At 47.1% G+C, this 120,942-nt stretch overlaps 2 protein-coding genes across 3 annotated transcripts; both read right to left on the bottom strand.

The window, feature by feature from the left end:
- Nucleotides 1–15,092: 15,092 nt before the first annotated feature.
- Nucleotides 15,093–17,118, bottom strand: LOC144106528 (uncharacterized). The gene has a single exon (XM_077639375.1). It carries the CDS (start codon nucleotides 16,727–16,729, stop codon nucleotides 15,476–15,478), a length of 1,254 nt encoding a protein of 417 aa, XP_077495501.1. The 5' UTR covers nucleotides 16,730–17,118; the 3' UTR covers nucleotides 15,093–15,475.
- Nucleotides 17,119–29,708: 12,590 nt separating this feature from the next.
- LOC144106696 (peroxidase-like) lies at nucleotides 29,709–78,742 on the bottom strand. Of its 2 annotated transcripts, none has more exons than XM_077639539.1 (15): nucleotides 78,614–78,742; nucleotides 52,085–52,248; nucleotides 50,073–50,217; nucleotides 48,709–48,926; nucleotides 47,375–47,572; nucleotides 45,540–45,695; nucleotides 42,306–42,407; nucleotides 40,901–41,014; nucleotides 40,488–40,620; nucleotides 39,261–39,470; nucleotides 37,289–37,417; nucleotides 35,045–35,263; nucleotides 33,787–33,956; nucleotides 32,516–32,621; nucleotides 29,709–29,843 (listed from the first exon to the last, which is right to left on the bottom strand). In XM_077639539.1, the coding sequence occupies exons 2-15, from the start codon at nucleotides 52,224–52,226 to the stop codon at nucleotides 29,783–29,785; spliced, it is 2,103 nt and encodes a 700-aa protein (XP_077495665.1). In that variant the 5' UTR covers nucleotides 52,227–52,248; nucleotides 78,614–78,742; the 3' UTR covers nucleotides 29,709–29,782. The 2 variants fall into 2 exon arrangements, with proteins under 2 accessions (XP_077495665.1, XP_077495664.1); XM_077639538.1 differs by lacking the exon at nucleotides 78,614–78,742 and adding an exon at nucleotides 53,979–54,093.
- Nucleotides 78,743–120,942: the final 42,200 nt, after the last annotated feature.

Genomic DNA, 120,942 nt, shown 5'->3' on the forward strand with positions numbered 1-120,942 from the left:
TCAATGGAAAGCACTCGAACATTCTAGTACTAAGATTTTCAAATTTCGCGGTGCTCATGACGTCACGATTGTCTGTTCCAATCAGGGAATTTCGTTACGGAGAAACCTAGTGCTTTTTTGCAAGACGGCAACCTAAATGAAATGGCATTAAAACACTGCAATTATTTCACTTTCTTACAGCTTGCATGCGTCAAATGTCTTCTCTATCACCTCGGACTGTGTGAAGTTCATGGGATAGGTCACGTTGTTCTGCTTTGCAGTGCCTTCTGGTGGAGTCTGTGCTGACGCCTCTAAGTGACCAGTTTCCCTTGCTTCGCGGCCGGAGGCCCCTGCTGGCATTCATCCTCTGCCTGGCTGCGTTCTTTACCTCCATGCCACTGGCCATGCAGGCAAGGGCCAGTGAACTTTACCCTTTGCTTTCGTAAGCGGGTTCGTGTCCACGAAGGGAAATGCAAACATGCCCCTAGGCCTATTAACGCCAGCACGTCTTACATAAGTCTCAGCTGAAGTGTCCTCCGCTATTATTCGTTTATATCGCAGGAGAAATTCGAACTCAAACTGTCTTGTATAGCTCATCTTGAATAGCACTATTTTGCATATCATGGTTACTAGTATAGCCCGTCTTGTACAGCGCACAAGAAAAGTCCTCTTGCCTAAACTCACCCCCCTCCCCCCCTTCTCCTTGTTCACTTTGTGTTGTCGAGAAACCCATCTTGCTGCCCTCTCGCTGCCATTGTATAGCTTGTGTAATTGCTGCTTTATATCCCTGCGGGAATCATTAAACAATGCAATTAAACATTTAAAAAGCTAGTTCTTGCCATTGCTGCTTCGCGTCTTGTTTGCGCTCATCGCCTTTCAATTTCCATGCAGAGCGGAATGTACGTGGCGTTCCTGCTGGACTCTTACGTGCTGGAAACGCTGGTGCCCATCGTTGCCTTCGTCGAAGTCGCCGTCATTGCGGGGTTCTACGGTGTGTGCAAGTTTTCGGTACCTTCTTTACGCATGTTCTGCCACGCCAGAGATGGAGCAGGGGATTCAGGCAGCGGTACTTTGATGCAGGCACGGAGGCAGGTTTTTATTTTTTGTAGGGGAGGAGAGGGGAAGGCTAATTATTTTATAGTGTGTGCATACCCAGATATTCAGGGCAAGCGCATATTTCGACGGGAAGTTGTTTACGAACGCAGCTTTTTTCATATAGTGTAAGATTCCAATATAACAATCAATATAGTCGTAGATCTCCACTCAGCAGAGTTTCAAGTTCTTTTTTTTTGGCATTAACATTTTTGCAGTCGTCAAAAACGTTCCGCATTGGATTTCTATAGCAATATTAATTATTCGTGCGAGAGATGGAACTTGAAAAGAAAGATTTTGCTTCACACCGGAAGAATGAACCATTATGTTCAATATTTACATAACAGTATCATACAATATTCCACTGTTGCCTAACAATTAAAATTGATCTCCAAGAATCCTGTACTTGTTCTGTGTACGGCGGGTGAGAGGGGGGTAGGTTGGCTGTAGTTATAGAGACTACAGAGAGTTACGTTGGCCGATGAGAAGAATTTTGATGGCACCAAGCAGCCGAAGCTAGTACTGGGCTGCTGAATGGAGATCAATGAACGACACCTTTCCCTGCAGTGGAAAGTTACAGGGCTAACAAGGACTGACTCTCACAGATTAAAACAAACACATATGGTTAAGTCTGGTGGCGAATCATGTCAGAAGCGTTGCGAGCATGAACTAATAAATCAGCTTGCAGGTGAACGGTGAATTATCCAGGGAATCACACGTGAGTCCTGTTGTTTCTTCTTTGCAGGTGTGGCCAGGCTGGAGTTCGACTTTCAGTTCGCGACCCGCCGACGCATGAGCCCGTGCCTCGGCCTGTGCCTCCGAGTCCTGGCGCCCGGCGCACTCGGCGTCCGTTTGTCCCTTCATTTACTTTTCCTTTCAGACGAGATACCAGATTAGACCTCCCAGACCAACAAACTCGTCCATTCGGACCAAGCCGATCAAGATGCTTTACCAATCTTTCAAAGTCCTGTATTGGTCAGAGCTTCGCCGTTAGCATTGCTTCTGGGGGACGAGCTGAATTAAGTCCCGATTTCCTGGATACTGTTGTGTTGCAAACGTGCAGGCAAACATTGCCTGCGGAAATCTCAACCCTAATGTAACTTCCTGATAGCTAACTCTCCTGTGCACACATGTGCATTAAACGGACCCCGAGGATAATTTATACACTTTTTGATCTTAGTAAATATCGATTCCAAGGCTCTTTCTGAGTATGTTGATGTTTGTGCGGCTGCCAAAGACGCATTCATTGTTGAGAAGTTTGCATCTAAAATTACTCCTCCTCTCCATTGGATTGAAGAAGTATAGCCGCATTCGACGGTGCCGCAATTCTAGCGGTGCGAAAGCAGTGAAGTGAATTCTGGCGGCAAAATTTAAATTTAACGCGTGACCTGGACGCGTTCCGTGCAGAAAACAGCAGGCGCACTGGTCGTCGGTATGTGTATACGCAGGCTACAATACTAAGCTTCATTTCTAGTCGCCGGATGGCTTTTCGTGTCTGGCGTCATGCATGGGGTGTCTCCATACCAAAAAATTTTATACAATGCATTTTTGAACCAGAAAGAGTATCTGAACGCAATTTTTTCTTATATTGTAAGATTTCATTATAACAAACAATATATCCACACATCTCCAGTCAGCAAGCTTGCATTTGTTTTTTGCTATTAACGTTTTTGCTAACGTCAAAAGCGTTCCTTGTTGGTTTTCTATGGCATTCTTAACTGATACCTGCGAGCGATGAAAAAAAGCCACAGCAGATGGCGCGTGCCATATTTTCCTCTCTCTGGATTGTCGCAATGCAAACCACCCTCCGGTCACGCATCCCTTCTCTTTATCATCAGCCTGACTACGCTCACTGCCGGGCAAAGACCTCTCCCATGTCTCTGCAAATAACGATGTCCTGTGACAGCAGAGGCCACCCCTCCTCGCACACTTATTAATCTCATCCACCCACATAACCTTCTGCCGCTCCTTGCTACGCTTGCCTTCTCTTGGAATACAGCCTGTTACCCTTAAAGACCATCACTTGTCTTACCCTTAGACAACATGCCCTGCCCAAGCCCATTTCTTCCTCTTGATTTCGACTAGGATGTCATTAATCCATGTTTGATCCCTGGCTCACTCTACCCTCTTCCGGTCTCTTAATGTTATTCCTACCATTTTTCTTTGCATAGCTCGCTGCGCTGTTCTTAATGGGCAAATGCATATAGTTTAGAAATCGACGAGCTTAAAGTGTCCGAATGTTAGAAACTTGAAGGTACTTGCATGTGAAGACCTTTCGGGCTAGCATTTAAAATGGTGACGTAATCGCAGACTAAAATCGCGACGACCTTTAATCTTCTCAGCAGTGCACAGCGCCAAGTTGGGGGGGGGGGGGGGGGGAGCGCAAGATGACCTCATCGAAGGTACCTGTACATTTCCAACGGATAAATGCTTGCTTTCAAAGAAAAAAAAAACGACGCCATCGAAGGCTATGGCCACCGAGCGTTGTTCGGCAGCATCCAACAAAGCAAGGTGTGGTCGACGGCAGTGGAAATTTTAAATCTTCCCTGACGTCACACCAAGCTCTTCCGCAGTCCTCTAATTTTGTGACGAGAAGCCTAAATTTAATCGTTGATTAGGCCACTATTGTAAATGCCAGCGCAAAAACAACACTTGGCATGCTTTACCTACAGCCTATTTATATTTGAATCCTTGAATAGCGCGGAATTCCCAAAAAGGGTGCAGCAACCATTTTACCTAACTTGAACCCTTTTCGTTAGCCTCCACGTTTCTGCCCCGTAGGTGAGTACCAGTAATATACAGCTGTTGTATACTTTCCTCTTGAGGGTTATTAGTAAACTACCATCCATGTCCTGAGAGAACCTGCCATATGTAGTGCACCCCCTTCTTATATTTCTAATTATTTCCCTCTCATGACCCGGATCAGCGGTCACTACCAGCCCTAAGTGGACGTATTCCCTTACTATTTCCAGCACCTCGCTGCCAATTGTAAACTGCTGTTCTCTTCCGAGACTTTTGAGCAATACCTTGGTTTTCTGTATATTAATTTTTAGATGCACAGTACCACTCTGCTGGTCTAACTCACTGATCATGTTTTGCAGTTCATCTCGTGAGTGACTTAGCAAGGCAGTGCCATCAACGAATCGGAGATTACTGAAGTACTCCCCATTAACTTTTATGCCTAACTGTTCCCATAGACCTCTGAGTACTGGATTGGGAATAGTTGAGGATACCCTCCTTCTTTCAGGGTAACCTTTCTTCTAGTGGTACCCATGGCAACCACCCTCCTGTTACGCACGACTACTACGACGGAAAGCTTAGGCAACGGGTGTTAAACGGCTGTAGAACTTATTATTTCATTGCTAACCTGACAACACTGCCTCTGGTGGGTGTGCGCAGCTGACGCTGTTGATGGCGACAGTGGGCGAGGAGCAGGAGCTGTTCTTCGAGAGCTACCATTACCCGCCGGCGGGAAAGATGATCGGCTGGTGCTTCGCTGCATTCGGCCTGCTCCAGATACCACTGTTCGCCTACGCCGAGCTATACGGCGCTAAATTCGTGAGCCACCTTTTTCCTTACTCATAACTAGACGTTATGAGAGGCGCCTAGTGCCGAGTCTTTATTGTCCTCTTATGTTTAGTCTTGTTGGGGCTGCAATGTTTGTTAGTTCGTTTAATAGCAAGTGTCCTCAATTCGAGACGCATCACTGGCGCCCCGTGTACTAATTTCAAAGGGAGGTTGCATAAAAGTTTCAATGTGAAGATATTATCAGTAGCCAGCGCTTTCATGTCAGAATGTTTGGCGCCTCTGTGTTAAAGGCGTGAGAAGAAAAAGGGGTGAAAATATGCGACAGTAGCCACCAGTACTCGTTTTGTCTATCCTCCCCTGTCCCTTGCTCTAGTTCGAGCGCGCATCAAACAATTCCTCATAACTCATTGCCTGTCGAGAGAAAAATGTGATCAGCTTTACTGTATAAAAGTTTTCTAGCGTCTTCGGGCTTTCGAATTGATTTAAGCACATTTATTCCAGCTTTCACACAACTCAAACTAGCGACTCATAATGGACGAAATGCTGATTGTTGCTAGCGCAGCCTGCCAGTTTTTCATATTTTTAGCGGCGTTCACAAAATTTTTATACTGGCTTTTAAGATGACAGCGTAAAGGCTCTCGCGTCGGCACTGTGCCGAGAAACCTGCGTCACGCATGATATCACGCGTGAATGTGTAGAACGAAAACAACTGAAAAAAATACTTGGTCGGCGTATGTCTCAGATAAGCTAACTTTATAAAGTATTTGATTCTACGTAAAAAAAGTGCCAAAAATTTTAGTCGGAATCGGAGCTCACAAACCTTAGACAGCCAGTTTGGCACGCTACCGACTAGTCCATGTAGACTTTCTTTTATAAAACAAGTACATGTTTATTTACAATAATGTATGCAATATATACAGTGGTAAATGTCACAATATGATGTAAAATGATAACATTCGTGATTGTGCATAGGGAGACAAGGAAGCCCGGGAGAAGTAGACAGTATGCATAAAATTATCGTGGGGCGCGATAGTTACGAGAAGTTGGAGAGAAAGGTCAAATATTGTAATCAAGGACATCTCGAGACGCTAGAGGATTAAGGGAGGAAAAAAAATGATAAAAGCTCTCTAAGACGCCAAAGAAAGAATACTGAGAGGTGACTGTTTACCGCGAAAAACGATCTGTTCTGTCAGTACTACTTAAAACGATCAGTCTGCCTCGTGTTTACACGCTTACTTGTCTGAAGCACAAGGGGGGTGATGCGCTTGTGTTGTTGGCTTGATTTTAAGCTTTGTAAGGCGCTAATTAGTGGAGTGAATTAAAGACGTATTGACTAGTGGAGTACAAACTAGAGTAACATTGTGTGCGTAAACGTCCAGAGTTCGGAGACAAGAATAAAGGAACTTTGTGCTAATTGTGACATGTGCGCGAATGTGAACTAAGAACAGCAGCTGTTTCAGAGAAGCAGCTGAAGGGATCCAGTAACGCTATCGCTGGGTACCCTTAAAGGCGGAGCTTAAGTGTCTCCCTAATTTTGAATGCTGGTATGTTATCCAGGATAATAATTCGTTTTTCAATGCTTCTGAATAAGGGTATAAAATGTCTAACTAAATTGAGCTCATTTGTTTATTAAAGTCGTCGCTGACGGGAGAGGAAATCTCTCCCATTCGTCGGAACTGTAGTCCGATCATTGTAAGAGATTTGCTCTTTTTGATTTTGGCTACTTTTCATAATTCTGCGCAGAAACGTAAAATATACAAGAAATACGGTAGCGGCAGCAAATTTTACACGTTGGGGGTAATGAACTGTTAACAGTTGCACTATGTGAAGTTGCAATACCTTAATCAATATCTGATGTTTTATCGTCGCCACTCTAAAAGGCTTTTGGCCGATTCGAGACTGAGTAAATATATGTTTTTACTATCTGCATTCTCATGGCTTATAGCTAAGTCCTTTATTCTGAAAAATAGCTTGAGATTTGGATGAGAACGCATTAAAAAGGCTGAGAAGCGATCTGAGTGCATGGGATATGTACGGCAAATTGCAGCTTTGAAGTAGGTTAAAAAGAAGGAAAACCTCAGTTAGGATAGTCGCATACACAGCGTGGCAAATACCCAGCAGTTATGTACCAGCTATGCAGATACGCTCGGTTTAATACCATGGTCCTAATTATTTTCAAAAATTTCTCCTGATTTTTATTTTTTTATTTCGTGTGCTGTTTTTCACATTTTTCCATTCCTTTAAAGTAATGCCCCAAAGTGCAGTAGATTTGTAATAGAAGAGTAATCACTCCCTGTTATTCATCCAAGCAAAGCCATTAGGCTACAAAGGAAACCTATACAACTTCTAGATAAGCTTCGTAGTTCACAAAAAATTCGTCATTGTGGTCCGAAGTGGGAACAGCAGTGATCCAATATTTTAGGGGAATTCCCCCCCCCCCCCCCCCCGGTGGAGTCGGTTTGTAATAAGGAAGTACTTACTCATTACCACCCACCCAAGCGCCGCCATGTGGCTACAAAGGAAAGCTATGCAGTTTCCACAGAAACTTAAAACCGTTCCCACTTTCCACAGAAAGTAACAAGGGTACTGCACCAATACTTTCCCACTTCGAGTTATTGATCAATTAACTCTTGCCCTACCATATGCTGGCCGTCCCGTTTAGCTCCGTTGGTAGTGCGACTGCTGCGGTGAAGCGGTGGTCCCGGGTTCGAACCCAGGACAAAAACTGTACAGCTTTCCTTTGCAGCCGCATGGCAAGGCATGAGTGAATGCTGAGTAATTACTCCCTTCTAGTATGTTTCTATTATTGAAAGAAGGACGGCAAATGCCTAGCGGCAGGCTATGCTGCGGGCAACTACGGCGGGTCATTCTAGTACCGTTGCATCTCCTGCACCGTATGCACTCCGCCTCCCCAACATAGCGCTTTGTGCCGGCAGCGTTCAATTCTTGATCGTTGCCTTGTAAGTAGCTCTGCAAATTTACGGCGGCATTGAGGTCAGCATTGGTGGCCCGGCTGTAAGCAGGGCAAGGAACGAGGTGCGACATCCTGGACCAAGGGTCGACCACAGCGCCTAGCGGCCCGTAAAGGCCACAAACACCTCTAAAACAGTCGCAGTAAAAGTTGTCCGTGCCCACGAGAAAAAAGCAGCGCGCGAAAAAGTAGGCTTATGCGACCCTTTTCGTGTTTCCTTTTATGCGCAGAAATTCGCTGATGTCTGTCATCCGAAGCCTATATGGGGTCCGGATGATCCCAAGGTATTCAATGGGTACTTGGACTTCCTCCAGCAGCACGACATGAAGTCACCGGCGCAGATATCTCCCGTGTTTACGGCGCACAAGGTACGTAACAAAACAGATTTAGTCTACGTCATAGCATATGTTTCGCAAGTCCTCACGAAATTTAAAACAAATGCGGCCTTCGAGCGAGAGTGGAAGAAAATTCGGGCAGAAAAATCATCGGACCACTACGTGTTTTCCAAACGTTCTGGTTCAACAAACCGTTAGCAACCATTTATAAGCAGCCGTGAGTGAGCACCTAATTAGACAACGTTGCTTTATTCGATCTCACGTGGCAAAGCGCTTTTATCTGTAATATATATAAGTATGCGTCCCACGACTACTGTCTGGATGGCTCATGGTAGAGAGCCCCCTAGTCACTTTCGGTCGCCAAGCATTAGACGCTGACGAAGTAAGATAACAATGCTCAATGCACCGAAGGAAGTTCACTGGTTGATTGCATTCGAGGCCTTGCTGTTTCATTGCACGATTACTGCAATATATAATGCTTGTAAAGAGAGAAAACTTGAGTACTTAAAAGTCTCTCAGTTTCTTTTACCATTATTTCTCGGATAAAAAAGAGTGCAGAACAGCCACGAGGAAAAAGAGGTGTCAAACGGATTAGGCTCGTACCATTGGCACTCATCACTAAACCTTGTGTGATCCCGTTATGTACACATGTGCCATTTAAGAAGAGGCCAACAGAACAATATAACTCTACACTGCATATTACCAGCCGTCTATATCGACATTAACAGGCCCTGTGAGACACTAATTTAAGCAAATACAGATGCTACATAATCTTAACGTTTAAAACCGCTTGCAAAGACATCGTTTTTCGCGAGCAAATCGTTCTTTGCATTACGGTAGGCCCCATCCATGACCACTTTGCATGAGATGGTGTTTCAAGTGTATTGCTAATCTACTCATACAGACTATTGCAGAGCAATAAAACGTAAAGTTAGTCGTGATAGTACCTGAGTTCCTTTAAAACTACCTACTTATAAATTGCCGCGAAAAGCCGCTCTGCCAAACGACGCTTGCTTAGGCCGCGGCTGGATTCAGCATAGGACGCGAACGGAAACTGTCGAATATTTAAATAGCCGTCGCCTTTCTAGAATCAAAACCGAGCTTAGCGCTGGCTTTTCTTTTACACACAGCAGATGAGTCTAGCTGGAGGCATGGAACCCAGCCCGGGCGCAGGAAACGGTGCCATCAACGTCTCAACAAAGCAGGCTGCCGCCAGCGAGGATGCGACCGGTGCCATCAGAAGTGAATCGCCGCCCCTTCGCGAGGACGTGATACGGCGCATGTCTGTCTCACTCGGCCGCACGCCCAACCAGCTGAGGCGCATGGAAGTAGTGCTGAATCGACGTCGTTCGACGCTGAGCCCTTTGGCGCAAGGAAAACCGTCTTCAGAAGAACCGGAGCTTAAGATTCCTTCCAAAGAGAAAGCTGCAAAGCTTCAGAAGGAAACACCACGTCATAAAGATTCGCCGCAGTCTCTACCCGTCGAGTTGGAAATACAGCCTTTCCCACAAGATGGTGATGAACTGCCAATCATGGGAAATTTCGGAGCCAGCTGCATGACCATCAAGGCCATGACGTCGAAGACCAGTTACGCCCAAGGGGAGCAAGGCGCGCCGGATGTCCCGCTTGAATTCGCAGGCCTGGAAGCGCAGTTTACATTGAAAACACGTCCACAGATTCATCCTGCTCCATATACTGCTGTGACTCCAACAGGAAAGCCTTCAGTAATGCCCTCCGCTGGCCTTCAACAACGCACATTACCGTCCCAGTCACTTGGATGTAGTCTTGCCTACCAGCCTCCAGCGGCTGTTCTTCCAGCTGGTCTTGCTGCCTCGCCAGCTGCGGAACCGCAAGCCGAGTACGGCGGCATAGCGTCACCGCTGATAAGCACAGTGAGCCAGGGGGACCGTGTAGTCAGCAAGGGGCACATGGCAATCAATGCACCCACACCGCTGACAGTGCCAGAGACCAATACCTCGATCACTGCTTTTCCACCCCTTCAGTGTACTGTACAAGGTGCGCCCATGATTTCCTACAATGAGCTTTTTTGCCAACCCAGCGTAAAGCTTACACTGCTTGAACCCACCGGCAGCGAAGGGCCCGAGCAGGCGAAGCAATTACAGGAGCAGGTCCAACGTGCCGTCAGGGACTTTCGGCGCAAATCAGTGGCAGCCGTGAGGACAACGAGCACGGCGCCACCGCAGTTTGCTGGCACCTTCCAACCACCCGGAGCTGGTTATGGGGCCGTGGCCGCCACCCCAGTCTTGTCAAGACAATCTATGAGTGGTTCCAGTTTCCAACCGGGCCTTCTGTCGCAAAGAAAGTCAGTCAGAGAGAGAAGCTTTGCTCCCAATACTGGTGCTCCAGGATTTTCCGACACCCCTCACAGTTTCTCAACTAACCAGGGAGCTCCACGACGTTCCATCATTGCTGCAAGCTGGTACCCCAACTTTTCGGCAGCACGACGCTCCGTAATCAAGGGCGCTTGTCCTGTGAACTCCTCAGCTCCACTTGATTCCAACAGCGCTGTAAACTTGGCAGAACCGCAGCGTTCGAACAGCGCGAGCTCCTTGCTTTCAAATCATTCACCTACGCAACGTTCCATCGGCGTAGGAAGCAACCCTCCGGGTATACTGAACCCGCGACCTTCCATGAGCGTGGGGAACTTCTCTCCGGCACGTCCAGCCTCAAGAAGGTCCATGAACGGTCCCGGATTTGCTCCTGGTATACGACGGTCCATCATTAGTGGCCCCGACTTGCGACGGCGTCATTCCATCCGCGGCGGGTATCCTCAATACACGGCAGTGCCCCGGCGCTCAATCAATGGTGGGTCCTGGGATGGTCCAGACGCCACAAGGAACTCCAGGAGTGGAACAAGCCACTCTTCCAATTCCTTAGGCGGGGATCGAGGCGTGACGCCTGATTCTACCGGTCTCGGAGAGCGCGCCATAGCTTCGACGTCTGAGAGAGAATACAGTGATGAAGGAGAGAATGAGGATGGCGAAGAGAACACCGACAACGGTTACGGTTCCCCTGGAGACGCATCGCCGGCGCATGCTCTTTGTGCTCGGTCGAACTCCAAATTTCCGTAACCGGACTAATAGGTGTGAACAATTTATCAAAGATGTTCTGTACCGGTGGATATTTTTGAGAAGGATAGTAAAGAAACTGGTAGGTATCGTACGCGACTTTGAACTGTCGCTGATATTGGGATGGAGAAAGGGAATGCTGATTCTCAGACGTTCACAAGATACGCAGAAAGAAATCTTTTGCTCAGATATATCTTTTTTGCGCCGGTTTGTTTTTGCGTTATTTTTCCTCTGATCGCTCTTGCGCGTGCGTCCGGTCGTGTGGTTCTCAATGGAACTTTTTCACGTGTCTGGAGGGCTAAGCCGTGGTTACCATCCTGTTTGTGACAATTCCCCCATGAAGAATGCACTGCATATCTAGAATGTTCCTTCGGGATTTACAACCAATCTAGTAGAAACAGCACAGGTGCATACTATTCACTCAAGCTTTGAAGAATGCGGCCGCCTTGCTGTGCCCTGCAAGGGGCTTTTGTGCGATGTTTCATTTCCTGGATGGATGCACCGAAAGCAACATTCCATATTGTCTTTATTAAAGAGCCTCGAAAGCAACATTCCATATTGTCTTTATTAAAGAGCCTCTCTCTGTCTCTATCGCTGGCATTGCATGATTTCTGTTACACTGTTATCTAAGGCTTTCTGGTAGACATTTTGGATTTCATCGGGGCACTACAAAAGACAATTTATTTTTAATGAACAGCATTATTAACCGCTCACGCCTACAGTGTACAGCTGCATCAGTTCTCTCAGCCTATTTAACTCTCTCTCTCTCTATCGCTGGCATTGCATGATTTCTGTTACACTGTTATCTAAGGCTTTCTGGTAGACATTTTGGATTTCATCGGGGCACTACAAAAGACAATTTATTTTTAATGAACAGCATTATTAACCGCTCACGCCTACAGTGTACAGCTGCATCAGTTCTCTCAGCCTATTTAACTCTCTCTCTCTCTATCGCTGGCATTGCATGATTTCTGTTACACTGTTATCTAAGGCTTTCTGGTAGACATTTTGGATTTCATCGGGGCACTACAAAAGACAATTTATTTTTAATGAACAGCATTATTAACCGCTCACGCCTACAGTGTACAGCTGCATCAGTTCTCTCAGCCTATTTAACTCTCTCTCTCTCTATCGCTGGCATTGCATGATTTCTGTTACACTGTTATCTAAGGCTTTCTGGTAGACATTTTGGATTTCATCGGGGCACTACAAAAGACAATTTATTTTTAATGAACAGCATTATTAACCGCTCACGCCTACAGTGTACAGCTGCATCAGTTCTCTCAGCCTATTTAACTTAGAACACCACGTGGTTCAGTACTCCTACTGGTGAGAGCCTAGTTCCCTTAGGGTTTTTTTTTCTTCCATGCACTTTTAATGCGCTGAAGGCCATAAGAATTGCAGAAGGAATTGATTAAATTAAATAGCAATTAGAAAATTGTATAGCGGCTCAAATTTGTTTTACCGCTGATTGCACGATGCGAGCTGAACGAGGATATCAGCGTTTATCCGGATTGCCAGTGGTCACAATGAGAAAGTAGTTTGAAATTTCGCATTACACTCTTGTACTATCTGCCTTTGTTTTTAAATACAGAACTAGTACCGAATGAAGGCAGATCTAAAGAGTGTTTGACGTGGTGAAATTGTACACCCCCTGTTGGCCCACCTAGGTGAAGCGAGAAGCAGTTTTGAAGGCGAACTAGTGTTCGGTAACATCGCTATTGGTCGGCTACACTGCTTAGCATTTCGCTTGTGGTAATGTCCTGGCCATGAACCAGCGACGAAGTGCGAGGAGGCACTTCTTGCCACGCATACGTCCTACTTAAAACACTAGATTTCTTGATTAACAAAAATGGGGATATAATGTCTGCTTTGTAATAAAACTACCGGATGTATTGGTCGTATAGGAAGTTTGTTTTCGATGCGGTTTGCTAAAAATGCTACAGTCACCAGATTCTATCTGTTGTGTATTTCAGAACAGGGTTTGATTGTACTTTTTATAATGCAAAGAGCGACTGATAGGAGGTAAATGAATTGATTGTAAGGACTTAATCTCAAACTCTAGAGCCTCCCTTTTGTTCGAGCACTTGCTAACCTTACGAGAGGCGGCCTTGCAGCAGAACATCGGTGGACGAAGCCAGCGTAATCTGACAGCTCCCCACGTAAGGAACATAAGCAACGGATGGCGCGCGTCTGGGTTCGAGGGAGCCTGCATTAGAGGGTTTAGGCGAACGCCTTTAATCAAGAAAAAAAACAAGTCCGTCGCATACTTTTTAAACAGAAATGATATTATACTGAAGCGCTGACGCTTTCTTCCAATTTTGTTTGCTCAACGCAAAATATCCCGACAGATGAGAGCAAAACTTGACGTGGTCTAGAATCGCTGTCACGACGGTAGCCACCCGTTCTGCCAGCCCGCCGTGCCGGTATCTTCTGACCGCGTTCACGCCAGACTCGCGCCTGACTGCCTGCCAGCAGCAAGCTACAGCGCGCATGCTCAATCGAGCATCACTTGAGGCGCAGTAAGGTGAGATTTCATTCCAGAGATAGAAAGTGTGAAAGGATGCATTAAGGTAGCTTCGAGCTACCTTACGCAAAGGAAGCACCAAGGAACCTTTCACTGATGGCACCTCGGTAAGGACAATTTCCGAATGACATTAAGGCGGCCCCGCCGAGAAGGCTTCCTTGTTGAGTAAGTGTGGATGTGGAAAATTTCAGAGTTTGGGCCGAAGTAAGTTTAAAATCTGTTTCGGCTTCGTGGTGCTCAACAACACTGAAAAACAACCAAGCTAATTCGGGTATTTCATATTTTGTTACCGCGTAACCAAACGGTAGCACACGAGCCCTTTTATTATGAAATACTTTCAGCGCCAATTATCTACAACCTCAGCTGAACGTCGTCCCGAAATAACGGTGAACTAGAGACCGAAACTAAAGCCTAAGTCAACGCCGGGTGAAATCTGTGCAAGGTAGTGGAAGAAAGCAAGGTAAATGAAGTAGTATTTTGAGTCTCTGTTTTACGGTTTTGGGGTGCTTTACGAGGTCGTCCTAGGTGGTGACCTTACGCGGGGACGTATCGCGAGTGCGTAGGTAAGAACTTTTCTTCCTTTTATGCCGTAATGACCGGGCACACACCTGAGGAACTCTTTCAGGCGGGGCGGTGGTGCAGGTAGCTGTTAAGCTATACATAAATATATCACGAGAGCATAATGATGCCAAAGTGAAAGAAGGTGCCCTTCGCAGAACTGTCGTGTCCAAGAGACAACTTTTTAACAGTCCTGAAGGGATACAGTAAATACTAGCTTAGCAGGGCTTACGCTTGAGAATGTGAAGTGCGCGTGATTGTTAGTCTTCTCATGCCGGCATCTTCCTAACAAGCCCACCTAAGAAGCCCACGCAATGGAAGTACCTGGAAGTAATAGTGGACGTTACACTGTGAAGAAGTGAGAAACGCATCAGTGCTTCACATACGAAAAAAACAAAACAAAGTGTTGACTATTTTGTGCTTTGTCGTCAAAGGTCACTAGAGGTGCCCTCTTTTCACAATCTCTGATCATTCGTCACCAATTTTGGAGCCTACTAGTAGTCTAGCACCGAGAGGCATTGACTTGAATATTTTACCCCTGTAGTGGACGCTCTTGACGGTATGCACACATGGTTTGTGTTGTTTGCTCCTGTAGAAATGGTACGTACAACAGGCTGCAAACATGGCGCCAATTCCCAAGAGCGCGGCTGAATCAGCAAAACATTTTATCACAGGATGAATCGCATTTGTATTTTTCACTAAATATACGCCTCCTGCACCTTCATGAAGCGCTCCTGCTCCTGCAAAATGGTATAAGCGCCCTATTTTCACAAACTTCACCTTGCAACTACTTGTTCATTTAATCAATTTTTATTGCTCACTTGTACTACCAAATGATTAGTATTAGGTAAGTTGCGATAGTTAACGAGTTTAATGATGCTAACTTAGGCAACTGCCTAAGAGTTACTTTGGCTCTGGCATCTACAGACCACTGATGAGTGCAGAGTCTTTAGTCTCTTCCTGCGAATCTGACTTCTAGAAAATGTGCTGAGGTGCCCGTTGATCATGTGTTTGGGCGGAAAACGTAGCGTTGGGAGAACACAATTGATTTATTTCATAGATCATGTGCCTCTTCAGGACGTTAAAGCCCATATACCAGCACCAGCATATAATATATAAAGCTAATATTTCAATTCCTTAAATATTATTTTCTGCCCTTACATATTACACAGGCACGAGCCGCTCAGGAAATAACGACGATTATTTATAAATTGCAGTTTTTCTGAATTTGAGCGCTTGATCGGGAGTGCTTCAGTCACACTTGCCCCAAACACTAGCACCTGCTTACCGAGGTTTAATAACAATCGATTGATGTCTGTCCATAAAATTTTGTTTTGGGAAACTGATATCCGCCGTAGCCAAAAGAGCACATTCGGGTGAAGTCCATCGATAACGATTACATCATCGAGCATCTGAAAGTCCACTCCTCCTGAGGTGGTTTCGAAGCGTCCTGATTCAATTGTTCGTCAGCAGAATGCGCAGCACTCTCGTGAGATGAGGTAGGTGCAGCAGGATTTTCGTCCGCCGCTGTTTCCTCTTGGATTGTAGCCGTCGTCGATTGTGGCGGCTCCTCGTCGTCTCTGCTTAACGTACGCACATCTGGCAGCGACTGCCACGGCCTTTTATTCGTGCAGGCAGTATTATTTTTTCTCGTCTCCAACTTCGCTTCACTTGGTAACCTTTGTTCTAAAGTCTGCGTTGCCAGCTTCATCGTCGTGGTCATTGGAGAATGGCTCCGACCAATGGCAGGCTTCGCAGTCCTTCTTTGCCCTTTCACTTGGTTCTTGGTTGCCAACCGTGTTCGGGGTCGCTGGGCCTTGGCCTTGCGCATATACTGGATGCTACTGCCAGAGGACGTGCTTGGAGAATAATGGCGCTTTTTCGCTCGCCGTTTGCGCCCAGAGCTGCTACTAGACGAAGAGCTTCTGAAGCGATGACGACGTCCGGACTTTCGTTTGTCGCTTTCGCTGCTGCTAGCCGACGTGGGGCTCCAGTGTCGATGGCGTTTAGAGCTCCGCCTCTTCGACTCGCTGCTGCTGGACCGGTGGCGGCGACCTCCGGATTTGCGCTTGCGTCCGCCTCGGCTACTCTCAGATATGCTACTAGGTGACTCGTACTGGCTGCGTCGACCGTGGCTCGAAGACACGCTGCTCGAGGAGTGACGTCTACTCACGTGGCTGCTTGCGCTGTCACCACCAAAGGTCGAGGAGGTACTCCATCGGTTACTCATTTGGTACGAGTGGGCATCGCTGCTGCTGTCGCGCGAGCTAGGAACCCTAGGAAGCCTCTTGTTGCGAACGGGCTTAGTTGGCTTGACTTCAGTTGTGCGTGGACCACTCTCGTAAGTGGGAATAAAGTCATCTTCGGCGTTCATGGCGCGGGAGATGGTATTGATGGCCTTTTTTCGCACCCCTGTCTTCGCAGCTGACTTGGGTACAGCCTTTTGGTCCTCCTTTTCTGTATTCGTCGAAGCCTTCGTTGCAGTTGCTTTAGTATTCCTCGTCTTTCGGGGCGAAGCATCGTCCGAGTCTGAAGCGGGACTCCGTGCCTTTCGTGTCCGCTTAGGTGCCGCCTTCTTCGCTGCGCTCTTTCCTGTAGTCGACTTGCGCTTGGACGAGCCATTGGACGAAGAGGACAAGTCGCTTGGCATGGTTGGTCCCGCGATATGCTTTCGCTGAGGGCTAAAAGCTGCTAGCTCACCTCTGGGCCACCCAGACGACCACCGCTGAAGCACCGGACGAGTGAACGGATAAAATCGGCTCCAGGTCGGAATGTCCGTGACTGCACTGACCGGGACTTGCTCGAGATTCGTTCAGGAAAACACCTGTAGGGCGCGCCGTCCGTTGGAGGGTGCACCCACAGAGTTCGCCGTCGTCATGGTGCCCACTGGGTAAGACTTACAGAATGCACAATTTTGGGACGAATCAGCGGACGAAAAAAGGGCAAGCGGCCTCGCAAGGTGAAGGCCTGGACGCCCTTCCCGCCATTGCGCCAGGGCAAGATTCTTCTACCTGCAGGCAGCACGCGATCCCTGCTAAATTCGTTGTCATCTTTGTTTAGTTGTGAGCGTCACGGAGAAAGAAGAAGGCAACTTAACTTCTGTTAGAAGCCTAAAAATGCCGTATTTGAAATCTGCAGTTGGGTGATCCCAATTATATCATCCAGAGGGTGGCTGGTCGGCCTCTTAAATTTACTTGAGAGAGAGAGAGAGAGTGGGTTTAGTGACGGGACAGGTAGAGCGGTTGGCCGGAAAAATGAATATCTGTCCTGCTACTTAGCACTGGGCAACGGGAAGAGGAGAAAAAGAGGGTCATGATGGGGGATGATGATGATGGGAGGAGGGAGATGAAAAAGACAAGGCACACTTTCTAACATCACAAACGCGAATCAAGGCACGTGTCCCTTAAAAAGCGTGAGAGCGCTCTCGTTGGCTGTAGAGTTTTCGAACTATCTGGCCAAGCGCCGAGGATCAAATCCTTCGAGAGGGGCCTGGTGTCAAGAGACTTGAAAGCAGATGCTAGCATGGGTCTTTCTCGTGGATATGAAATATACTCGATAATTGCCCAAAGCCCAACGAATTAACACGAGGCTCGAAGCACGGGTTTTGTGCACGTGGTAGTCATGTTATTTTACTCCCACGTGACTACGTGGTCTCGGGTTCACGAATGGTAGATAATCACGGCACCTTGTTATAACAGCAGCAGCAATAAGGTCGTTAAAGCCTAGAACATTATCCTTTGCAACTATAGCTGAATATATCTAAATAAAGAAGTGGCAAATGCCCCTCAAAGGAGAGTTCCAGCCAATGGGGTCGACCGACGCTAACGAGATGATTAATTCCTGTGACCTGCTATCACGACATCTCAGGAGGTGGCAGATGAAGGGAAATCGACCATGAAATAAGCATATTAGCAGAGTAATCAAAATCATCGATCGACGCCATTAGCTGGAGGGTTTCCTTATAGGGGCATTTATGGCTTCGTTCTTGAGTTGTATCCGACTATGGCGCTGTAAAGCGTGCACCTGGATTTTTAGCCTTCGGTTCTTTGACTCCAGGACATCAACAATAATGAGCAATCATATAAATAGGCGCGACGCAGCAGCATTTAATGAATAACTCTCCCTTCGCGAAGGTTTGGGACATAGTACTCTGATTCACTACTTATCGCTTCTTGGGTTGAATTTTAATCCCTAACACCAACTCGTAGCGGTCAAGCTCACGAACCGCCGTTTGCATTGTCTTGTTGCTGGTCTGGTTCAGCATCTTGAAGCTCGATATAGAGTACTATGAGCGTCGATACCAATAGCAATGTGTCTAATGCGATCTCAAGCATCTCATTAATGTTCACTTCATCAGTGGGTGCTCGCGAAGCAGGTCCATTCGCTGGTGGTACGTCTTCGGGAGGCTGGGTCTTTGGAGGTTCATGCTCACCGTTCTCTTGCCCGGGACCAGGGTTGGCAGAGGTATCTTGCCGAGGGACCTGACTAGCAGCACCATTCAAAGGCGATGGCGTGGAGCCGTGGCTTAAAAAGCCCTTTCTTCCCACTTGAACCAGTGTGGTTATCGCTTGGTTACGGACGGCCGCTAGCCTAATTTTTCGTGCTCTGTTTCCACGCGCCTGCAATCCAGCGGTCACCTCTGCCGATCCTGGGTCTTGCTCCGCAACAAGACTCGTAGGTCCCGCCTCGTCGTTTGCACTGCCGTCGTCGATGCAAGGTTCTTTTTGAACCAGGAGGCACGTTTTATTTTCCGCTCCGGTAGCGTTAGCACTTAGAATATTTCTACTTGCCGGGCTGCTGGTAGTTTTCAGATTGTCTTTCCTACGCTTTTTCCCGACCACCTCCACTTCTGCTGTCGACCTTACAGGGTTCTGTTGCCGCTTCGTTGTTGCGCTCGGTATGCCTTTTCGCATTGCACTACGGCTACTGGACACTTTCTTTTCTGCTCCCCGCCCACTGTCCATGCTGCTTCGGCTGCTATCGCTGGGCGAAGCTGTCCTATGATTTCGGCGCCTGCTGGAGTTACAATCACTCCGTACACTGCTGCTGGAAGAGGTATCAGGGATTCGACGGCGCCTTTTGCTGTTGAGATTGTTCTCGTTGGCTTTTACTGGAAATGCGCCGTGTGTCTGACCTGTTCGTTTCGATGTTTCCTCCTCCGTACCAGTACCGCTGCATGATAGGCTGCGCTTTTTCTTGGACTTGAACCTGCTCTTTGTCGCAGCGCTGCGGCTTGATGAGCTACTGGACCGAGAGTCATATTCCTTACTGGATTTCCTGCGCTGACTAGGTGAAGAGTATTTCATCTGGCGCTTCCTGTGGGACGACCGATGGATCGAGCGGCTGCTTTCGCTCGAGGAAGTCGAGTGGTCATTCGAGTGACGTCGTCTTTTGGATCGGAGCTTGCTTGAATGGTCAAGGGTCGACGAACTGCTGGTGTCTCTTGAGCGCCCTCCTCTTTTTTCGATTTTACGGAAGTTCTTGCCGCCGTTGGTACTACTGTCCGACGGAGTCGACGACATAGCGTAATGTACTCCGAACAGCAGCCTCCTGCGCAGGGCGTTACAATTCACTGCGGTGTAGTTAACTTAGAGGGGTGATTATACGGAGCTCGCGACACAACTGCGCTGCTGTTTAGAAACGGCATCAGCATGTCCCGTTTACTACACTACCTTTCCGGAACATTATCGACGGGGCAAGGCCGCCAGACCCCTGTCACCAAAATGGACAGCGCGCTTTCTTCCTCTTTGTCTTCTCGCTCATAGCGTAGAACCCAGTGACATCCACCAGAGGGCTGAATTGCGCATCGGATGCCCTGGTGGAAAGCCACCGTTAATAAGTAGTCTTGTACCTGAAGTCAGCTTTTGTAGTGCACTAAATGAATTATCGGCGTAACTTTCAGTTTCAGTTGTGCTTCGTTCACCTCGCGTTTCGTCTTTTCATCGTTCTCGTCCTTTTCTAGTCTTGTTCTCCTCCCAACTGGCGTGGTTTTCTTGGTTAATTGTCTGGGACCAAATTTTTCCTTCGTATCATCACTAGACTACATGTATAATCTCCCCACTGGGTGTTATGTGCTGTGAGCTTCCCTGCACCTCTATACCGTGCGCTGCATTCCTCTTGTCGAGAAAGGCTTCTTTCTTTTCAGCCTACATTTCACACACCAAAAAGGTAATTAACTCATGCGACAGTTGTGTAGTTTTTGTTGTCTCCTATTTTGCTCAGTTTATTCATGGTGCTTGTGCTTAAAGTATACAAAAGTTTAACGGCAGTAATGTGAATTCTTTTATTGCTTTCTTATTGTCGTTCTCCTCTCGTTGCAGGAAGGGGATAGAGCTGAAGAAAAACATGAAGAAGTGGAGGACGTCCAGAAATGTGAATATGGTACGCCCACTGGGGCTCCATCACCTTTTGCCGCCTCATCTGCGGTAGTCCCAAGCACCAGTCCCAAGCACCAGACCCTGAGCGCCTGCGCTCATGGTCGTTGTGGTGACGTGCGGCGTTACACTGGCCACTCATCTTTGTGTCCCCAAGATCAACTGCAGCCTGAGCCTCGCAGCAGAGCTGGTCTTGGGGCGGCTTCGTGACTCTCCGATTTGTCAAGAGGAGAGAAGAAGTTTGGACTAAATTAGGCACCTTCTTTCGAAAGCTCCCTTTTAGGAGCAGTCCTATAAAATGCCGCCAAAGCGAGGGAAGTCAGCAGCGACCTCCAAACCCACGACCTCTAGGAACCGAACGAAGGCGACATCAAAAACTTCTTCGCAACCGAAATTGGGGTCATCGAATACAGCCAGTAAGCGGGCTGTCAGTAAACAGATAGCCAAAGGCACGGGTGGTCCATCCATTAGTCGTATCAGCCCTCGAGCACCTAGACGCAAGATATGGCCAAGAAACTGTTCATCGAGCAAAGGCAGTGACCGAAGGCAGATGGCCAAGACGATTCTACGGACTAGCAGCAGCACATCGACAACCGACAGCTTCGCGATAAAAAGCATATCCAGAAGGGATCCTCACGCTTCCAGCAGCAGTTCATCCGGTCACAGCGGCCGTACCAGGCAAAGCTTGAGGGAGAATTTCTCGTCAAGCGGTATCTCGCTGCCTGCTAGTGCTGCAAGCAGTACGGACGCTATTGCGGGCAGTGTCTTCTCAATGAGGACGTCTACGAGTAGCATCGATGGGAGCAATTGCAGGGAAGAACGCAAAATGAGTTCCAGCACCTCATCCCTGACAAGCAGTAGTCGCGTCAACTTTGGAACGCCAAGACGCAGGCCGCGGCCTAGAAGCTTTTCATCACAAGGAAGCAGTGGCCGAAGGCAAAAGTCCAAGACAACCCATTGTACGAGCAACGAGACATCGAATACCGACAGCTCCAGGACAAGCGGCCGAGCTGTGGGGAAGCCTGTTGCTTCCAGCACGAGTGCATCGAGTCACGGAAGCCGCAGCAGGCGCAGTACCAGCGCGCTTCTCTCGTCGAGCGGTACCTCAATGACTTCCAGTGCTGCCAGAGGTACGGACACTACAGCGACTAGCCTCCTTTCAACAGGAACATCTACGATTAGCATCTGCAGGAGCAAGAGCAGGAAAGGAAGGAAAAGAAGGCCTGGAAGCTCGTCGCTGACAAGCAGCAGTTTGGTAAATCAGCGACGTCCGAAACGTCACCACACCTCCAGAAGCACGTCAGCCTGCGGGAGTACCGTAAGCAGGCGGAGAAGACCAAAGCGTCGCCGTTCAATGTCCAGCAAAAGAGGAAAACCCAGGAAGATTCAGCGCCGCAACAGAAGCTCGTCAAGGAGCCAAGGCAAGGAATCTGGAAAGAAAACAATAAAGACCACAAGTGCCACTTCGGCAAGCACTGTGGAGGGGAATAGAAAAACAAGGAAGACTCTAAGGACGGAAAGAAGAGGAATAGGCGTAAGGACGAAGGGTGTGGGAAGGATCTTGAACCCAGAAATTGGAAGTATTAGTTCTACGAGAATATCGAAACGAAGACGAAAAGCACTGAAAACAGGAACTACTACGAAAAAGAAAACGGCGAAAAGTTCCACAACGCAGATACGAGCACAACCAAATAAACAGCCAGAAGACCAAGGAAAAGCCGAGGTGGAACCAGATAATGGCAGTAGCACACAAGGAAGTGCAAACGTTATAGACCTCAGACCTAGCTCCTCAATATTTTCATTTGTTTCATTTAATTCCTAGACGGATCTTCTGGACCGGGAGGAGCTGCCTCTATGAAAGTGCTTTGGGCTGAAGAACTTTGGTCTGGTAAAAGCTTTGCCAGCCATGCTCCAAGAGCTGGTCTTCTCAAATGAAATGTATCTGCAATCAGAGATTTCAGTATTGACAGAAATAAAATTACTTCGAAATATAACTCACTTTGGTATTGATTTTGCTGTCTCGCATTTACTCCTGCGGCTTCATTTGTTTTGAGTCAGTTTGCGCCGTTTCTATCGCATGCTCTTTGCCGTAATTCTTGCTTTATCGATGGTTAATTGAATTGTGCAAATGGTTATAGAGGGGCACGCATTTTTTTTCATGATGCTGTTTCAAAGTGTGCACAGTGATAAGGACGGAAAGTTGGGAAGAACTGCTACATTCACCTGTTTCAAAGAGAGACTGCAGCCTTTAATGTCTGTGGCACATGTTCGTTCAGCGCACTGGAGAACGACAAGTTTGCTTGTGATTCCATTCTCTCAAGGGTAAAATTAAAGTGTACGAGATAAGGGGTAATAGGTTCTAAAGAAAGCTTACCGTTGAGATTGATCTAGTCAGCGCCGACAGATGGTGCTGCCACTTCCTTGGCGAGTGAAGGGAAAGTAGATTTTAAGCGGGTAGAAGTAACCAAGCGAAGGTTATCTGATTGGTGGCTAAAATCAAGAGAAGAGTAAAATTTCATGTCATGGCTAAGTGCCTTGAGACATCGCCCGATTTAAAGGGTTCAGCCGTATCCATTCATCCGTCCGTCCGTCCGTCCGTCCGTCCGTCCGTCCGTCCGTCCGTCCGTCCGTCCGTCCGTCCGTCCGTCCGTCCGTCCGTCCGTCCGTCCGTCCGTCCGTCCGTCCATCCGTCCATCCATCCATCCATCCATCCATCCATCCATCCATCCATCCATCCATCCATCCATCCATCCATCCATCCATCCATCCATCCATCCATCCATCCATCCATCCATCCATCCATCCATCCATCCATCCATCCATCCATCCATCCATTCTCATTACTGCTTTACTGCATTCGTCTTACTGCATTCGTCTTGATTGACGAGGGGAGTCGGATATAAAGTTTCTTACAATTAACTAGAGGGAAAGCTGGCGTCCCGCCTATGGGAGTTTGCACGGAGCTTCCTTGAGACCACCTCAACCACCAATGGTGCTCTAAGTATCATGGGGCGGAGAGCTACCGACTGCAGAACCACAACATTTGACCAAAAAATAATAAAAAACAAAGTTTTCAATAATAAAGAATGTCCTAACATTCAATATCCTTTCTATAAATTGCAACAAACGAGCAGAAAAAGCATGTAAATCTAGTTTTCAAAAAATAAGCGATGGCTCGCTCTCCTATTGGCCAAGTATTGCAGACAACAAAAGCCAATATTTTATGCTTAACAGGCGCACTTTTAAAAAGAATATATTATAAAAAAACGTAGTCGTTTCAACATTTTAAGAGGTTTTTTTCATGGCTTTTCCGAAAACAAAAACCTTTTATTGGCGTCGTGTGCTGTTGCGTTTTCGCTACTATGGCTTTCGCGCACTACGTTTAGGTTGAAGTCGTCTGCGCGCGGGGCGCACCGCGGATACGGAATGGGATATATCAGTAACACCACTGTGTGTTCCTGAAAAAAATCGACTGTCCCGCACCAAGTGGCTCATCGCCCCATGATGCTTTGAGCGCCCATGGTGGCTCAGGTGCAGCGCCGCCAGCTTTCCCTCTAGTTAATATTAAGAAACTCTATGGAGTCGGAACGGCTCCTTTTGGAACGCCACCTGCCACCACTGACAGGTGGCGTGTTACCCTGCTAGCCACCCTCCGGGAACTTCCCATGACAGCCACCATCCGGTTGTGCATTCCTCCACTCTCGCCGTAGGAGGTGGCGCTTCGGTCTGGTATTGGCTGCCAAAACGCCACCTGTCTGACACCGTAACACGCGCGTTGTCAGATGGCGTGTCAGGTGGCGTGTTACGTCGACGACGCCGACTACAACGCGCAACGAGGCATACTAAGACGCCGACTACGACGCTCTAAAATTCAATGCACCCATTGGGCCTGTGTACACGCACGGCAAACTTCAACGGGTCATCGGTTGTGTGACGTCCCATGAACGGAGGAAGCATTTTTCGCCACTTTCCGCTGCTTCTTCGCCCAGGTGTTCAGATTTGCTCAATGCGCGACGAAGGCGCTATTCGCGTCAGCGCGCTAGAAACGTGGCAAATATAAAGGAGGAGAGTGGGGTCCGAGAAGCATTTGGGGGCGATCGCCTTATTGCCCACACCCCTTTTTGGATCCGCGACTGCAGTAAGGTGCAATATATTTTAGACATAAGAATCGGACCTCCGACGAACTTGTACAGGTGAATCTTATCAGTAAATTAAAGTGAACGGGTATACAGGGACCCTTAGAACTGTTACAGGGCTTCTAACTTGATATTTAAAAAATGGTTGTCGTCGTGAATTATCTGCTCCACAGTTTGTGCCTCCTGCTGTCCATCGTCTGCTTGCACATCCTGCCTGCTGACTTTCCTGTGTTTTCTGTTCTTCTGTGAATTCTATCCCATAAATTTTGTTGTTCTCTTAGAATGTCCTGTGTTTTCAGTGCTCCTCTATGATGTACCCTGCATTTTTGGTGTTTTTTCGGTTTCTTTGTCTTATTCTCTTAGTCCTCAAACAAAAGAGGAAAAAGAGGTGAGGTCATACTGAAGTAACGGTGCTCTCTTGTGATCTGGTAGATAGTTCCACGTTGCTAGCACATTGTAATTTCACGAGAACTCGCCGATAATTATATCGTTTCGCCATCGTCGTTCACTCGCCATTACAGGAGGGCGCCACCGGCAGAGAAATATAGGACGAAGAGAAGAAAGCACACGAATGCAAACGTGGCACGCGCAGCAATGCTGCTCCCGAGCTGCGGTGGATCCACGCACTAGCCCCTAGACGCCGGCGGCTCCCGTCCCGGAGAAGGGATGAGACGTGCAGACACCAAGCGCTGAGTCTTGTAGGACGTCCGCAACCCCAGCTTCGAAGTAGGTCCAAGCTCTGGGCAGCCTCGTGCCTCACCGATTCGTCCAAAGCAGAGGGGAGGTTAGGCCTTACTCAGACGCTCCTTTCCAAGCTTGCAGAATGCCGCCAAAGCGAGGGAAACCGGCAACGACTTCCAAGACGACGACCTCCAGGGGCCCACCGAAGGTGATGGCGTCGAACGCACCATCGCAGCAGAAGCCGACGTATTCGACTTCATCCGGCAAGCGGGTGTCAGCCAGAAAGGTCACTACTCGAGCGACACCGAGAGCTGGAGTCAACCCTCGCAGAGCTAGGCGCAAGCCGCCGGCCAGAAGCTCTTCATCAAGCGAGAGCAGTGGAAAACACTATAGGTCAAGCAGCGAGACATCGGTGACCGAGACCTCCAGGACAAGGGGCCGAGCTCGAGCTGAACCGAGAGCTCGAGTCAACCCTCGCACAACCAGTCGCAAGCCGCCGGCCAGAAGCTCTTCATCAAGCGAGAGCAGTGGAAAACAGTATAGGTCAAGCAGCGAGACATCGGTGACCGAGACCTCCAGGACAAGGGGCCGAGCTCGAGCTGAACCGAGAGCTCGAGTCAACCCTCGCACAACCAGGCGCAAGCCGCCGGCCAGAAGCTCTTCATCAAGCGAGAGCAGTGGAAAACACCATAGGTCAAGCAGCGAGACATCGGCGACCGAGAGCTCCAGGACAAGGGGCCGAGCTGTAGGGAAGCCTGATGCTTCCAGCACGAGTACATCGAGTCACGGAAGTCTCAGCAGTCGCAGTACCAGCGTGAATCCTTCGTCGAGTGGTACCTCAATGACTTCCATTGCTGCCAGCGGTACGGACACTACAGCAACTAGCCTCCTTTTATCGGGAACGTCTACGATTAGCACCGGCAGGAGCAAGAGCAGGACAGGAAGAAAAAGAAAGCCTAGTAGCTCGTCGCTGACAAGCAACAGTTTGGTAAATCAGCGCCGTCCGAGACACCACCACGGTTCCAGAACAACCTCTACCAGTGGAAGCACCGTAAGCAGGCGGCGAAAACGAAAGCGCCGCCGTTCGACATCCAGCCAAAGCGGAAAACCCCGGAAGATTCAACGCCGCAACAAAAGCCCGTCGACGAGTCGGGGCAAGGGTCGTGGAAAAAAAGGAAAAAAGACCTCAAGTACTACGTCGGCAAGCACTTTGGTGGGGAATCGAAAAACAAGGAACACCGTACGGACAGGAAAAGGTTTAAGGACAAAGGGGGTAGCAAGGACCTCGACCCCAGAGACTGGAGGTATTTCATCCGAGACGGTATCGAAACCGCGAAAGAAGACACCGAAAACTGGAACTGTAGTGAAAGGAAAAACTGCGAAAAGGCCCGCAACTCAGGGAAGAATCGAACAACTGACGAATCAGGCTGCAGGTCAGGCAAACGTCCAGGTTGAACGAGACGAGAGCAGTGACACGCAGGGATACGTCACAGCTGTGGACGTGACACCCAGCTCATCGACGTTTTCATTCTGTGCCCCGACGGATCTTCGAGAAACGGGGAAATAGCGTCCGTGGGACGGTTTGTGAACAAGAAAATTGGACTTTGATAGCTGTGCAAGGCATGCACGAAGAGCTCCTGTTGTCAAACTAAAATTTTCAGCAATCGTAGATCTCGGGATTGGAAGAAAATAAAATTCATTTCGAAGAAAAAATGGTCTCCGTATGTTTTGTCTCCCTTCCAAATGGGGCTTTCTTTGTACTCACTGTTCGCGATGTCGCCAATGCAGTGTTGATTCCTGAATGATTTATATTCTAGAGTGAGATATGCACTTTATTACGCAATATTTCTAATTATTTTTTTTGACATTCTTTTGCGGAAAATAGACTTCTGCCTTGGTACCCCTTGAAAGTCTGTATTCAGGAGTGTGTACAGAAAAATGTGTTCCATGTCCTACGTGTTCCACTTTGGCGATGTGCCTGTTATGGCTTAAGCTAAGCTAACTTTTTTGGCTGTAACGGGCAGTGATACAAACGAAAGGCACATTATGTTTCAAAGCCATGGTTCAACTAGAAATGTAAAAAGGAAAAAGATGCAACTGAGCCTCTTCTCATTTTTAGTATTTGGTTTTTTACTCGCCAGTATACACTTCTAAACCGGATTGTCCAAACCGAAATAAATGAAATTTGCATCAAGTCTTCGATTGAATTAAAACAGCCTCTTAGAATGTCGTGTTCTAGGGAGAAAAGGCTGTTGCGGTTAAATTTGTGCTATGTTCCTGTGAGTCATTCCACAAAGATGGTTGAATAAACTGGCATGGTTTGCTTCCGTAAAAAATATTTTCACGGGCGGCAAGCCGAAGAACCCGAAAACATGGCTGAAGGTGAAGGAATAATTTAATGACCGGCAGGCCTTGCACGAGTTGTTGTTGTTGTTGTTGTTAGCCTATAAAAATATGGCACATGGCCACACTGGGGGATCGGCCAAGAATCAGGTGGCTATTTACCTGAACGCAGTTATTTAAAAGGAAAAGCACGTGGGAGCGCAACACCGGTGAATTCTTCCTCATGAACAGTAAAGGGATGAGAGTTTTGATTTCAAAATTCTAAGAATAATAATAAAGAGAGGGATTAAATAATAATGATTAAGTCAAAATGTAATAATTGATAGAAAAGAAAAGTTTGGAACACTTAGCAAGGCAGTCGGTGAGATTCTATCAGTAAATTTAGAACAGCGGTACAAACAGATCTGTGGCTGAACCCAAATGTGGTGGCGCCAAATGATAGCAAGAGCGGGCTGCTCAAACTAAGGCCGAGATGTTGCACGAGTGATCTGCCGTTTTTCTTCGTCTTCTTCGTCCTCTTAAGACATGGCACATACCCACATGGGGGTTCACCACTGGCAGCTTCATCTTATACTATCAGAGTGCTACACTAGTTTGTTGTTGGAAGGGAAGAAATGGCATTCAGTGAGCGATAGCCCTAGATACCAGCACAAGCTGATCCCTTAATTGTTACCAAACTGACCACTGTAGCAGGTGGCAGTTAATGATTTTTAAGGCGAAAGCCTTTAATGGCTCATACTCGCGGTGACCATCCGTCCGGTCACGTGACCTCATGGTGTCCGTTCGTTACATCCTAGGTCACGTGACCGTGTCCGTCAATTACATAATAAGTCACGTGATTGTGTCCGTCCGTTACATCCTAGGTCACGTGACCTTGTCACGTGATCACAACCCAACAACTGGACTGTGAGCAGACTGCCCACTGTCTCAAAAGAAATTCCAACAGCGGTGTGTGTCGGCGCCGGGTTGTTCGCGTTTCTTTCCATCGCGATAGCACGTGGGTATATGCACACAGTGAGAGATAAACCTGCCAGTTAGGTGTCACGGTTTGTTTAACTGTTTCCTAAGGCAAGTGATAGTATTACATTTTTTACTCTAGCGTTCGAATGTGAACGGAGCGTACACTGGCAGCGGTCATGTCCAGCATTCCAGGAGGAAAAATTTGAATACTGGAATATTGTTAGGTACTGTTATGAAAATACTGAAAGTAATGGCGCATTCTTCTATGAGTAGGAAAATCGTTCTCTTAAAGTTTAGCCATCGCTCTCTTCGAGCAGTTAAGGCTTCCGCAAAAAAACAACAAAAACGAATGGGGGTCGTTTTTGACGACAGCGAATAGCAAGAATTGCAAGCCTGCTGACGGGAGGTCTGTAGCTGTATTGAATGGCACAGTGAAATCTTATAATACGCCAGAAGATTGTTTTTATGAATTCTTTCCTTTTGAAAATGCTTATGTCCAGAATTTCTGGGTGTGAGCACTTTCTTGCAACGAGATCCCGGGTACCGCTATCCAGGTGTTCTCTCACGCTATGGCTGGCGAGTATACGTATGTTGGTTAAGGACAAAGCCAAATTGAGATACCAGTGCTGCTGTATTTTTGACCCAGAATCGTGAGACAACAGAAATAAACGATGTAACATCCACTTGATGCCCACGTGCGTATTGAAAGCAAATGATCGGGAACATGGGGTGAAAAGTTGGGCTAAGTAAGCAGTCAAGTTGCCACGTGCGAATTGTTGACAGGCGAACGTCGGCATGCAATTAACTGTACCCTGCTTATATTTGAATGCGATGCTAGAGAAAGAGAGCCTGAATGTGGGAAGTTGATGCCATGAAGGAATGAAATGTAGCATTGTTTCATCAATTAGCTGTATTATTTAAAAATAGGGATTAGCAATTGAACAGTAAAACAGGATTAGTAAGACTTTTCCCCGGACATTTGCAATCATCACACGTACTCTTGTAGTGCCTTCTTTTGACTGGAACAAAACATGAAAAAAAAACACCCGCTACCTGTCGATCTATGCATGCTAAATAACGGATGTCGTGTCGCAAATTCAAAGAAGGCTGCGATAAAATTAAGACTCCGAGTGAATAGAAAGAGACAGTGCGAAAGAGTTTATTAGTGGGTAGGCTGCAATGCGATGTCTGTTTGCATGCATTTTTTCACTAAAGCCATAGCGAATAGTTAGGCGCCGGGATTCCGTTCGAGCAGCTGGCGGCCGGATTGCTGCGAGAGCAAGGGCGAAAAAAGATTCAGTAAATTAGTAAACACGGAGATTCGAAAAGCAAATGCTTACACTTAGTAGCAGCAGTATTTTGCAGCTTTATACGCAATCCTTCCTAGTGGCATCAGTCAGGACCGAGCCAGACCTAAAGGGGAACATTTGCGCATTTGCAGTTAAGGTTTATGCTTGGCCTTCAGCCAAGCATAATTTCGGTGGTTAGCGATCAGTGGGATTAGATCGTGATTAGTAATGTCACTGTGTCTCCTTCCTTTGCGCTGGTTTTCTTTCTACAATCATGTACCGACTAGCCCAACTCTCCACTCTACTTAGTCATGTCACTTGGTGCCGAACGCACGGACTGCCCCATCCAATATTTGTTAAGAGATTTCTTTTTGTTTATTTTATCGTTGGCTGCACATTCGCCTGACCTGCACATAGGCGTTGTGACCAGGAACCCTTTCTCATGCGTTGCCACTGTGCTAAACCAGGTCCGAAACGAAAATAAGGCAACAGCTCCTCTCCTCTTTTTATTTTCTATACTTATCATCCACCCAGACCAACTGCTTGATCAATCAAGTACAACTGGGAGGCTTCCGCAAGCTGGGAAGCCAAAATAGAACCAGATTGAATTATATCTGCAGTAAAATCGCTGTATTCTCCCCATCCTGACTTCACTAAGGGAGCTATGCTTCGTAAAGCGTTGCATTCCTTTAATGCGATGAAGTAAAACACATTGTGCCCGGGCGAACAAAGCCCGAGGCTGGCTCAGTGCACGCTGCCATAACAAAATGACTAGAATCTGTGCGTTCGAATTCTTTTCATGCTCATGTGGAGTGTCTTGCAGCATCTGAACAATGCCCGGCAAACATTGGTAACAGTCTACAGTTCAGGTGAACACCACTCATATTTACATCGCGGTGTGTACAAATAACATCCGAGTGTAGGCCACATGCACACAAGTTTCGAACATGTCTAACATTCTTGGACGAAAATTTTGATTATTGCAAAACCGTAGGACACGGGTATAGCAGTATTGAAGGTAATGGTCCATACTTTCGATATGTAGCAAAATCTTTCATTTATAATTTTTCCATCACTCGCATCGAGCAGTTAAGACAGCCATAGAAAACCAATTAGGAACACTTTTGACGATAGCAAAAACGTTAATAGCAAAACAAATGCAAGCTTGCCAACGGCAGATCTGTAGATATATTGATTGTTATACTGAAATCTTACAATATTTGAAAAAAATTTCGCTCATAAACTATTTACCCTTCAAAAATCTTTTTCTCCAGAATCATTGGGCATGTATAAGAGTAATGATCAGCCTGTAGATTACGTAGCTCGTTGAAAAAATAGGTCCCACGCACAGAATATACAACAACATAGCGACTGTGAATCATGCGTAGGGCTGCGTATTTCGCCATCAGCTCCTTTATTCATGTATGGTATATGTAAAAACAGGAAAAGGGCACCACACAGACCTGTGAGGCTAGCAGCTTTGACAGCGTACGACACGGATTACTCTAGGAGCACCAAAATATTCTGACGCCACCATCACTGCATGCTTAGGCTTCATGCGCTTTTCTATGTTCACAATAATACATGCGTACACACTTGTGCTGGTATAAATCAGTTTACGGAGGCTGCGACCGAACATGTCTTTTTTTTTTTCAGTAACGACACCTACGATCCATGCTAAACCACTTTCGCATATCTGTGTGCGATATTAATGTGCACAGACAGGAAGGATTGCTGAAAAGTAGGCCAATTAGAACAGGGTCATAAAACAGGGCGTTGTTAAACCCTGACAGCCAGAGGAAGCTTGATGTGTCCACAAACCGACATCATGCACGAGCGCTCATACCCAAGAATAGGAGTAATGCGCGAAAACAGAAATCGCATTCCGCATTGTGTTGGTTTAACATTAGCTGAGAAGAGATGCGTTTTCTTAGAGAAAATGGGCGTAGAACAGATAGGTAAACGCGGGTTATGAAGTCATGGGCCGCAAGCTCGTATAGATCTATACCCACGAGGTGAGGCGGGAAAAAATTCGAAAAAAGCCTGCGCGCACTTAAAAGGGCCATAGGTCGATAAGCAGGGCTATACTGTGCGCGCCGATATAAACTTATAAAACAGCTTCATATGCAAGTGCAGTCAGACTCCTCATGTAAGGAAAGGCTCGCGAAAAAATAAAAAAAGAGCTGGTAAAGCTTTGTAAAAAAAGTACGTCATGTTGGGTATGACATAACCAACCCTAAATTCACATGATGAATGTTTCGTGGCACTGTGTATGTTGTAAGCTTGTTTGGATTACTGCCCATTTTCCGTCCTAGGGAGTACTGAGCTTTCTTAAGAGTCCATATCTTCAACCTCGTAGGTATACCACAGGAAAGTTAAAACGGCTAGGAATGATGTCAACCTTACAAGCTATTCTTGAGCTCTTACTATGAGCCTTATCAACTGCTGAACTCGGCTTAATCGGCCGAATCAGAGGCTGCAACTGTGAGAGGAAAGTGACAGAAATTGAGTTTCCCTCTCTAAGTAGTCTCTGTAAAAATATTCTGTGCACATCACTTTGAGTTCTGCAGGAGTAAGGGCCTGTTCCGAATCATTCATTGTCAATTACAAGCAGGAAAAAAAATGCAAATAAAATAACTAAATTTATACTGACCTGGCTGACACAGGGCGGAAAACGTTCTTTGGCAAGGACTGAATGGTGTCACTGGCGCCGCATATTATCCTGGCAAATGTCGTTTTGCGAATTTCAGCCAGCTGGGCTGCAAATGTAGATGGCATGTCTCAGTGCACATTCGGTTGGGGCGTACAACACGATACTGTATTGAAAGCAATGTGAACAATGCTCACGGCAGCGAGACAAGAACACACAGCTGTGAGGCTGCAGGCAATGTAAACAAAAATACACAAAACTTGAATGGCATTTCATCTCACTTAGACGGAAGTAAGAGCGTAGCGTTTTTTACTGTACGGAACTATTTTTCTTAGTTTTTTTACTCCTGCAGGAAATGTGCGTCGTACCCATGATAATAGGGCTTGACTTAAGCTCAGTGTAGCGTCAGGAGAGCCGTTGTGAGGCTACAGTGGGAATAACCATTTCAAGGAACTTTTGAAGTAAACTGGACTAAAGGCAAACAACCACGGTCGGAGGAAGAAGACATGACACGTAACCACACTACGGTAAACAGGTTTATCATCTTTAACCCATTAATTTCCGTGCACTGAAACACCAGATAAAGGTTATGAATTTCCACGACTTCATCATTAATCGCTCTTTGCTCGCAAAAATCTAAAAAAACTTCAGGCTATGAGGGACGCAGCAGTGGAGGGCTCCGGAAATTTCGACCATCTGGGGTTCTTTAACGTGCACCGGCATCGCACAGTACACAGGCCCCTAGAATTTCGCCTCCATCAAAATTCGACCACCGCGGCCGGGATCGAACTCGCGTCTTTTGGGACAGCAGCCGAGCAGCATAACCACGCGTCCACAACGACAGCACCTTTAAGGAAATAATGATTTGCTCTTTGAAGAAGGCTGCAAGCAGGCACTTAATCTGCAAAGGAATATTTCATTTCTGAACCCATTTTTTAATCTATTCCGTTTTATACAAATGTTGACGTTACGTAATGGGTGCCATAACTGAGTACAAGGCACAGCTTCTACAGTGCAAATCGAACCACTTGGCGATAAGCAGATTAGCGAAACGCGCAAGTTTCCGCCGTGCTTCTGGTCTCGCAACTGGCATCCGCTATGACGTCGATGCGACCCATATATATGCAAGCTAGGTGGGACTCTTAGGGGTGCTCTCATGCTGACTGGGCGGGGTTCGACTTTCCAGACCTGTCGAAAGCAAACGGATAGATGCAAGTAGAAATACTTTATTAGGATTAATTTCATTGTGAGGTGAGCAAGCAAGATGTGAGTACCAGAGGTAAAGGAGCCCGCCTGGCCTCCGTGTTCGTAGTAGAAGCGGTCGCCGAACTTGACCCTGCTGAAGAGGTGTCCAAGGATGCATGCGAACGTGGGACCTACGATGCCCCCGCTAACAGAGAATTCTGAGATGCCAGCCGTGAACAGGTCGATGTCGCGGACGTCCCTGTATGGAGCGGGTAAGGAGGAGGCGGTGTCATATGATGCGTAATACAGCTTTGCTTTAGACCGTGACACAAGGCACTGTGAGACGACAACGAGCATATTGTGTAGCGGTGGGTTTTTAATTTTTTAGCAGGCAGAGCGGCAAAAAGGTAGATTTCATGACATTTCTAATTGCAGACGGAGACATTCAATTCTTTCTACTCTCGTTTATGCATTTTGCATACATTAATAATTGAAAACGTGTAAGGTGAAGAAGAAAATGAACAGGTAGTTGCGAAGAAGGAACTATGGATGGAAATAGAAAAATTAAAGACCTTTTTCACACAGACTGTGGTTATCTTGACAAAAAATTCTGTACCAAGACCATTCAGTGCAAAGAGTACGGGTTAAGGTAAGTTTAAAGACCTCGTGTAGTTTTCATTGCATAAACATATAGAAATAATATCAACATTGAGTTAAATTACACGAATGTGATGAGATTTACTGTGGATGGTAAAATTTTAAGGAATAATTTGGAAGCCATAAATTTCTTTATGCTTAAAATAATCTTTTTCAGTAGGCCAACGTTATTACTCACCAAACTGCACCTATTTAAGCCGGTCATAAAGGAATGGAAGTCATGCAGTCATCGAAAACTTTTCATCGGAGTAATTTTACATCGCTTTCACATTAGACACACACGTTTCACACAAACTTTCATACATTTGAAACAAGACAAACCGACATGTGAGGCATTCGGAGACGAGCTAACACTCGAAAATATCATTCTGTCATGCACAAAACTTGAAAAAAGAAGAAAACAAAATCATATGTGAGATTTTACAACCAACACATGCCGTTACAAACAAGGCTGGTACTGGCTGAAAATGTCCTTTGAATTTCCCATACATTTCTGCTTGTTTAATAAAAGTAAAACAAAAAAATCAATGATTTAAAAAGTGTTTATTTTTCAACCCGACAGCGAATACTTAACGGTTTGTTTGACCCAAGATGGCCATAGTTGCTTACACGCATAAAGCTCAACACATCCCAACGCATACGTTAATTTCGTAAAAGTATTGTCGAAAACTAACGGAAACGGATGCTCACTTATAAAGCTGCTTGTAAAGTTCGACCACGTTGTTGTCGATGTACTGCTTCAGCTGGTCAAAGGAGGTGACGGCGACGTTTGTGCAGAACTTGAAGTAGTCCACGTACGGTCTGATGCCGTGGTCACGGGCTCTCTGGATGTTGATGGCGATCAGGTCGAGCCCGAAGCTTTCGTTTCGTAGCCGATACAGGTGGTGCGTCACGCCAGTTGTCACAAATCTGGACGCGAAGAAGCACGGAATTAATGTTGCACTGAGAGTCTTGAAGAACTCAAGTTTCGTATGGTACCGGACTCGCTGGACAGAAGATTGTGAGGTGTTTGCCGAGCAGTTCGTTTCACTGTCTACCTGGCTCCAGTCCCCAGAAGTTTTAGTCACTACAACCCAACATTGACCTTTGCCTATATGCATTCTATGGCTCCTTCTTCGACTAAAATATTTGCTCAAAAGCTAATCTTGAAAATTTGGAGTAAAAAGGTCATACGAGCTTAAAAATTGGCGGTGGTTTAGCTCAGGTTAAACCTGGAGTGACGCGATAGCTACAGCTGGCTGAGTGGAACTTGGTCACGTGACCAACAATGTGACGAACCGCGTGATCAGCCAAGGCGCCGCGCCGCCGGCAGCTGCTCTGCACCACGTGACTGACAGCGTGGCGGCGCCGCCACGTTGAAAGCTCGAAATGCTTCCGTAATGTAGCTATTGCTACAAAAAATTCAAGGCGTGCACTTAAGTCTCCTTACGTGCGGAAATGCGAAAGCATTAGAGTACCGCACATGTCGGCATCGAAGAACGAATAATAATTGGTTTTGGGGGAAAGGAAATGGCGCAGTATCTGTCTCATATATTGGCGCATACCTGAACCGCGCCGTAAGGGAAGGGATAAAGGAGGGAGCGAAAGAAGAAAGGAGAAAAAGGTGCCGTAGTGGAGGGCTCCGGAATAATTTCGACCACCTGGGGATCTTTAACGTGCACTGACATCGCGCAGCACACGGGCGCCTTAGAGTTTTGCCTCCATAAAAACGCAGCCGCCGCGGTCGGGTTCGAACCCGGGAACTCCGGTTCAGTAGCCGAGCATCCAAGGACGAATCGACAGGGAGCGACGCAACTTGTGGTCTAGACATGTTCTTTTTGTCTTTTTGTCACTTCATCTACTTGTCGACAACTTGTTGTTAAGAACATGTTCCTATCAAGTGACTGGTCGATGATGTCACTATCAATAACTGATATTATAACTAACTCTTACTATCACAAATAATACTGCTACAAACCGTTACTGTCACTATTTTTTATTAATTATTAAATGCCTGTTACTATTTTTTTATTTATTACCTTTTAATTACCTGGTTATCGTTACTTAACATCGTCGTTACCTCGTGCACACATCTCGTAGTCACAGCTTGTGTACACGCCATCCATGAGTCAAGAAATGGTTTCGCATTAAAATTTAGTTGCGTGTCACGCATAGAGCGGGGTGTCGTGAGGGGATCTTTTCGGTGGGATTTGAGACGTCTTTTGATATGGATATGTAGGGAAGCGCTTATCATCATCATCATCATCATCATCATCATCATCATCATCATCATCATCATCATCCTGACTAGGCCCACTGCAGGGCAAAGGCCTCTCTTATGCCTCTCCTATTACCGTTGTCCTCTGCCAGCTGTGGCCACCGTATCCCCACAAACTCCTTAACCTCATCCGCGCACCTTACTTTCTGCCACCTTTGCTACGCTTGCCTTCTCTTGGAATCGACTCCGTTACCCTTAAGGACCGGCGGTTATCTTGCCTTCGCATTAAATGCACTGCCAAGGCCCATTTCTTCCTCTTGATTTGGACTATGATGTCAATAACACGCGTTTCATCACTCACCCACTCTGCCCTCTTCCTGTCTCTCTAACTTTACATCTATCATTTTCCTTTCCATAGGTAGATGCATTGTCTTTAACTTAAGTTGAACCCTTTGTTTTAGCCTCCACGTTTCCGGCTCACAGGGCAGAAACCTTGGAGTAATCACTATGCCCACAATGCCCAAGTTGCACTTCAAAAAAAAAATGAATAAATGAATACAACAAAATACTCGCGTCGTTCAGTGAGCGCCTTCGTTCTTCTAGTTCCAGAAAGGAATTCCTAGAGTATTCTAATTGTTCCTTACTGAACAGTCCGGAATCTTTTGAGTTTTACAAAGCATCACTACTGACGTTAATGCGAGTTATGTAGACGTTTCGGCGTGCGTAACCATTCTTACTTGTCGAATGTCTGCGAGCGCTGCTTGATCAATCCCAAAATGACGTCATCCAGATCACCGTTGTAGAAGTTGAAAGGAAAGAAGTAGTTTTCTTCCAGCTCGAATGTAAACAGCCCGTTCACCGTGTCGCTAGGAAAAAAAGAGGAAGAGAAGGAAATGATATTTTATAACTTTCGAACATTCGTATACGATCTATTTACGATTAATCATATCTCCAGCATGTACAACGACAATGATTGAGGGCCACGAACCTAACACTTAATGGCGCCTTTGCGAGAAATGCATTGTTACGTGAATAGTTAGCACAGATCAGTATAGTGCTACTGCAGTTGCTCGAGCACCAAACACGTCAGGATAAATCGCTTCAGGATGTTTTCCGGAGTTTCAACACCGGCGTTTAAATAACGTATCATAACAATTTTGGCTATTTTCGGTTACGTTCAAAGAAGCAAAAAATATTAAACTATACGTGCCCGTGCGCTCCGTCCTTAGCGGTTTGATTATAAAGAGAACCACACATTTCGTAAATAGCTTCGTTCACCTCTGATGGCCATAACCTCCACTGAGGAATCAACAGAAATTAATGATGATGATGGATTTTTATGGCACAAGGGCATCTGTGGCCAAAGAGCGCCATGGCACAAGGTATTTTTCTTCTATTCAAGGTGGGGTCAAAGACCAATTTCCCAAGCATTTCACTCTAAATAAGCCGGGCATCAGAGCAGGGGAAAGATTGCACACGTTGTATCACCGGTGGGTACCCGGCGGCACTGGGGATCGAACCCCGCACCTCCCGCATGCAAGGCGAATGCTCAGACCACTAGGCCACCGCCGCGGTAATCAACAGAAATTAGTTTTGCTGATTACAGCCTTCTTCAGGAAGGCCAGTCGGAGTGAATAAGTGACTTGGCGCTGTCATGTTAAAATGATGTTGTATGTGGAGCTTAACGTTTTGTATCTGCATGCAAGCCATGAGCGGTGCAGTTGTGAAGATTTCCGGATTAATTTTGATTACCTGAGGTTTTTAACTTGCACACACATCGTACAGCACCCGGGCGTTTTTTTGTATTTTTGTCTTTTCCTTCAGTACGAGCACGCCACACCTAGCATTGGTTCCCGTGTCCTTGAGTTCCGCAGCTGAAAGCGACAGCCACTGCGCTACCGCGGGGTAACAACACCTCATCTTCGTTCGGCTGCCAACTTGAAAGTACGCGCCGGTTGAGCAACCAATAACACAGGCTAAGCAGGTCTGGAATGGTGGTGCGTGACGTCAAGCTGCCCATTAACAAAACGCACCAGCCACTGCGTTCTAGTGCACCATAGGAACTCTGAGAAAGTATAGACGATCCGACGTTGCGACAAGGCTGTGGGGTTGGCCAGAAAGGTTTGGTTAATCGCAAAGGAATCCTAGTTTATCCGGGCACAATACCCGTTGGCTAAGCGCTCCCGGCCTGCTGGCGACCCAGTACGTCTCTGCACACAGTAGCATGAGAGCATGGGGTTTAAGGACACCGGGCATGCACCCCTATCGGTTTCCCCCTAAGTGTGAAATGTATGCCAGTCAGTCTCCAAAAATTCCGAGTTGCGAGAGAAGATACCCATACTACCAGGTTGGGATTGGTCTTATAAAGATTAGTTTACACCCATTTAAAACAAATTTGATGCTAAAAGGTACCCACGTGGTGAACAGCTTTTATGATAACAGACAGCTTAAAATCCGAAGCTGTTGTCATAGTGTTCAAATTTCTGCTTTTCGTTCCAGCTAAGATCGAGAAAACTTCGTAAAGCCTCTCATGAAAAAAAAAATGGTTCCTCATTGCTTCCTCAGACGTATTCATTTCCCTAACCTCCGTAGCTTAGTTCGTAAGGCAAACGAAATTAAAAACAAGAAAAAAAAACAAGTGAAACACTGATGATATTGTGGGGGAGGTTCCTGTACGGGTTAGGAATGTGACGTAGATAGATCGCTTACAGCAAGAAGCTTCCGTTGATCAGCGTGTGGCCGAGGCGAAATGCTGCCGCCGCGAATTCGTTAAGCATGGTGGCGTCCACTGTGGGGTCGTAGGTCGTGAAGCCGGTTGTTTTGGGCGCCAGCTGAAAGCTAGTCATGGCAGCCGAGCCTATCACCGCGGGCAACCACTCGCTGTAGACGATATGCTGGAACTGTGACTCCACGATGCGTCTGAAAGAAAAGATATCAGCTCGGACCTGACAAACTGACCGATAATGGGCTAAAAATGCGACCACACAGAATTTGATGTAAACATGTTCTCAGTAGAGATTGCGTTCCGGTGAAAACGTCTGACGTCACTGCTGGGAAGGTGCGTGTGAAAAGGAGGTGCGCGAATATGTGACTTATATCAAGTGTTCAACGTTTTCTCGTCTGCCACGCTTCTGGAGCATAAACATAAAAAAGAGGTTGTAAGTAAAGTTCAAAAGAGAGTCCCGACATGCTAATCCTGAAGTGTTCCTCCATTTTGACATGCTTACCAATGAAAAATCTGCATCAACTTGTCTCCTGCTATCGAGAGCGAAGAAGAAGCGTATTATAGGACATTCACTGTTCTCATCACTTCTACTTAGGCCGACTTGACGAGATCTCTTTCCTTCACAGGATATGAGTAGACCTGCGGCTTTAGGACTGCTGTTTATTAGGTGCATTTACAAGCAGTTGCTGTATTTTGCACTCATAATCATCTTAACTGTTGCCACTCTGCTTATTACGTCCGCACAAACAAGGTAGGTAGGATGTGTAGGCTTTTCCTAGTCTGCCTTATTCTGGTGCACATAACGAGAAATATACACTTCTTCCAGCCATACAGTCATAGAGCATGACGACACTTCTCTCTAAGCCTATTCAAACATTCTGTCTGCCAACCCCCCCTCCCCCCCCCCCCCCCTCCGCAAGTTTCTCTCATATCTGTTCTAGCACCCTGCCTAATATAGGGACCTATCAAGACAAGCATGAAATGCAGCTTCAAACTGTGTACATAAGGCAGGGAAGCTTTTGAAATGAGGAGACCAGGCTTTTAAGAGTGGAGCTCATGTTCTTTGGTTGTGACGACGACTAGCATAATCCTCAGTGCTTTAGCGAAACTGGCCACGCCTGGGAGGCACTGAAAGACATCGCTCAGGAGGAAAGAAAAGAATGGTAGAAAGCAGGCGCTCCTGCGAGGCGAACGCAGACTGAACGACTTACTTGGTGACTTGAAAGAGGGCTTCGTCGTTCGCGTTCACGTTCTGAGCAAAATAGGATGCGAGCAGGTTGTGGTGTCGCAGCCATATGGTGTGCACAGACGTGAGGCCAGGATGCTCGTTGACCCTCTCGTCACCTCGAGACAGAAAGCGGTTTCACCAGAAAAATTACTCGAATGGAATCAGAAATTAAAAAAAAAAACACAAGTAAAAGCAGCTTTCCACATTCCGCCTACGGAAGTTTTTAAAACGTGTCAAGACTTTTCAGAGTCATAAGGAACATAAGAGTCATAAGGAACATAAGAGTCATAAGGAACATAAGAGTCATAAGGAGTATAAGAAACAAGAATTTATAAGTAGGCCATTAGGGAAAGGAAAGTGGTTATGCGATCGCCTTCGATAGGGTAAAATGATTACCTGCTCGGAAGCAATACCGCCCTTTGCTTGGGTCGCTGCAGCGATCTCTGGTAGGATAAAAACTTCGGGGAAGAAGAGCGCCAGCACCGGGAACTTGTTGGTACTTCAGCAGTCCTGCACGGGAAAGGATGTTATTGTGTGTTTTTAATTTATTCACATGTGTCCATACCGTACTTCAGTCAGCACGAAGTGGTTATTAAGAGTACATTAACAGAGGCATGAGCCGCACTTCGGACATTTTAGTGCAACTACTGTTGCATGATGCAACCGGTGTGATCGCGCATTTTTATTTCACTCGTATAGTAGCAAATATTCAATTGCTTCAACAAATAGTGAGTTTCGTGACAGAGCGCAGGCAGTCCTTTAAAATATCCATCAAGTAGCAATACATTGTAGAGAGGAGGTTTGTCAGAATGTTCTTGATAATCACAAAGTGAACAGGGGAGGGGAAACCTCAGGGTGCTTGCCGACGTTTCGACAAGCGGACTGGTCTTCGTCCAGGCAAAGCGTTCATCATTGGCGGGTTTAAATAGGACCTTCACTTCGAAGAGGAACGCTCGGTGAGGGGGAGGAGGGTGTGAAGTGGGAATGGTGTTAGGATCAGGAGGGTGAATTCTGTCCAGGCTGCAAAACTTTGAAAAGATTAAGGCCAGCTCAGCAGAAGGGAATTCGGGGTTGTGGAGCGCGGGGAGATATCGGTCGGCGCGCAATTTCGGATTACGCCTGAAATTGTAAGAATCTGTTGCATCACAGCACCAAGGATTATCACGTTTTCGAAATTATAAAAAACTGATACGGACATCACTAGTGGCCAGCTACAAACCTCTTCCAAATGCCTTTCTTTAGTAGGTAAAATGGTAAATATTAGAAATTAGTTAACCAGGCTGGCCGTTAACATCGTTCAAGTTTTTTTCTGACGTATGCCAACGCCGTAAAAACCCACCTGGCTAGCTGAAAAACTTTTTAAGGATTAGTGACGGGCTTTCTCGAAACACCTGGTATTAGAAAGGTACAACAACGTGGTGTTTGCAAGTTTGCCAGGGGCTGTGCTTTCCTTGAGCAGGAATTCTGCGCAGTATTGACAGTTGAATTACCCGCCCATTTACTAGTAAATGAACTGAATTTCTTATTGTAAAGATGAAATTTAGATAGCAGGTTATAAGGTGAATGTTAATTCTTGATAAAGAATTGAGTGTACTAACCATGCTTCCTAGAAAACTGACATTTTGATACGTCAAATTGGGAAAAAATGCGTCAAAACTCGGCAAACATGAAGCTGGTCTGAAATGGTCTTAGCTGAGAGATCCTTTAGCGAGCAGATGAGATCGACATTGCAACTGTATCACGTTAAAGTGCGGGAATTGTCACAGGACGAATTAAGCATGTCATTACGTGTGATACAAACCTCCACTAAGGAGTCGCAGCCTTGTGGTGTCGTTCTGACTGCTGCCGTAGATCTGAGAAGCGTCAATATACGACGTCAAGATGTCCTGCTGCTCCCTGTATCCTGAGAAGAGAATGTGCGTTCTCACATTGCGCGTGGTCTTATGGCAGGGGCATCTTCGACACACAAAATAAACACTACCGAAAAGGATATTTTATAATGCCTGAAAGCTATCGGCATGTATGGGACATAAAGGAAATACCGTGTGCTGAGCCACTCAGGAAAATATATAAAAACAATATCCCGACTAAATCGCTTGCTTGTGGCGGTATTTAGCTTAATTTTGCCTTTAATCTACGCTTGCGTTCGGTATCTGCCTCAGTTGATGAAAATTAATCGAAAGTTCGCATCGTGTGAGATGATGCCGATCCAACAGAGATGGTTTCGCAAAAGCTGTACTGGCAGCGAAGGCTGTCGTCGGCGACTCAATGACAAAAGGAGACTACAACCGGTTCAGGCAGGTGCCCTACCACATTGTCGTATAAAATTAAAATTACCACTGAGTGGCCCCTCTGTGTGAAATTTGAGTGCGAGTAAGCCTATCGTTTAGCTGGCTCATTTTTTAAAGATTTTCTGTGAGCGACGCAACACTTAGTCGCTGGTAGACAGCCGCTGGCTGTGGATATTTTTTCATGGTTTGGGCTTTCAGGGAGAGTGATAATAAGCAAAATGACAGGGAGGACGACCAGATTAGGATCCTGTTTGCTACCCCGGATTTGGAGACGGGTCGGAAGTGGGGGAGAGAAGGGGGGGGATTGCTCAGGCTTCACATGCCTACACAGGGTATATGGGATTTCGGAGACTCAAACCCTCTATTACTGTGCTGAAAATTGTCCCCAGCAAGATTTCGCCGGGATTAATATTAAAAATCGTATTTCTATAGGTTAGGCTAGTGACGTTCTTTGGGAAAACTGTTTGGAGCGAATTTATTTCAAGAAGGACAAGTTAGGTGTCATTTTTCCAGCTAATTTATGCTAAACGATCACAAAGTGAAGTGCCAAAAACGAGGTTTATCTGAGTTGGATGCATTGGGCCAGAAACTAAACTGTTTCCATGGCCCACTCTTATAAGTCAGGCAGCTTCAGGAGCAGTTGCATTTAAGCGTCTGCAAATGTGCCACGTGTTTCCATGGCCCCCTCTCATAAGTCAGGCAGCTTCAGGAGCAGTTGCATTTAAGCGTCTGCAAATGTGTCACGTGCTTCCATGGCCCCCTTTCATAAGTCAGGCAGCTTCAGGAGCAGTTGCATTTAAGCGTCTGCAAATGTGCCACGTGTTTCCATGGCCCCCTCTCATAAGTCAGGCAGCTTCAGGAGCTGTTGCATTTAAGCGTCTGCAAATGTGCCACGTGTTTCCATGGCCCACTCTCATAAGTCAGGCAGCTTCAGAAGCAGTTGCATTTAAGCGTGTGCAAATGTGTCACGTGTTTCCATGGCCCACTCTCATAAGTCAGGCAGCTTCAGGAGCATTTGCATTTAAGCGTCTGCAAACGTGCCACGTGTTTCCATGGCCCCTCTCATAAGTCAGGCAGCTTCAGGCGCAGTTGCAATTAAGCGTCTGCAAATGTGTCACGTGCTTCCATGGCCGCCTCTCATAAGTCAGGCAGCTTCAGGAGCAGTTGCATTTAAGCGTCTGCAAATGTGCAACGTGTTTCCGTGGCCCACTCTCATAAGTCAGGCAGCTTCAGGAGCAGTTGCATTTAAGCGTCTGAAAATGTGCCACGTGTTTCCATGGCCCACTCTCATAAGTGAGGCAGCTTCAGGAGCAGTTGCATTTAACCGTCTGCAAATGTGTCACGTGTTTCCATGGCCCCCTCTCATAAGTCAGGCAGCTTCAGGAGCAGTTGCATATAAGCGTCTGCAAATGTGCCACGTGCTTCCATGGCCCCCTCTCATAAGTCAGGCAGCTTCAGGAGCAGTTGCATTTAAGCGTCTGCAAATGTGTCACGTGTTTCCATGGCCCACTCTCATAAGTCAGGCAGCTTCAGGAGCAGTTGCATTTAAGCGTCTGTAAATGTGCCATGTGTTTCCATGGCCCCCTCTCATAAGTCAGGCAGCTTCAGGAGCAGTTGCATTTAAGCGTCTGCAAATGTGCCACGTGTTTCCATGGCCCACTCTCATAAGTCAGGCAGCTTCAGGAGCAGTTGCATTTAAGCGTCTGCAAATGTGTCACGTGCTTCCATGGCCCCCTTTCATAAGTCAGGCAGCTTCAGGAGCAGTTGCATTTAAGCGTCTGCAAATGTGCCACGTGTTTCCATGGCCCACTCTCATAAGTCAGGCAGCTTCGTGAGCAGTTGCATTTAAACGTCTGCAAATGTGTAACGTTGAAAGCCAGACAGAGCCTTTAGTGCTGCTGATACTATCAAGAACAAAATCAAACGCGGACACAGCACCGCTGCATGCTAAGGGTCATGGAAACAGAAAATGAGAGCGATGCCAGCACATAGTCCCTGTTTTACTGAGAAGGAAGGCTGTGAGCGTGTGGTGGTTAGACGTTCGGCCTCAAGTGAGACTACCGTGTGGTGCATGCGTAAGGTGGATATATGTGTGAAATTTTTGATCAAAACCTGCATTCTTTACCCTGACTCTTCTCAGTGGTTTCTAACCACCACCTGGGAACGTTTACGTACTTTTGCTGTCGATAAACAGGTGTACAGATGAAGTTCAAGTATGGGCTCTAGCAGCAAACACGGGGGAAGAAGCCAGCCCTGTGGGATATAAATAGTACGGGGTGTGCAGTGTGGCTTCGTGCACTGCGATTGCTCCACGAGGCACTGTATACTCCGTCGCACGGATTGTTCACACTGTAGGACAAGCTACATGTGCGAAGAGACGACTTTCATAACTGCGCAATTCTCACGCGCTCCGGGAGGCCAACCCCAACGCCTTGTGTTAGGTCTACGATCACTGCCCCTTGTGTGCGGTGTCCATATGCGCCTCAAGTGCTATTGTAGTGCTAATATTAATTCAATCAATGATGAAGATTTTATTCTTAACGCTGAAGCAGTTAGGACGACATAAAGAAATGCATGTTATGTCGCTTGATTACATTCTAGCTTTGCAACAATTTTCCGTGAACTCTTCCTTGTGTAATGCCGGCAGGCATAATTTCATGACAAGTGCGATATCTGCGGGCAAATTTTTGTCGTATTTATGCATTTAAAATGGTATACACGAAATAAAAACGAGCTCTGCATACCTAGTTGGCAGCGGGAGCAAGGAGCCGACCGTGGTACGTTCATGCAGGTCCTCCCGAATTGAGAGAAGAACGGGTCATCGGCAGGGATGTCGATGGAGAAGCACTCAGGCATGTTCCGTGTAGCCGCCGAACAGCAGTCAATGACGTTGTTGGGATCTGGGCAGAAGGACGGTACGCACAAATGGCGCGGGTTGCTAGAACCAGTCATGTGGACATCGGTTTCTGTCGAGGCGGACACAAGTAACCTATTTCACCGTTTTACAAAGTATTCCGCATAATTCAGCATTTTTTCCTTGTTTACTGTAAGCAATTAAGAGATGAATGGTGCAAAAGCAGAGTTAATGATCTAAAGAAAAAAAAGAAGTAGAAACGATAAACGCACTCGTGAAAGGTGCTAAAACATAGCAATAACGTTGTGTTATGTATAGGTACGTGGTGTATCAGGAGCCAGCGCTATGGTGATGCAACTGTTCTCTTTATTTACGCAGTGAAATGTCTTAGTAAACTGCTCTGTATCAGGAAACTGCATCGGATGATAAATGAAGTAATTGCTTGGGCATATATGTGCATTTTTCTAAGAACAGGGCTGCAATTTTGTGAGCGTGGGAGTGCGCTGTGTGCGTAAATTTGGCGGAAAGTTTTTGACACATTCAGGGCATTTCCGTGAAATACGAGGGGCCGAGCATGCACAAGCAAATTTTCAGAATTCATCAATGGTGGTACATAATGCGTGTCTGAAAACGTTACCGTATTATTGATGATGATTATGGATTTTTATGGCACAAGGGCATCTACGGTCAAAGAGCGCCATGACACAAGGTATTTTCCATTTCTCAAGGTGAGGTCAAAGACCCATTTCCCAAGCATTTCACCCTAAAGAAGCCGAGCACCAGGCAGGGGAAAGCTTGTACCCATTGTATGACCGGAGGGTACCCGGCGGCACTGGGGATCGAACCCCGCACCTCCCGCATGCGAGGCGGATGTTCAACCACTTGGCCACCGCTGCGGTGTCATCGTATTATTAATGCCTTACATCACAAAAACAGGAACTACTCGTGCTCTGTGGACATGGATTGTAATTACATACATGATAAAATTGTAAGCGTAATATCATCCTCTACCGTACAAGACAGCATTCTGTTTTCACCCTGAAGACGTAAGCTGCTTGAAACAAAAAAAAGCACAGTACCTAAACCACGTGCAGAACAGACTGCACTACTCTCTCTTAAAAGTCCAAGGTTTTGAAGCTTAGTAGAAAGTGCTTGAATTTTGTAACGGTGATGGAGCGCTCATGCCAAGTAAAAATGTTTGAGGTCGACCCGATAAATTTAAGATATTGAATTCTTAATAACACCACTCGAGGTGACAACCGGTGCCATTTTCTCGTACGAATCATGTCATACGATTCGTGTGACGTCGATTGTGAGGGGCTGTAGTTGGCTGGCCGTGAAACGTCACCCCCTCTAATTTAGATTAAAAACCACAATGACGTTGGTAGACGACACAGGCGAAGAAAGTACGCGGAGGCATGAGTGGTGTGCAAGTAGCGTCTCGCCGGACGAAACGTCACGCTTATGTTGACCCCATCGCAACGTGCAAGGGCTGGGAAATTCCACCAGTACCATGCAATGGGGGTGAGTGTGCAATGAATGTTTACTGTCTTGATACGACAGAAGGAAACAGCGCGGACACGGGAGATTTAAGATACTCGGTACAGGCACTGTGTCCTTCATTTTCATCGTTCTATACCCGTGCTGTTTCATTGTCATGTCAAACCAACTCTCTTGGTATTGTAAACAAAGTGGAGAGGGGAACAAAGATACTGTGCCACCTACTTCCAAGGTTGACGATCTCCTGCGGGTCGGGTTCCAGTGGTGCCAAGGCAAAGTCGTGGTCGATGAACTGTCCCACCTGCATCACCATGTGCGTGATGTCGGTGGCCGGGTTGTTGGCGTCTGGATGAACGGTGTAGGATATCTTGCGCGCGTTGGGCAAAGCAGCCCCATTTGCTGCTACTCGGGGTTTGCTGATACCTGAAAGTTACCGGTGGTTTCAAGCCTTCGATAACAAGTCAAGCCAGCAGCCTTGCCGCTATGCCGTGAAAATAATACACATAGCAAAGTCCGCAGTGACGGCTAAGTGAAATGAAGTTACGATGTTTAACTACAGATTAAGGAAACGCTGAGGTAATCCTCGGTGGATCGGTTGAATGCGTTTTCAAGTATTCTTAATATGTCTTTATTTGCATTTTTACAATAGAGTGTATTGCTTCATTCGATAACTCCCACACTGATTGCTCTTTTTCTAGTGATCGCATAGTTAGGTTCGTTATATCCAAGTTCGGCACAATAAAGTTCGCCATATCCGAGGTGGTACACTTTAGTTGGTTACATTCGAGATGGCATATTAAAGTTCGTTATAATCGAGTTGGCGATGTGTGACGACAGTCGCCATTTCTGCTCGCATAGACCTTTTAATGCTAAACCATTAATAACAACCGTTCGAACCGCGAGTATAGCATCCGGTATTCTTGAGGTACTAAACGGTGTCGCCATCTTACATGAAAAGGTGCGCGGATACCCACCGCATATCTAGGTCTTTGTAGAATAGCGATACAAATTGCGCACATTGCCAGAGTCCATGTAGGACGTCTGTTGTCAGGCCACTAACGCATTTGTTATCTAAGTCCCATCGCAGCTGCAGGCGATCCACTGCCTGCAATTGAAACCAGCACAAGCAAGTCGTAGGCTGGATGCAAAGCTATTCCCAAGCTGGGCGATCGCTGTCAAGACTGCATGTTCACACAGGAAGCCTTACTCAGGGACATCATCTCCTGTACTACACCGAAGGACAGCAACTTCAAAGAACTAGTGTACCTCAAAGCATCTCATAAACGAAGCGCGTGCTCGAAGTTGCGTTGATTACATACCCTCTCGCATTTCATCTGCATCGATAACTCTGGGCGATTACTGGCAAGACTGCATGTTCACACAGGAAGCCTTACTCAGGGACGTCATCTCCTGTACTACACCGAAGGACCGGAACTTCAAAGAACTAGTGTACCTCAAAGCATTTCATAACCGAAGTGCGTGCTCGAAGTTGCGTTGATTACTGGCCCTCTCGCATTTCATCTGGATATGCAGGATTGCCGTGGCGTGAAGGGACTTACCGTCGCTGTACGCGGGGCTGAGCAGGCGATTCATGCAGGAACCCGCTCGTCCCCAACCAGGCTTCTGGATGTTGTTGCAGCTACCGTCGGCTTCACGGTACTTCTTGGTCGAGCTGCATACCAGGTTAGGCTGTGGGCATGTGTTGGCCAGCGCTGAACCAGACACGCTACCATTTCCCAGCTCGTTGGTGTCCTGCCGGCCTTCTGCACCGTCAGCGCTAGGGGTAGAAGGAAAAAGTCAATCTTAAGCGAAGTTCGCACTTACACTTGGGAACCAGTGCGAAAGTGCGACTGCTCTTGCACTGCTCTGTTCTGTGATTTTTTATTTTGTTTTTTCTAGGTATACAATTAGTTTTATAGATATGTTTGATCTGCCGTCTCTTGCGTTGTCCTTTTCTGTGATTTTCTTAGACTTGTTTTCTAATAATAAGAATAGAATGAATGTTTCATAAGGAAGTTGTGTCGTACAAACATTTGCATTCTGATCATTATATTGTTTATGTATGTGTATATAAGTGCTCCTTGCTGTTGTGTTCGAGTGGTGCTTAAGGCCCAGTCAGGTGGATTGATTTTCGCCTTTTGCCCTCTGCACCATGACACTGTGTTGTCTGAATTTCTTGAATTAAAAAAGTCATTCTATTTGTGGAAATGACTGCCGTCACTTGAACCCTATCAGTTGCTTAGTGCCTGTCTTTTTAGAACGCAGTTCTTAGGTGCCCGTTCCTGCGTTGAGTGGCGTACTACGGCGTCGGCCTCGGCTTAACCGAATGAACAAGCGTATCGAAGGATTTAAGTTTATCTCTCTCTTTCTAATCAGGCTTCTGAGATTGATACACCGGCGGTGTTCAGAGATGGATTTGAATGACAGATTCAAGTTCACATAAATTTTGGCCGCATCAAAATGGCCATTCTCCTCCAATATTTACGCCTTTTCTAATGCGAGTAATAGCGCACTATTATATCTAATAACTCGACTGCCAGAAAACCTAGCTACGTGCGATACCATACTACTATTACTACTACCAATGCTGGTACGAGTGCTCTCCAGCTTAAATAACCAGTGGCTATATTAATAACAACGCAAATACCACGAATAGCACTACCTGCAACTCTGCTACTTCACCCATGTTTCATTACTAGAAACTACTGCTCCTATATCCTTTGGGACCAGCGCCTCCAGGACTCTTGAGTGGTAACCGAAGCCAGTAGCTTTGTTATTATTCATCGCATCAAGACCGAATTTGTGGAGCTGAAAAGCACTCACGTACAGCGCGTTACTGAAATGAGACACTCCTCGTACGCGCTTCGACTGATTTCCGCGTATGTTGGAGACAGTACATGCTACTCCAACTATTGCCACCAACCTCTTGAGCAGCTCCCTGGTGGTCTCCTCAAAGAGCCTGGCCACCTCCGCGTTCTGCACCGCTTCCTTGGTTGCTCGGCGTGTGTGGGCATGTCTCTCGGAGGCGAATGGGCAGCCACTGGAAGACCTTCCTGAGACTTCATGGCCTGCGAGTACAGCGCGAAATTTCTGTCTCACTGCTCTGTTCACAAGTGCCGAGGATTATGTGGAGTCTGCAAGAGCTCCCTTCGAAGTGCCAGAGAGTGCTTTCTGCTGTGCCTTGCGCCACACCTCGAACTGCGACTGCACACCATGTATGAGTGGCTAAGCTCAGTATCGACAAATGAGGCCCCAGAATTTTACTAACCGGCACTATAGCCTTCCCAAGAAGGAAGGAAGGAAGGCCTAAGACGTTGCTGGCACGTACCCACTACGGGGGAGTGGCCAAGACACAGGCGGTTAATTGCTGGATACAGGAAAGTTTTGACGGGAAAAGGAGTGGTAATAGGATACTTCGAAATGGCAATACTTCTTCTTCGTCTTCTTCTTCCTCTTAAAACATACACGGCCACTTCTTCTTCATCTTCATTCAGATCATCCAACTTGTATGCGTGCGTTCGCTTCTTCTAATGCGTTTCGTCCACCTCTTCCGGCCCTGAGGCGTTCCCAATGTAGTGTCTCTGAAAGATCAATCTCGCACTAATCTCCCAATTTTCTCTTTGGTCGTCCCGAACACTTTTGCATTCAATGTGTATTTAGAACACCGTTCTGCCGACATGTTACGACCAAAAATGCGCTTACTTCTTCCTTCGCCATTCCTACTTTCCTTTTGCGGTGGTCGCAATTTTTTTTTAACAGCGATTCCACGAACGAGTGTCTTATTATTGTGTCGGTCCAGCGTTGCCTCCACTGAGAATTTCTTCTCTTAAACATTTATCTATACCCCGCTTTCTACACCTCTTATTTGGCCGTCCGTGTGGCTGCTTTGCTTTGATGTCGAACTCTACCATTTTGCTTTCAGGCATATTCCAAAGAAAAAAGCCAATACTCTAAAACAAAAGAAGAGTTGCGCAATGACTACTCATTGGCGTTCATATGCTTTGCAACTACGTTACCTGCAGACTTTGTAGCGTACGTGTACAGTAAGGAATGCAGTAAACTTGTTCAAAAACATGCACATGAAATTGCCATATTTGCTTTCATTTATGAGTAAAAAAGTAAGAAAAGATGCACCAATCTAGCTACAAAGTACAGAGAGCGGCTTAATATGGTTCTCAGCCTACACTACATGCTTGCGTGCGTTATGACGTGGTGTAACCTCTTAGCAAGCCAAGCAAAGCCCTTAAAAACTGAATGAAGGTGGCGATATATCTGTTTATATCATATTTTGTTACCAGTATGTTTTGGGAACTATTTTAATTATTTGCGTTAACATGTAACGCTGACGTAAAATAAATATTTTGTCTGTTTTAACTCAAATAATCCCTCTCGGGGAGGATAAAAATTCAAGAACAACGCCACTGCTGCCCCGTCCTTCCCCCCATCTTTCCTACTCCTCAATCACCGTGAATAGAATTTTAGAGCAGAAAATCAAGAACTAATTCACTTTGTCACTTCGACAACCATCGCATAGTGAACTGTCGGCTGTTCCCGTTGTCAGTTATGTGGCCCCTTTCCTGACAATACACAAACATATTTGTCGTGTCCACGCGCCACCACTAAGCCTGTGCACTACCGCAGACAGTCCTACTCCACAATCACCCCTCAATGCCCTCTATTCTAACGAAATAAGAACCGTTCTGCCTATTTAACAGCTTTTGTTTACCTCCGCCAAACCCCGTGCCTAGTGATGGCTGCATCAAACAAGCAGCTTGACGCATTGAACACCTGATTGAAACCCTCTACTCAGACCAGAGACGCACAGCCGAGAAGTTGTATTGAAAGTTTTTCTCTCCCTTAATCTATAAATTGGACTTGCCGTTCAAAGCATGATTTGAAAAAAAAATCTACGAGAAGGAACGAGGAACACCGTACCGCCAGCTTCTCGCTTAGTCCGTAGGCGGTTCAGGTCGCTCTCGCGTTTCACCCGCAGGGATTCCCTCGCCCTCTCCGCTGCGGCGTCGATTTCGGCCGGACTCGGTTGCCAAGAGAGCACCGAGGACAGACACGCCACCATGATGACAGAGGCAGCCACATACCTGCGAGGTGGAATCACCTGTGATCAACCAAGCAGCCCACACCGAGCTCCCTATAAGGATATAAGAGGCAAGCTTAATATCATCTGTTGCGTGTTCTGATCAATTACTGGACATCTTACGGTTGGTTGTTTGGCCTCCAATATATATGGCACATACTCACTGCGGGCTGTGGCCAGGACACATGTGGTTAGTTGCTGGAAACAGGAACGTTTAGAAGGGGAAAAGAAGTAGTAATAGTATATAGGCTGACAGATTTGAAGACGCAAAGACAGGGGTACTGATAACTTGGAGTTCGAAGACGGGACAATGGCTTAATGTGCGTGACCGCACACAACGCCTGTAATGTTTCATCTTCTCACTGACTGGGAGCGGGAAGAGAAAAAAAAGAAAAAAAATCAGAATGGGAGTCGCTGCATTTCTTGAAAGAAATTTTGCACAACAGAGCGCACACTCCTGTCGCTTCGTCCAAGCAAAGAAGCGCCAATGGAAAGAACAACCGCAGAGGAGAAAGGCAGACCCAGTTGAAGAAACGGAATTTGTAATAGGCGCCTCATCAAAGAAGAGAAGCGGTGGCAGAACCGCAGGAAATGAGCTATTGTCTCAGGTTCGGCATAAAAAGGTCACAGTGGGGAAACCATCAGGCTGCATCCGCAGCGTCAAGACGGCTTTTTCGTCGTTGTTTTCGTCTGGAAAAGTCCAGGTGAAATTTTTGGAATGTAAGCAGTAGGTTAAATGATATATAACGCACAGTCCACAAGGCGGAACTATTGGGTTCTACGAATCCGAGGGTTTCTGGTTGTTTGCTTTCTCCTGGGGATCTTTACGGGCGGCAAAATCCCAGTACGCGGGCATATTTACATTTCGCCTTCATAAAAAGCGCCAGCCATGTCCCGGATCGAAATCGTAACTTAGCTATCAGCAGCCGTACATCAAAACCACCAAACGACCGCAGGTTAGGATAGTAAATGACGGAAGAAAAATAGCCAGAGGGTATTCCTGTGAATTTAGTTAAGTTCACATCGTGCAATATACGGCACTCACTTGTATTGATATCCCATCCTCCTATTTAAAAAAAAAATGCGTCGCCCTAGTAAAACACATAGAGCCGAATGATTTTTCTCGTGAACCATGTAGTAGGACTTCTGTAGAAATCGTGGACGTGTTAAGTTCCGAAGTGGTGGTGACGAGAGTTCTAGAGAGCTTCAAGAGATTTGGAATGCGGTGATGCATAATGAGTTACACAGCATAGTCCGGACCGGAACACCTTCGGCGCTTTACTTTTGAGGGCGGTTGTACGTAGAAATGTGCAACAAATTTCGTCATGGTAATATTTATAACTACAATTTCTATAAATTCTTGACAGAGATAAAAACCTTCCCGGTGTCTTCAAGGACGCATGGACTACATGCAACGCATACACACATTGAGATTTTTCGCCCACGCTCTGGCGTCTGGTTGCTGGATTTCGTGTGGTGACAAGCAAGCTAAGCAAAGTGCGCAACTTCGGTTCACAATCCGATGTAATGCACTGCTGAAATCTTGGTCTTGAAATCGCCGCCGTCATTTTTAAACGTACCTATAAACTTGCTGAAAGTAGAATTTTTATATCCCCGTCAGTGAGATTGCCCTTTGATTGCCCGAATTAACCGTAACACCTTTTAATGCCAGTAATATCTTGAACCCTTATTGCCGTATAAAAACAAGGGGGCTACCCCGACAAAGATTCTTACCGAAAAGGCGTGACCCGTGCCATCGTAGACAAGTGGGCGGTAAATCCACTTACCGCGAACGGCTCGCAGGTCGTTTTTAAACACTGGCCGCCTTAAGCCACGTGCTGATGGCGGGGGGGGGGGGGGGCATGGTACAGAGAGAAGTTCACGGGGCTGATGCAGCTGTTCGGGCCATTAATAAAAGCCCTCCCAAACAGTGTAAAGTTCTCCGAAGCAATGAAAGTCATGACTTTAAAAAACAATTCGAGTAGGTGCTGGAATGAGTCAGCCAGTGAGAGAGGGAGCGGGATAATGTGGACGTGTGTGAAAGAACTGAACATAATTTAACGCAGATTAAGGTGTACTGTGTAGGGTGGAAAAGGGTGTCTAGTCTACTGTGTCCAGCCCTACAATATGTAATATGAGTTATATTATGCGCCTTGCTAAGTCAATGCACGCTGCTGTTTTTAGATTGCGGACTCGCATTCAGCCACAATAAAAAAAACACGAATGTGAGATAAGTGCGTCACAAAAGGTACGTTTGCTGCTTGAGCCCAGATGCGATGGGGGGGGGGGGGGGGGGGTGAATATGGCACTCAGCTAATAACCAAGTGCGAAATAAAGCGGTTTTCACATTACCCGCCAGCACACCTAGTATGGAATATGCGTTCGTAGAAAAAAAAGGTGTGCACAGTCGTCTCCCAGGCAGCTTGCTCTCGGGGATTGCAATTTTTCGTGGGCGGTGTTCTCCGAAAATTCAAAGAGGAATAGCGTTCAAAACACGCTGCACGAAGACACACTGCCGTTAGGAACACAGCATTGAGTCACAATAAACCCGGATCTTTTTACTGCAGTCATCATACATTTTACGTAGAAAGCATGTAGTTCTCCAGGTATTTGTTTCAAATCTGTAACGCAACAACATCGCTATAAATTGACGCCTAACAACGCTGATCCACGGCCTAAGGGTGCTATACGCAGCTCTGCAGAGCACGGCCGAAATAGAAAATTAGGCTTCGCGGAAGAATGAGAACAAGCCGCACTTTTGCTCAGAGGACAAAGACATGGCGCTGTTTTTACGTCCTGCACTTACAAAAACGGTCTATAGACTTCGTAAGCCTATATTGCTCTCCTATCGATATTTCTTTTTGTCTATTCATAGTCAACAGATTATTTATAGACAAAAGTGTACTAAAATTTTGTGTGTGGCCACAAATCTATAGATTGTCTGCCGACTGTCTATAGGCTTTGAATTGTCTATGGACTGTTCTCTGGGGTTTGTCTACAGACAGTCGAAGTCGATAGACTTTATAGACAGAAGCATATGGACAGTCGACAGACTGTCTAAAGAAACTTTTGTAAGGGTATGAACGCCATAAGTCATTGAACATGAGTTCAGAGGATCTAAATGAGCGGATGCAGTAAAGAAATCTACATAGAAGGTTGTATGACAGATCTAAAATTTGCCTCGCACACAAGGAAGCATCGAGGCTGGTGTGACTACACCCATATGCGGAATGGAAGTTGCATAGCCTACACTTTTATATGTCACGTTCCATTCACGAGTACCTGGCAGCGCTGGCACATCATCTGTATCTGTGCTTTATACAGAAACCGAAAATGGATGTCACTAGAAGGACAGACAGCCTTCAGGCTTCACGATCGTCGGAGTGGGAAGGTTCGTGCTAAATTATTCTTACCTGCTAGTGGAGAATTCATCGCCGAGGTCACTCCAATCTCTGGTTGTGCAAGGTCACGAAAGCTTCGGTGGCGGGCGAAAGAAGTATTTGCTATGAGCTAGATAAGCTATGGAGCTAGTGAAAGAAAAGCGCAACGTGGACAGTCTGGTTCTACGGCACGTGTCGGTGCCAGCCACTTCACACTAGAACCTGCAGCATAGTCTATGGCAAATAAATACACGCACTCTACTTAGCTGCATGCAGTGGTATTTATAAGATTCGGAGCATCCAAGGAAAGAAGGTGAAGACCTTCATAATCTTTATTACCGGCCCAGTTTCAGATGCTAGGGGCGTGACCATGAAGCCAACGAAAACGCGAATTATTAAGCAAGAATGAGGAGGACGAGGGACAAGTTTATTAAACAGAAGGAATTGAGCGAGCTTATTGTCGGGGCCCTCATTCCAGGGCTGCACTGGCTTTAGCTAGCTTGTGGACCTGTTGGATGACAGCCGTTGGTCCTCCAGCTTATCGCTGGTCACCAGCGCCTCCCTCCGCTCAAAAGGCGTGTTCGGCGTCCAGAGATTGTTCGGTTTGGCTCCACATCCTTTCGAAATGTGGAAGAGTGTAGCGTGACCCGGGCACTAGGGCCACGTGTCGGAGGAGGAGGAGAAGGACTTTAATGGAACAGGAGGATGTCTGCCTGGTTGTCGGCCTGGAGGTTTGGAAAGGTGTGGGAGGAACGTATATGCAAAAGCTGTGCTCATTAGCGTGATTTGAATACGAATAAATTTATTTATTTGTTCCTCAAAAGTCCAGAAGGAACATTACATGAGGGGTGGGCTGAAAAGGCAATTAGCAAGAATACAGATGATCTTCGATGGCGGTTTTAAATTTGCTGAAGTCGATGATGGTTGCCACTTCGTATGGAAAGTCATTCCAGTCTCGGGCTGTTTTCATGAAAACAGACTGGTGATATGTTTCGGTGCGGGCTTTCACAGGGTAGACGGTGTTAGGGTGACAATGACGGGTGCCTTAGCACCGCGTTCCATAAAATTGCTCTCTTACTTAACATTTGTACGGTCGAAATTGGAGTTTGCATGCGCCGCCTATGATCCCAACTTTGCTAACCTCATTGACACGCTCGAATCCGCCCAGAAACGCACTGCAAGATTCGTTTAATCTAATTTTTCATGCCACACTAGCGTTTCCGCACTAAAGTATCAGCTTAATCTCTCCACATTGGCCTCTCGTCGCAAGATCGGCCGCCTTTCCTTATATCATAAATTTTACCATACCTTTAATCACGAAGTTATTCCCATCACACGCGCTCATCGTATTTCCCGTAATTGTCACCCTACGACTAAAAATACTGTTATCAGGATAAAGGGTTTCTTAAGTGCTGGACGGAACATGTGATTGTGAGAGCAATCACGATCTGACTTCGTCTACGCCCTGTTTCTACACCATGTGCTTATTACTTTATGGAAATATTTTGCCAGTTGCAGTATAAGCGTAGTCAATACTATTCATGAACTGGTAATAAACGAATGTTGGCAGGTGTTTATCATGAATGCAATTCCGGGGACCATAAGCCAGTAGAGCAACCGACGCCTTGCCATTCTACTTCCTATCAAAATGCCGGCGACTACCGAAAATGCTTAAAGTGATAGGACACGTTCTGCTTGCATGCCTTGCATTTAGTGCCGACACACAAACGCTGCGCCATGCACTGGAACGACTTGATTCTCTTCCGATGAGAATATCAAGATTATCAGATGTTTGCCGCTGCAATCGTCGGCTCTCATGGCGTCTGGAAACTGTTCAGCTCATAAGGGGGCGTGCGTACGCTATGCGCTATCACTGTGCAGTACGAGAAGTGCTGTTGGCCTCTGGCGGAATGGCGCATACCCACAGTGGGGAATTGGCCGCGGTGCTGTGGACAATCGAACAGTAGGAACACACGGACGCATTTAAGATTGACGTGGGTGAAGTTTTGTGTTAAATGAAAACTTTTGAAAATTATAACTAACAAAGGCGTCTCTCTCACGCGATGATGTAATTATGAAAATAACCGCACACTGATTTTAGGACGTATCTCCTGGTGCTTGACCCAAAGGAGAGAGGAACCGGAACAGAAAGTGGAAGCCCTGATCGAGCGAGGAGAATTTACAGAAAACAACTTCGCAGAGAAGTCTTGTACTTGACTTCTCCCGCAGCACTGTTCTTTCTCCTGTCTCTTTCTATCATCCCATTTGCTTCCTGTACTGCAGGGTCGCAACGCCGGAATCTTCTTCTGATCTGCTTCCTCGCTTCCCCGTACCCTATCTCTACAAGAGGACGAAAGAGTTCTCTCTCGTATGCGCAAGCGGCGAAGCTTGGCGGTGGTGCCTGCATTGAGCTCATTTAAAAATATATAGTCGCATAAAAAAGCACGTAATTTAACCAAGCACCACACGTTATATGAGGGCAGGCTGCATGTGGTATACCGACAGTCAAGCTGATTTTCTTCAGTCTCGAAGTAGAAGTAAAGAACATTGTTTCTGGGAAATACGAAATTTTCAGACGTGCCGGTTTTCATTTTTGTAATTTAAGAAGCCAAGTTTGTGCGTTAGCATTTTAGTTGATGCCTGACATGGTTCTGTACTTTGGTCTTCTGCGTGCGTCTGTGTAGATGTGGATAAACGTTGGGCCACACGTTACATTTCCGGAAATTATGCCATAATTTGTCGCGTAAGGAACGCGCTCTCATAATGAACGCGCCCCTTACTTTGGCTTTCAAAAGTAAATTATTTTTACCTCGAATCATAAGTGAACTTGTTTCTTCTGCGTTGCAATCTGCTGATGATGATATTGAATACTTGGGGAAGGCGCGTTTTTTTAATGCCGAAAACACTGTGAAGTTATCTTCCTTCTTCTGTAGGCAGTAGCCACATGCAGTGGCTAGGCAGTATGCTTGGCTTCGCTTGGCTTGGCTACGCTGCGCGGCTGCGCGCTCTTGCGAGGCTCGCGGCGGCTGGCACGCGTCTAGGGCTCAGGCCGGTATTCGCCTGGCTGGAATAAAACTGTATCGCTCGGACAGCATACCTCAGGTAGAAGCGTTGAAGTATCTCGGCGTCATTTATGATGCCAATTTGCATTGGCGGCCCCACATCAAAACTAACGTAGAGAGAGGAGAGCGTGCACTAGGTAGGCTACTACGAATAAGTAATAGAAAATTTGGTATGCACCGGGAAACGCTTGTACTTCTCTACAAAGCGTATGTCAGACCCATTTTGGAATTTGGCTGCATACTTTTTTCTGGCTCCCCTTAATATAAGCTTCATCCGTTGCTGCTGCTAGAAAGGCGCGCACTGCGTCTCTGCCTAGGTCTCCCTCAATCAGTCTCCACCGCAGTTCTGTACTTGGAGGCTCGTATTCCCGACCTTAATTCCCGTTTTCACCTTTTAACTGTCAGGACTTTTTTGCGGGAATTTGAGTCCGCTCCTGGTGTGGCTACTCATATTTTCGTCTCCCACCCAGCCCTTTTTTTCTCACTCCTCATTGGCCAAGGTACCGCCTGCCTCAGGTTGTATTTACTCGGAATCTTTTATCCAACATTGGTGTGGATCTCAATTTTGTATGCAGAGTTGGTTTGGCAGCGTCCCCAGTGAATATTACTTTTGATTTTATTTTCCAAACTGATGCGAAGCATCTGCCTGCAAATACATTAACTGGAATCGTCTTTGATCGCCTTGCCCAGTACCCGCAACATACTGCAATTGCTACAGATGCGTCTGGGGCCGACAGGAAGGCAGGGGTTGGTATCTTCTCAGATTCTCTCTCGTGGAACTTTTCGGTTAGAGTACCGGATTACACAACCATATATCTAGCAGAGTATATGGCTCTGGGGCTGGTCGCTTTGAAAATTCCCACAAATGTTTCTCAGGTGATATTCCTCTCAGATTGTCTTTCTGTTTTGCTGGCACTGGAGTCCACACGAGACGCTTTTCTGAGACGCTCACTAAACTTTTTTATTCCTGGATTGGTGAAAGAGGCGCGCTTCGTTTGGATACCAGACCACTGCGGTATTTTACAAAATGAAGCAGCAGACTTTTTGGCAAAATCAGCTCTAAATGCACCTGTTGCCTGCAGAGTCCCTAATCTTGTTCTTTTCGGAATGACTCTATTTCAGCGTTTTCAGTTTATAACCGCCGCGTGCAACGATCCCTTACTCTCTACTGTCGACTACCAACATCTCATGTACCCATGGAAGACTCGTGCGTGTAAAACCCGGCTGTGTGAGGTAGCGATGAGACTCATGCGGTGCAGGATTCCCCGTTTAAATCTTTACTTATGTAGATGCGGGTTCAGTCCCACAAACCTTTGTGCGGCTTGTGGTGAAGTAGAGAGACATTGGAGCATTTCTTACTCTCTTGCCGGAGGTTTGCACATCAGAGGAGAGCACACCAAGAAATTCCCATTACAGTTGGGTCTCACCTTGTCGGTTCCTCTCCTCCTCTCTTTCGGCGCGAGCGCCAGGGGTTTTGCATTGCATCAAGTTTGCGTGTACCTCCACAATTATATAACAGGCACCGGCAGATTCCCTTGCTAATTGTTTCGCAAACTGCCGCATTCAAAAGAGGGTTTGGGTATTTTCATATATTTATTTAATTCTCTGATATTCTCTCCCGATATTTTGTTTCTTCATTTTCTTTTAAATTACTCTGAAATTTTACCCAAGGCACAATCCTTACCTTGATTCCAGTTTATTCTATTCTATGGGATCTTCCCACTGAACCCTGACCAATCGCCCGTCGTGGGTATGTACCATGTGATCAAGGCAACATCAAGAACAAGAAAACTAGTTAGTTCGTTAGTTTATAGGGGTTTAACGTCCCAAAGCAACTCAGGCTATGAGAGACGCCGTAGTGAAGGGCTCCGGCAAATTTCGACCACCTGGGGTTCTTTAACGTGCACTGACATCGCACAGCACACGGGCCTCTAGAATTTCGCCTCCTTCGAAATTCGACCGCCGCGGCCGGGATCGAACCCGCGTCTTTCGGGCCGGCAGCCGAGCGCCATAACCACTCAGCCACCGCGGCGGCCCGGTTGGCGTCTCAACGGTCCTGCTTTCCTCCACTCAACATGATGTCAGAAGCAACGCAATTCCCACAGTAAGCCCAGCCGGGGCTGCTTCCTCTCAATCGGATACCCATCGATGGTGGCACACGTCACAGCAGCGTCTACGGCCTGGACTACGCGGCCAGTCCATGGCGTCCTTCGTCATTCAACCACCCGAGGCCTTCTGTTTCATAACTCCTGCCGACTGGCTGAAATGGCGGAAGCGGTTGGAGCATTTCTACACGGCTTCCGGTCTCTGCGACAAATCAGGGTCACACCAAGTCGACAGGCTACGTCGCCGTAGCTCAGCTGGTAAGAGCACCGGACGCGATATTCGGTGGTCGTGGGTACGGATCCCACCGGCGGTATGGTTGTTTTTTTCTGCCGCTTTATAAGTAATTTTCTTTAAGCGATAGATTTTCTAAGTATTAATATCCCACTGATAAGCACCACACAGAAAAAAATTAAACATTCCCCTATGCACCTTGGTTTCGGTGACTGTTAGCTTCCTTTATAAGTTTGTCAAACCAGCCCCTCGTTTCCTTTACCTTGTCTGCTAATAGGTTAACTAGGGTCTCGGTTCAGGCAGCCTTGATGCCATAGGTAGCATAAGAGGGCACTCGCACAGTTTCCGCACTCGCCGTTAGATGACGTTCTACGTCACACTTGCGGTATTACAGGACGTGCTACGTCCACCGCTATGGACGATGGTGGCGCGAGCACTCTCAAGGTTCGCTTACACGCAAAACATAAATACCCACGAAAGCAGCAGATTGGACAGCCGTCGCCGTAGCTCAGCTGGTAAGAGCACCGGACGCGATATTCGGAGGTCGTGGGTTCGGATCTCACCGGCGGTATGGTTGTTTTTCCTGCTGCTTTATAAGTAATTTTCTTTAAAACCGATTGATTGGCACTAGATATTTAAAAAAAATATATAGAAACATTCCCCTATGCACCTTGGTTTCGGTGACTGTTCGCTTCCTTAATATATATATATATATATATATATATATATATATATATATATATATATATATATATATATATATATATATATATATATATATATATATATATATATATATATATATTAAGGAAGCGAACAGTCACCGAAACCAAGGTGCATAGGGGAATGTTTCTATATATTTTTTTTAAATATCTAGTGCCAATCAATCGGTTTTAAAGAAAATTACTTATAAAGCAGCAGGAAAAACAACCATACCGCCGGTGAGATCCGAACCCACGACCTCCGAATATCGCGTCCGGTGCTCTTACCAGCTGAGCTACGGCGACGTAGCCTGTCGACTTGGTGTGACCCTGATTTGTCGCAGAGACCGGAAGCCGTGTAGAAATGCTCCAACCGCTTCCGCCATTTCAGCCAGTCGGCAGGAGTTATGAAACAGAAGGCCTTGGGTGGTTGAATGACGAAGGACGCCATGGACTGGCCGCGTAGTCCAGGCCGTAGACGCTGCTGTGACGTGTGCCACCATCGATGGGTATCCGATTGAGAGGAAGCAGCCCCGGCTGGGCTTACTGTGGGAATTGCGTTGCTTCTGACATCATGTTGAGTGGAGGAAAGCAGGACCGTTGAGACGCCAACCGGGCCGCCGCGGTGGCTGAGTGGTTATGGCGCTCGGCTGCCGGCCCGAAAGACGCGGGTTCGATCCCGGCCGCGGCGGTCGAATTTCGAAGGAGGCGAAATTCTAGAGGCCCGTGTGCTGTGCGATGTCAGTGCACGGTAAAGAACCCCAGGTGGTCGAAATTTGCCGGAGCCCTTCACTACGGCGTCTCTCATAGCCTGAGTTGCTTTGGGACGTTAAACCCCTATAAACTAACGAACTAACTAGTTTTCTTGTTCTTGATGTTGCCTTGATCACATGGTACATACCCACGACGGGCGATTGGTCAGGGTTCAGTGGGAAGATCCCATAGAATAGAATAAACTGGAATCAAGGTAAGGATTGTGCCTTGGGTAAAATTTCAAAGTAATTTAAAAGAAAATGAAGAAACAAAATATCGGGAGAGAATATCAGAGAATTAAATAAATATATGAAAATACCCAAACCCTCTTTTGAATGCGGCAGTTTGCGAAACAATTAGCAAGGGAATCTGCTGGTGCCTGTTATATAATTGTGGAGGTACACGCAAACTTGATGCAATGCAAAACCCCTGGCGCTCGCGCCGAAAGAGAGGAGGAGAGGAACCGACAAGGTGAGACCCAACTGTAATGGGAATTTCTTGGTGTGCTCTCCTCTGATGTGCAAACCTCCGGCAAGAGAGTAAGAAATGCTCCAATGTCTCTACTTCACCACAAGCCGCACAAAGGTTTGTGGGACTGAACCCGCATCTACATAAGTAAAGATTTAAACGGGGAATCCTGCACCGCATGAGTCTCATCGCTACCTCACACAGCCGGGTTTTACACGCACGAGTCTTCCATGGGTACATGAGATGTTGGTAGTCGACAGTAGAGAGTAAGGGATCGTTGCACGCGGCGGTTATAAACTGAAAACGCTGAAATAGAGTCATTCCGAAAAGAACAAGATTAGGGACTCTGCAGGCAACAGGTGCATTTAGAGCTGATTTTGCCAAAAAGTCTGCTGCTTCATTTTGTAAAATACCGCAGTGGTCTGGTATCCAAACGAAGCGCGCCTCTTTCACCAATCCAGGAATAAAAAAGTTTAGTGAGCGTCTCAGAAAAGCGTCTCGTGTGGACTCCAGTGCCAGCAAAACAGAAAGACAATCTGAGAGGAATATCACCTGAGAAACATTTGTGGGAATTTTCAAAGCGACCAGCCCCAGAGCCATATACTCTGCTAGATATATGGTTGTGTAATCCGGTACTCTAACCGAAAAGTTCCACGAGAGAGAATCTGAGAAGATACCAACCCCTGCCTTCCTGTCGGCCCCAGACGCATCTGTAGCAATTGCAGTATGTTGCGGGTACTGGGCAAGGCGATCAAAGACGATTCCAGTTAATGTATTTGCAGGCAGATGCTTCGCATCAGTTTGGAAAACAAAATCAAAAGTAATATTCACTGGGGACGCTGCCAAACCAACTCTGCATACAAAATTGAGATCCACACCAATGTTGGATAAAAGATTCTGAGTAAATACAACCTGAGGCAGGCGGTACCTTGGCCAATGAGGAGTGAGAAAAAAAGGGCTGGGTGGGAGACGAAAATATGAGTAGCCACACCAGGAGCGGACTCAAATTCCCGCAAAAAAGTCCTGACAGTTAAAAGGTGAAAACGGGAATTAAGGTCGGGAATACGAGCCTCCAAGTACAGAACTGCGGTGGAGACTGATTGAGGGAGACCTAGGCAGAGACGCAGTGCGCGCCTTTCTAGCAGCAGCAACGGATGAAGCTTATATTAAGGGGAGCCAGAAAAAAGTATGCAGCCAAATTCCAAAATGGGTCTGACATACGCTTTGTAGAGAAGTACAAGCGTTTCCCGGTGCATACCAAATTTTCTATTACTTATTCGTAGTAGCCTACCTAGTGCACGCTCTCCTCTCTCTACGTTAGTTTTGATGTGGGGCCGCCAATGCAAATTGGCATCATAAATGACGCCGAGATACTTCAACGCTTCTACCTGAGGTATGCTGTCCGAGCGATACAGTTTTATTCCAGCCAGGCGAATACCGGCCTGAGCCCTAGACGCGTGCCAGCCGCCGCTAGCCTCGCAAGAGCGCGCAGCCGCGCAGCGTAGCCAAGCCAAGCGAAGCCAAGCATACTGCCTAGCCACTGCATGTGGCTACTGCCTACAGAAGAAGGAAGATAACTTCACAGTGTTTTCGGCATTAAAAAAACGCGCCTTCCCCAAGTATTCAATATCATCATCAGCAGATTGCAACGCAGAAGAAACAAGTTCACTTATGATTCGAGGTAAAAATAATTTACTTTTGAAAGCCAAAGTAAGGGGCGCGTTCATTATGAGAGCGCGTTCCTTACGCGACAAATTATGGCATAATTTCCGGAAATGTAACGTGTGGCCCAACGTTTATCCACATCTACACAGACGCACGCAGAAGACCAAAGTACAGAACCATGTCAGGCATCAACTAAAATGCTAACGCACAAACTTGGCTTCTTAAATTACAAAAATGAAAACCGGCACGTCTGAAAATTTCGTATTTCCCAGAAACAATGTTCTTTACTTCTACTTCGAGACTGAAGAAAATCAGCTTGACTGTCGGTATACCACATGCAGCCTGCCCTCATATAACGTGTGGTGCTTGGTTAAATTACGTGCTTTTTTATGCGACTATATATTTTTAAATGAGCTCAATGCAGGCACCACCGCCAAGCTTCGCCGCTTGCGCATACGAGAGAGAACTCTTTCGTCCTCTTGTAGAGATAGGGTACGGGGAAGCGAGGAAGCAGATCAGAAGAAGATTCCGGCGTTGCGACCCTGCAGTACAGGAAGCAAATGGGATGATAGAAAGAGACAGGAGAAAGAACAGTGCTGCGGGAGAAGTCAAGTACAAGACTTCTCTGCGAAGTTGTTTTCTGTAAATTCTCCTCGCTCGATCAGGGCTTCCACTTTCTGTTCCGGTTCCTCTCTCCTTTGGGTCAAGCACCAGGAGATACGTCCTAAAATCAGTGTGCGGTTATTTTCATAATTACATCATCGCGTGAGAGAGACGCCTTTGTTAGTTATAATTTTCAAAAGTTTTCATTTAACACAAAACTTCACCCACGTCAATCTTAAATGCGTCCGTGTGTTCCTACTGTTCGATTGTCCACAGCACCGCGGCCAATTCCCCACTGTGGGTATGCGCCATTCCGCCAGAGGCCAACAGCACTTCTCGTACTGCACAGTGATAGCGCATAGCGTACGCACGCCCCCTTATGAGCTGAACAGTTTCCAGACGCCATGAGAGCCGACGATTGCAGCGGCAAACATCTGATAATCTTGATATTCTCATCGGAAGAGAATCAAGTCGTTCCAGTGCATGGCGCAGCGTTTGTGTGTCGGCACTAAATGCAAGGCATGCAAGCAGAACGTGTCCTATCACTTTAAGCATTTTCGGTAGTCGCCGGCATTTTGATAGGAAGTAGAATGGCAAGGCGTCGGTTGCTCTACTGGCTTATGGTCCCCGGAATTGCATTCATGATAAACACCTGCCAACATTCGTTTATTACCAGTTCATGAATAGTATTGACTACGCTTATACTGCAACTGGCAAAATATTTCCATAAAGTAATAAGCACATGGTGTAGAAACAGGGCGTAGACGAAGTCAGATCGTGATTGCTCTCACAATCACATGTTCCGTCCAGCACTTAAGAAACCATTTATCCTGATAACAGTATTTTTAGTCGTAGGGTGACAATTACGGGAAATACGATGAGCGCGTGTGATGGGAATAACTTCGTGATTAAAGGTATGGTAAAATTTATGATATAAGGAAAGGCGGCCGATCTTGCGACGAGAGGCCAATGTGGAGAGATTAAGCTGATACTTTAGTGCGGAAACGCTAGTGTGGCGCCTTCTGAACTGTGATCCATATACAATACAGTGAGTGCTGAAGTAGATCGCGGTAACGTGAGTACTACATATTGTTTCTGTATTCTACTCTGAAGGATAGTGCTTGTTATATGATGTTGATGTGCGGAAAATTAGGTCGCGTTGTAAGACAGATTGCAGCCTTTGGCGGCTTACACGCACCAAGCCGCTGAGGCAATAATAATTGTTTTTTTTTTGGGGGGGGGGAAGGAAAATGGCGCAGTATCTGTCTCATATATTGTTGGACACCTGAACCGCGACGTAAGGGAAGAGATTAAGGAGGGAGTGAAAGAAGAAAGCAAGAAAGAGGTGCCGTAGTGGAGGGCTCCGGAATAATTTCGACCACCTGGGGATCTTTAACGTGCACTGACATCGCACCTCACACGGGTGCCTTAGCGCTTGGCCTCCATAAAAACGCAGCTGCCGCTGTCGGGTTCTAAGGAAGAGGATTACAAGCTAATGAAGGAGTTGCCGGTTCATGAACGTTGCGATAAAAACAATGCTTGTAGATAGATGAAACCTTTCTTTTGTCACACCAGGGTTGACCTCTGTGTTCGATCGACAAGTTCCTTACCATACAACTTCTGCATAATCAAGAAGAGGGTGGAAGATAGCCTTGTATGACCTAATGAAGAAAATGTAATGATCGAGGTCCTTTCATACGCGACAGATAACAGCCATTCGGCCAAGAGCTCAATATTTTAGACACCTAGTTATGAGATGAGAACATAAGTGTGCAATCGATAATCAGCTCGAGGCTTATGATTTCAGTTGCACGAGGAAAATGTATGTTACAACCTTTATATTAAAGCGAAAGGCAATTTGTTTTGCGTGTGGGATAACAAACACTTCATGCTACTACTATTGATAATAATAGTGATCTCATTTTTTTTTGACTTCCAAGAAAGCAGCAGAGGTGAGAAATCTGGTGATTAGTGTGCGTTCGACTCCAAGTGTAGCTTCCCCTGCACTGCAATTTGCATATTTATTTTCGAGCCATGCCGGTGTATAAGCGTCGGAAATTAGATGCAGAGTGAAAACAAATCGCTTTCTGTCACCCTTCTCCTGGCTCCCCTCTTCCCGTGTTTGATTTACAAGCCGATCCTCCCCTCGAATCACCCGCCGTTATCCGGGCCAGTTGCGGACTCACACAGGTGCTTTAACGAACGCCAAATGGCGGAAGCTGCACGCAGATATCTATGCACTCTTTCGAATTGCAGGTGGGCAGGAAATGGAGGGAGTCGGGCTGGGAAACAAACTGTGGGGCAGGCTTTGTGCGGTGCGGCAGTTCAAAGGAAAAGCAGCCCCCTGCACCTGACACGTGTTGCCAGGGGGTAGCAGGGCTCCACGTGCACTCCGTAACGTGAGTTACGGTCTCCTGTTTGACAGCTTGCGCCGTGACACACCCATTTTTTTTTTCCGGGAACCGGTGAGGGATGCGGGTATAGAATGTACGGGTGGACTGTTTAAACCGAACATGAGGTCATGTAGCACTCAATCTCAAATTCAAGGCGCCACTGAGGCGGCGGATTTCACAACTAATTTAAGACGCCATGTGCAGTCGCTCACAAAATTTGAGGAGACGTGAGTCCACGAGAAAAAAAAATTAATTTCTGCGAGTTCAGGCAAATCAGGTCGGTGAAAAGCCTAGAAAGATATGCACGCAATATATGCATTCTCTGACTTGTGGAAGGACTACCAACTGGCTAATCAGGCAAAGCACAAAGCTGTCGGGCGCATGCAACAAACACAGCGTATATCAAAGGGGACTTTTTAAACTTGTAGTTTCGGAGAAAAATAAAAATTCCTGAGAGATTCTGCGCGAGCATTGCGAATAACATATCCAACTCTTTCTTGTCGCTGCAAAACCTGACCTGTAAAGGCTTGCTGTGCTCACATCAACTATTTCCGACGGCCTTCGCAAATGGTTCGCAAAGTAAAGAATGGTGGGCAAATATAAGCAGGGAAGGGGAAAATAGACTGTCAGAATTCAAACACAAAACGTCCATTAGTGTCCATAGTAGGGCTTTACGCGCACTACGTGGCCAATTTCTCGACGTCAACGGCACCGCTCAGAGGCTAAAAACCCATCGGGGACGACCTCGTGGTGAAGTTGTCCGATCTGACGAAGAATCTTGCACGGGCCGAAGTAGAGGCGCAAAAACTTCTCGGAGAGTACGTGGAGGCAAATCTGCCTTAACACACACACACACACACACACACACACACACACACACACACACACACACACACACACACACACACACACACACACACACACACACACACACACACACACACACACACACACACACACACACACACACACACACACACACACACACACACACACACACACACACACACACACACACACACACACACACACACACACACACACACACACACACACACACACACACACACACACACACACACACCGGATTTGTATTCCGTGAGGCGTCGGCGCAGATTGATGCGTTCGGCATCGACGACTTTTGATTCATCTTCATTGGTGCTTTATTAGAACGGTGCAGCGACCTACGTACCTCAGGACATCATTGAGCAGGAAGACGTTAGCTCCTGGATGGTAAAATGACGCCCGATCGAGTCCTAAATTTACCTTTGTTTGCGTAGCAGGTTCTTGGTTAAAAAGCAAACAGTCTTGATCTTCTGCCTGTCTCTTAGATAAACGCCACATTTAACCAGATCACAACAGCAAAATTGAATTAGTACCGATAAGGATTTAACCCTGACATGTGAACAAACTATTTCTCAATAAATGATGCTGCGTACGAAATGCAAACTGAAATTCTAGCAATCAGAGGAACTGCAAAGAAGTGAACCTAATGCGCTTTTCTAGGTTCATGAAGTCAACAGAAACACAAATCTTCTATGAAACAAAGCTTTCTGGTAGCGGTAAGCAATATAACCACAATGTGGAGAAGGAGCTTACAGAAGGAATGCGGACAACGATTCAAGCTTGTACACCTAGCCTGCGGCTGCAGGTCCCGTGATTTGTATGAAAGCGCGCCTATTTCGCAAAGAAAAAGAAAAGGGTGAAGTAGGAAACGAATGAAGGAAGCAAGCAATGAAGTCAGAAACAAAGAATGAAAGGCAGAAAATACGGAAGAAAGAAAGAAAGAAAGAAGGAAAGAAGGAAGGAAGGAAGGAAGGCAGGAAGGAAGGAAGGAAGGAAGGAAGGAAGGAAGGAAGGAAGGAAGGAAGGAAGGAAGGAAGGAATCAGGGAAGCAACGATAAAAGCAGGTATTGACAGTGAGGAACAGCGCACTGAAACAATACTCAGGACTATGTAATGATCGAAGTACGTGGTGAATGAATATATTCTGAAGTTTGCGAGGAGTACGCTGCACTGCCAGCGATCATGAATTCTAGTATCCGGGAAAATTTAATTGTAGTCCATATTAAAATGCGCCCCATACTATGTTTATTTTTTGTAGTGCTAGAAGACGCATAAATCGGCTACGAGCTACAAACTACGCATTTCCTAATATAAGGGTGCCAGGAACAACTAATGTCAATCGCTTCTCGGGAGTTCTTTTCGTCAGTACTGTATAGCCAAGTGTATGTCCCGAAGCTTCAAGCTTTCGGATCCTCTGCAATGAGTGGTCCAAAATTTGATAGTTTAACGGGCGTCGCAGGAGTTTAGGCATTCGATTGTGTTTCTCAGGTTTGCTAACTTCAATACGAGAAAAACAGTCGCAAGTCTGACTGTGCTGCTGTGAAGTGTATACGTGGCTCCAGCGGCTTCTAAACAATGACGAAAGCTAGGACAGGTCGTATCAAAGACTAAAAGCCTGAACATCACAGAGCCCGATGAATCATAGCATTTTATGACGCGGCCTGGCTACTTGGTAAGACAAGCAGGTCTCTCAAAACAAAAGAATTTTAGGGAAGAACAACAGATAGGCAACAGAAGGCCTACGCGCAGAATATACCGCAAGCGATTCACGGCGTGGAAAAATGCCGTGCCGGAGTTATTCCTTCTAGCAATGCTCGGGATAACTAACATGGGCTTAACGCAGCCGGAATTGGAATAGAATCACAATCAGAGTAGGTTGAAGAGTGATAAGTAAAATGGTATAAGAAGTGGGGTAGAGTGGCGAAAAAAGAGAAAGAAAAATGTCATATTTCCTTTCACATCGATCAACTGATCGCCCCTAAATTTTGTGTTGTTGAACTAGAAAAATTATTATGGCATCGGTGTTATTGTTCACATGATTTATAGTACTTATTTCAGCCGGCATTTAAAAATACACGCGGAGAAGGCGGCCAAGTCAAAAACCGGAGTGTCAAAGGCAGCAACGAAAACGGAAACACACTTATAAATCACGGCCAGTGTCACGTGTGCAGCTGCTTTTGTTATTGCTACTCCACTTTTAGGTTTGGATTTATTCGTTTTAGTTTTTTTTATACCTCAGTCATACCACAAACCATGATGTTCATCTGTTTCTCATTTCTAATAAGAACCTTTACTAGGCAAGCTTGGGACAAACTACGTCACACTTAGCGACAATTTCGCGTCGATTTTATTAATGCGACAACATTAGACTTCACATAATGCGATTTTAATGCATTGAGTCTGTCACAGAAGTCTCTGGTTGGTCGAGAGAGGCCACGTGATCTTACGACTTAATCCCAACCTGCCACTGTTTCAGGTGGCCTGCAGTGCCAGATTCCAATAAAAGTAATTCACTTGTTACCTGTCCATGGTGGCGCTGCAAATAACGCGATTTCGCATCCTGCGTTAGTTAAAAAAGAGGCTGATTGATCGCGAGGGCGATGACATCACGATGTCACATGACACCGGCGCGTGAAGTCACAACTGAAAAACAAGCGGGGAGCGTGAAACTGAAAAATGGCGGGACAAGCAGTTTGGAACCGGTTCTCGACGGACTCATTGAGCGCGTGGTAATATGTGTGGACATAAAGATACGATAACAGTGACAACCCTGTGTATGTTGTGAAGGAATTGCCACAGAAACATAAACATATTGCAGCAAAGTTGTTTCCAGTGCTGTCGCATTCAACGCTTAAGGTGATTTGAGCGTGTCTATATATTTTTCTCCTTATTTTATTGCCTACTGAATGTAAAGATGCGAGCATCGATTGATTTAGGCGTAGCCTACGCTTTCTTTTCATTTATTTTTATTTGTTTATATTGTGTATGTATTCACTCAGTGTATATTCATAAACCGACTACCTTAACTTTACGACTGTCCGCATTTCTCTGTCCGTACTGTAATCAACTGTTTCCTGTCGTATCTTTTTTAAGTCCACTACAATTAACAGCACGTCTTGTCTTTTCAATTTCTGTCTCATTGACTTTCCGCTGTATCGGATAACGTAGGCTCAATAGGCTTATACACATGGATGTGCATAGATATTGAAGCACCCTTTTGTAGTCTGCAAGCTCTTGTCGGTTATAGCACTTTTGAGATTGAACCCCAACAGAGTGAGCTTTATTGCCACTCGCATGAATTGGAATCTTCAGGGGACGGCGCAGACAGCAGGTGATGATGAATGTTCTTATGTAATAAATAAGAAATTAAAGTAGTATGCTTAGAGTGTGTATAGCCTGCGGCACACTTGTGTATTTTGCTCGTGTGGGCAACTACCCTAGAATAAAGGCGACACAAGGACATTACTCTTGAGATGGGGATAGACTTTACAGGTGGAAAGTTCCATACGGATGTGAGTTGAAAAAAAGGACTTAGTTGATGACATAACCCAAAAGGGCAAGGTCGGTGACTGTGGCAGTGCCTCCTTTTACGTTATGACGGTCAGTATCGGTACTGATCAAAATGTAACGCTTGTTCGTATGCGTGGCAAGTATTCCTTTTTGAAATGGAAATGAAATAATGATTTAATCATCTTTACGCTATGCTCGACAAAGTCTATGGGAAAAAGATAGCCGCGAAAATATTTTGGTCGGAAGCAAGTGTGGTAAGACGGACCTGAGATTGTAGCGCCGATGTGTTGTCTTCCTGCGGTAAGAGTAGTTATATAAAAGAATTGTAGCCCCACGGCTCTGAATGACTCTCACCGTTGTAGTGATTACATTGTTTAGGTGATGGTAAAAAATAGGGCTAGCATAACTGCGCTGAGAGTGGACGATGATTTTGTAAATTAGTAGTGCATTAGAAGTAGTTATGCAGTAGGTGAGCGCGATATAACGACGCGAAATTCCTAAAAGGCAGGCCCCGCCGGGAACGAGTAGCTTTTAACAAAACTTATGGAACTACTGATACGATTGGTTTGGTTTGTGGTGGTTTAACGTCCCAAAGCGACTCAGGCTATGGAGGACGCCGTAGTGAAGGGCTCCGGAAATTTCGACCACCTGGGGTTCTTTAACGTGCACTGACATCGCACAGTACACGGGCCTCTAGAATTTCGCTCCGATCGAAATTCGACCGCCACGGTCAGGATCGAAACCGCGTCTTTCGGGTCAGCAACCGAGCGCCATAACCACCGAGCCACCGAGGCTATTGATTGCTTTATCCTATCCATCAAAATATGGTTCAAATGAGACCATGAGTCGAAGAGGGAAACGTTTCTTAGAAAAAAGAAGCAAAGCAAAATATTTTTATTTTTCTTTACTGACTAGATAATCCAAAAAGGATAAATTAAAGTGATCTCCCAAGAGAAATTTAATTATGCTCTTGGGGAGAGGCAGTTTTGTCGAAGTGCGTACTTCCAATCGGAAGACATTCCGCGTTCTGGAAAAAAAAACCCGGCTTTGGGATTGCAAACTCCATCGCATTTCCACGAAGAAACGCATTGTTATTTAAGCAGCAATTCTTGCTCCTGTTTTTTATTTCACACGGGGGAACATGCAACAAAAGCGGCACCGGTTTAGACTTTTGTGCCCCCTACAACGCGCAGTAACCGAACGAGTTAGCGAGAAAACATCCGGTGCAGATAACGACACATGGCTGCATGCCCTGGTTGCTGGTGAGCGAGAAGCTTTTCCTCTCTTTACACCTCTTCCACTCTCTTTCTCTCTCTCTCTCTCTCTCTCTTACTTATTTTCACTTTAACAAAGACACGTGCTTGCCGGAGGTTAGTGTAACCCGCAGGCAATACGCGTACACGTTCCTATGCCTCGCGTTATCGCCTGGTTTTAGGAAGTCTGAAATCGGCGGGTCCGGATACACCAACTGCACAGTTCTTCCTCCTATCGCAAAAGAATTTTCCACATGGCTTCAGTGAAAATGGAACCTATGCATTTATTCATGCGATGACGAAAACTGTTCACCGGCCCCAGAAGCAAGGTGACAGACCCGCAAAATATCTGGGCCCAAATAATTTTTCTCCCCCGTTCATTTCGATTTTTTCAGGCTGAAAGCACGAACACATAGCTACCAACGCACTTTAAATAGTTAAAGGGCCTATGTAGTGGTTCTTACAGTGGCTACCAATTGCTAATATAATTTCGTGTTAATATTGCTGATCTTCCTTGCCGCGTAGTAGCGCTCAAATTCGGCCAATATTGTTACAACCGCAAAAAAAAAAATTGATCCTAGCACCTCGTGGCTACCAGTCGTGCTTATCTTTCACTCTAATTCTGTTTTGCGAAGACACTTGCCCTCTTGACTTCAGTCGTGACGACGCTGTGATTGGCTCGTAAAAAACCACGAGGACTTTCGTGAAGGATGCGAGATCGGGGTGGAACAGTTGATATGAACTCATAGCAAGAGTGCGTCAGAGAGAGATGAACCATTTATTCTTTTGACAGTCAATCTAAAGTTCCTTCGTATTAGTGTTAGTTTCATTCTCCCTGAACAATTTTTCCTTCGCAAAATGATAGAGCTTTTCTTGTGTAGTCGCGTCACGTCCCTGTCTTTTGGGCTGTTTACTTCTCGGGACTTCATGCACCAACTAGCTCGCTAAAAAGCCCTATTGCGAATCAATGTTAGCCGGCTTTGCAGACGACACGTGACAAAAGAGAGTTTTAGTATCGTTTTTGTCCCGAGTGATTTTTAGTACAGCGTGTCGAAAGCGTGGAAAGATCCCCAGGTGGTCGAAAATATTCCGGAGCCCTCCACTACGGCACCTCTTTCTTCTTTCACTCCCTCTTTTATCCCTTCCCTTACGGCGCGATTCAGGTGTCCAACGATATATGAGACAGATACTGCGCCATTGGCTTTCCCCGAAAATCAATTATTCTTAATAATAATAATAATAATAATAATAATAATAATAATAATAATAATAATAATAATAATAATAATAATAATAATAATAATAATAATAATAATAATAATAATAATAATAATAATAATGTTATTACTATCTGCTTCACATCGATGCGGATGGTTCTTTTAAAAAGGTCGCCACTGCCACTATTTAGTCCAGAATTGGAGAGGACACTTAAGTTCCGCATTAAGTGTATGACGTGATAGCCTTCATGGTTTAAGGCCCGTTTATGAGGAATTGGTCATTCCGGACTTTACATTCATATATCTGTGGAAGTCCTCGTAGCACTCCTGGCGCAGTGGTGCAGCGGTTAAGCGATGCGCCACTGCCCTGCGATGGCAGATGCTGCCACCGGCGGGGCTTGTGCGGCCCAGGTTGTTCGTCCAGAGCAACCGCTCGCAACTAGTTATTAATTTAACGTCCACCTGTCAGAGTGGGCAGGTTATGATGACGTGGCAAGGTCACGTGACCTAGGTGGCCGACCTGTAACCTAAGTTGCTTTTCTCAGGATTTTTCATGGACTTTTCGCTTACGGTGAATGGCGCCGACGAAGACGCCGTCTTTTCCACCACAGGCGCTCCTTTAAGCTAACATGCTAAAATGGTGGCGCCGTGCAGCAATGCCGTGAAATCCGCAATACGGAGCAAGAAGTAGCGGTCCGGAACTGTGGCGTTGTTAAAGGAACAGTAATCACCCCAAGGCCGCCATTCCCGAGGAGTTTCTTCAGGACCACGTGCAGGAGGGGTGCCCATGGCTGGACGAGGCTTGAATTAGGCCGAGCCATCACCTCCTTTCTAGAGGAGGCAATGGCCCAGCTCATCACGTGCTCGGACTCGTGGCGGACGATCTTAAGCCATTTGGAGCAAGGTGAAAGGGACGAGCGGGAGCGGGCGAGCCGGTGGCGAACATGTAATGTGTGACATCATGCTTCACTGGCAGCAGAAAGTTTGATGGGCAACACAGGAAAAGGTACTCCTAGCGGAGCCGTTCAAAAAGCTTCTAGGTTGTGCTGGCGATGCTGGGTGCGGTTACAAATGCTTCGTGTACCCACAGTCATTGCACTGCAACCTGCGTCGTGGGGTGCTCGTGGAGTTTCGAGCGCACATCTTCGGCCAGCAGTTTGAACGGTAGGCGAAAATCGACCTCCAGTGTCTGGTGGCTGACGTCAACCAGAAGAGGAATGTAACGAAATACACGGCGCGGTCTCAAATCGAGGGTGCGAGCATGCTCTCTGTACATCGCGATTGGGGTTTTGTTGGCGGATCGCAATATGGGTTCGGTGCGGCTAGATGCCCGAAACGCGATGCTGCAAGAGATGTGCGCGGTTATGCCTTAATGTGAACAAGGAAGGGAAGTCTTGAGACATTGTATTTGATGAAGAACAAGCGAAAGGGCCCCGCGCGGACACCACTCGTCGCTTCTAGGGTTGCTAGGGGTGATGGGGAATCGTTGTGCTCAATATGAGCTCAACAGCAAGTCGATATTGTTTGAGGGTAGGCAGCGGGAGTGCTGTGAGTTAGTCGGATAAAGTGAACAGTGCAGCCCGGAATTAGCAGTCAATAGTCGGCAGAGGTGATCGCGATGGTGAATAGGACAGCTCGGATATCGGCTCGCCCAAAGAACCCGTTGGAAAGATGTCCATGACAGAGTCACCTAGCTTGGCGACCTTCTCCAATGAGAACCACTGGACGTGAAGCAGCACCATGCAAAAGGAAAATCTTGCGGTGTAAGGCTTGGTCGAAAGTCGCATCCTTATCGCCCAGGAGCTCTCGAAGGCACCGCAGTAGTTGCGTTGCGTAAGGTTGCGGCTAATGAGCACTTCGGAAGAAATGTTTGCAGTTGGCAGTTATCTTGACAAGATGAGAGATTACATGTGAAGGAGGGTGGACTCTTAAGGCTCGAAGTTGAGGTTATAGACGACCACGACATCTCCGGGCTGAAGGACGCGGCGATGTGTCGAAACATCTGCGCCTGCGAGGGCATTGCAGCAATGGTAAATCAGCTTGTGGCTTGAGCGGAGCACAGTTGGGGATCCGCGAGCCAGAACGAAGGTCACATGGAAAGGGTAGACACTTCGTGATGTCCTTCACTATAGGCTTGCCAGTAGAGGTGTGGAAGGCGCTGTCCATGCCGTGAGCGGGCTCTCAGGTGAATCTCCAGTTTGTGGCGTTGATAATAGCATGCAAGCGTAAGGAAGGTGGCGGCGTTATTTAATCGATCATTGTGCGGGAGAACCGACTACTGCGTAACAATGGTGCGGGTCACGAGCTTAGCTCAGCTGGACCCCGTTGCCAGCAAAGTAAGTCTGGTGCTGCTGGTACACAGGCTTCAATCTGGTACGATAGCACGAGTTTCTAGGGAGTAGAAACATCTAACAGAGCAAATTTGATGCTTAGGGATCAAAAGACTCCTTTTCCTTTTTGTATATGCGCAGATTAGAACGCGAAGAGAACCAGAGAACCTAACCACTATAAAACTAACCTTCCAACCCTAAAGTCGACTATAGGCAGTCACACGTGAAACGTGGGCTCTTGTTTGCATTTGTCCACGTATTTCAGCGTCAGATGCTGTGCACAGGTTAGCCCTCCATCATATGAGCTGGATGACGAGAAGCGGCGCAGTTAGGTGCAGCTATAAAATGGGCCGCCCCGACCGCATCCTTGTAACAGATCACGGTGCGCGCAGTTTAAACAGCAAGGGAGCTGTTCTTTATGGCGTAATAATTTTTTTCTGCCAGGCATCTGCGTCCACTATGGCGCAAGCAACAACAACCGGATGCCAGTGAACCGAGTGCGGGACTCGACACATTCGCTAAGAAAAGATAGCGGGTCAGGAACGCACAACAGCTGTATTTGTAGCTTTAGTTCCTCTACGCACATGCGGGCGTGTGTGCTCACTCGTGTGCGCTAAATGGAATACATGACTGTGGGTTTTGTTTCGTATGAGAAGGAGACGCAGTTTCGTGTACGTTGTAACTGTCTTGCTCAGTGCTTATTTTTAAGCCTTCCTCAAGTTGAGAATTAATAACTCATTGGACTCAAAGTAGGCTTCGCCACTGTCCCTTAACAATGCGGACAATCTCGATCAAGCCCTGCTTGGTAAGCTCACCGGCGCGAAATAATGAAAGGTACGCTTCAATTGTGAGCGCGATACAACGTGCTACCGCAAACTCAGTTCGAGCTCCATGCGAAACTCTTTACCAAGGATATGTTCTTCCAACTCAATCACGAGATCATAGGCGTTCTTAGCTGGACGCAGACACGTGACGTCTTCGCGCAAGACCTTAAGCGCGCCTGCAATAACATAACGCATGACGCCATTCTCGACGGCCTGGTGGCTACAAGCAGCGGGGAGTGAGTATGAACTTTGCGCTGTCTTTCCTGCGCGACCGAATCGGAACGATTCAGCCTGGCGACGGCCGCACCGACATGATCCAGCTACGTGAGCGCAGCATGGTACAGTGAGTTTTGCTCCCGTCCCATCTGAAACCTCTAATGGTTACGAGCATGGTACGGCGCTTGTACAACTGACGCCGTAGACAGGGAGAGACAGACATCCTCCGACTGCCGCAAGCTTCACTCTATTTGCGTCTCTCCTTCTACCGGCTGTACAGCAACCTCGCCACGGAAGAGAACAGCAAAATGTAGGCACCTGCTCGCGAGACAGCGGCGACAACGCCATAGAAATACCGGTTGGCACCGGCATGATAACCCACTCATCCCTCTCGTCACACGCAATCAGTCTCGAAGGACTGCTATAGTCGGGTACAACTTAACTCCCCCTCAAGGGGCCCCCTTCCAGCCAATGGCGTTGACCAATTCTCATGACACGGCTAGTGTGACAATGAAAAGAGTCGTAGATGAAATGGGATAATCCCTTCTCTCTATGGTCGGGGATATGCCTCTGGCTTCATTGTGGCGCCGCTCCCTGCAATGTCACCCTAGCAGGGTCATGAGAATCGGCCGTCGCCATTGGATGGAAGGGGGCCCTTTGATGGGGTGAAAGCTGCTGCGTTCTTGAGTTGTATCCGACCAAATTTCAGAAAAATGCAACGCCTACGTGAAACCTCGGAGTTAGGCGATCTCCTTGCGCGCCTCAGTTAAGCGGTGCTCGATGATACCCTTAAGGACACAGTCCAACTCACCTGTCACTGACGCCAGCACCAGGATCCGCGTCTCACCTGTACTGCTCAGTACGCACCCAGACAGCCATCAAAACCGAAAGCAATTCCGTAGACACTGGAATCAGAAGCTATACAGCCGATGAGACGGGACCAAGTAGGTGTTATGCACACACGCCCTGCCGCTTCCAGGACTCAGGGGAAGAACCACTAGGGTGGTTAAGACCACCGGCTCTAGGTGCTCGTTGTTGCTGAACTTCAAGCCAGTAGGCGCGCCCCGGACATCGAGAAGTTTGCCATAACTGGAGCTATAGGCCATTCCATACACTGCACAAGGAAAATAAACACTAATAACCCAGTTACCATTCTTACAGGCTCGCACAAAGCGCGTACACGCTTCCTAAATACCGGCTCAATCACACGGCAGCAAGAGTAACGGCTGGCGCACTTGCCGCTTCCTCCTCCCTTTGCAGCATCGTCTCTGTGTCGGTGCATTCGGGTGTCCCTGGGATGAGCGCGCACATGTGCTCGATTGAGAACAGCAAAACTATGTTGCCACGTGTGCAGTTAGGGATTCATCCTGGATTGGGAGCAGGTTTTGAGCGTGCATTCCTCACACATGGAGTACTTAACGCGGTCGCGTGAGGACGTCCTTATTGTTTCCCAGCCTGATCCCCTCTCAAGGGGAAGCTGTTCTATAGGCTGTATCCACGAACTGCGGCGATGCTCTCACGCTATGCACTCTGGGCAATCCGACATTTTGAAGCAATAGCCAGGAGACAAAGTTCACGAAGAAAGCTTAGCCGATCTATCGAAGCTATGTAGTCATTTGCTTGCGCGACTGCTTGTCGGGAACTTACCATTTTTTTTTTGCAGTAAACTGACGCATGATCGAGGGGTAAGGGTCGGGTGCGCTAGGACCAGAAAGTGTAGCGGTTTTAGCCTGCATGTGTTTAGCCTGGTTGACTAATGGTTTTTTGTTGCTGTGTCATTGGCCCTTCTGGTGACGATATTAGTTCGATAGTAGTATAGATAGATGAAGACGAAGATGTGCAATGCACAGCGCGAGAGTGTGTTGCTGTTTCACACGAGGCGTTATAGGCTGCGGCGATATCGTAGCGCTCTCGTACAGTGGCCAGCGATGCTATGTTCGCGTCACAGCGGGCTCGAATCACAGTCGTGGTAGTGTTTATTTAAGTTATTTATAGTTTTGCCATGGTAACCCAAATGATCAATCTTCATACAAGCTCGATGAGCCAGTTAGACCTCGTGAAATAGTCCTTTCGCGCTAAGCCTCGTCCTTGTGGTGTCGACCCGCCTCAGCTGCGTGATAGCCACTGCTTTATAGACGTGAACCTGAGGCTGCGAATCGACGCAGCAGACATCAACGTGTCCGTTGTCTTGAGGACAAGGTTGAAGACCATGTGGTCTCGGCATTATGTCTAGGTTGCTCCGATGAGGCATAGTCTGGATTACAGTCGCCAAATAGACTTGAAGGGTAGACTGAAGCATACAGGTTATAAAGCGTACCTTTCATCGCTTGCTCCGCTCGTTAAATCAAATTGTGGTCCAGCGAAATTGGCTACTCATCGTAGATCAATGGTCTGCGACTGCGTTGAAGCCTTTAACGAAAAGAAGGCCTGCATACGAGATGCCCAAACAACACTTTTAGCCTGTCGGGAACCGGCAACGTTATAAAAAAGGTCACATAGGTGCGTAACTTGCACACCTATTAAAAATTGTTTTTAATACACTTAGTACTTGTCCGGACTTTCGCCGCCGCCGTTCCGACACCTGCTTGGGTCTGCAGCATTCATGAACGCGCACCTTCGGAATATTGAAGAATGAAAAGCCGCTGAGGTTGTTATTCTTCTTCCTTGCCTTTTCCTTCTCGACCTTTATTGCACGTGCGGCTTTTATAGCCCACAGCTGCGCAGTAAACCAGACAGTCCCGGCCAGTCATACGCGCTTCTTAGCTTGTTGGCTTGTTATTGGTTCTAAATTCCGCTTTACCCAGAGTGCATAGCGACGCTTACCTGCCTGTCGTTGCCAACGCCGGTGTTTCGTACAACGGCAGCTACAGAAAAGCACCTGCCTCTCACTCCAAAACTGACATGTCGGTTATACCGCCGAGACACCCTCATCCATACATGCAGCTATGACATGTGCCCGGCCTTCTACCACATTGCCTTCGAGCGCCCAAAATCGTCCATCTTCCACCCCACACATACCAGGAAAATTTGGACAAGCGCATTTCTTTAACTGGAAGTAGTCTATGAACGTAATATTTGCGTACATCGTAAGATTGCATCATAACAACAAATATATCCTCAGATCCGTCCCAGGGAGTCCCAGGGACTTTTGTAGTCTATCGCTATTTGTTGTGATAAAGTCACCGCACTCGTTTAATATGGCAGTCTTTACTACTTGGCTGCAAGGCAGCACAGATATTCAAAGCAAGAAACAAGGAGAAAGAAGACCGACACCAACGACGGCGGCGGCGCAAAATTGAGGGGAGAGCTAGGAAGAGCTAACGCTAAAGAAAAATGTACGAGAGTTATGTAAAGAGCAAAAGTGCTTGAACGGCTGGGCAGAACGCCTTAGAGAAAGATAACTGAGACATTTTGTATTGAAAAAGTGGGAAACAACCGCGGCGTCTTCGTTTTTATGGAGGAAAAACGCTAAGGCGCCCGTGTGCTGTGCGATGTCAGTGCACGTTAAAGATCCCCAGGTGGTCGAAATTATTCCGGAGCCCTCCACTACGGCACCTCTCTCTTCCTTTCTTCTTTCACTCCCTCCTTTATCCCTTCCCTTACAGCGCGGTTCAGGTGTCCAACGATATATGAGACAAATACTGCGCCATTTCCTTTCCCCAAAAACCAATTATTATTATTAAGTGCGCGAGCACCCTGTCAGTAGCCCTCACGAGGAAGGAGTTCGTATATCTAAAAAACGCGTCAATCAACATTTAGCGATTGCCCCCTGCGCTCGATCACGGGTAGCCGAAAACAGAGAAAAACATCACGAAAAGATTAAATCAAGATGAAAGGCATTGCATTTGCTCATGCGCCGGGAGGAATTGGGATATTTTGCCTCGATGTGTGCAATAAAGTTTCCTTGATGTATAGCACTGTGTCCCGTGTGCTGCCTTTTTCCTACCCTCGTGTTGCTTAAAGCTAGTAACCTAATCCCGCCTACCAAGAGGTGACCTCACAGCCGAGATGGTCAAGATGAAATGCCTCCGCTATCCTGCGCCAAGTTTCCTAACGTGGTTGGCAGAATTCTAGGCAATGACAATCCTCAGACTACACTGGGGAAACCGGAAACTTCCAGCGATGCATAAGCGAGCATCGAAACGACGATGAAACAGTCGCATGTAAAAAAAAAATGTGATTGCAGATGAAGCGAACGCCGGTTGTGATGCGGCAGTCATCGTAGCAACCTAAAGAGCCGCTCTGCCAACACGTCTAAAGTCCTTGATTGGCCAGAAAAATATTAAATAGGCACATTAAACATGACTGAAGGCTTTATGCATCATATCTCTGGGAAAAGATCGCGAGAGATGCTGAAGACTACACAGGGGGTTTCACCTGAGACATTACACAAGTTTTAAATGTAGACTTTTTGAGTTAGTGGCGCGCTTTTTTCGCCATAGCAATGTCAGCGGTGTCAGAATACAGACGTGCTAACTAGCAGGTTGGTTAACTAATAATGAGAGTTAAAACATTTGCTGTTAGGACCCTTATTTATTAATAGGCGTGTAGCCCATCGTAAGTAATATCAATATCAATCTTTAAAATTTCCAAAACGCGATTACCCTCGGCTCTGTGGCCCAACAAATTATGGCTATTTCGAAGAATTACGTGCATTGGACGGGATGTTTAGCCTGCAAGCTTCTCGAAAGCACATGCATTTTGGCGCAATGTAACCAAAATTTGTTGATCCACATCGCCGACAGTAACCACGTTTCTAATATTTTAAAAACTAATATAGATGTTATTTACCGTGGGCTACACGCCTCTCAATAACTAAAGACATAAATAATAATATTTGAAAAGTTTACCATTCAATATTAGTTTTTTTTATTCTAGAAGTATGCCATGAGGCATAAGTTGAAAAAGTAAAGGGGAGGGGGGAGGAATGCACGGGATTGAAAGTGAAAAGAAGGAGTGAAGAACCGTTGCGCTGAGGTAGTCGCACAGGTCGCTAATGAAACGGTTGTCCATAGTCCACTTCACGTAGTCACTTTCGAGGTTACACCGCACGCCCACCTCCCTGAGGATATTAGTTAACCAGCCTGGTAGTTAGCACGCCTTAGCTGTATTCAGATGTACTACACCACTGGCAATGCAATGCCGCAGAAATCGCTCGTCTCACTCAAAAAGCCTGTTTTTAAAAAATTGTGCAAAGTCTTAGGTGAAACACCCAGTATAAGCCGTTTTTACAGCAGCAGACTTATTCTGAAGAAGGGTTCTGTACGGAACCAACTCTAAACGTGGATGTTTTTAGTGCAAAAGCGCTACATCACTAGCAATCCTGGAAATGCCGATGTCTGCCTGAAGCCTCTGAGATACCTGCAGAAATATTGCCGCTACTGGGTTTCGAACCCGCGGTGGCGCGAACATATCAGCTTCGCTGTCCACAGCACGACAGCACTAAGCTACCGCAGCATTGTTTCCATCACGGCATCTATTTCACGAGTATTTACGGTATTCAATACTATGTACAGTGTGACATTCCTTGTGTGCTGCGAGGTTCCGCGTTCCACGGCGCGGCGTAGACGGAGACCCAGATGACAGCGGCATCATCAATTACCCAGCCATGCACTTTGAGTGACGACCAGAACGAAGGGACCCGCCGCCGTCACAGCGGCATCATCAATTACCCAGCCATGCTCTTTGAGTGACGACCAGAACAACCGGACCCGCCGCCGCCGCCGCGGGGAAACAGGCTTTATCCTCCCCAATTTGCGTGGCCGTTCCAGGTGCGGCCCTCCCGGGCACATTCCAGGACAAGGGAGCTGTCAGCGGGCCAGAGCGCGCCGTACCACAGCCGACGCTATGCGCTACCGCGAAGACAACATTCTTTCCCTCCTTCCCCTTTCGACGTGGGCTATCGCCGGGAAGGCACCCACAGCTTCCCGCCGTGCCTCGTGAACAAAAGCGCATTCCCAGAAGCGCCGTGACGGACACCTGTCATGGCGGACAGGCAGTACTCGCCAAGAATGTGGAAAGACAGGCGCTAGTGAATTAGCTCCGAAGAGAGAGCCTGTGTATACTCTCACTTGAGAGAGAGTGGTGGCGTTTTTGTTGTTTATTTAGTTTGTATTGTTAACAGACTCTGGGTTCGAGGCTAAGCCCAACCCAAGGGGTTGTCCCCATCTCGCATGTTATTTTGGATTGGAGAATTGATGCTTTGGGCGGGCCACTGGAAATGACCGCCCTTAGTCCTTTGTTAATCAAGTGCTTAAAAGCACATGTAAACGGATGCAGTGCAGTCTGAGCTGGGGCTCCATGCTTAGCATGCAATGCGATGCTACTTAGGCACTAACCTGCCCGGTCGATGAGTAAAGTAGTGCAAAGTCTGTTCTTTTGTAAATTCAGTTCTGCTTTTTCCAGTTTAACTCTCTGTATATGTATGTTGTAAAATTATGCTCTGCTGTCATCATCTACAAGCTCGCCTCCTGTTCATCTTCCAAGCCGAACGACACTAGAGGAAGGGTTTGTGAACCATCCTCGAAGAAACGGACGACTACTGAAATTCTACTGCATACACGCTCAGGACGACATCGTTCGCCAAGAGGGCCTTCAGCGCCGAAGCCCGACGGCGTGCAGCTTCTGCCAGCAACCGCTCGAGCCCAACTCCGGAGCCACTCCATCGCCCCCATGAAGTCGTCGGCACGTAAGCTCGGACGCCCCAGCCTCTGATGTATAACCTTAATCATGTGTAATTATTGAATATACCTGTTTGTTTAAACTGAGCCATACGGTGTCTCTTTGCCTCTCCGTCCCGTGTGGACCTGCGCATTATGGGGGTCATCACACTGGTGTCAGAAGTGGGGTCTCAAAAGCAAATGTCCTCTGAATGCTGTGACATTCATGACTTCAAAATTGTAATCAAAAGGGAATCACGGGACTGATTGTGGGACTTTTACCCCCATTTGAGAGGCTTGAGGCACTGGAGGGCTTGAGAAAAAAAAATGACTGTATCTGAAGGAGCTCCCACTCCACAGCCGTCGCTCGGAGCAAGCATGCTGGCATTAGGAAGCGTCATTCCGACGTTTACGGGAGATAAGACAGGGGTTCCAATCTGCGATTTCTTTTCCATGCTAGAAGAGATTGGGAAAATGGGGGGATGGTCCGATGCTCAAATGCTGGGAATGGCGAGGTGTAAGATGGCAGGAGCTGCTCATGATTTTGCATGGCGAGACGAAAAAGTAAAATCCACAAAATCATTTGGGGAATTTAAGAAGCTCGCGTTTGAGCATTTCGACACTGAACCACGTCACGTGCGGGTACAGAGGTTCCGTGACGCCGGACAGATGGTAGGGGAGGACGTGCGAACATTTGCGTCGCGGCTTCAGCGCCTAGCACGCGATACGTTAAGCAGGGAGGAGGAAGGAGACCAGCTAAGGAAGAAATACGCGGAGGATCTACTTAAAGAGGAAATGACCGCTTTGTTCGTGGCTGGTCTGCAAGATCCCGTGCGCCGGTTCGTGCTCTCGCGCAAGCCGAGCAATTTCGACCAAGCCGTGGAGGCCGCATTGGATGAGGAACAAAATGAGGCGTTAACGACAGCCGCAGCGAGAGTACGCGTCATAGAGAGAGCGGTGCTCAACCCTGAGGTTGCTCTCTTGACAGAGCGGTTAGATCGCTTAGAACAGCTGCTATCTCAGCAGGTAGAACGCCAGGTTGAAGCGCGCGCTCAACAGCGCCCATTCGCTGGAAACCGGAGACCGCCACAAAGCTACAGGCGCGGTATGCGAGATTTTGAAGAAATCGTATGCTTCGCTTGCCAGGGTCGCGGACACATCGCCAGGTTCTGCCAAAACGGGCGCCGTGGGGAGCCACAAAGAGAAGCAGGCGAGACACGCCCTAAGCAAGCCTACAGCGGGGCTCCAGATACCGAGACAAAAAACTTGTTAGTCCTCCCCAGCCTGAGGAGCGTGGGGAGGGAGCAGTGGATGATGAGGTGGTGGTAGTTTGTGTGGCCGACGAGGCATGCCCTGTTGTGCGTTGCAAGTTAAATGGTTGTTGTATCGAATTGTTGATAGATACGGGGTCAAAGGTGACATTGCTTAAGGAGAGCAGTTTTAACACGCTTCGAAGGAAGGGGGACCGCGAGGTGTTGGAAGCGTCTGGTGGTATGGCAACCAAATTTGTAGGCATAACGGGGGATCCTCTTGGCATAAGTGGACTCTACCGGTTACACTTCTCTCTCGGCGGAATTGCATTTGAGCACCCCTGCTACGTATGCCCGGACACGGTGTCTCTGCCAAACGGAGTGTCAGGTATATTAGGGCAGGATTTTTTGAGAAAAGGGAAGGTAGTAGTCTCATTCTCTGAGGAAGAGGTTAATGCGGGCGGCTCAAAAGTTCCGTTTTTGAACAGGAGAGGGGCTGAGATTCGCATTACCGATATTGACACCCGTCAAACAGTGGGATCATTGGAGAAGGTATATTCGCGGGTTGCCGTCGGGCTGGTCGAGGAGGCGGTCGTCCTTCCTTGGTCGGAGCACATTTTGTACGCGTTTGTGCCTTCAGATGTAGAGAGCGGCGCCGTGGGAGTGCTTGAGCCGGTCGACTCTCTCAGCAATGGCCTGAAGGCAGCCGCGTGCCTCGTGACAGTTAATGACGCCCACAGAGTGCCCCTACGGGTGGTTAACTGTAGCCAGCAGCCACTGAGCCTTCCCAAGAACAAAACATTGGCTTTCTTCACCTCTGCGATAGAGCAACGTGAGCCCACCGATACGGTACTCGCAACTGTAGAGCATGCTAGTCCTTCGGCTGCTCCAAAGGTGTCGTTCGATCTTTCTCACGTAAAATCCAGGGAGAGGGAGGCTCTGGCTGGTTTGCTGAACGACTACTCGGAGGTATTCGCCGCGTCCAACCTGGATTTGGGCTGCTGTGGCGTTATAAAGCACAGGATAGAAACCGGCACTTCATCGCCCGTTTACCAGCGTGCGTACAGGATTCCTTACTCCCAACGTGAGGAGATGGAGCGGCAGGTGCAGGACCTGATTGATCGCGGCATTGTCGAACACTCAAAGTCACCCTGGGGAGCACCAGCACTATTGGTGGAAAAGCCAGATGGCTCGTATCGATTGGTAGTGGACTACCGCAAACTAAATGCCGTAACTCGCATCGATCCATACCCCATCCCCAATATACAGGAGACGCTTTCTCAGCTGGGCTCTGCCAGGTACTTCACGGTAGTGGACATGGCGGCGGGATTCTGGCAGATAGCAATGGATCCGGCAGATGCCGAGAAAACGGCATTCAACACGCCCTCAGGGCACTATGAATGGAAAAGAATGCCGATGGGTCTGGCCAACAGCCCTGCTGTCTGGCAGAGAACCGCTGATGTTATCCTGGCAGGTCTTCTGGGGAGGCTGTGCTTCGTGTATATGGATGACATTATCATATACAGTGACAGTTTTGAGAACCATTTGCGCGATATTGAGCAGGTTTTGGTGCGACTAAGAGGAGCGGGTCTCAAGCTGAAGCCCTCTAAGTGCCAATTCCACAAAAACGAGGTGAAATACCTCGGGCACGTTGTTTCAGCTGACGGCGTGCGACCGGACCCTGAGAAACTAAGGTGTGTCTCGGATTTTCCATCCCCGACTAGCGTCCGCCAGGTCCGGCAGTTTCTCGGCCTGATCGGTTACTACCGAAGGCACATAGAGGAGTTCGCCAAGCTCGCTAAGCCGCTCACCGCCTTAACAGCCAAAAATGTCGCCTTTCGCTGGGACGAAAACGCGGAGAATGCTTTTGGGGCCCTGAAAAGGAAGCTAATGAGTGCACCGCTGTTGCGCCACCCGGATTTTAATTTGCCCTTCGTTATGGCCACAGATGCGTCAAAGTTCGCAGTGGGTGCCGTGCTATTTCAGGTTATCGAGGGCAAAGAACATCCCGTTGCTTTTGCTAGCCGACAGCTGAGCCCCACAGAGCAAAAGTACGGAGCTACGGAAAGGGAGTGCCTCGCCGTTGTCTGGGCAGTAAAGCACTTCAGATGCTACCTTTACGGCCGCAAATTCAAGCTAGTCACAGACTGCCATCCTCTGAAATGGGTGATGAGTGTCAGGGACCCTAGCTCGCGACTCGCTAGATGGAATCTACACCTGCAGGAATACTGCTTTGAAGTTGAGCACAAGTCAGGAAAGACGCATCTGAATGCTGATGCACTCAGCCGCACAGCTGCCGTGGCAGCTATAGAAGAGTTTGTCCCCGTAGTCGACCCCGCCGAATTACGCACAGAGCAGTGCAAAGATCCTGACCTGAAGCGAATAATCGAAAGCTTAGAGGGCGCACCGTCTCACCCCGAACAGCTAGGTTATTTCATTGACAAAGACGGCACCCTGTGTCGGCGCACGAGGCCAACCAGGAAAGGGAGACCAGAGAAAACCGCTTGGGAGAGAGTCGTCATACCTCGGTCGTGGACAGAAAGGGTTCTTCGCGCGTTTCACGATGCGCCATGCGCCGGTCATTTTGGCGTAGCGAAGACACGCAGGCGTGTGGAGCGTTTGTACTTTTGGAGTGGCATGCGACAGGATGTTAGAGACTACTGTGCGAAGTGTCATTCCTGTCTCGAAAGAAAAACACCCAAGGGACGAAGACCAGCTCCAATTCAGCCGTTCTCTGAGGTTTCGGCTCCCTTCGAGCGGACAGGTATGGACATAATGGGCCCATTGCCCACGACCACTTCCGGAAACAAGTACATTTTAGTATTTGTCGATCACCTTTCAAAATACGCGGAAGCGGTAGCACTCCCAGATCAGAAGGCAGACACGGTTGCAAGAGCATTTGTCGAACAGATCGTGCTCCGACATGGACCCCCGAGGCAACTCTTGACAGATCGGGGAACGAACTTCGTGTCGCAGCTAATGAGGAGAGTTTGCGAGCTGCTTAAGATCGCTAAGAAGCAGACAACACCGTACCATCCGGCTTGCAACGGCGCGGTGGAGCGACTGAACCAAACCGTGGCCGGGTTCCTGTCGCATTTTGTTTCGCGCGACCAGCGGGACTGGGACTTGTGGCTCCCGTATGCAATGTTTGCCTACAATTCCGCAGCACACGAGAGCACAGGCGAATCGCCATTCTTTCTTCTCTACGGCCGAGACCCGGACCAGCCTAGTGAAGTGCCAGAGGGCCCCCGTCGTGTCCCATACGCTTCACTGGACGACTATAAGGTTGAGCTAGAATCGCGCTTGCAAGTGGCGAGGGACATCGCAAAGGAGTCCTTAAAGAAAGCGGCGAAGCGCAGGAAGGAGATGCACGATCGCAGTGCTAGAGACGCGCCGTTTGATGTGGGGGACAGCGTGTACATTGAAAACTGCCAAAGGCAGATTGGGCTAGCTCGTAAGTTCCAGACGAAGTGGAGAGGACCGTGCGAGGTTGTCGAGAAGCTTTCTCCGGTAAACTTCAGAGTCCGAGACGTGAACCGGCGTTTGATAAGGATACACGCAAATCGCCTCAAGTCGGCACCGGTTCAGTATTCACGAAATGAGGAAAGGGAAAGCGCGGATTTTGATGGGGACAGAAGTAAAGCGGAGCGCGCAGATAGTTCGCAAGAAACGCCCTCTCCTGCATTTGTTCGGCAGGCGCCCGAGGTGACGGCCGGAATGCCACCGGATTTACTTCATGCATTGCTAGAAGAAGAAGCGCGCGAGGTTGCCGCGCAGATAACGCCAGGAGAGGCTCCTGCCACGAGCCCTCGCGAGTCCCAAAGCAGACAAAGGGGCACAGACTTACTTAGTATGACTCATGAAGGCCGATATCCGCTGCGAAATCGGAAAGCTAAGTCGGACTAATGGCGTAAACAGAGCGGAGTTGTGAACTGGTTAGAATTGTGTAATGCCGCAGCTCATAACATTGCTATATGCGTATGTGTTAAGTTATCGGAGATAATAGTTAAACCTTTCTGTCAATTAAGTAACACCTTCACAGGAGAGCATGCGGAGCGCATGCAGAACCTGCCCTACTTCCTTTCGTTATCTATATTTTTGTCTGTGCCGTGATCGTGCTAGAAGTGGGAGCTCCTTTGTAACTGTGGTAAATTTATTTCGTCCAGTTTGGACTAGAAAGGAGAGGCTTGGGTGCTGAGTTTCATGTTTATCTGTAAAAGAAGATCAGTGCTGCCCCTGGAGACGCCAGTTATGACAGCGGAGGCATTGGTGTTGTGCAGTGGTGTTGAGTGCAGCGAAAAGTGTTTTGTCGGACGCACTGTGCGAGGCGATTCAGAAAGACAAGGGGAGCTGCAGGGACTCAAATGTTCGGAGAACATTCTTCTGGAGGGTGAGCGAGTGTGACATTCCTTGTGTGCTGCGAGGTTCCGCGTTCCACGGCGCGGCGTAGACGGAGACCCAGATGACAGCGGCATCATCAATTACCCAGCCATGCACTTTGAGTGACGACCAGAACGAAGGGACCCGCCGCCGTGACAGCGGCATCATCAATTACCCAGCCATGCTCTTTGAGTGACGACCAGAACAACCGGACCCGCCGCCGCCGCCGCGGGGAAACAGGCTTTATCCTCCCCAATTTGCGTGGCCGTTCCAGGTGCGGCCCTCCCGGGCACATTCCAGGACAAGGGAGCTGTCAGCGGGCCAGAGCGCGCCGTACCACAGCCGACGCTATGCGCTACCGCGAAGACAACATTCTTTCCCTCCTTCCCCTTTCGACGTGGGCTATCGCCGGGAAGGCACCCACAGCTTCCCGCCGTGCCTCGTGAACAAAAGCGCATTCCCAGAAGGGCCGTGACGGACACCTGTCATGGCGGACAGGCAGTACTCGCCAAGAATGTGGAAAGACAGGCGCTAGTGAATTAGCTCCGAAGAGAGAGCCTGTGTATACTCTCACTTGAGAGAGAGTGGTGGCGTTTTTGTTGTTTATTTAGTTTGTATTGTTAACAGACTCTGGGTTCGAGGCTAAGCCCAACCCAAGGGGTTGTCCCCATCTCGCATGTTATTTTGGATTGGAGAATTGATGCTTTGGGCGGGCCACTGGAAATGACCGCCCTTAGTCCTTTGTTAATCAAGTGCTTAAAAGCACATGTAAACGGATGCAGTGCAGTCTGAGCTGGGGCTCCATGCTTAGCATGTAATGTGATGCTACTTAGGCACTAACCTGCCCGGTCGATGAGTAAAGTAGTGCAAAGTTTGTTCTTTTGTAAATTCAGTTCTGCTTTTTCCAGTTTAACTCTCTGTATATGTATGTTGTAAAATTATGCTCTGCTGTCATCATCTACAAGCTCGCCTCCTGTTCATCTTCCAAGCCGAACGACACTAGAGGAAGGGTTTGTGAACCATCCTCGAAGAAACGGACGACTACTGAAATTCTACTGCATACACGCTCAGGACGACATCGTTCGCCAAGAGGGCCTTCAGCGCCGAAGCCCGACGGCGTGCAGCTTCTGCCAGCAACCGCTCGAGCCCAACTCCGGAGCCACTCCATCGCCCCCATGAAGTCGTCGGCACGTAAGCTCGGACGCCCCAGCCTCTGATGTATAACCTTAATCATGTGTAATTATTGAATATACCTGTTTGTTTAAACTGAGCGATACGGTGTCTCTTTGCCTCTCCGTCCCGTGTGGACCTGCGCATTATGGGGGTCATCACAACAGAAAGGTGATATATACAGATTATTTACAAAGCACGAAGCTAGTGACGCCACTGCACTAACTAGACAGAAACCACTCAACTAAAATGGCGGCAAACATGGACTACGCATAAACAGCGGAAAGCAATCCGGTAGAAAATCCTTGTCATCATAAACGTCCCTGAGTTGGAGCATCAGTCGACTGAAATGACTTCTGGCTTAAACAAGAGGTTCAGCGTTGCGGTCCCGCATGCGCGTTTTCGACAGGCTATGTAGTCCAATGAGAAAAAAAAAACATGTGATATGGTTCGTAATTAGGTTGAGTAGCCGCAAGGTAATGAACACTGCGGGAATTTAAATCAAAGTCTTTCCTTAGCGTCCTCTGCAACACATCCCCAAACAAAATCGCACCTTTGCAGTTGGTAAAGTAGTGTTTAATGGTTTCAGGCACATTGCACAGACGGCAGTCAACAGAGGGCTCTAAGATGTTTTCCCTTTGGAGCCACGTGTTAATAGGTAGTGCTTCGGTGTGTAATTTGTAGAAGAAAGTTTTGTGCAAGGGGTTGCGCACTATAGCCTTAGCCCATCATGACCGTTGAGGTCAAACTACACAGAAACGACACAATGCGGCGAAAAGAGCGGCGTTATCAAATCCCTGTACATACTCTTACGCGAAGCACAAAATAAGTACTATTTAGAAAATCGAACTGTCAAAATCTCCACAGAAGCACGGACTATCGCCTCAGCAGATCACGCCTCGTGTTAAAATGCAACACACTCTAGCGCTGTTCATTGCACATCGTCGTCTTCATACACTTCCATCCGTGTGCAGAAGTCACGAAAGGAAAGGAAACGCACATAACCGGCTCCTTTGGCCAGTGGCGGTACTGACACAAAGATAAACGCTGTTTGCGTTTGCGTTGACGTTTTAACAGAAGCGCTGCACTGGAGCAATGTGGTTCATTGGCTTCATTGCCGTTGACGCTGACAACGTTGAAGACTACGTTGATTTTGAGGAAAGATTCGCTGCTGAATTTCTAGCGATTCAGACGGCGTTACATAACTTCCCTTGAAAAGTTAGCGAGGTCGTTATACTCGCGGACGGCCTTTCTCTCCTGACTGCTCTTTAAGACTCGAGGGATGTACTTCTGGGCCGTTCCCTAACATTTTTCATTCCACCACACGTTAAAGAAGTGAGCTTTCACTGGATACCTGGACATTGCGGCTTTGATGCTAATATGATCGCTGACCTTTTAGCAAAGTCTGCCCTTTGCGGACCTGTGGTATCATTTACTCCAAGCACTGTGCAATTGACAACAGCCCGCTTCCATCGGTTATTGTAACTGGATTCCTTGAGTCACGAGCCTCTCCTTCATCACTAAAGAAAAGCCCAGTCTAGCATCCAGTGACGATCTGAAGCTCTTATCTGATTCAAGCATCATCAAACGGAGGCAGCTAGGTTGCTGAAGCCAAGCTTGAGCCGAATGCCTCAGACTGTTGATGGTGCCCAAGGTGCATACAGCGCAGAATGTTTTGAAATAATGCTGCCTCCAGTAACTACCTTCGTGGAATGTTGCGAAAGTAAGGACGCTGCTTACGGCAGGCAAAGCTTCGATAGTTCCACAGCCCGTAGTGAGTGTTTCTCTTAGTTTTGCCTTTCTGAAAAGTTATTACGCTTCCTCGCTCAGGCGTCACGGTGTTGCTTCTCTTACCTCGCGTACTTCGAACGACGAAATTGATCACAATTTCAGAACTGAAAATGAGTCGACCTCGCGTTTTTCAGGCCCAAAGTACTGCACTCAGTACTGTACCGGTTAAAGTACTCTACCGGTGGTGGGCCTATGCACTGCGCTAAAGGGTCAGTAAATATGTTTCAATCGCCAACAAACTGAGCATTTACTTGCTCAACGCCCTCTGCATGACGTTGAGCAGTAAGCATGACACTGAATCACGATGTTTAGTACCTCATGTTTGTTTTATGAAAGAAACAAGTGTATAACCCTCAGAAATATAATATTTTTTCTTTGAAATGTTATCAATTTACTGTCTGTGTGGATTGCACAAACGTAATACACAACATTGCAAAATAAGATCGTAGTCTGCAGCCTGCCGAGGTTCACTAAGTATGTTTGTTTACTGCTGTTACGAACACTTCTCTCTTTAGAATCGCGCCCGGCTGACTACGCCGCGGGAAAAAGTAAATACGTATTTTCACAGTGAAGTGTTCTAGAAATATAGAAAATGAGACAAAAATTTAACACCAGAACAAAGATTGTCAAGCGTTGGCTTGAGCAATTGTTCTCGCTAAAATTTTCTCTTTATCTCGAAACTTTATTCACGAACATATCAATGCGTGCTCGGGAACATTTCATATCCGTCATATGGCCCCCTCTTTTTCTTTATTTCACGGGCACCTGCTGATTCTGAACTGCTTACCTCGCCACATGCCCTCAAAACTCGCACTTTTCTCTGGCCAATTTCTGTCCAGCCTAGATACTTTTTTCTGCCTTCATATTTCTTCAAAAAGTACAAAAATACTCACTATGCTCCGACTGGTGTGAGCAGTCGACAGGAATACACTTTCGGAGTACTGACAACAACTTGACGTTCCACTTCCGCATTTATATGTACGCTCTTATTTACTTCATTCTTTCAGAACAAAAAAGAAATGGGTGAAAATATAGCGTGTCGGCTTTGTGTATAACCTTTATGAGCCTCACACGTGATCCACTCCAGAAAGGAAAAACGGCCTGCAATTTTAATTTATGTACATTGCAGCAAACAGCGTTTCCGCCGCATTTTAGACACCAGAAAAAAATGCTACCAAAAAACGTACGGACATATGCATACAAATCGCTTACACACCTACCTGGCTGCGGCTATTTTTCATTGCCGGACGTAAATTCCTAGGTATTTCCGCTACTGCTGTAATGGATACTTCACGTAGCGGAAAAGTAGCGCTCTTGTATACCTTCGTCGGCATAATTCTTCTAAGCAGAAATGCTAGAAACGAGGAAGAGGAAAGGGTACGTTCTGTGATTGAGGAATCATTTGGTTTTTCGGGTGTGGCAAATATTTATGCACCGTACTACTGAAGAACTAAACGAAAAAGTCACACTTGCTGCGATTTCCGTGATTGTTCATCCTCATCACAAACTATACATTCGTCACCTCTTCTGTAACCTGCGATACAGATATGCAGCGAGTCAAGTTTCATTCGAATTAGTGCGAGTTAGAATGTCCTACTCAAAAGCGCAGTTTCGTGATGAAGGCCATAGAAACGTGTAAGCAGCTAAAATTCATTCGGTCAACTACTTCAGGAAACTACCCGCCACTTTTCAGTTAGCTTTCTTCTGTTTGACATCTTCTACCTCTCTTCTATTTTGGAAAGGAGAAATCTTTTTTTCTGTATCTGTTCCTTTTTTTACATGTAATTTCTTTCCCTGGTAAAAATGCTCTATAGACTTCTTATAGAGTCTATTACCTTCATATAGGTATTTTCTTTTGCATACTCATTGTCCATTGACTGTCGTAGAAAAAAGTATACTGAAATTGTATGGCCATAAATCTATAGATTGTGTATAGACTGTCTACAGCGTTTGTATTGCCTATAGACTAGTCTTTAGCATTTGTCTATAGAAACTATGCAGACTTTATAGACAAAGGTATATCGACAGTCTATAGACATTCTAAAAATATTTTTGTTCGGGTCGTATTCTTTCTTGGATTACAGATATTCATGATGATAATGATTTTATTCTTTAACCTCAAATGACTAGCCTGGCTAAAGAGCTCGATTAGTATTGCTATCGGTCCGCGCGGGTTTGGGCCAAAAACCTGCTTTGTCTAATAATTTCACCGCAAGTGAACACACAGCCGGACCGCGGGAAACATAGTCACTGGAATACAGGTCGCCCGTTGGTATTCCAGTGAATATCGCCGGCGGAATACCGTCCATGGAGCGTGTGTTTCAGACAATCTGACCGCCTTGTTATTTATAAAGCTGTTTCAGAGTGTTTGGACAGTTATGTAGCTCGAGGCGTTCACTCAGAGGGCGTTTCCAATTTTGCAGTGTACACAATATACTCGGCGTCAACGAATACGTTCAAACAGTTCAGCACCATTCTATAACCGGCCATTTGTGGTTTATGCAGCTGGGAGGCGGTCGCAACGTCCCAAAAGGAGATATTATCGCAAAATTTTCTCTGAGTTGTATATCAAAATTTCTTGTCCTTCACGGTAACACGACTAGGAATTAGTTTTCTGCTTTGTATTCTTTCTTTACAGAGGCATATGGTGTGTATGTGCGAGGGCATCCCAACGAGAGGCATCGTGATGGGGAGCGGCTCAAGGCCCTCAACAAACATTGGACATCGATTTTGCAGGACATGCCGTTAATAGAGGAGGATGACCACGCAAGCATTGGAATCGTGCAAGCTTTACTTTATAGCAGCAGCCTCTTTACACACCAGTGGTGGAACAATCTTATGGTACGGACACACTGGCGGCAAAACACGCGCGGCACGCCGCCGGCGGCGTGCCGCGAAACATGCCTCGACGGCGGGTTGGCCTGTCGCGGAGAGGATGGGTCGAGGAGCCATTTTCGGCGGCTTGCCGCGTGCCGTGGAGCTGGGAGACCCAATGAGGGGCGCCCGACTTAGTCACGTGGGGAGCGTCTGTGTCGCCACCTCTTGGCTCCTACCGAAGTTACATTCCAGCGCCGGCAGGAGGGACCTCGACCGGTTTGGCGTGAAAAGAGCTTGCGCGGCGGCGCTTTCCGCGCATCCCTTGCCGCCGGTATGGCCGTACCTTTCGCGCCGCGAATTGTGCCGCGAGCGGCTTGCCGCGCGTTTTTCCGCTAGTGTGTTCGTACCTTTCCAATGCCGATTTGCAAAACACTACTGGTTCAAATACCAAAAGGATAAGGTTGATTCACAAGACCGACCATTACCCATGCATGCGACCAGCTAGACGTCGTGTGTCGTTCGACTTCCGCTCCGTTAGATTCGCACCTGACACCGTGATATTGGTGAACCTCGCACAGAAAAAGGCCCTGTGCATGCCTAATGCTCTTATCGTAACCTGCAAAGGGGAAGGTTGGACCAGGCAACGATAAGCAGATTATACCAATAGTGAGCAAACGGCCCTGCGCGGCAGGTGACTGTTGAATTAACGTCGCTCAGGAACAGCGATCTGGGAAGCACAAGGCCCACCGATGGGAGCACCTGCCATCGCAGGGCAGTGGCGCATCGCTTAAACGCTGCACCACTGCGCCAGGAGGTGTATGAGGTCTCCCAGGAATCTATAAATTTACAGTTGAGAATGACATTCTGCATATATGGGTATTAACCCATTACGCTCCACACCTAAGTAAGCATCGCTTTAGAAGACTGCAAGTTTTATTCGAGTCTGTGCTGTGAACAACTTCGATCCGGGCTTTGCGTAGTAATATGTAGTTGCAAGTTTTGTGAGCCGGACTGTTATCAGGCAAGTGTATGTAATCGAGAACGCACGCCAGTTCTGCAGGTTATGTGGTTTAGGCAACGTGGCAAGCGTCAGCGTTGTAGTAAAAGCTTTCATGGGGCTATGTTTGGGCGCATGCAGGTACCACTCTTCCTGCTTCGAGCACGACAAATGAAGGATTTCTTAGGTTCTAGCATGTCTGGAAGCCTTCAGCCACCGGAGCTCGTCCTGCTTTGGTAAGAAGTGGTCGTGCAACTCGATTAGAGGGCTGACGACAGCCAACTAACCGTGCTCTGTTTTCTGGAAGTCTTTACCAATTCCGGCTGCTAAATTTCCTCAGGCGACTCAGCGGTTACTATTCCTCCTCTTCCTCGTCCTCCGCGGCTATTGCGTTTTGTCGGCCCGTTACAAGGTTCTAAATTACGGTTTTCGAATTTTGTGAATGAAAACACGATTTCCGTGCATGCAGGCAAACACTTAAAAGTTATGGCTGCTGTGCACACCAGGATCGCATGTCCAGAGGTACTTGCAGTTGATTAGGAGGCTGTTCGACTGCTTTCACAAATACGTCTTTCACAAATACGTCCATGCCACTGATTCACCGCCAGCACTTATCACATAGATTACATAATAACTATAGCTATGCCCACGTTTATGGCAACACACATGCTTTTAACTTCTCATCACTCCCGCGTGCCATCCGGACTGCATCTTCCGGACTGCATTGCCCTGCAGGGTAATCATGACACCTTTCGCAAACATCTACTCAAGCACTTCATTTATAACCCTTAGCACGTCATTTATATACTCACAATGCATATAACTTCGTTTTCAGCGGCTGGAGACTATTGCCTCGTTGGTTCTGTTGATGCGCAACTTTCCTCATGTATGCCTGATATACTCTTTTGCCTTTGTATAACTTTTTGTGCATTTACCCTATTTTTATTACATGACGCCTAGTTGTTTTTTAATTTGATCACTTTTTTGTGAATTGCGATATCGTATCTGAACTCACTTGTTTTTTTGTCTTTTGCTGTACTTTACCGTTTTTTTATTTCTAACCTATTTTGCACAAACTTCTGTATTTACCCCCCTTACACAATTCCTCCCTGGAGGCCTGTAAGGTATCTGTAAATAAATAAATAAATAAAAATATTCCATTAGTCCTTCAAAGTTACGGGATTTTCATTAGGCGTTTCATAGCTCCTCGTATTAAAGAGGAATAATCTGTGAGGAACTCATTCCGATGCTTCGAAGATAACTTCGTGTCCATTGGGAAAAGGACACGACCATTCATGACTTAACAGCATATGACACTAAAAGCTATAATAAAGGAAGGTTGATAGTGTCGCTTTCACTCGAGTCCTGACATCAAAGTAACTGATGTGAGCTGCAAGCCAAGAGGTGAGTTCTTGATCGGCAGCCCCACTGGCCCTCACACGTGCACCTTTGTAGTGTAGTTCGCTTCTTTCTATAGTATCCTTAGTATTGTAATTGGTGTTCGTGTTGCCCCTTTTCTGACTCTGCCTACTGCCTTCCCGCTCGAATGGCTTCCATTTCATTTGTTAAATAAAACTCCATGAACTTGCAACTCTGAACGTTCTTCTCTATCAAAGATGCTGTGTATATGACTGCTGGAAAAATGCTGGAATGGGTGGAGGCGCGGCAAAAAGTAATTCTTACACCAGGACATAGCGGGCTGTCCGGTATATTTTTTTCTAAAAAAATATCTGAACCACTGGCACTTCCACTACCAAAAAGTAGAGAAATGAATGAGGGCTGCCGAACCTAATAGTTGTACAATAAAAAAAACATATCCCGAGACGGATGTAGAAGCAACTTCAATGTAACTATTATGCTTGTGCACATACAACAGTCTAATAGTTATCTAAAACTCGTCGACCCAAAAATCTGAAGGGACGTCTCGCAAGACTACCTAATTGCATCTGTTTTGGAGCCATGCAAATGTTAGATGATGGGAACATTTTTTTCTTGGAGACGAAAAGCGCATTTTATAGTATAAAACTTCTGAGCGGATAGAAATACGCTATGGTCACATATTTTATCTTGAGACACCACATCAACATGTTCTCGGCATTATTCATGCTGGTCGAAGACATTCAGAAAGCAAATATTTAACTATGCTTCATGTCCAATGGAATGAGAAGCGGTACACCTCAATACCTGCTATATAAATGCATTGGAACAGTGAACGAAGAGTTATAAAACAAGACTTAAAAATAGTGCACATTCAACCAATGACTTTAAGTGGAACACAAACATGTCCCCAAAAGCAGAATATTGGGCATCCTTCGCAGTAGCTAAGTTTGTAGACCACCGGACCCGATATTCGGAGGCCGTGGGTTCGGATCCCACCTGCTGCAAGTGGTTGTTTTTTCTTCTGTTTTCTAATCTTTTATCTTTAAAACTATTCACCTTATTAATCTCGTAGTGATGAACACCACAAATTAAAACAAAAACTTTCCCTATACTTCCTGGTTTCGGTGGCTGTTGGCTTCCGTCGCGTATTTCATAACAAGCCCCTCTTTTCACTTCCATTGTCTCCTAACTTTCTGTTGAGTCCACTTAGCCAGAAATTTTTCAAATGACCATATAAGGCTTGATTTTAAAGCGAAAGCTTTGCCAACCTCGTCTAGCCAAGGTCATCGGCGCAGTACATTTGACCTTCAAGTGGAGGAGCGGAGGTGTGTCAGCCACGTGATGTACCACGTGACCACCCGTTGGTTTGAAAGGGAGACGGCGCCGCTCTCGCGTGCATACACGCTGCCGCCTCGCAGTCTCTCGCCATGAATGAAGCGAGTCGGCCGTGACTGTCTACGCCCTCGGGATGGTCTCGTGGACGACGGGGGCACTCTGATCATCCGGCCGACCTTGCCAATTATGCTAAGTATTTAGCTAGAGGTAGGGAAGATAAACGTGCCAAGCTAGCGGCAGAGAACGACGAATAAAGGAGCGCCGACTAGCGGCCGAAAGGCGGCCGGGAAGAGCTTTGGAGGCAGCCGCTGCTGCTTCTGCCTCCGCCACGACTTCGGCTTCGGCGACGGACGAAGAGGTTGAGTGTAACCTGGCTTAGCAGCACACCATAACCACGCATAACAAAGCTTTCGCTTGCATAACCGGGCTTAGCTGAGCTAAGCCGCAGCCATTTTTTTTATTGATTTAACGCGCTACACTAGGAGTTAGACCTGACAAGCGCACACTGACAACTGGGTTTATTCAAAAAAGGGGGCACATTAATACAGCACATGCGCATGTTCAGCGCGCCCAGCGTACCCAGTTTCCAGTGCGCGCTTCTCTTGTGCAGCCCGTTTCGTCATGTCTGTTTCCTAGTGTAGCGCATTAACTTCATGAAAAATGTACGGCCATCTAGCCACCATGGCTGCCTTCCTTACGGCATGGCATTTATTACAAAAGCCATGTACAAGAATTCTGAAAGCTTTTAACACAGCAAAATGAGATCTCCAGGTTGAAAACAGACAAGCGGGCGTCTATTCATTTGTTAAGCATGACAGAATAAAACATTCAGGTAATAAAATAAAAGCACGAACAAAAAACCCACGACAAGGCGCCAGCAAAAGAAGTCAAGATGATACGAAATCGAGGTAATCACATAGAATATAAAACGTTTACATACTGCCGCGCATCTTTGTGTAGTTTGTTCACTCGCGCTCAAAGCCGACGGCAGGCGGCTTAATCGTTTTCTTTGTGACGCGAAATGCGACCAGAGTTATCTCGGTTGATCGCGCCCACGTCCAACTGCTTCCACATTTTTACAGATTGTTGCAGTTGCTTTGGTTCCTTATTTCGAAGGCTCCTTGCCAGCTTTAAATTGAGCGCGGCCAAGAGCTGCGGGTATTCCGTTCGACGACCGACCGCTGAGCACGCTAGTTGCTTTCACCGCCGCCGAGTCGTTCGGGATATTCAGGCACTGCGGTTTGCATATTTATTTTCGAGCCACGCTGGTGCATAAGCGTCGGAAATTAGATGCAGAGTGAAAACAAATCGCTTTCTGTCGCCTTTATTTTGACTCCGCTTTCCCCATGTTTGATTTACAAGCCGATCCGCCCTTTGCACACCCGCCGTTATCCGGGCAAGTTGCAGACTCACAGGTGCTTATTGGGGGACGTTGGCAGAGATATCACCTTTGTACTCTTTCAATTGCAGATGGGCAGGAAATGAAGGGAGTCGGACTGGAAAATAAATTGTAGGGCAGGCTTTGTGCGGTGCGGCAGTTCAAAGGAAAAGCAGCCCCCTGCACCTGACACGTGTTGCCAGGGGGTCGCAGGGCTCCACGTGCGGTTTCTACCCCGTGAGTTACAGTCTCCTGTATGACAGCTTGCGCCGCGACACGCCCCCCGGTACCGGATATGGGTAGCGCGGGCGGTCTGTTTACGCTGAACATGAGTTTATGAGGTAACCAATTTCCTAATTATTGCGCCACTGAGGCGGCAAAATTTATTCCCAATTTAAGACAGCATGTGTAGTCGCACATAAAATTTTAAGAGATGGAAGTCCTCCAAAAAAAAATTAATTTCTGCGTGGTCAGTCAAATGCAGGATAGTGCAAAAAATTGAAGAATAGGCATGCAAGATATGCATGGTCTGTCTTCGGGAATGAATAGCAGCCCATAGGCTAATCAGCCAATGCATCAATAATTTATTTTCTGCAGATCGGCACGCCATGTATTTTTTGTCTACGACAGTGCACAATTCTTACAAATTGAACTTGCAATTTTTTCCATAGGCTGTGCTCCGCTTACCAGGCATTTCATTGGTTCACTGAAATTTAGCATCCGTCATATCGCTAATAATGTTTTTGACGCCATCTAGCGAACACGGCAATTAATATTTCTCAGAAGAGTGAACATAACAGCATATCCTGTGAAGATTTATGCCCGCAGATTTCGCCAGCGGTAGTGAGGGGTTGAGTGGCAGGTGGTGGCTCCCTGGCTCTACGGCGCCGGGATCAAGGAGCTCTCACCCATATGGAGAGGGCTGCTTGTCACCGCGGGTGTCTGTTGCTAAACCGTCGTCGCGACGCTTGCGATGACGACCTGCCGCGGTGGCTCAGTGGTTAGGCGCTCGGCTACTGATCCGGACTTCCCGGGTTTGAACCCGACCGCGGCGGCTGCGTTTTTATGGAGGCAAAACGTTAAGGCCCCCGTGTGCTGTGCGATGTCAGTGCACGTTAAAGATCCCCAGGAGGTCGAAATTATTCCGGAGCCCTCCACTACGGCACCTCCTAAGGCAAAAGCTTTACTGGCCGCGAACTTGCGATTTCGCCCTGGCGGTGCTCCGAGGAGGCACATGACGTCACAACGCGCGCCTCGCCGCGGAGCGGAACCGGTCTGCCGGGTCGGCGGCGGCTGGAGCGCTCGACGCGAAATAGAGACATGCTCCATGTCTCCACAGGTGCGGCCAGAGTGCGCCGAAGCCGCCGAACACGTCGGCGGTCAAGCGCAGTTGGAGTATAGAAGGTCTCGCTTTGGCCGACGTGACGTCGCCGTACAGCCCGCGCGCGCGTATTACGCCGGAGTATAAACGCGCCTGAAGAGAGCCTGCGCTGAACAGCTAAAACCAACTTATTTTGTGGCGGCATCTATGGGAGCCACTGAACCCCCCCAACCGCCCCCCCCCCCCCCCCCGCACACTCACTGAATAAAAAAAAGTAAAACTTCTGCCGCGGCTCGGAACCGAACCAGGGCCTTTTGCGCTTGATGCGGGGACGCTAGCACTCCGCCACGACGACCCAAGGTTTAACCACCAATAAAGGCGCATCTAGGAAATGCACTCTTCCGATGCAGAGGTCGCCGCGCTTTCGCTACGTATATCCTGGCCTACCAAAGCTAGGCCACCAGCAATTTTTTTTTCTTCCTTTTCTTCTTTCACTCCCTCCTTTATCCCTTCCCTTACAGCACGGTTCAGGTGTCCAACGATATATGAGAGAGATATTGTGCCATTTCCTTTCCCCAAAAACCAATTATTATTATTATTATTATTATTATTATTATTATTATTATTATTACTGCGATGACGCGGTTGTTGCGACGCGCGTATTTTATTTCAATCTTTCCTCTCACATCTCTTTCAACTGTCCTAACGTCGGCACGTGGTGGTACCCGCCGCGGTGGCTCAGTGGTTAGGGCGCTCGACTACTGATCCGGAGTTCCCGGGTTCGAACCCGACCACGGCGGCTGCGTTTTTATGGAGGAAAAACGCAAAGGCGCCCGTGTGCTGTGCGATGTCAGTGCACGTTAAAGATCCCCAGGTGGTCGAAATTATTCCGGAGCCCTCCACTACGGCACCTCTTCTTCCTTTCATCTTTCGCTCCCTCCTTTATCCCTTCCCTTACGGCGCGGTTCAGGTGTTCAACGATATATGCGACAGATACTGCGCCATTTTCCTTCCCCAAAAGCCAATTATTATTATTATTATTATTATTATTGTCGGCACGTGGCAGCGATTGTGGCTCAGCTTGAGCCAGTGGGCAGGCCCGCGAACTTTTTATTTCGTTCTTCCTTCAGTCTCAACAACAACGGTAGTGACATCCATCTCTTTTCTCAAATTACAGCATCATGTTCGGAACAGCGCGTCATTCGGCAGTCTCTCGTGTGTTTATTTGGCAAATCGTAACACTCCGATGTAAAAAATGTTTTTAGGAAAGGAAACCACGCAGTAACTGTCTCACTTTTCTCGATAATAATAATAATTGGTTTTTTGGGGAAAGGAACTGGCGCAGTATCTGTTTTATGTATCGTTGGACACCTCAACCGCGCCGTAAGAAAAGGGATAAAGGAGGGAGTGAAAGAAGAAAGGAAGAGGTACCGTAGTGGAGGGCTCCGGAGTAATTTCGACCACCTGGGAATCTTTAACGTGCACTGACATCGCACAGCACATGGGCGCCTTTTGCCTTTCGGCTCTATCGAAACGCGGCCGCCAAAGTCGGGTTCGAACCCGGGCACTCTTGCTCAGTGAAAGGGATAAAGGATAGAGAGATAGAAGACAGCAAGAAAATGGATTCTTTACATTTTCTTTTTCCTTTCTTCCTTCACTCTTCTTTCTTTCACTGCATCCTTTATGCCTTCCCTTACGGCGCGTTTAGGGTGTCCAACGAGATATGATAGACAGTTACTGCGTCATTTGCTTTCCTGAAATCCAATTTTCATTTTCACCTGCCGCGGTGGCTCAGTGATTAGGGCACACGGCTACTGATCCGTAGTTCTCGGGTTCGAACCCGACCACGGCCGCTGCGTTTTTATGGAGGAAAAACGCTAAGGCGCCCGTGTGCTGTGCGATGTCAGTGCACGTTAAAGATCCCCAGGTGGTCGAAATTATTCCGGAGCCCTCCACTACGGCACCTCTTTCCTGCTTTCTTCTTTCACCCCCTCCTTTATCCCTTCCCTTGCGGCACGGTTCAGGTGTCTAACAATATATGAGACATATACTGCGCCATTTAATTTCCCCCCAAAACAATTAATAAGGTCGATGAGAATTCAAACACAAAGCGTCCATTAGAGTCCATAGTATGGCAACAGGCGCAAGACATGGACGCTTTCTGGGCGCGAACGGCTACGCTGAGCGGTTACAATTCCATCGCGGACGACCTCGTGGTGAAGTTCTCCGATTTGACGAAGAATCTTGTACGGGCCGAAGTAGCAGCACAAAAGTTTTTCACTGAGTACACAGTGGTGAATGTGTGTCCACACACACACATGCTCACCGGGTTTGTATTCCGTGTGGCGTCGGCGTAGATTGAAGCGATCGACATCAGCGACTTTTGCTTCATCCTCCTTGGAATGTCATTAGAACGGAGTGACGACGTATCTTTGGAAATCATTAAGCAGGAAGGCGTTTGCTCGTTAGCTCGCCATTGGTAAAATGGCGCCCCAGTCCTAGCTTCACCTCGGTTTTGGGTAGCATGTTCTTGGAGAAAAAAGTATGCTTCACCTTCAGCTCTCCTCTTGGATAAATGTCAGATTTAACCATATCACATCAGCAACAGGGGATTAGTACTGATACGGTTAAATCTCTCCTATGTGGGCAAACCATTTCTCAGTAAGCGATGCTGCAAGCGAAATACAAAGTGCAGTTCTTGTAATCAGAGGAACCGCTAAGGAAGAGAGAACCTAATACGCTTCTCTAAGCACGTGAAGTAGAATGAAACACAAATGTTCTATGAAGGAAACCTGCCTGCTAGCAGTGAGCAGTATAACTACTGTTAGGATAAGGAGCGTAGAGAAAGAATTGAGACAAGGATTAAAGCATGCAGAGCAAGCCTGCGGCTACAGAGTCTGTGATTTGAATGAAAGCGCGCCTACTGGCAAATACTAAGAAAAGAAGGAAAAAGAAACCAATGAAGGGAGCAGACAACAAACAGAGAAACAAGGAATGAAAGGAAGCAAAGAAGGAATGACGAGCGAGATAAGCAGAAGGTGACATTGAGAAACTACTTCACTGAAACAAAACTCGTATGCAATGATCGAAGTAGATGCTGGGTGAATGTTGTCTGCATTATGCGAGGAGTGCAATACACAGCCAGAGATCATTAATTTTAGCACCAGGAAAAATTTAATTCCAAGCCCCATTAAAATACGGCCATCTTAAAAAGTTTTTTGTAGAGCTATAAGTCGCAAACAATGCTTTTCCCGAGATCGGAGTCCCACAAGAATGACGATGGTCAGTCGCTTCCCGTGAGTTCTTTTTATCAGCAATGTAGCCACGAGGACGTTCTCAGGCTTGACGCTTTCGGATACTCCGCAATGGGCAGTCCAAAATGTGGTAGGCAGACGAGCGTCCCGGATGTTGTGGCATTCGAATGAGGAGTCTCTCCGGGTTGCTATTTTCACACAGAAAGAATTGTAGCAGGCTGGGCTGTATGAGCTACCGTTAAGTGACTGTGATGTGTATATGTGACGCCAGTGGCTGCTAAACAAGTACGAAAGGTGGGAGAGCGCGGGCCAAAAACCAAAAGCCAGAACAACACGGAGCAGGACTTCTCGGCAGGCCAGATCTATTTCTGCCTAGATTTACCATTGATACACATTTTCAGAAATACATAGACTAAAAAAGAATTAATTCTGATCGCATAGCGAGATATCCACATTACAACCATAATAAAATTCCTCCTCACCGCGCTAAGGGCGTCGGTAGTGAGAATAAGCGCCAGTGGGCATTTCGTCAGATTTCAATCCGCCACCCGTAAACCGTCACCCTCTTCCACTGCCTTTCTCCTGCTTCCCTTTACCACATCTTGGGGAGATGAGAGAGGACCTGGACGAAGAATGGCTGATCAAAATAAAAATTACTAAGAAGACAATGACTCCGACAACAGAAGGCCTACGTGCAAAGTATACAGGCCCGCGAAGAAATATACGTGCAAAAATGAGGCTTGCCGGAGCGATGCCTTCTGGCATTGCTCAGGAAAAGCAACCTGGGTCTCACAAGCCCATCAGGTGGCTGTGTTCGAAACAGCCATTACATCCAGTGCAGTGGCATGAGGACTTGACGCGATTTAAAAATGCCACACATTTTGCACACTTGTGTAGTCGAAACTGAAACAGAATCAGCGTTGGAGTAGACTCGGGAGTGAGGGACAATGGACTCACAATTGAAATAGAGTCATAATTGGAACAGAATCAGAACTGGAGCAGAATCGCGAGCCAAAAAAGTGTGCATCGCATTTCGTCAATTGATCACTCCTAAATTTGAACGCGACTGAGTTAAGACTCCCGCTGTGCAGAAAATCCGGTGTCCTTGTCAGCGCTGTGAGCGGTAAATAGGGTTGCGTGAGGTGGCCCAGGTGGCCACTCCCGGAGATGTTTATGTTTATGTTTATGGGGGTTTAGCATCCCAAAACGACTCAGGCTATGAGGGACTCCGTAGTGAAGGGCTCCGAAAATTTCGACCACCTGGGGTTCTTTAACGTGCAGTGACATCGCACAGTTCACGGGCCTCTAGAATTTCACCTCCATCGAAATTCGACCGATGCGGCCGGGAACCAACCTAGGTGGGCTAACTAGATCACGTGAGCTTGTGGCGTCATCACAACCTACCCATCGGGATGTGAGCAAACCATCCACCCTGGCTGGTGGCAGTTAAATTAATCGTTGATCGCGAGAGTTTGCTCGGGAATAACAACTTGTGTCGCGCAAGACCCACTGGTGGAAGCACCTGGCACCGCATGGCAGTGTTGTCTCGCTCAACCGCTGCACCATTGCGCAAGGAGTGGTATTAGGACTCTCAGGTACATATGAATGGAATGTGAAGTTGAGAATGACCAGTTCCGCATATAAGGGAATTAACTCATTTACGCTATCGCGTTGTGCCCTTAAACCGGAGCTTAAGCGTTCCCTCCAATTCTTTTTTTTAAACCAGCAAAACCATTATGGCATCAGTGTTTTTGTTCACGTGAATTATAGTTCTGTTTTCAGCCTGGAGCTAAATATACATACACGTGCCGAAGACTGTCAAGTGAAAAATGTAGTGTCAAAGGCAGCAAAGAAAAAGGATACACACACCTATAAATCATGTCCGTGCTCATGTCTGCCACTGCTTTTGTTATTTCTCCGGTTCTGAGGTTTCAGTTTATTTAGTGCTATTTTATTATACCTCAAACCTACCATGAACCATGAGGATCATCTGATTGTAATTTCTCATTAAAAATCTTTTCTAACCAAGCTTGGAACATACACGACAAATTAGCGGTAATGGCCCCTCATGAAATTTAATAATGCGACAGCATTAGTTTTCAGATCATGTGATTTTGCGTCCTGCGTCTATCACAAAAGTTGTTGATTGGTTGAGAAAGGTGAAGTGACATTGTGAGGTCACAACAACCTGTCCTCCGGTTGTGTGCGGCCTGCCTACAGGGCCAGGTAGCAATTGCGTTAATTCAAATCTGTTGTCCCTGCCCACCGTGGCAGTGCACACCAAGCCATTTAGCGCCCTAGGTTTGTCCCGAAAGCCGCTGGTCGCTAGGGCGACGAAGTTTCTAAGTCACGTGACCGCGGCGTGAAAAGTCAGAACTAAAAAACAAGGAGGAGCGAGCAGCCGGTAAAGGGCGCTACGAACAGGCTGGAACAGATTCTCGGCGGACTTATTCAGCGCATGATTGTGTGTGTGCAAATAAAGATACAGTGACAGTGACAACATTGTGTATGTCGTGAAGGAATGGCCACAGACACATAAATATAGTGCAGTAACGTTGTTTCTAGTGCTGTCAAATTCAACACTTCAGGTGATTTAAGCGTGCCCATAATTTTCTTCTTTTTTATTGCTCACTAAGTATAAAGGTACGAGCACTGAATGATTTATGGCTTGTGTACGCTTTTTTGTCACTGATTTCAATTTTTCAATATTTCTTTGTTTTCATTTGGCATGCATTATGAAATTAAGTTTTTTAGCTTTACCACTGTAAACATTTTTCTGTCCGTACTGCAATGAAACGTCTCCGGCCTTATCTCCTTTATGTCCACTAGCATAAACAGCAGGTTTCGTCTTTTTGGTACATGTCTCATAAACTTCCCTGTCTATCAAATAACATAGGCTCAATACGTTCATACATACGGACGTGCATAGATATTGAAGCCCTTTTTTCTCGTCTTACACAACTAGAACCTTTTGTAAGTTATAAAACCTCTACCACTTTTCAGACTGAAATCCAACGCAGCGAGCTTTGCCGCCACACGAAGAAATGGACGATTTCAGACGATGAGGTAGACAGCAGTTGATAATGAATATTGATACATGAAGACGAAATTCCAGTACACTGCTCGTAGTATGTATAGCATGCGTCACACTTTTGTATTTTTCTCGTGTGGTGCACTATACCTGCAGTAAGAGCGACGCCAGGACTTTACTCTTGGGGTGAGGATAAACGTGAAAGCTGAAAGTTCCATAGGGATAGGAACTGAATAAAAAAGGCTTATTTGATGGCAGACACCGAAGTAGACGGGTCGATGACTGTGGCAGTGCGTCCTGGTACAACACCGGACATTATCGGATAGGGTAAAAAACGAGCGTTTGTTTTTATGCCTCGCAATTATTTCCTATTGAAGTGGAAATAAAACAATGATTTCAACATCTTCACGCTATTCTTTGATAAAATATGTACGTAAGAGTACTTAGAAGAAAAGATTGCAGCACCACGGCTCAGAAAGAATCCTAGTGTGGTGATGATTACATTGTTTAGGTGAGGGTAACTAACGGGGCTAGCATAATTCATCCTATGGTGACCAGGATTTTGTGAACGGTCTGATTATTAAAAGTAGGTGCTAGTCCCAAACTGCAGCGCAGGAAGCTAGAATTTTGTCGACGGCAGTAGTGATGCAGTATGTCATTATTGAGTGAAATTTCCGGAAAGCAGGTCGCGCAGGGAATACGTAGCAGCCAACAAAGCACCTACAACAACTGATACGAGCCTCGTGCTAGGCTTTTCTGGTGTGAAATGATCGGGGAAAGGGTCTTGGACCAAAGCGTTCCACTGACGTGCCAGTGATTCGTTCCGCTGCCTCTTTCCATCAAAATATTCCATCCATCATTCCATTCTGTCCATAAAAATATGGTTGCAAGTGGGAGAACGAGAGGAAGGGGAAGAAGTTCTTATTTAAAAGAGGCAAGGCAAAATGTCTTCATTCTTTTCTGAGGGACTGAATAATTGGAAAGAATAAATTAGAGTGATCTCAAAGAGAAATTTCGAAAGACTCTTAGGGACAGGCACTTTTGCAGAATCGCGTACTTCAGAGTGGAACGACGTATGACATTCCGAAAAAGAAAACCCCAGAAAACACAGATTTTGCGATTGATCTCCTATCGCGTTTCTACGAGAATACACGCAGTGATTTCAGTGGTGATCCTTTTTCGTGTTTTGTTTCTTTCTCAAGGCGTTGCTTGGAACCAAATAAGCTGTGGTTAAGGATTTCATTCCGCCTATAATGGGGGATAAACCACAGCAGTACCGAAAGGATTCAGCGAAGAAAAACATCCGGTGCAACGAACGGCACATGGCTGCCAGTCCTGGCTGAAGTTGAGAGAGATGTTTTTCGTTTAATTTCACCTATGCTATTTTTTCTCTCAATTTCTGTACTTTATTTTCTGTTCAATAAAGGCACGTGCTTCTTGGACATGTGGGCAACTCGCAGGCAATGCACGCATGTTCCTATGCCTCGTGTTATCGTCTGGTTTTATGGAGTCTGAAAATGGCAGATCCGGATACACCAACGACCCATGTTTTTCTTTTATCGCATATGTGTTTCCACCTGACTACAGTGAATATCGGCCCTATGATTAATAAAAGCGACTGCTAAAATTGCTCGCCGTGCCCAGGGGCAGCGTGCCTGACCCGCCAAATATCTGGGATCATGGCAATTTTTTTTCGCATTCATTTGGCGTTCTTGAACACCGAAAGCATGAAAGCATCGCGACAAACAAATATTTGTGAGTATCAAATGCGTTCATTACTTAGAGTAAATTCACCTTACCTTGCATGCCGCGTCCACGTCTTCAAAAGTGAACACATAAAACAGCAGTCAGATAAGCCGAGAAGACAAATTTCAGCGCTGGCCTATGGTCGTTTGAGCACCCGCCTCGCATGCGGGATGTGCAGAGTTCGATCCTCAGTGCGGCCGGCCGGGTACCCGCCGGTGATGAAATGTGTAAAAGCTTTCCACTGGCCTGGTGGTCGGCTTATCTGCGGTTAAATGCTTGAAAAAGAAGCCTTCCACCCGGCTTGAGCAGACGAAAAAACCTTGTTCAATGGCGCTCTTTGACCCCAGATGCCCTCGCGCCATACATAATCTTCCTCCAATAACATACACATAAGTTTGAAAAATTGTTTATTGCCTCGAATGGCAGTTACCGCCGCCGCCTGTCTTTCACTGGAATCCTGCGTTGAGACACTTGCCTTCTCTACGTCAGTCTAGACGGGGCTGTGATTGGCTCATCGAAAACTGCAAGGAATTTCGTGGACGGTTGAGGATGGTGAGCGTCAAGCGGCAGACGGCGCTTTGTCACTGCCTTCCAGTCTACCCTCTATTCTCGTTGCCGGGCGAGCGAGTGCCGCCCCCCCCCCCCCCCAAGAAAAAAAAGCAGAAGCAGTAGAGTCAAAGGGGCATAGCGTGGTCTCAGCCACGGTATTCTTTTTGAACGCGACAGTGTTAAGCAGCTCGTGTGGCAGAAAATCCCCAGAGAAGAAGCCCAGGTGGCAGGTGGGCCGCCTAGGTCACGTGACCTTGTAGCGCCATCATAACCTGCTCACCAGACAGCAAGCAAGCAGACCACTATGACAGGTGGCAGTCAAATTAATGACTGGTCACGGGAGGTTGCTCTGAAAGAGCAACAAGGTCGCACAAGCCCCCCCGGTGGCAGCACCTGCCATCGCAAGGCATTGGCGCGTCCTTTAACCTCTGCAGCAGAGCGCCAGGAGCGGTATGAGGACTATCAGGGACCTATGAGCGTTAAGGAAGAAAATGTCTAATTTTGTCAAATGAGCATCCACTCATTGCCGCTACCATATCTCATCCTCAAGGCGGAGCTTAAGTGTCCAGCCGGTTTTTTTTTCTCGCTCCCTCCGGCATACAAGTTGAGAAAGAAAATGAACATTCTCGTTTTTAACTTCTAATATCTCAGGGGCTACATAAGCAGGGCTGAAAAGGTGTTGCGGCAAGACGGTGGGTGGTTCAATATGAGTCTTTCGCGTTTCTTAGCCTTTTTTAGGAAGCCTTTAAGAAGGCCAGTTACACTACAATGGAGACCAAACCAGGAAAGTATTTTGGGGACCTTTTTTATGTCGAGGACTCGCAGCGGGGCATAATGTGGGATGGTCAATGTACTGTACAAGGCCGTGGAGGCTATTTTCAGCCAGAAACCTGAGCAGGCTCCGGCCCTTAGTGTTTTCTGTCAGCAACAGGGCAAGATTTTCTCTCTGCTAGCCCTTAGACCAACTCCCCTTAGTAGTCTGGGTCATGAAACCCTTGTTCCCGGATACGTCCACAACAGGTGGCGAAGATCCACATCAGGGGCGGATGTGGAACATTTAAGACATGCTTCTTGAGAGCTCCATCGGCACGTCACCGAAGGCGTAAGGGCCACCTTAGCCCTAAGGCTTTGAAGAGGCGCCCCCTCCAATGTCGTTAAGTTCTGAAGGAGGGGGTAAATGCACGAGGGAATCAGGACACGCGCTCGCCTCAAAAGAGGGCGTCAAGATGAAGAGCGGAGAGGGGGACAAAAGGATGGCTAGTTAGGGAAGCATTCATGGTTGGTGCTGGGCGTTGGAGCGTCTGCTCTGCTTTGGTGAACGTTCCGCGCATTTTCTTGTGTCCAGTGTAGCTGGATGCATTTCGTTATTTTCTTAATCGCAGCATGAATCTCTTTGGTTATGTTTACAGCCTTTGAAACTATCTGGGTCGTCCAATAGCCGGTAAAAAGTTAGTGTAAATATGAGCTCCTCTTATACACACAAAGTTATTCATAGCCTCCATAGAATCAAACATAGCGTAAAGCTTCATCACAAGAGGGTCCGGGTGGTCCGAGGCATTTTCCAGAGGTGCCAATAACTCAGTGTGTGTCGGGCAAGTAGTAGCGGTTCTAGCACCCTTGGCTATGGCCGATACGTCCGTATAAGCGATGCACATTCCTGTACTTATCTCAAGTACATTTCGAAGTGTCGGCTTCTTTTTGCGACGTAGTTTAGCTGTATTGTTTGTAGATATTGTCGCGTATGTCCACAGAAGGGGATCTGTAATTTTCAGTGTTTTTGCTGTGAAGTCAACAAGAACGGCTCCGGCGGGCGGATTCTAGTTTCTTTTTATTTGTCGTATTGCCTCTTCCTGTACAAATTCAGTCTAGTAAGTCTTGTATATTCGTAGAATCTGGATAAATATGTGTTAGTTTTGGCAGGGCCGTGACGCTTCGCATTACGGTCTTATCAATGCAATAGCGTTAAGGAGCTCGTGTCTCAGAGAATCCGGTGTCGTCGTCGGCTCTTTGACCATGACCGAAAAATGACCCAAAAATCCCCAGATAAGCAAAATTGCAGGTAGGTAGGCCCCCTAGGTGACCTAAGCTTATGGCGTCATCACAACCTGCCAACTGGATTGCGAGCGAACTGCGTACCGTGGCAGGTGGCAGTTAAATTAATGACTGATCATTCTGGTAGAGCAACCTGGATCGCACAAGGCCCACCCCTGGAATCACCTGCCATCGCAGGGCAGTGGCGTATCGCTTAACTGCGCCATGAATGGTATGAGGACTCCACGGTATCTATGAAAGTTAAGCAGAGTATGACCAATTCTGCATACATGAGCATTAACCAATTCAATCTATCGCGTCATACCCTTAACGTATGACGCTTAATATAGAGGGGCTCAACCGTCCTCTCTATTCTTATCTATCGTTTCCAACGCCGCCCACTGTCGTCTGGTCAATCAATAAAACTGAGCCTGGTATACTATCTAGGGATGAGGTATTGAACACACAAGACATCTGGCCCGCTCAGTCAGGCCTCCTCCTCTCCTATATGACACGCGTTTGGTCAAGCGTTGGTTAGTCGATGCTGCCTTCTCTCTTCTGTGGAGCCATTGTGTTTCTTTGTCAGACTTATGAATGTCAACCCCAAGTAATCTCAGCTCGTCCAATTCTGGTAATGTCTGGTTTCCAATTTTGAGGGTGGCTGCTAACTGCTTATTTTCTCTTTCTGTTAGCCGCATGAACGTGGCTGGACAAAAACGAGTCTAATCCTGCTTCGCGGAGGTACTCTTGCAAGGTATTTAAGGCCTCTTGTAATTCAATATTTTGCGTCTCCAAGTGCTTATGAGTTGATCATATCGTGGCATCATGTGCGTAAATCATGAACAGTACATATGGCATTTCCGCTAATTTGCACACCAATGGTAAGAAAGATTTAATAATAGTAAATGGGGCGAAATCCGAACCTTGTGGTACTCCACTATTCAGGTATAATTATAAATTTGTTTTCCATTGAGGCGCATAGCGAATGATCGGTCCTTTAGCCGGTTGTGTCCAACTTTTTTAATATGTAAGAGAATGACCATGTCTTCCATTTCCTCCGGAATATTGGCGTGTGACACGTGTTCATATGCCTTCACCACATCCGTAACCACCACCGTTCGCACAAGGTTGCTATGAGGCGACACAATAATGACCTGTTCAGCCAGCCCAGTAAACCCAGTTTCTGTGCTTAGACTAGGCGGGTACCCAATATGTCGTAGATGAAATTTTTGCTGCCTCTCTAACCTCTATTACAAGCGCGTGGCAATCAACTTCTCATAAATTTTACAAATTGTGGATGTTAGCCAGGTAGGCCGTAATGACTGCATGCTGGTTGGACGTCTACCTGTCTTTGATACACGAACCAGCAGCGAATGCTTCCAGTCTAGTGGAATTTCTCCGTTTTGCCTAACCTCATTCATTTAAGCCAATTTGGCATTAATCGCTTCTCTTTCTAAATTCTTGAAGGCCTCATTTGGCCCGTTTACATGTCTTGTAGTTTTTCTTTCACTGGCTTCTTCAATAACAGCCACTAGCTCCAAAGTTGCATTGGAGCTACTGGCTAGATATTTAGGATCGTCTGAAGTGGCGGTGCTCGGCTTGCTGTGCGCGTCATACGGCCGCTTGGTGACGTCACTTCATTTTTCTTGCCATCGCTGGGATTTTCTGTACCATCGGCGAGGACACACACACGCCGCCGCCTTTTCTCGTAACAGGTCGAGTAATGCTTTCATATTAAAAAAAAACTAGAGGCCGTAACATACGTATCGTGGCCTCTTCTTTGGCTTTGTTAAGCTATTTTAACTTGAAATGCTGCGCATTGGTTAGCCATCCATAATTCGAGCTATATCACGCGAAGCGGCGCAGTTTTGAAGCAGGTGCAGGTATAAAATAGGTCGTCCCTACAGCATCGTTGTAATGGATCAGGTGAAAGCAGTTTAAGCAGACTGGGAACCGTTCTTTACAGCGAGATGCTTTTTTTTTCTGCAGCCACTTACAGCCACTGTGGCGCAGACAACAACTACCGGATGCGAGTGAACAGCGTGTGGGGCTTCATGCCTTCGCTAAGAAAAAGAGAGCGGGCGCGTGTGCGCTCGCGAGTACGCGAAAGGGAATCCATGAATGCGGGTTTTGCTTCGGGTGAGAAGGAGGCGCACGTTTGTGCGCACGTTTGTGCGCGTTGTAATTGTATTGCTCCGTGCTTACTGTCAAGGATTCCTCACGTAGAGGAATGGGAACTGACTGGACGTATGCAGGAGCAGAAAAATTGAAACAAGTACATATAAAAATACAAAAAAGCGGGCTAGTTGGGCGGGAGAGATGCAGCGGGCTTCACCGCCACCGGTAAGGAATACTATGTAAGTTTAAATAGAAGTAGCTTTTGTTTATAATTATTTTCCGCGTATTTTTTCTTCAGAAAAGCAGTACGTTCAATCTTGATCATTCTGTGCTCGTTTATTTCTTTGCTACGTTGCATCATGATGTACCGCTATGGATGCTTGAAAGTACCAATCCTGCCTCGGATGCGAAAACCCGGCTGGCAGCGTTGAATAAAGAACAAAAAGATATGAAAAGGCAGGCTGATTACACGCCATCAAGGAAGAAATTCACTTTCTAATCGAACAAACCCTAGCATTTCAGGATATTTTTAAACCGAGGAAACCAACTCAAACGAACAAAAATAATACCTGCTTCTTACTGACATTCTCCGGGGCTAATCGATGATTGCATGCCAAAAGGGTTGCGTTTCAAATTGTTTCTACGTGTTTCTACGTGTCATTGGGAGGCGGAAAATACAGAAGCCAAAGCCAAAGCCAAGAAAAATCTACAAGGGAATCGAATTTTATCAAGAAGTACTACAAAAGGATTCCTCACAGTGTCTTCTAGGAAAGGTATATGGCCCCTTCACTTGTCGTAGCTTTTACTACTCATCAAAAAATTGGAGGTGACACTTATGCTGCACTTTAATGGTATGACGAGATAGCTTCAGTGGGTCAATGCCTATATATGAAGAATTGGCCATTCTCGATTTTACCTTCAGAGATCCTCGGGTGTCCTCATACGCCTCCTGGCGCTGCGGTGCAGCGGTCAAGCGATGCGTCACTGCCCTGCGATGGCAGGTGCTGCCACCGGTGGGCCTTATGCGACCCAGGTTGCTCTTCGAGAGCAACCTCTCGCGACCAATCATTTATTTAACTGCCCCCTGCCGCGGTGCGCAGTCTGGTGGCAATCCGGTGGGCAAGTCGTGATGGCGTCACAAGGTTACGTGACTTGATGGAAACAACTGGACAGCGCTAACAGACAGGACGGAAGAAAAGAATACAAACACATGTGACTAAGACGTCTTCTTAAATTCATTGCGTGACTTAGGTTGCCCACCAGCCTTCTAGGTTGCTTCACTAAAAATTTCTTTTGGATTTTTCACTCACGGTCAACAAAACCGACGAGGATTACGCCGGATTTTCGGCGAGACGAGGTTCTTAACGCCATCACGTCAAAATGCCCCCTCTATACTGTTTCTTACACAACTAGGGGCACGTGTTTCGTATGCACATTTATCTTTATTTAATCAATCAATCAATCAATCAATCAATCATTTTATTCAGACATGAACTTGTATGCACAGTACATGCCCACGAGATGAGACAAAAGGAAGAAGCTGCTGGCATTCTTCCTGACGAGGCCTCACCCCGGACCTGATCCCTTTCTTGGATGTGGCAGTAGGTCAGCCCACGTTCGGTGATAGATCACACAGCTTTTCAACCAGGCGCGCTTTGCTCATGAATTGAATGAGAAAGGAGTCGAAGCACAGCACTCAAGCTACACTGTGAATAGGCCAACATCTCCCTCAGTCTCGAAGAGGGTACGCTACGGTCAGAGGAAAAATGGGGTTTGGGGTCAAGGGGTAGGGATGGGAACTGCTGGCAGGCCCACGCCTACCACATGGTGTGGGCCTGCCAGCAGAACCCATCCATGCCCCCTATCCCAAACCCCACCCGAGAGGACTGGGAGGCGACCCTGTCCGGCTGCTGCATCCTCGGGGCCCAAATGGCCTTAACGCAGCGCGCTTGGGCTGCGGCAACTACCAATGGCGTGCGTGACTAGGCATCCCACCCAGTGGTTGTAAGAGCGTTACCCTTCAGGTCATGGCCTCCCCCCACCTCTCTCTATAAATGATTACACAATAAATGTTTTCAACCGCACCATCGCCAATCCCCTACAAAGAGAAGGCAGTGGATGTCCGACGAGGGCAGGAGAGCTAACACCTCGATGTGCAAGCGACGAGGATTATGGCGATCGGCCCTCAGTGAATCTGAGCATTGAGTATCCAATCAAACAACAAAAACTAGACTTTATTTTTAACGCTTTATTTGCATAGTAACCCACTTCCCTCTAGGCAAGTGTCTTGACGCTCTGCCAAGTTTACTGAGCGCGCCATCGCCGCTGGAGCTCTTGGCGAAAGATGCAAGCGCCATGATGTTACTGGAGCATAGCATGTTGGTGCGCTGCCAAGTTTTGCACTGCGTACACCACCTCACCAACGAGCTAAAAGCTAACCCTTTAGAATAAGACGATGTTGCGTACGGGAAGAAGTGGTAGTTCGGCCGCCTCACGTGCGTATTTTTTATCGAAGCATGAAGATCTACACAACTCCAATTTTCTTCTGGCACTTAAAAGCCGGTGCTCGTTACAATCGAGGGCGTGTTAGAATCGAGTAAATGCAGTGTTAAAAATTTACGATAGGAAGGCAAGCTGCTTTTAAGCCGTCCTCACTGAAGCAAGGAACGTTCTAAAATTCGGCCCTTAGTGTTCAAGGACTTCCCTAGAGTAAACAGAGCATTGACTCTAGTGAGGCAGCCTGGGGACAATCTCAATCACGTCGTGCTCGGTGAGCTCATGGAACGCGTAAGAAACAAGGGTATGAATGTCATTGCTGCGCGAATACACCATGGTACCCCAAACTCAGTTCGAGTTTCGGCCGAAACTCTTTATCGAGGATGTTCTCCAGAAAATCAATCACGAGATGGTAGACCATCTTAGTTAGATGCAGACACATGCCATCTTCTCGCAAGACCTTATAAGGGTTCCTGCGATAACTTAACGTATGACGCCATTACCGACGACCTGGCGGCTACAAACGGCGGGGACCGAGTATAAAACTTCGGCTGCTCCGACATAATCCACCTAAGAGGCCGCAGCACGGTACCGTGAGTTTTGCTTCTGCGCCTTCTTACAGCTGGCGATGGCGGGTCTCTGCTGCACAAATACTATCCACCGCATAAGTCACGCCGTCTACGCGGACATTACCATGAATGGGTCCGAGGAAATTGTGTGCCAGGAGGCAACAGACGCCACTATTAGTTACGCACAGCTAGTGTGTTTGACGTGCTGTCGCGAGAAGTTGGAACTGCACCTGCTGCCTTCACGCCCGCGTGACCCGTCACGCTTGACGGTCATCCTTAGTGGATACCCTATCCGCCACAAGGACAGAATCTGTGCCCTCGGACTCGGCATAGAGGAGAAAGGCAGAGTGGACTTCACGATTCAGCTGCTCCAGCGCCAAATCCACACGGTTATGAGCATGGTACGGTGCGTGTCCATCTGAGCACGTCAACCGGGAGAGACAGGCATCCTCCGAGTGCCACATTCTTTAATCTATACGCATCTAACCTTGCGCCAGGGTAGAGTACGGCCAAATGGAAGCAGCTGTTCGCGAGATAGCGACTACTGCGCTAGGGATACGGGTTCGCACGGGGACGATAGCACTTCATTTTCTCTCGTCACGAACAGCACCCTCATCTCTGAAAACAATTCATCATCATCATCATCATCATCATCATCATCATCATCATCATCATCATCATCAGCCTTACTACACTCACTGCAGGGCAAAGGCCTCTCCCATGTCTCTCCAATTAACCCTATCCTTTGCCAGCTGCATCCACCCTTTGCCTGCAGACTTCTTAATCTCATCCGCCCACCTAACCTTCTGCCGCCTCCTGCTACGCATACTTTCTCTTGGAATCCACTCCGTTACCCTTAAGGACCAGCGGTTATCTTGCCTTCGCATTACATGCCCTGCCCAAGCCCATTTCTTTCTCTTGATTTCAACTAGGATGTCATTAACCCGTGTTTGTTCCCTCACCCACTCTGCCCGCTTCCGGTCTCTTAACGTTACACCTATCATTTTCCTTTCGATGGCTCGCTGCGTTGTCCTTAACTTAAGCTGAACTCTTTTCGTTAGCCTCCACGTTTCTGCCCCATAGGTGAGTACCGGTAAGATTAAGCTGTTGTACACTTTCCTCTTGAGGGAAATTGGTAAACTGCCACTCATGATCTGCGAGAATTTGCCATATGCGCTCCACCCCATTCTTATCCTTCTAGTTATCTCCCTCTCATGATCCGGATCAGCTGTCACTACCTGCTCTAAGTAGACGTATTCCGTCACAGCTTCTAGGCTGTCGCTGCAAATTGTGAACTGTTGTTCCCTTGCTAGGCTGTTGGACATTACCTCGGTTTTCTGCATGTTAAATTTTAGACCCATCGATCTGCTCTGCCTGTCTAACTCATTGATCATGATTTGCAGTTCACCTTCTGAGTGACTCAGCAAGGCAATGTCATCAGCAAATCGCAGATTATTTAGGTATTCTCCATTTATTCTTATTCCCAACTGTTCCCAATTCAGGCCTCGAAATACCTCCTGTAAACATGCGGTGAACAGCATTGGCGAGATCGTGTCTCCTTGCCTGAGTCCCTTCCTAATTGGAATTTTATTGCTGACATTATGGATGACTATAGTAGCTGTGTAGTTGCTATATATATCTTCCAGTATTGTGACATAAGGCTCTTCTACCCCCTGATTACGCAATGCCTGTATGACTGCTGAGGTTTCCACTGAGTCGAATGCTTTCTCGTAATCAATGAAAGCTATATATAGAGGTTGGTTATATTCTGCACATTTCTCTATCACCTGATTGATAGTGTGAATATGGTCTATTGTGGAATATCTTTTACGAAAGCCTGCCTGATTATTTGGTTGATTAAAGTCTAACGTTGCCCTGACTCTATTAGCGATTACCTTAGTAAATACTTTGTAGGCAACGGATAGTAAGCTGATCGGCCTGTAACTTTTCAAGTCCTTGGCGTCTCCCTTCTTATGAATTAAGATAATGTTTTCAATATTCCAAGCTTCTGGTACTGAAAACAATTAGACGCACATAATTCCAGCCAAATACAACCGCTACGTGAAAAAGCACAGTCTTACGATGTACTTGAGTGCCTTAGCTACGCAGCGCACGAGGATACCCTTACATACACAGTCAGTCCAAACTATGCTTTACGAGCGCGCCCTGATCCACGTCTCACCTGCACTGCTTAATATGCCCCCGGACAGACATCAATCCAGAAAGTAACGCCGTAGACACAGGACCCAGAATTTCAGGAACTGGCTGTGCACACACGCCTCGTCACTTCCAGGACTCGGGGGAAGAACCACAGTTGGGGTTGAGACCAGCGGCTCTAGGTGCTCGTTGCTACTGAACTTCAAGCGACTAGATGCGCCTTGGGCCTCATGAAACTCGCCATTGCTAAAGCAGTAGAGCATGTCGTACACGGCGCATGGACGAGTACTGCTATTGAACCAGTCATCATCCTTATAGACTCGCAAGAAGTGTGCATGCATACGCTTCCAATGGAGCTCAGCCACACCGTGGCACCAGTGACGGGTCGTTCACAGGCCGCTTCCTCCTTTTACAGCATCGTGTAAGTGTCAGTGCATTCACATGTTCCTGGAATCAGCGGGCACACGCGCTCTCCTGAGGAGCATGAAATTGGGTTCCCTCGTGGACAGTCCGGGATTCGTCCAGAAAGAAGGAACAGGTTTGAGCGTGGATTTCTCTTCATGCAGTAATTAACGCGGCCTCCGCGAGGACGTCGTATGCGCCATCCACCTGACCGCATAATCCCTCAAGAGGAAGCTGCGCTATAGGGCTTACAAAATTACACCATCCCAAATCCTCACAACTGCATTTTAGTCATACTAGAGACAGATC

This window comes from Amblyomma americanum, chromosome 10 (assembly GCF_052857255.1).
Source record: "Amblyomma americanum isolate KBUSLIRL-KWMA chromosome 10, ASM5285725v1, whole genome shotgun sequence".
Taxonomy (NCBI): Eukaryota; Metazoa; Arthropoda; class Arachnida; order Ixodida; family Ixodidae; genus Amblyomma; species Amblyomma americanum.

Coding starts and splice junctions, on each gene's coding strand:
- LOC144106528 (XM_077639375.1), bottom strand. CDS start 16,729: ATGCCAAGCGACTTGTCCTCTTCGTCCAATGGCTCGTCCAAGCGCAAG.
- LOC144106696 (XM_077639538.1), bottom strand. CDS start 54,001: ATGGCACGGGTCACGCCTTTTCG. Junction 37,418..39,260: donor ATCAACGGAAGCTTCTTGCT/GTAAGCGATCTA, acceptor TTTTTTTCCTAG/CGACACGGTGAACGGGCTGT. Junction 35,264..37,288: donor CGCTCGCAGACATTCGACAA/GTAAGAATGGTT, acceptor CTTCGCGTCCAG/ATTTGTGACAACTGGCGTGA.